The sequence below is a fragment of the Phocoena phocoena genome, chromosome 15 (assembly GCF_963924675.1).
Source record: "Phocoena phocoena chromosome 15, mPhoPho1.1, whole genome shotgun sequence".
In the NCBI taxonomy this organism is placed as follows: Eukaryota; Metazoa; Chordata; class Mammalia; order Artiodactyla; family Phocoenidae; genus Phocoena; species Phocoena phocoena.
This window is the reverse complement of record NC_089233.1, coordinates 75,569,254-75,707,187: the sequence shown is the minus strand read 5'-3', so window position 1 is coordinate 75,707,187 and position 137,934 is coordinate 75,569,254. Positions and strand designations below refer to the sequence as shown.

The 137,934-nt window shown below is 41.3% G+C and overlaps 2 protein-coding genes across 3 annotated transcripts; one reads left to right on the top strand and one right to left on the bottom strand.

Moving 5' to 3' along the window:
* Positions 1 to 22,642: 22,642 nt before the first annotated feature.
* STAU1 (staufen double-stranded RNA binding protein 1) lies at positions 22,643 to 86,436 on the top strand. The gene is made up of 15 exons (XM_065893308.1): positions 22,643 to 22,715; positions 47,301 to 47,439; positions 48,872 to 49,037; positions 59,750 to 59,848; positions 73,707 to 73,919; positions 74,895 to 75,038; positions 77,055 to 77,201; positions 78,932 to 79,007; positions 79,239 to 79,558; positions 80,168 to 80,290; positions 81,072 to 81,157; positions 83,342 to 83,454; positions 83,705 to 83,904; positions 85,356 to 85,426; positions 86,286 to 86,436. The coding sequence occupies exons 2-15, from the start codon at positions 47,339 to 47,341 to the stop codon at positions 86,434 to 86,436; spliced, it is 2,010 nt and encodes a 669-aa protein (XP_065749380.1). The 5' UTR covers positions 22,643 to 22,715; positions 47,301 to 47,338.
* Positions 86,437 to 92,330: 5,894 nt separating this feature from the next.
* CSE1L (chromosome segregation 1 like) lies at positions 92,331 to 133,889 on the bottom strand. Of its 2 annotated transcripts, XM_065892691.1 has the most exons (25): positions 133,779 to 133,889; positions 126,056 to 126,151; positions 122,647 to 122,789; positions 119,946 to 120,047; positions 119,725 to 119,870; positions 119,306 to 119,396; positions 117,588 to 117,695; positions 113,724 to 113,816; positions 111,744 to 111,911; positions 111,509 to 111,638; positions 110,609 to 110,674; positions 109,993 to 110,195; positions 109,462 to 109,546; positions 107,740 to 107,801; positions 102,027 to 102,163; positions 100,798 to 100,901; positions 98,837 to 98,934; positions 97,416 to 97,566; positions 97,065 to 97,273; positions 96,538 to 96,635; positions 96,350 to 96,435; positions 95,817 to 95,898; positions 94,390 to 94,536; positions 93,243 to 93,474; positions 92,331 to 93,021 (listed from the first exon to the last, which is right to left on the bottom strand). In XM_065892691.1, exons 2-25 carry the CDS (start codon positions 126,138 to 126,140, stop codon positions 92,932 to 92,934), a joined length of 2,916 nt encoding a protein of 971 aa, XP_065748763.1. In that variant the 5' UTR covers positions 126,141 to 126,151; positions 133,779 to 133,889; the 3' UTR covers positions 92,331 to 92,931. The 2 variants fall into 2 exon arrangements, with proteins under 2 accessions (XP_065748763.1, XP_065748764.1); XM_065892692.1 differs by lacking the exons at positions 111,744 to 111,911; positions 133,779 to 133,889 and having other exon boundaries at positions 92,793 to 93,021; positions 126,056 to 126,140.
* Positions 133,890 to 137,934: the final 4,045 nt, after the last annotated feature.

Genomic DNA, 137,934 nt, shown 5'->3' with positions numbered 1-137,934 from the left:
CCATAATACTTGATTTTTTAAAAACTGACCATATATTTGTAATCAGATGGGAGGGGGAAGCATTGTCACTCTTTTCAGTTTGAGGGGGAAATACAATATGAGTAAAAGAAATGGTAAAAATGAAACAGGAGGGAAGAAGCCAGGGCACAACATTTAAAAGAATGACATAGCCATAGGACATGACAAAAACTGGTTAGAACTAACTACATCCAAGATGGTGGAAGATTTGACTTCCAGTAGACCTTGAGCCTCATTATATGCTCATTGTAATACATTCGCTAAATGACACACCCACCAGTGCCGTGACAGTTCAGAGCTAACCATAAAAGGCCAAAAATTGGGTGGTGGCTGAATTCTTGGAAATCCCCACTACCCTGCCACCCAAAAATAGTTGGACTAATCCTCCCACTCATTAGTCTATGAAATTACCCAGCCTATAAAAACTAAACACGCCATATTTCCGGGCCTCTCGCCTTCTGAGGTGGCCCGTACTCTATGGAGTATGTTTCTCTCTAAATAAATGCACTTCTTACCTGTCACTTTGTTTCTCACTGAATTTTCTCTGCGTCGAGACATCAAGACCCTGAGCTTCATTAAGTCCTGAGACTAATTGTGTGACTTCAATTAAAAGATCGTGGGGAGCTTCCCTGGTGGTGCAGTGGTTGAGAGTCCGCCTGCCGATGCAGGGGACACGGGTTCGTGCCCCGGTCCGGGAAGATCCCACGTGCCGCGGAGCGTCTGGGCCCGTGAGCCATGGCCGCTGAGCCTGTGCGTCCGGAGCCTGTGCTCCGCAGCGGGAGAGGCCACAACAGTGAGATGCCCGCAGACCACACACACACACACACACACACACAAACAAACAAAAAAGACCGTGGGTTCGGGCTTCCCTGGTGGCGCAGTGGTTGGGAATCCGCCTGCCAATGCAGGGGACACGGGTTCAACCCTGGTCCAGGAAGATCCCACATGCCGCGGAGCAACTAAGCCCGTACGCCACAACTACTGAGCCTGCACTCTAGAGCCTGCGAGCCACAACTGCTAAGCCCGCATGCTACAACTACTGAAGCCCGTGCACCTAGAGCCTGTGCTCCACAACAAGAGAAGCCACCACAACGAGAAGCCTGCGCACTGCAACAAAGAGTAGCTCCCGCTCGCCGCAACTAGAGAAAGCCCGCGTGCAGCAACAAAGACCCAATGCAGCCCCCAAAATTAATTAATTAATTAATTAAAAAAAAAAAAAGACCATGGGTTCAAGTCCCAATCAGGGTTTTGGCCGGGTTCAAATCTCTGCACGTGGGTTCAAGTCCCAGCCTGAGTTGCATGGTTTCAAAGTGATACCAAGAGCTAAGGCAATTTTTAGAGAAACACATCTGCTCTCTTGTGCAGTGTTCCCAAGGAAATAAAACTTCCCTGGAAATGCTGCTTCTTTTAGCAGCCCTACTTGGCTCTCTCCACCTACAGATAAGACCTCTTCCTCCCCAGAATGCCAGGATGATCTGTTAGGACTTGTCATTGGCATGAGGAATGTTTTGTATTGGCGTGTGTCTACTTGCCTTGATTCTTGAACCACCAGGCTGTGTTCCAGGAGTGCTATGCATTTCCCTGCACGTGGTGCCCCACCGGCTTAAGCTTCATTAACTATTTATTAGCCAGATCCAGGCTGCCTTCACATCTTAATTCCCTGAAATGATTTGCGATTGATAAGATCTGGGTAGATGTGGAAATCTTAACAACCTTGCCCAAGAATGAGCAAGTCCTCTGAAATCTTTGGAGGTCAAAGATGTTGGGAGCTTTGGAGATTTGCTGCACTTCCTTGTAAAATCCATCTGGACTCTCACTTCCACCCCCCCTCCTCACCATTCCCACTTAATTTCTTATCTCCTCTCTAAACTAAAGTCTAAGAAGAACAGACTGGAAAAAAGGAAAAGAGATTGCTTATTTTTCTCCTTGGGGGTCTAACATCAGCCCCAGAACTTTATTTTTATTTATTTTTGGCTGCGTTGGGTCTTTGTTGCTGCGCGCGGGCTTTCTCTAGTTGCGGCAGGCGGGGGCTACTCTTCGTTTTGGTGCGCGTGCTTCTCATTGCAGTGGCTTCTCTTGTTACAGAGCACAGGCTCTAGGCTCGCGGGCTTCAGTAGTTGTGGCGCCCGGGCTTAGTTGCTCCGCGGCATGTGGAATCTTCCCAGACCAGGGATCGAACCCATGTCCCCTGCATTGGCAGGTGGATTCTTAACCACTGCGCCACCAGGGAAGGTCCCCAGCCCCAGAACTCGAGCTGTATTTAGGAAAATCAAGTTTTCCCAAACCTCCAATTCAGCGCAGAGTTTCCAACTGATTTCGTTCTCAGAGAGTCAAGGTGGATATTCTCAATAATTAGTGTTGAGCAATATTCTGCTACTGAACAGTGGTACCAAACATTTTCATTAGTTCCACAACTATTTATTGAGCTCCTGCTTTGTTTCAGCCTCTGTTTTACACACTGGGGATATTGCCTTCTCATTCCTTCTCTCTCCTCTCGCCAGAGCCAGCCATTCTCGTGAGTTCGAAGTGTAACCTTCCTAATGGTGCTATCATATGCTCATTTTACAGGTGAAGAAACTGAGGCACAGGGAGATAAAGGAACTTGGCCAAGGTCACACCCTTGGTAGGTTGTAGAATCAGTACAAACTGAATAAGTGAGATGAAGAAAAGGCAGGTTGATAAGAGGGACTGTCCCAAAGCTGAGAACTGAAAGTGGAGAAAGAGACACCAAATGTCAATTTCTAAGAAATCCTCCCCCAAACACCCCAGCCGTAGGCAATCACTAATCTACTTTTTGTCCCTATGGATTTGCCTCTTCTGGACAATCGTGTAATTGTGTAATATATTGACTGGCTTCCTTCACTTAGCATGTTTTCCAGGTTCATCCATGTTGTAGCATGTATCGGTACTTCATTCTTTTATACATGGCTGAATAATATTCCATTGTATGGTTATGCCAGATTTCACTTATCAGTTGATGGGTATTTGAGTTGTTTCTATTTTTTGGCTGTCATGAAGAATGCTGCTGTGAACATACATTTATGAGTTTTTATGTGGACATACATGTTCAGTTCTCTTGGGTACTAGGAGGGGAATTGTTGGGTGTATGTTAACTCTATGTTTAAATTCTTAAATAGCTGCCAAACTCATCAAAACAACATTGGGATCATCAGGTTGGGAAGTCTGCTTACTGTAATCACCCGTGGGCCCAGGCTCACAAAGGCTTTATCTCAACGTGGGATGTGATGATTACCGCAGCAGTGAGAAGGATATATGACAACGATTGAACTGCCTCTTAGACTTTTGTCCAGAAACAATATAAATCACTTCTGTTCACATTTTACTGGTCAAATCAAGACATAGAGCCACACTCAACATCAAGGGGACAGGAAAGTACAGTTTTACCTAAAGTGCTGACAAGGAGAACTAGAGACATTTACAGAGTGATGTTAATAATGGCAGCTGCGGGACTTCCCTGGCGGTCCAGTGGTTAAGACTTCTTCCAATGCAGAGGGTGCGGGTTTGATCCCTGTTTGGGGAGCTGAGATCCCAAATGCCTTGCAGTCAAAATACCAAAACATAAAACAGAAGCAATATTGTAACAAATTCAATAAAGACTTTAAAAATGGTCCACATCAAAAAAAAATCTTAAAAAAAAAATAATGGCAGCTGCAGTGAATGTTACATAAAAGACGTAGGGAAGGCCTTTGTGAGAAGAGGACCTTTACTCTCAGACTTGAAAGGTCAGAAAGAGCCTGTTGGAGATGATGAGGGCAAAGAGATGTTCAACATCACTAATCATTAGGGAAATGTAAATAAAAACCACAGGCACTGTCACTTCGCATCCACTAAGATGGCTGTAATAAAAAGAGAAACTGACAGTAAGAACTGTTGGCAAGAGTGTGGAGAAACTGAAACCTTCATACATATTTGGTGGGAATATAAAATGGTGCAGCCCCTTTGGAAAACAGGCAATTCCTCACAAAGTTAAACACAGAGTTATCACATGGTCCAACAATTCCACTTCTAGATACATACCCAAGAAAATTAAAAACATCTATCCACACAAAAACCTGTAAATGGATGTTCATAGAAGCCTTAATTCATGATAGCCCCAAATGGACACAACCCAAATGTCCATCACTTAATGAATGAATAAGCAAAATGTGGTAAATATATCCATACAATGGAATACTAGTCATCAACAAGAAGGAGTGAAGTACTGATACATGCTACAACATGGATGAACCTGGAAAACATTATGCTAAGTGAAAGGAGCCACCAAATATTTTATGATTATGTTTGTATGAAAGGTCCAGAATAGGCAAATGCATAGAGACAGAAGGTAGATTAGTGTTTGCCAGTGGCTGGGAAGAGGGATGAACAGAGAGTGACTGCTAATGAGGACAGTGTTTGTTTTGGGGTGATGAAAATGTCTGGAATTAGAAAAGTATGAGTATACTAAAAACTCTTGAATTGTACGCTTTAAAAGTGTGAACTGTTTTTTAAAAAGGTGAGTTTTATGGTATGTGAATTACATCTCAATTTTAAAAAAGTAACAGGGACTTCCCTGGCAGTCCAGTGGTTAGGACTCGGCACTTCCACTGCTGGGGGCACAAGTTCGATCCCTGGTTGGGGAGCTAAGACCCTGCATACTGCATGGCGCGGCCAAAAAAAAAAAAGTAACAGATTAAACCCATTGAATAAAAGAGGAAAATAAAGAAATTGAAGTCTGTACAAACTACTGTTCATAAAATAAGTTATAAGGATATATTGTACAGCACAGGGACTATAGCAAATATTTTATAATAACTATAAATGGAGTATAATCTTTAAAAATTGTGAATCACTATGTTTCACACCTGAAACCTATAATATTGTACATCAACTATACCTCAATGGAAAAAAAAAATTTTTTTAAGAAATTGAAAGTCTGATAAGGAATAACATATTTACCTAATTTCAAAGTGCCTCTCCACAAAATACTTAATAAGAAGGAAAAAAGAGTAACTATACGGATATGAAGCCCAGCAGATGCCACCTTAATCAAGTGATCAGAGTGAACACCATCAGCAAGGGGACAAATCGCAGTCACATGTCACCTGGTCAGATGCAATGAGAAAACACCATTAGCAGTGTTTGATTTTCCTGCCAAAAACCTGAATCGAATCATGAGGAAACCTCAGTTAAACCCAGATGGAGGAACGTGCCCCAAATAGTTGCCCTGAAATCTTCAAAAGTGTCAAGGATGAGAAAGTTGAGGAAAGACTGAAGAACTGTTCCAGACTGAAAGAACTAGAACAATCTGAATGCAGAGATCTTTTTGCTGGAAGTTACATTGTTGGGTGAATTGGCAAACCTGAAAGGTGTCTGAAGGTTAGATGATATCCCTGTGTCATAATTATTTTATTTGGATGTGTGTATCACATAGAAGAAAGTCCTTGTTGTAGGAAATATGCACTGAAGTGTTTGGGGATGACGAGGTATCAAGTCAGCATTTACTCTCAAATGGTTCAGGACAAAAACAAAAAGATCCGAACCATATTCACAACTTTTTTTGCTTGTAGATCCAAGATTGTTTTTAAAAACGAATACGCCGGGACTCCCCTGGTGGTGCAGTGGTTAAGAATCCACCTGCCAATGCAGGGGAGGCGGGTTCGAACACTGGTCTGGGAAGATCCCACATGCCACGGAGCAACTGAGCCCGTGCGCCGTAACTACTGTGCTCTAGAGTCAGCAAGCCTCAACTACTGAGCCCTCGTGCCAAAACTACTGAAGCCCGCGCACCTAGAACTCGTGCTCTGCCACAGGAGAAGCCACTGCAATGAGAAGCCCGTGCACCGCAATGAAGACCCAACGCAGCCAAAAATAAAAATAAATTTTAAAAAAATACACCAATTTCCAGTGAGGTTTCATACTTTCTCAATTAACCCAGGGACCAGGGACCAGGGACCAGGGACCAGGGATCAAACCCGCACCCCCCGCATTGGAAGTGCGGAGTCTTAACCACTGGACCGCCGGGGAAGTCCCCTCAGTTAACTTACTTTAACGTTAATCTTTTCTGCACCTTACAATCTCTTATATCTCATTGATATAAATAATATCTACCATTTATGTGGCACAAAATTCTTTATACATGTGTGACAACATGCATGAAAAACCCTGAAATTTATTGTGTCACTTAGAGTTCAGGTTTCTGAATTCTTTTTCCTGCTTGACTAACTCAAGCAGGAAAAAGAATTTACTGGAAGAATATGGGGTATATGGCAGGCTCTGTTTTAACTGTTTCCTCCACTTAATGAAAGTGTGTTGATCTTGGGCAAATGACTTTACTCTGTGCCTCAGTTTCTGCATCTCTAAAATGGAGGAAATTATAGTACCTACCTCATGAGATTGTTGTGGGGGTTAAATTAATTAATACATGTAAAGCACTTAAAAGAGTGCCTGACACATAGTCAGTGCTCCATAAGTGTTATTTGTGATCATTAACTGACTTGTCCAAAGAAGCCATTGAGTGGCCAGTGCAGGATTTGAACCCAAGTCCACCGGAAACAAAAACCTGAACTTGCCAGCAACCCCTTTTCACAACATTAACTGAGCCGTGATTCTCCCTCTTTTCTCCTAAACGTTGATGAAAACTGAAGGATGTTCCTTCTCCCACCCCATGAGCAGTTACTTCCTCTTGCATTCTCCTAGGGTTTATACACAAAAACTTGTCAAGCCAGCTCCACCCTTTCAGAAGCTCAGTTCCTGCCCACACCCTCCAAAAGCTTTTGCTTCATTGGTACACTTTGTTTGCCTTGGATAATGTTATTCTTTTAAGTATGGAGGACATTTAATGTAAGTAATACTGTCCATGGTCTTTGACCTAGGCCTGCAACAGCTGCAGCTGTGAGTAACATGCTTGCTTCATGCATTGTCTATCTATCTAAGCATTATCCTTCCTTCTCATATCTGATGTATCAGGTCAGCATCTGAAAGAGTAATGCAGTTCCCTGGAAGGTGTAGTATTAATCATGTTTTAAATTTTCTGATGTTTTGACATCTTAAAAAGCTTGCTGGTAGGGAAGAGGCTGCTCCTCCCAGGGCTACTCAGTCCTTAGCGATAGCAGAGGACTCAGCTCAGAGCACGTCTTTCATATACAAACCAACCAATCTCAAGTCTATAGCTCTAATCACCTCCTTATCTAACTCACTCATCAAGCCAATATTTCCCTTGCCCTACATCATCCCAAGGCTAGGTACCAGGCAACTAGAGACCACCCCTATAGCCCAGAGCCCACTGGGATTATTCAAACTAACCAAACCTAAACGGTTTAGCCCTATTCCAATAAAGGCTCTGGCCCAGGCTTTCCCCTCTCTCCTGTCTTCTGCCACCTGACCAACCCCGGGTGCTTCCCCTGTGGTCCTGCATGGTATAGAGTGATCCCTTCTCTGGCGGACCTGTGAGTAAATAAACGTTTTCCTTGAAGAAGAGCCTCGTTCTCATTTCCACCAACTTTACCATGCTATTGCTGACATCTACATTCTTAGAACGTACTATGAATTGATTATTTTCTAAAAAATATGCTTGATTTATATATGTTGTTAAAATACTATTAATGCGTGTTAATTATACCCAAATAAAATATATATTGTACAAAACACTGTTACGGTATAAAGGAAATTAGAGAGAGAGAGAAGATGACACCTGTAATCTACCATTTCAACAAAACCATCACTTTCATTTTCCAGTCCACCTTCCAACTTTGCTCCATATGCATTCCTCTCTTTATATGAGTAACAAAAATCTATTAACGATTTCTGCTAATTACAGTGTTCAGGTTTGCAAAACACTTTCATCTATCTCATTTTGAGACCTTAAAAAGACAGAAAAGGGGACTTCCTTAGCAGTTCAGTGGTTAAGACTCTGCATTTCCAATGCAGGGGATGCAGGTTCGATCTCTGGTCAGGGAACTAACCGCGGGGCAAGTAAGCCTGCACGCCACAACAAGGGGTCCCTCACGCTGCAACGAGTATCCCGCATGCTGCAACAAAGATCCTGCGTGCCGTAACTAAGACCCGACGCAGCCAAATAAATAAATATTAAAAAAAGAGAAAAGAATAGGAGTGATCAGAGAAATAGGATGAAAACTAGAAGAGAGTCAGGTCCAGAAGCCCAGGGAGAAGATTATTTCTAGAAGGGAGTGATGGACCACGTCCAATGCCTGTGAAAGACCGAGCAACAGGAGATCTGAAAAGTCCATTGGACTTAGTGACCTCTTTTAATAAAGTATTGGCAAACCTTTCAAGAAGTTTAGCTGTGAAGGGAAAGAAGAAAATGGGATAGAGCTGAAGAGCAAATGGGACTAAGGCATTTTTTGTTTGTTTGTTTGTTATGTTTTTGTCCTTTAAGTAAGAGAGACTTGAGAATGCTTAAATAAAGATTGGAAGAATCTAGTTGAGAGCTAATGCTTAGATATCCAGAAGAGAAAATGAATCATTGAAAGTGTGAGGTTTATATGAAGCAGAGGAGGAGATAAGGGTTGGTTTTGATAGGAGAGACACCAACCACTCCTATGGCAACTGGAAAAAGATTGGTTCAAATGTAGATAGGGTTTTGTTTTGTCGGGGGAAGATGAATGAGTTTTTTAGTATAGACATTGGCAAAGCAGATAGATGGGTTTTGACAGGCAAGTACAGCAAAATACAAATGGTCACGAGAGTTTAGGGTGTTGGAAAGAGTGTTCTTGAAACGATGGACCATAAAATCTTGCTAAATAAGGAAGGGCACAAAGAATGAAGAAAACCGTTGGAAGGGGAGAAGCTAGATAGGTAAATAGACTAGAGTCCTGATGAGCTAGAAGAACAGTCTTAGTGGTCATTGAATATGAAAGCTGGAAGGGATGTGGCCAGAATGTAGAATGATGTTTTGGATATGTTTATTTTTTATGTCAAGACCCAGTGTATGGCCATAGGATGAGTGACTGAGGTGGGAGGGAGGAGGTCGCTGGAAATGAGAAGGTCCTATAACTCAATGACCAGGGTCTTTGATCGTATGTGTGTGTAAATGTCGAGGTCACTAGGATGGTGAGTGGAGGGGAGTTATATGAGCCAAGTACCAAAATGTGATGGATAAAGGCAGTGGGGAAGGGACAACTGTGCTATAGCTGAATTATGTCTCTCCTGGACTCCATTCTTGAATTTTCAGCTATCTATCCAATATCTCCATTTGGATGTCTAATAGATATATTCAACTTAACAGTGTGGCTAAGCCTCGAAGCAGAGGGGCCAGAAAATATAGCATTTTTTTTTTCCTGGGCACATAGTTCTTTCAAAAATAAAGTTAGGGTTCTATTGCAAAAAAATGAGAAAATGGATATCATTAGGTGACAAATGGTCTCTTCTACATTGTGTGGAACACTCAAATATTAACAGATATTTCAGGTAGCTTTAGAAATTAAGAGAAATATCTAGAACATATAAAGAACTCTTCAAAACAAAAAGACAAATGAGCCACTTAAAAAATGGGGAAAGAACTTGAATAGACTTTTCTCCAAAGACGATATACAAATGGCCAAGAAGCCCATGAAAAGATGCTCAACATCATTAGACATTAGGGAAATGCAAATCAAAACCATAATGAGATGCCACTTCACACCCACTAGGATGGCTATAATTTAAAAAAAGGAAAATAACAATCATTGGTGAAGATGTAGAGAAATTACAACACTTGTACATTGCAGGTGGTAATGTAAAAGTGGTTCAGCTGCTGTGGAAAACAGCTTGGCAGTTACTTGAAAACTAAACATAGAATTACCATGTGACTTAGCAATTCCACTCCCACGTATATACCCAAAAGAACTGAAAACAGGTACTCAAAAAAAATCCTTGTACACAAATATTCATAACAGAATTATTCACAGTAGCCAAAGGTGAAAACAACCCAAACATCCACAAACAGATGAATGAATAAACAAATTGTGTTATATCCGTACAACGGAAATTTGGCTGTAAAAAGGAATGAAGGTCTACCTATACATGCTATAAGGTAGATGAGCCTTCAAAACTTTACGCTAAGTGGAAGATGTCAGACATTAAAGGTCACAAATTCTATGATTCCATTTATATGAAATATCCAGAATAGGTAAATCCATAGAAACAGAATGCAGATTGGTGGTTGCCAGAGATTTGGGGGAGCGGAGAATGGGGAGTAACTGCTTAATGGGTACAAGGTTTCCTTCAGGAGTGGTGAAGATGTTTTGGAACTAGTTAGAGATGGTGGTTGCTCAACATTGTGAATGTACTAAGTGCCACTGAATTGTTCACTATAACATGGTTAATTGTATGTTATATGAACTTCACCTCAATTTTAAAAAAATTAAGGGGAAGAGTTGTAGTATTAGGAATGATAGAAAAGTCACTTATCAAGGTAGAAGCAATTTTTTTTTTTTTTTTTTTTTTTGCGGTACGCAGGCCTCTCACTGTTGTGGCCTCTCCCGTTGCAGAGCACAGGCTCCGGACGCGCAGGCTCAGCGGCCATGGCTCACGGGCCCAGCCGCTCCGCGGCATGTGGGATCTTCCCTGACCGGGGCACAAACCCATGTCCCCTGCATTGGCAGGCAGACTCTCAACCACTGCGCCACCAGGGAAGCCCAAGCAAATTTTTTTTTTTTTTTTGCGGTACGCGGGCCTCTCTCTGTTGTGGCCTCTCCCGCCGTGGAGCACAGGCTCCGGACACACAGGCCCAGCGACCATGGCTCACAGCACCAGCCGCTCCGCGGCATGTGGGATCTTCCAGGACCGGGGCACAAACCCGTGTCCCCTGCATCGGCAGGCGGACTCTCAATCACTGCGCCACCAGGGAAGCCCCAAGCAAATTTTTTAACTGAAAAAAGCAGTAGATGATTGTTTGTATGTTCTCACTACAGCAGTAATTCAAACACAGCGCAAAGTTTAAGTACCAAATTTATTTTCTGCTATATAAATGCAAGTCTATGGACTTCCCTTGTGGTCCAGTGGCTAAGACTCAGCACTCCCAATGCAGGAGGCCTGGGTTCGATCCCTGGTCAGAGAACTAGATCCCACATGCCGCAACTAAAGATCATGCATGCTGCAACAAAGATCCCACGTGCCATAACGAAGATCCCGTGTGCTGCAACTAAGAGCCTGCACAGCCAAATAAATAAAAATAAATAAATAAGTAAAAATAAATACAAGTCTATGTTAGGAAAACAGTTGTGTGCTTTTTGACAGCTCTAGAGTTTGAAAACCCAGTGATGTAGAATTTTTCCCCACCACCATCAAGAAGAAGAAAGAGAAGGAGGGGGTGAGGAGGGGAAGGAAAAGAAAGAGAGACAGAGAGAGAAATACAGGGAAGAAATAAGAGAAAATTTGGTTTCCCATCTAAGTGTAAAGTTCTCAGGAACAGATTTCCAACCCCCCATTCCCTCTGCCAGTATGAGATAGAAAACCTCTGTGTTCTGAAGGACAATGATCTCTAACCTAGAATTCTATACCCAGCCAAATTACCCATGAAATGAGAGGATAGAATGATGATATTTCCAAATATGTAATCTCTCAAAATTTTCTCTTTCTCAGAAAGAGAATGGAGCATGAGGGAGAAAGCCATGAAAAAGGAACTTGTGGAATCCAGGAAACAGGAGTTCCAGCTCAGGAAAAAGGCAAAAGGAAGGGCTAGCACTGCAGCTTCCAGCAGGTCTAGAGAGGAATCAGTCCCAATCAGAGCAGGAGAACAGAGAGGTATGGGGTAATGTCTCCAAGACAAAAAATGAAGAAAGAAAGAAAGAGAGAGAGAGAAAGAGAAGAAAGAAGGAAGGAAGGATGAAAGGAAGGAAGGAAAGAAATAGGTTACCTATTTCTGATGTGTTTGAATTTATCGAGAGATTTCTATTCCTGTCAGAGACTTTGTGGGTCGACTGGTGATAAACACATAGAAAATGAAGTGTAGCCAATTTGTTGAACAGATGGGGCCTATGGGGTGTAGGCAGAAAAGAAGTTTATTCTTGGATGTAAAGTTTATTCTTTGCATGTCAAATTGTCTCTGGGAAGCCAGTTCTTCCCTCATACCCTTGGATGAAGTCTAGGGCAAATCTCACTCTCAGGTAATAAAACTCTCTCCATCACTTAAAACCCCCAGACAGTCTCGGTTCAGTAATTTAAATGTCCACTCTTACGCATGAAGCTGAATCACATGAAATTGCCATTTTTGTGAGCATAGATGGTTGAATATTAGCAATTTCATTTGATTCACTCTAATGAGTCAAAGATTCCAAATTTATTTAAAATTAAACCATCTCCCCTTCTGCCACTTTGGACTGGTCACCTGAGGTGAGAAGAAGAGGCCTGGGGGGCTTCTCTGTTTCCCCACCCAGGCCTTCCACCACCCTCCTCCACTCAGGAGTCAGCCTCTGTGGAGGTGGGGTGGGCACTCTCTGACCTTGGCAGGTGTTTCCAATGGACTCTACCTCTCTCAGGGTACTTTTGGCGTCTGTGATGCTCAGAGATACTCCTCCACCTCTCAGCCCCCACTCTGCACTCCTCTGGATGGGTCAGGCCTCTGTCAACCTGAAGATCCCTTGATTTGATGACTGCTTACAATTCCACCTTTAGCCCCCAGGCATCCAGTCTCTTTTTATTTATTTATTTATTTATTTATTTTATTTTTGGTTGTGTTGGGTCTTCGTTGCTGCATGTGGGCTTTCTCTAGTGGTGGCGAAAGGGGGCTACTCTCCATTGAGGAGCACGGACCCGAGACGCGCGGGTTTCAGTAGTTGTGGCGTTCAGGCTTCAGTAGCTGTGGCACGCGGGCTTAGTTCCTCCGCGGCATGTGGGATCTTCCCGGACCAGGGCTCGAACCCATGTGCCCTGCATTGGCAGGAGGATTCTTAACCACTGCGCCACCAGGGAAGCCCCATCCAGTCTCTTTTGACGGGGTCATCTCACACCATGGGGGAAACCTCTTAGACAAGATGCAAGCTGGTGTTTCCCCAGCACAGCCCAATCTGGTCCTCAGGACACTGTCCTGCACCCTTGAACACCACCACCCCTGCCCTCTGCCGCTATCAAAGCAGCTAACCAGCCACAGTGCCTTTCATTTATACCTCTCAGGTGTGAGTCAGACACCACTTACTGTGTCACCTGAGCTTCCAGAGACACTTCAAGAGGTCTGATGGAAGTGTCTTTCTTTAGGCTCGAAGAAAAAGCATCGTTCTCTTCCCCTTCCCATAAATTGGGCAAACTTACTGTCATCTCATCAGCAGCTCTCTCTCCAAACATTTTCTTTATAGTCTCTGGAAATTTCAAACTTAGCCCTTTTATGCTCTTGAATGGGTAAGGGACCAAAGATAACAAAATCAGTTTTTGTGTTTTTATTTTAGTAGATTTAATTTACTTCATTTTTTAGAGCAGTTTTAGGTTCACAGCAGAATTGAGCAGAAGGTACAGAGATTTTCTGTACATCCTCTGACCCCACAGATGCACAGCCTCCTCCAGTGTCAGCATCCCCCGCCAGAGTGGTACATTTGTTACAATCATGAACCTACACAGACACACTATTAACACCCAAAGTCCATAGTTTACTAGGGTTCACTCTTGGTGTTTTATATTCTGTAGGTTTGGAAAAATATATAATGGCATGTGTCCACCATTATAGTGTCATGTAGAATAGTTTCACTGCCTTAAAAATCCTCTGTGCTCTGCCTATTCATCCCTCCCTCTCCCGCAAACCCCTGGCAACCATTGATCCTCTTCTAACCATCTCCATAGTTTTGCCTTTTCCAGAATGTCATAGAGTTGGAATCACACAGTATGTAGCCTTTTAAGATTGGCTTTTTTCACTTAGTAATATGCATTTAAGTTTCCTTCATGTCTTTTCATGGACTGATAGCTCATTTCTTATTAGTGTGGAATAATATTCTATTGTCTGAATGTACCAGAATTTATCCATTCACCTGCTGGAGGACATCTTGATTGCTTACATGCTTTGGCAATTATAAATAAAGCTGCTATAACCGGTTTTTAATCACCGCTTTTACAAGTCCCACCTGGGTGGACTTACTTTGGAATGGGGAAGCATCACTTGAAACTGAGATGGAAATAGTTCTCTATTACATCCTGTTACACAAGACGATGAAAAACCAAGGCAATTAATAACTTCAGGCAAGGAAATTTATGTAAGAAATGAAATTTAACCATACTACTCTACATACTCAGTGGTGAATACTACTTGTACAATCTTAATAATGTAAATATTGATTGAATCAAGAATTGTGGTACAAACCTATTGGAAGGATAGGAGAAGGGGAAATTTGTGTGTTGAAGTGAGTGGGAACAGGACTAAGAGAACAAAATTCTCATATACCATAGTAAGCAAGCAACAGAAGAAGTCTAAATGGAAGAATCAAGGATTATCTGTTCAGGCATGTCGTTTAGAAACATGAAGGGAGATACCGGAGAGCTGAAAGTATTCAAAGTGAGTGGGTGGGGATGTTGTTTCATGATAAGCTTCTTAAAGCTATTTGACTCTTTAAACTATGAACACATTACTTTGATTAAGCAATTTAATTTAAAAAACTGTAATAAAACATAGAAATTATCTAGAGACTAGGTAATATTTCAATATAACAAGAGCACTTGTGCTCTTCTTTTTTTTAACATCTTTATTGGAGTATAATTGCTTTACAATGCTGTGTTAGTTTCTGCTGTATAACAAAGTGAATCAGCTATACATGTATCCCCATATCTCCTCCCTCTTGTGTCTGCCTCCCACCCTCCCTATCCCACCCCTCTAGGTGGACACAAAGCACCGAGCTGATCTCCCTAGCACTTATGCTCTTAACGACAAATGATTTGCATGAAGCCAAAAGTTATTTTGCGTGACCAAAATCTTTCTAATGTTACAGAGAAAATGACTCCCTTTAGCTTTCTGCTTCTAGTATCATATGAAAATACACCCTCCTATTTCCAGATAACCTTGAGATAAGCAGTGGATTCTCCTACGAGATCAATATTTAAAAATTATATCGTGAGGGATTTGTTTTTCCCACTGGGTTACTTAGTATTAAATGTGAGAAATAACCAGGTCAGCTAAGCCAAGAGGGGGTACCTTGTCGATCTAGAACTAACCCATGATCACTAATTCTCACCTCACTTATCCTGGAGCCCTTAACATCCCAATGATGAAACCCTATCAAGATTTTTTAGGACAATGGGTGAGAGAAAAAGACCAAGAGAGAAAAACAGAGATATGTTCTTCATGTAACCTCCACGGGGACAGGGGCCTGTCTTGTTCGTTTTATCTATTTATTTATTTATTTGTTTGTTATTTTTTAAAACTTTTTGGCTGCGCCGCGGAGCACGCAGGATCTTAGTTCCCCGACCAGAGATCGAACCGGTGCCCCTTGCAGTGGAAGCGCGGAGTCTTAACCACTGGACCGCCAGGGAAATCCCCTTCTTGTTCATTTTAGTATTCTCGGTGTCTGGCACATAGTTAATGCTCAGTAAGTATGTAAGAATCTGTTGAATAAATAAATCAATGAGTGATCCTAATTCCCCACTTTTCTCAAAGTCTATGTGCATTGGAATAAAGTTATGTTATATTTACAGTTCATAGATCTGTAAAAATCAACAGGTAAGATGGCCCTTAGATAAGGATACCCCATTGGATGTTTTGTAAAACAGCCAATTACAAATACTGGAAATGTAAAATCTACCAACTGCGTGAGGAGATACGCAAAAATGTTGACAGTAGTATTATTTATAATAACAAGAAATGGCACTAACCTAAATGTCCATCAATAGAAGCCTGGGTAAGTACAAGATGGTATACTCATTTGATGGCATACTCTATAGCAATGAAAATGAACAAGCTAGAGCTACACATACACATATAGATGAACCACCCAAAAATGTAACGTTGAGGGAAGAAAGCAAGTCATAGAAGAATTCAAATATTAGTATGCCATTTATATAAAGTTTTAAAATATACAAAACAATATTGTTTTAGGAAGCCTTCATTTGCAGTGTAAGTATAAAAATACATGGAAATAAGAAATACTAAATGTTAAATGAATGAATGAATATGCTTTTTAGAATTACCAGCCCCCAAATGAAGATGTTTTCTTTAAAACAAAAAGCATTTTATTTACTTTTAATTGGTGATTATATATGCACATTCAAAAGAATACTAAAAGGTATTTTCAGTATTTTTTCCACCTCATCCCTAGCTACTCATTCCTTGTCTCCAGAGGTAAATACTCTTATCACTTTTTTTTTTTGGTCACACCACGCGGCATGTGGTATCTTAGCTCCCCAAGCAGGGATCGAACCCATGCCCCCTTGCATTGGAAGCATGGTGTCTTAACCACTGGACCACCAGGGAAGTCCCCTGTTATCACTTTTTTAATGTCTCATTCCAGACCTCTGGAATCCAGAGGTGGTCTCTTCATTAATAAACATATATGTGTTCTGCACCTACCACAAAACTTCTGGCTGTTTTTTCTAGATCAGTATGGCTAAAGATTTATCAATTTTATTGATATCTGCTTTTACCTTTATCATTTCTTTCCTTCTGCTTGCTTTGGGTTTAATTTGATCTTCTTTTTTTTTAAAACTACATTTATTTATTTATTTTTGGCTGTGTTGGAGCTTTGTTGCTGCGCGTGGGCTTTCTCTAGTTGTGGCGCGAGGGCTTCTCATTGCAGTGGCTTCTCTTGTGGAGCACAGACTCTAAGCGCGCGGACTTCAGTAGTTGTGGCACGCGGGCTCTAGAGCGCAGGCTCAGTAGTTGTGGCACACGGGCATAATTGCTTCAAGGCATGTGGGATCTTCCCGGACCAGGGCTTGAACCCATGTCCCCTGCATTGGCAGGCAGGTTCTTAACCATTGCGCCTCCAGGGAAGCCCTTAACAACTTTTATTTATAAAGTGCAGCAGCATTAATCATCTTTATCATGTTAGATGACTATCTTCATCTAATTCCCCTCCCCCCATTTCTTAGGTCCTTTTAATGTGTTATGAAATTTGCCTTTTCCATAATTGAGATGCAATTCTTTTTCAGGTTTGTCATTTATCTTTTTACTTCACATGATTATTTTTTGTATTTTCATTGATCTTTTCCCCTAAGGCTCCTGAATTTTGTGTTATAGTTAAAAGGGTATTCTCAAAAAAAAAAGGATATTCTCCACTTCAGGGTTGTAAAAGAATTCTCCCAGAGATTTTCCTGGTACTTTTATGGTTTCCTTCTTTCCATTTAAATCTTTGATCCTTTCGGCATTTTTCCAGGTATAAGATATAAAGTATGGATGTAACTCTGTTTTTCACTTGCAGAGGCTGCATAGTTGTCCCAAACCTCTTACTGAATGAAATCCATCTTATCTTAACCAATTTGAAATACCACCTTTGTTGAATATTAAATGTCTACATGTATTTGAGTCTATCTGGGAATTTTTCTTCTCTTCCACTGATTTGTGGAACTAATTAGGTACTAGTACCTAATAGTCCTAATTATAAGGCTTTATAATATGTTCACTACATGGTCAGGCGTTTTCAGAAATGTTTTCTTGTTAATTTTTCCAGGAAGAATTTTAGACATGGCTCATCTAGTTCCAAAACAAAATCCTATTTGTGTTTTTCTTGGGCTGTCATTAAATGTCTAGATTAAATCTCGTCAACTGTCTGATATCTTAGTGATATGGAGTCTTGCTAGCCAAGAACATAGCTTATATTTCTGTTTGTTCCAGTTTTTCTGTGTGCTTCTGCGGAATCGAATTTTTTCTTCACACAGATTGTGAATCTTTATTGTAAAGTTTATTCCTAGGAATTTTAAAAGATTTCTTTGGAAATGGAGTCTTCCATTATATCTTCTGTTGTATCCCTAAGATTTCTGAAATAGCCCTAGGAGATAACACTATCTTAAATAATCCCGAGAATTACCTAGACTAGCAAGTAGTTCTCAACCTGTTTCCCCTTGCAACACATACTATAGGTGACCTTGACATAGGCCAATCAATCCTACAGGTGTTCCTTGTTTTTTAGAGACTCCCAACAGAGAAAGAGGCTGTGGTTCTTCAGCAGCTGATGGAAATTTATGTGTACCAGACACGCATTGAGGGTCCGGGACACCATGGTGACCAAGACAGCCTGAGTCCCTGCCCTCATGAAAGTTGATCACATAGTTCTAGCCAAACAGAGCAAACTCAGCAAATAATTGAATAATTATAAGGGTGCAAAGTTCTGCTAAGGGGCTATGAGATTGGAGCAGAGATAATGGTCAGGTGTTAACATCCATTAACATCCACACACAAGGCTTCAATTACCTCCCAAATGCTACTCACTCATACATTGTGTCTCCAGTCCTGACTTTCCTCTAAACTCCATTTCCACTTCCCTATCAGGAGGCAGAGTCTAATTCTCCTACCCTGATCTGGACTGGCTTGTGTTTTGCTTGTAGCCAATTAACTACAGTGGTAGTGTGAGATACGAGTCTAGTTTCTTCCTTATGCTTGTGAATATTCAGTTTCCCACTAATTTACTGAAGAGAGGATCCTTTTCTCATTGCATATGCCTGGCACTTTTGTCAAAGATCAATTGATTGTAAATATGTAGGTTTATTTCTTTCCATTGTTCTGTATGTCTGTTATGATGTGGCTCTATGTTACATCCAAGGCTGGGTCACATAAGGTAGTGCACCTCTGCCTTGCTGTATGGGATACACACTCTTGAAGCCTTCAGCTGCCATGTAAACAATTTGACAGCCCTGAGGCTGCCATACTGTGAGGAAGCTCAAAGTAGCCCATTCAGAGACCACATGGATAGGCCCTAAGGCTTCCGGAAGAGAGAGAGGCCCAGCTAGCACCCAGGCACTCTGTCCCCCAGTGGTCCACTCCACAGTAGAGACCCCCAAGTTACAAGATCCTAGCCAAGCTCTTTCCAAATCCCAGACCCACAGATCTACTAGAGATGACACAATGATTGCTGTTCTTCCAAACTACTAAATTTTGGAGCAGCCTGTTTTGTAGTATAGTAACTGGGACCTGGGCCACGTGTCCTACCACAGGGTTTTGCACATGCTTTCCCTCCTACTTGGAACACTTGCGCTGCTTTTGCCTAGTCACCACCAACGTGTCTCTTCAGACCTTTGCTAAAGCTACAGTGCTTCTGGATGCTCCATCCTTAAACCCTGAAACCAGGGTTTCATAACGCCCTCATAACACCAGGCACCTTTACTTCCTATACTTATCACAGTTGTATTTGGAGATTCTTTCACTGTCTTTCTGACAGGTCTTCAGCTCCATAGACCAGCATTCAGTCCATGCAGTTACACAGTAAGCCAGGCATTGCAAACTCAAATATCAACAGGTACAGGAAAGTAACATAAATGAGAGATGCGGGCAGGGTGGGGACTGTGGCAAAATATAAGTACCCATCTCTAGGGCACAGCTGCCACTCAGCAGGCTCTGTGCAGCCTAATCTGCCTCATTTTTTAAAATTTTATTTTATTTTATTTTTTTTGGCTGCGTTGGGTCTTCGTTGCTGTGTGCGGGCTTTCTCCAGTTGCGGCGCAAGGGCTTCTCATTGCAGTGGCTTCTCTTGTTGTGGAGCACGGGCTCTAGGCACGTGGGCTTCAGTAGTTGTGGCACGCGGGCTCAGTAGTTGTGGCTCACGTGCTTAGTTGCTCGACGGCATGTGGGATCTTCCCGGACCAGGGCTGGAACCTGTGTCTCCTGCATTAGCAGGTGGATTCTTAACCACTGCGCCACCAGGGAAGTCCCTGCCTCATTTTTAAGGAGAGGACACAAACCCAGATTATTATGTGTATGTTAAAGTGATAGCAACTAATTAAAACTAAAAACCCAGAAGAAAGAAAAGGAGAGAAAAGAAAAACAACCACCACCTGAAGATTTAAAACTCCTTGTTTTCTGAGAACTCTGAACTCTTACTTTGTGTAACCAAGAAATTGTATTTAACTGAGGCATAGGTTAGCCGTGGGCTGGCTGCAGTTCAGGAGTGGGTCACTTGGATTTGTTTTTCTCTATTTGTACCTAGAGACTGTCAGTCAAAATCTATTTCAAGGGCCAGAATGCTTCTTGACTCTTGCTTAATAATAAAATAATAATTATTTTTTAGGAATTACTTATTTTTCTTTAGGAAGCAGATGGAAGTAAGATATTGTGACCATTAAGTTACACTAAATCCTGTGTGTTCCTTGCCAGAAGATAAATTATATATGTGTTTGTAATAAGGAATGGAACATGCAAAGCTCATAAAAACCCTGTGAGAAGTTGATTTTTATCTAAAGATTATGCTTCTTGTTAGTTAATGTGTCTGTTAAAAAAACAGAAAAAGAAATGAGCTATGAAGCCATGAGAAGGCATGGAGGCAGGAGTTCCCTGGCGGTCCAGTGGTTAGGACTCAGCGCTCTCACTGCCATGGCCTGGGTTCAATCCCTGGTTGATGAACTGAGATCCCACAAACTGTGCGTTGCGGCCAAAAAAAAAGTAGAAGAAGAGAAAAGACAAGACATGAAGGCCACATACATGCAATGCATATTACTAAGTGAAACAAGCCAATCTGCATGATTCCAACTATATGACATTCTGGGAAAGGCAAAACTGCAGGACACAGTTCAAAGATCAGCAGTTACCAGGGAATGGGAGAGGGAGGGGAAGGCAGTGCTCTGAGAACAAGTGATTCCCTAGGATGACGGGTAATCAATCACTATCAAGAGCAGGTAGGGAATTCCCTGGAGGTCCAGTGGTGAGGACTCCATGCTTCTACTGCAGGGGACACAGGTTCAATCCCTGGTCTGTGAACTATGATCCTGCGTGCTGCGAGGAGCAGCCAAAAACAAAAAACAAAAAAACCAAGAGCATGCAGTAGCCTTGGTTGCTCAGAGCAGCACACTGAGGACTTCACTAAGGAGCATCCTATCACCCTTTAGATGGGGAAGTTGAGACAGGGTGTCATCGAACTCTACTAATTCTCATGACCCCTGGATAAAACAGGAAATTGTTTTTCCCATTTAACTAAGAGGAAAACTAAGGCCCAGCTGTGTTGAGGCCCAAGTCATAGGATAAAATCCAAAGACTGGCTTAGAGAAGGAAAAGAGAGATCTCCCCTCAATATATGGAAGCAGGGAAGAAAGTTGAGACTAGAAGTCTTAGGCCCATCACTTGGGTGCCCGAGGGTGATAGTAAAATAGGTCAGAACACCCCCTTCTACCTTTAAACCTTTGAAGAGATTGTCTGATTGTGCAGGGACCTCAGCTTTGGGTTTAGGGAAACCCCTCTGTGTCTGCTCCTTTACCCAAGCGACCTATGGGATCCAGATTGCTTGGAAGATAGAAAGAAGAAACTTCACCTTTAGCAGAGGGCTGGACAATATCTGAATGTTGCTTAGTACTGTCTTAGACGGGCACTCAATGGACAGTGAAATTCCTTTGACTGTTTTTGGTGTCCTGAAATTCAGTCTCAATGTATTTTATAAGGAGCGAAGTAAGGAGGCCTGCCTGGTCCAGAGAAGGGAGTCCTCCAAGGCTGGGGCAAGGTCCCAAAGCACTGTTTGGAGTGGCCCCGTCAGCCACACATTTCATATCATGAACTTATGCAAATTAAACTATATAGCCTTGGCATGGAAGGTTGAGCAGGAGTTAAATTGAGAGATATTGAGAGATAGAGAAACTATTTTTAAATAGTGGGGAAGCAGTCCTAGCGTGAGCAAGAGAGAGCTTGCCTGGACATCTGCGGTCCCTTCACTCACTGTTCCCTGAACCTACCACAACGCGTGTATAATTCTTTGCTGAGTGTGATTCTAGAGGGTCAACATTCCCCACGCCCAAACCTCAACCTCTCATATAAGAGGGCTACAAAAAACTACTTAGTTTCTAGACCTGGGTGAAAGAAATAGCAATCTAGCACTTCTTGCCTTTTAACTCATTATAAAAGTTACTGATTTTATTGTGTTTCACCCTCACTAGAACCTAAGTTCCATGAGGGCAGGGATTTTTGTCTGTTTGATCACCACTATATTCTCAGCTCTGCGAGCAGTGCTTTGCAAGTAGCGGGCGTTTAATAAACACTTACGAAAGGAGCAATTGAGGGAAGGAGAAAAGGAGTAACAAAGGCCGGAGAAGAGGAATAGGGAAAGGGAAAAAGGGAAGAACGAAGCGGAAGGAGAAAAGAAGGAAGCCCCAGCGTCCGCGTCTAGCGGGCAGCCTGCAACTCCCAGTAGAACTGCAACTCCCAGTAGAACTACAACTCCCAGCAGGCCTCGGGGCCCAAAAGGCAGGCCTAGGAGGCTCAGGCGGGACCAACGAGGGTTAGCCCGGCTCCCGGCGTGCCTTTGCGAGCGCAGGGGCCGCCGCAGGGCCCGCCGGGACTTGTGGTCCGGGCCGCGGGTGGGGCTGGGCATGGAGGCGGGCGGGGGCCGGGGGCGGGCGCAGGCCCCTCCCCCGTCACTTCCTGCCGGGCTGCGGGCGCCCGAGCGGCTGTTCAGTGTTTGTGCCGGTAGCGGCCGCGTCTGGTTCGGCTACCCCTCCCTCTAACCCCCGGCCCGGCGGCGCCCGCCTCCTCCGCGGCCACTCCGCCTCTTCCCTCCCGCCGTTCCTTCCTCCTCTTCCTTCCTCCTTCCCCTCCTCGCCGTCGCCTCCGCCGCCGCCCAGGACTGCCGGCCGGGAGACGAGTTCGGGGCAGCAGCCAGGTGAGGCGGCAGGGCCAGGCCTGGCGGGGCCCGCGCGGGCGCCGTGGCCGCTGGGAGGTGGGTGGCGGGTGGGGTTTAGGCCTCGGCGGGCCCGCGCGCTCGGCCTTTTTCCCCGGGCTTCTCTCCCGCCCGCGGGGCCTTCCCGGAGGAGGCGGGTTCTCCCGCGTCCCCCGCCTCGGGGCGCCCCGCGGCCTGGACCTTGGGCGTCCCTAGCTCCTCCACCCTTTGCTGGGCCCAGAAACAGGTGCCACGCCGCCTTTCCTCATTCCTCTGATTGCGCTGCGATGCCGAAGTTATTCCCGGGGCGGGGGCGGGGCGGGGGATCCCCGCTTCAAGTCCCTGCGGGCCGGAGCACCTAAATCTCCCCAGCCGGGCCTGTAGCGTTGTAGTTACGCACACGGCCCAGGTGTCCAGCGCGGGTGCAAATCCCAGCGCAGTCCCCTTCGGCAGGTCACTTGAAGTCTTTGTGTTTTGGTTAGAAAAAGGGGCTAATGCCGTCCCTGCCTCTGAAGGCTGTTAAGGTTCAGTGAAATGGGGCGTATAAAGCGCTTATCAGAGTGCCAGACGCACAGCGTGTCCCAATAAACCGTCTGCATAATTTATTAGCATGATATTAAGGTATAACTTAATGGGTAGAGTGGACCAAAGTTGACCTACCTAGACGTTTGGGTTTCTTTAGAGGCCGAAACGTTCAGCGTTTTGCCCACCGCCAGCGCCGGGGCATTGTTAACAGCTGAAAGGGGCGTACGTTTAATTGGGACACTCTGTAAGTAGGCAGTCTGTAAAAGATAGTGTTGCTATTTCCACGTCCTCCGTTGAGTCAACTGCAGGATTTTCACCAGCTCCCTCCGTATGAGCAACCTGTCCATTTTCCTGCCATCATCCGCTTCTTGTTGTCTTTCCGTTTCTGGGAAAGTTTCCTTGAGTTTAGCAAACCTTTTTGGAGCACTTGCTGTGTGTCAGGCTCTGGAGGGAGGGTGTACGGAGCTGGAAAAGTTGTCTGTCGTTTTTTTGCCGCTGCATTTCTAACTTTTGACTTTTTCTCACGGCAGCTTTGCTTTTATTCCCTCCGTCCCCGTTGGCCGACTTTCCTTTTAAGCCCTTGCCCCACCTCCGTGTCGCAGTATTGCTTATGTGGAAGTTTTCTTCTGTTCGGGTGAAGATGTGTGCTTCAGTCTGTTCTGCCTCTGTTCTCTTGCTGTGGGGACGTTTTTAAGGTCACTCTTCCTGCTTGTAGCTTTAATTGTTTAGAGGGTGGTGGAAAAAGAGTTAGACCAGATTTTTGGTTGATTTTGGACTTTCAGGAATCAGTGTGCTTACCAAATGTATTCAGTAGATTACATTGCAGCTTGAAGTAAAAACTAAAAATACAGTGGGATTGTAGAGGGGGTAGTTTCAGTCATCCTGGTGACAGGTGGGATTTTTAAAACAGCAACTTTATTTAAAGATACTGAGTTTTTTTTAATTTTATTTTAAAAATTTATTTATTTAATTTATTTATTTTTGGCTGTGTTGGGTCTTCGTTGCTGCGTGCAGGCTTTCTCTAGTTGCGGCGAGCGGGGACTACTCTTTGTTGAGGTGTGCAGGCTTCTCATTGCGGTGGCTTCTCTTGTTGCGGAGCACGGGCTTTAGTAGTTGTGGCACGTGGGTTCAGTAGTTGTGGCTCGCGGGCTCTAGAGCGCAGCCTCAATAGTTGTGGCGCACCCGCTTAGTTGCTCCGCAGCATGTGGGATCTTCCTGGACCAGGGCTCAAACCCATGTCCCCTGCATTGGCAGGCGGATTCTTAACCACTGCGCCACCAGGGAAGCCCCTGAGTTTGTTTTAATTCTGTTCTTAGTTGTATAGGTGTACTGTTCATTAAGGAAATTCAATTTATGGAGGTTCAGATTTACAAAAGAGGAAGGAGTGTGTGTTTGCTCTACTGACTGATTGCTCCTGTGTCATAGCATTGTTTTAGGTAGTAAATTTCCTTACTGAATTTAAACTCTTTTGATTTACACTCATCTCTCAGTAACACACAGGATGCAAAGTGGCCTCCTTGTTTTTGACATTTTCGTGGAATTTTCTGACACAGTGTTACCATCAAGAAATAGTTTAAAGTCTTTGTTTGGATGACTCTAAAAACACCTAAGCAAACAGCTGTAGAAGCAGTACAAAGCATGTCTTCTGCCATATCAAAAACAGTAGTGGTAGGGAAATGATGTTTTAACATTTCAGTCAGTAATCTAATTTTGAACAACTTTCTCTCATGGAAAACATACAAAAGTCGAATAGTATAGAGAACCCCTGCTGAACTGGTTACTCAGATTTGATAATTATTAACGCATAGCCAAGGTCAATCTTGTTTCACGTAAGTACTCCCTCCCCCAAACTGGGTTATTTTGACATAAATCCTGAATATCATATAATTTTACCAGGTTACCCCAGGCTCATAATCTGTCACAAAATTACTTTTAGTGGAATCATAGTTCTTATTTTTGTTTGGTTTGTGGGGCTTCTTATCTCTGTTTATGCATGATTACAGCAGAAAAAAATATCCTCATCCCCCTCAAAGTCATATCCAGGATGCTGCCTTGCTTCTTTGTGTACAAGAACAACAATTTTTGAGCTATCAATGACTATAATGGAGGAGCAATCAGAAATACAGATATACCTAATCCTGTTTTGGTGGAGGCCTACCTATGAAACCACTTTTTTTTTTTTTAATTTCCTGGAACTTTTTAATTTCCTATATCATGGGCAGCTTCCCATTTCAGCACAGATAGATCTATTTCATTATTTTTGTCTCATGTATTCTACTGCATAGAAAGCTATTTTTAAATGATGAAATCATTGGTCTGTGGAGATGATTATTACCTAAAGTTTAATTCTAGCAAAATGTCATCAATTTTAACTTGAGAACTGAGATATTTGGCAAAGAGATTGTTCCAGTTTACCTATAAAGTGAAACCACTTTTGATGGAGAATAACTTTGTGTTAAAATACAGTTAATAGTTCATAATGAAACTTGCAAAGTTTCTTTACAGTAGTTGTGTAAATATACTGCTGTCACCTTAGGTTAAGAATTAAGCAAAAGATTTTTCTTTTTTTTTTTTTTTTGCGGTACGCGGGCCTCTCACTGTTGTGGCCTCTCCCGTTGCGGAGCACAGGCTCCGGACACGCAGGCTCAGCGGCCATGGCTCACGGGCCCAGCCGCTCCGCGGCATGTGGGATCTTCCCAGACCGGGACACGAACCCACGCCCCCTGCATCGGCAGGCGGACTCTCAGCCACTGTACCACCAGGGAAGCCCAAGCAAAAGATATTTGATTTCAAAACTGTTGTAGAATTATTTTCTAAAGACCGCCCCCCCAATCTGCTGTATTTACAAACCAATTTTGTAAATATGAATGAATTCACAGCATAAATGATCATATTTTTCTTTCTCATCTAAAAAGAGATCTCTCCTAGAATGGAAGTTGACAGGAATATTATGTTTGTCATTGTTACTTTTGAAATTTCTGGTCACGAACAGTTTTCAACTCGTAGACCTGTAATGTCATTATTTCATTTGTGTAGGTTTAATTTTGAGCTTGATCAGTTACAGTTAACTTATGTTTTAGTTATTACAACTTGGGAGATGAGGAGGGATATGCATACCTCTTAACATTGGGGGAAAAAAAAACCCCAACCAATTTGGCATCTAAGAAAGGACACAATATGTACTTTATTTTAAAAAATGCTCAGTGCTTCCCAGTAGGCTTTCAGTAAAACTTTTAAGTATTTGGAATTGTTACCGTTAATACAGTTTGTTCAGACTAAAGCGCTCTCTTTTAAGATTCAGCCAGAAAGCCTATTTATATACAGATTATCTTAAGTTTAGAAATGAGCACGAGGCATGGAACTCCCCCCCGCCCCTAGTTCTTGAAGTCTAAACCATTAACGTTCTGGGTGTAATCATTAAACATGGGGCTGCACTATGCTGCTTCATCCACAGCTTCTCCCCAATACGACAGTGACAATGTAAGGCGGCACAGAGTGGGTCTCAGCTTGTGGGACAGTTTTCTCTGATGCCTTTTTACTAGATGGAGTAAGAAAGAGTGAAATTCACCAGCATAAAGATGGAACTTTCATGAAAAACGTATCTTTCTGTAGAATGTCATAAATCAAAATTCTAGGAGCCTTGTTTATGAACCTCCAAACTGGATCATATTTGATGTCATACTTAGTGACAAACATTTGCTCAATTTGGGGAAATATAAATTCTACCCCCTCAGATGAGATCTTTTGGAGTTGCTTTATTTCTCTCAGAATAGGATTTTGTGGCCTTCAAAAATGTTTAGAGAACTTTTTTTTCACTTACGTATATATGTATGTATATTATATATGTGTGTGTTTGTTGGATTGTCATGTAAAATGTATTTTTTAGATCAAAAAAGTTTGCAGGCCACTGTAGTTAAGTTATACTGGCAAATAAAAGCACAAATTAACCTCAAAAAAATGTTTAGAGAATTTTATGACAGATTTTTGTTTCACACTAGACCTATAACAGATTGTTTTAAATTAACTTCTTGTGACAGAGACCTTTGTGGTTAAAATGCTTCTGGTGTAATTTTCTGCATGAGCTTTTCCTTAAGTGCTTGGTTTTGACCAGGTTTTATTTATGCCATTCCAAAAATATAATTTGTAGGTTAGAGGTTGAACCATGAGAAGACATGTTGTTTGCTATGGTTATTTTCCCCCAACATTTTGTTATGAAAAATTTCACACACATAAGAAAGTTTAAAGAATTTCAGTGTACACTTCTATGTTTACCACCTACTTTCTGCCATTATTTTACTGTATTTACTTTTTTACATGTCCGTTCCATCTGTCCATCTCTTTTAATTCATTAATCCATTCTATTTTTCGATACATTTCCAAGTACATTATAACATTAGCACACAGCATGCATATCTACCACAGTTAATTTTATTTTATTTTTTTATAACTTTTTTAACATCCTTTTTTAAAATAATTAATTAATTAATTTTGGGCTACATTGGGTCTTCGTTGCTGTGCGCGGGCTTCTCATTGCAGTGGCTTCTCTTGTCGCGGAGCACAGGCTCCAGGCATGTGTGCTTCAGTAGTTGTGGCTCGCGGGCCCTAGAGCGCAGGCCCAGCAGCCATGGCGCATGGGCTTAGTTGCTCCGCGGCATGTGGGATCTTCCCGGACCAGGGCTCGAACCCGTGTTCCCTGCATTGGCAGGCGGATTCTTAACCACTGCGCCACCAGGGAAGCCCCACAGTTAATTTTAAAGTGAGACAGTTCTACAAGGTATTCCTAGATCTTTAAAAGCCAAGAGCTTTGTTGACTTTTGTTTCCAATTTTACTTTGATTACAGAACTCTTTGCTTTTTATTTTATTTTTTAAATTTTATTTATTCGTTTATTTATGTATCTATATATTTATTTATTTATCTTTAGTTATCTATTTATATATCTATTTATTCATCTATTTATCTATTTATGTATCTATTTATTTACCTATTTATTTATCTATATCTATTTATCCATTCATTCATTCATTCATTCATGCTGCGTCCTGAGGCATGTGGAACTTCCCTGACTAGGGATCAAACCTGTGCCCCCTGCAGTGGAAGCACCGAGTCTTAACCACTGGACCACCAGGGAAGTCCCAGAACTCTTTGCTTTTTAAAGGAAATTGTTTAAAGAACTTTTTGCACCAAGCTGTGCTTACCTACGAATCACATATTACGAAGTTGGAATAATGTTGATCAAATCCTTTCTTCTCACATAAGGAGATAGTAAGATTATAAATATGCAGCTATGTTGATCTTAACAAATGCCACTAGATGGATGGCTTGGATATGTTTTGCTGACAGCTTAATGCTCTGAACTAAAAAACTTTACCAAAGAGAATTATTTATTTTAATAAAATGGTAAAATGAGGAAATTACTGCAAATAGCTTATTTACTTTTTAAAATATTTACATTCCTATAGTAGTGAATAAGGTTGATGTAAAGTGATTTATGTCACCAGATAAATGGAGGTAGAAACAAATTCTCTTCAGACTTAATTATATTTTCTGGAATAACACATGTTCAATTATTTGTTAAAGGAATATATTCAGGGGGCTCCCTCAGAGTAATTTACTGAAAGCAAAAGTAGAAAAATCTATCCAAGAATGTGTTTGCTTTCAATTAAGAATTAGTCTTCTAAATATTAAATCTATAGCCCATCTGCTTCTGTTTAATCTGGAATCTAATTTGGAAAAATGTGATGACTTTGTGAGTTTATAAAGTAATGGAAGCAAAACAGATAATTGTATTATGATAGAGAGGTCATAATTGTCCTAGAGGCTTTTTGAAATGTCTGCTGGACTACAAAGTCTAAGAAAATCTATTTAAGTGCCCTGGGGTCTTTTCCCAAAATGAAAATGATTGCTCATCAGATTGTCTCTATATTTGAAGTAGCGTTAAAATTGGTTGCCCAGTGAGTGTGGGTTGATTTTAGTCAGCATGTCCTCTATTCCCATTTAAAATGTTTTTTTTACAAGTGGTGTGTAACTATTAAGTTTATATTTGTAGATGTTTATATGTGACTGAGGACAGGATCAGTGAATCTGCTGGATAATAATGTTTGCTACTATTTATTAAGCTCTTACCATGTGCCAGGTTAGGATTACAGGGTGAGAGTTATTTGATGGAGCAAAGGAATCTGAAAGGTCAGATTGAATTTATCTAATAATATAAAAGCTGCTGTTCACTGAGCTCTTCCTTTGTGCCAGAGGTTGAAGTGGACGCTTTGTGTTGTATTTCTGTTACTCCCCAACGTCTTTGCAAAGGAAGGGTCGTAATAGCTGAGGTGCTGAGGCCCATCTGGGAGGCCAAGTAACTGGAGTGGGGTCCTGAGCTCTTTCCACTGAAGCACAATGCGTCTCTAATTATTCTCAGGTGCTTTTTGTTTAGAGTAATTTATTCTGGGTGTCACCAGTGCTTTCTCCCCAGTTCTCCCACCCGCCACAGTTAGGATGAATTTTGTTCACTAGGACTTCAGACCAATTTGGAAAAAAGTCTGGCTCGGTAGTACTCAGTCTTTCTAATGAATGCTGTTCATGATTTCCTTGAAATAGGTTGAAGATTTTCAGTTTCCTTTTGTTTGTTGTGACAGATTACTGTAGTCAAATTAAACTAAAACTTTTAAGCTGTTTCAAAGGTTTGGGGTGGGGCTTAGAGGTAAATGGGGATGAGGATGTTTCATTAGCCTTTGTGTTGAAGGATGCTTCCCCTAAATTATTGCTATAATCCTTCATGAAGTTTATTGAAAATGATTTATTAACTGTAGACAAGGTTGTTGCCAAGAAAATCAGTTTTTTATTTTTAATATATAAATTTATTTATTTAATTAATTTATTTGGCTGTGTTGGGTCTTTGTTGCTGCGCGAGAGCTTTCTCTAGTTGCGGTGAGCAGGGGCTACTCTTTGTTGCGGTGCGTGGGCTTATTGCGGTGGTTTCTCTTCTTGTGGAGCACGGGCTCTAGGCTGCGGGCTCAGTAGTAGTGGCACGCGGGCTCAGTAGTTGTGGCTCACGGGCTCTAGAGTGCAGGCTCAGTAGTTGTGGCGCACCAGCTTAGTTGCTCTGTGGCATGTGGGATCTTCCCGGACCAGAGCTCGAACCTGTGTCCCCTGCATTGGCAGGCGGATTCTTAGCCATTGCGCCACCAGGGAAGTCTGAAAATTAGTTTCTTTAGAATCATATTATTCTGCTTTACTGGAAATGAGTTAACTAAGCCTCTAATTAACTTTATAGGGTTGTTGCCCTCTTTGCTTCCCAGCCATTTTTAAAAAATTTTATTTATTTATTTTTGGCTGCTTTGGGTCTTTGTTGCTGTGCGCCGGCTTTCTCTAGTTGTGTCGGGAGGGGGCTACTCTTCATTGCGGTGCATGGGCTTCTCACTGTGGTGGCTCTAGGCATGTGGGCTTCAGTAGTTGCGGCACGTGGGCTCAGTTGCTCTGTGGCATGTGGGATCTTCCCCGACCAGGGATCAAACCCGTGTCCCCTGCATTGGCAGGCAGATTCTTAACCACTGCGCCACCAGGGCAACCCTTATGGCTAGTCTTAAAAGGCTAGATCACTGAAATTAAATGTGCCTTTGGATTTGGGGTTATGAGTTTGGATTTGGTATATGAGTTTCCATTCTGTGTTTAACCTCAACCAAGGCATAAGTGTGTCTCATTAATCATGAAAAGGTGTTGGAAATGTGTCTTTTCTGGGAATGAAATGAGCAGATAATGCTTCGTAAGGTGTTACTATATTAGCTCCTCTCAGGCATGAGCTTTATGATCTACCTAGATCTTGTCTGATTCTCGCACATTTTTGCTCTTTTGAAGTCCATGCTTTCTATAGATTAAAATTAAGACATGAATTTTCTACACTTGCAGATTCCATCCTGATACGAATAGGACCATTGTCTGCCAGTGCCATTGTGATTTGGTACAAAATGCAAGGCAGTCCTTTCTTCTGTTAGTAGATAATTTATATGTAATGATAAGTCTGATTATTCTTGGAGGCTTACGTTCTTTGTTGCACAGTTTAACCTGCTCATTGAGGCTCCATGACCCTTTACCTAGATGACAGTCAAATGTAGTCAGGTAAATAAGTTTCCTTTTGGTTTGTAGTAGAGTGAACCTTTACAGTCTGAAACATTTAGAGCACGACTGCCAAGGAACTATTTCCCTGTTAACTCAGAATTTATTAAGCACCAAACATAAAAAAGAATAAAGTAAAAAAAATTTTTTGGAGGGGACGAGGTTCTTCTTAAGTTTGCTACATTTTTTTTCTTTCTTAAATAGTGTGTTTTGAACATAATTTATTAATATTATTTTATAATATTGGTTACTGTGTACCCTAAGAAAGTGATGTTTATTAGCTGACTTTGTTGTAGTTTATAAGCATTTCACCTACATTACCAGTTCATCCACCCAAGAATAATATGATTATTGTTTGTTAATCATATGAAATTGGTGGTGGTAACCCTATTTGATATATTAAAAGGTTGAAGTCTACAGAGTAACTTGCTCAGGGTAGTTCAGCTGAGCACCTAAGTTGGCACCCAAACTCAGATCCCCAGTTGAGAGTTTTCTCTACCTCACTCACCCACACAGCCACGTCATAGCTTGTTTGCCCTTATCCTAAATCAGTGTCTTGCAGCCAGGGGACCTTTTATGTTCTTTTGTGTCTTCTTTAGTTATGAGGTAATGTGTATTACAAATGATGTTACTACTAATTAAAATGCCACTGTGAATTACTTATTTAAGTTTGTGTTGGAGTCAAGGTTATTCCTATACAAATGTGAATTCCATGAGGACAGGGACTACATCTTATTTGTGTACTCCTCTCTCCCCAGTGCACAGAATAGTGCCTGCTGTTTATTAGGTGTTCAGGAATTATTTGTTGAGTGAATAAAGCAATGAATTTAATTCACTCTCTTGTGTTCTAGTGTGCTTATTGAGTGGGAAAGAAAGGGAGTTGGGCTTATCCCATAGTCTTTCTTCTCTGCTGCTGCTTGGAGTAAGTAAGTGGTATAAAGATACACTGGTAGTAATCATGATGGCTTTGGAAATGGTTGGGGATTAAAAAAAAAAGTTTGCTCATGGAAGTGTGAATGTGTATATGAATCTCAGCTATCACCTGTGTTGAGACGTTTGCAATCCATGGCGTTGTAGACTGCTGTTTTTCTCCTCCCTCCCCCTTTTTTTCTTTGCTGTTAAGTTGTTAACAGTCGTTTCTCACTGTTGTTTGATTCTAGCACCTCCTTTTTAACATTTTATTTTTTTAACTTCAGGTTTGGGCTAGAAAACTAGATAACCAAACCAACCAGAAGCGTTCAGCATAGATTTAGATGAGCTTGAATTGAGGGAAGCCCGCACTGGCAAAAGGCGTGGCCTCTATTAAGTTTGGGCTGTGCAGAGGCCTTTTCATTTTCCATTCATGCTAGTCTTTTGAATGGGTGAGATTGCGGAACAATAGGGTCCTAGATTGGAGAATTGTTAGTATAGTGTACTATTTACAGAAAGAAGTTGGGTTGTAAAAATACTGTAGAACCAATTAAAGCTCATAATTTTATTTCTGAAATTATTTGGACAGTGAACAGCTACTTTTTATTGTTTACTAAGTCACAGTGGCAGTGTGAAATTGAAATGAGCAAAATTACTTTATGTTGTAAAAACGCAAAAAGCATCTCAAGGTAAAGAATTCTATTTGTTACTGACTACTGCCAGTTTACAGAAGGGGTACCTCTAGATAAATGAGACCTGAGAGTTTGAGAGTTAAACTCTTATGTCATCTGAAATCCAGTTCTAAAGAATGATTATGATTTGGATTTGCTAGAGGTAATGTGCTTTTTCATATTTTGCAGTTTAATATAAGAATATTTATGTACAGGTTCCTTTTTGTAAATTTTCCCATGTAATTGCATTTGCATCACCAAGCATATGGTAAGGACATTTATGAATAAAATATTTAATCAGGAGTTAAAGGCTGCAAATTTAAAAATCAGGCTTGTGTGATTGGACAGTATATGATGTCCGGTTCCTTTTTTTTTTTTGGCCATGCTGTGCAGCTTGCAGGATCTTAGTTCCCCGACCAGGGATTGAACCCACGCCCTCAGCAGTGCAAGCATGGAGTCCTAACCATTGGAACGCCGGGACGTTCCCTCCAGTTCCTTTCTAAAAAATTAACTCCGAGGTATTCATAGTTCTCTTAGCAGGAAGTAATTAAGATTTAAAAAGGAAATTTTTACTGTCTCATATGTTTGTGTCTCTGCAAAGCACTTTTTACCCAGTTAGTTCCCAGGCACTTGTTTCTTTTGTAGACTCTACAGTGTGCTGCTTCAAGCCATGACATCATGCTTTTAGAAACTTCCTTCCCTACTTGTAAATTCTAGGTTTCCCCAAAACTTTAGCAATATATATCTTCATTTTCAGAAAAAGATCTACTCTAGTAAACTACTACTGTTTCTTATTTTCCAGGAGTTTCCCAACCACTTAACCTCTCTGAACCAAAACAACATTGTTGCTGGAGCGCTTGTTTTTAAGGTACGCGTAATTTGGCTCTGTAATTTCAGGCCTGTTCATAATCTGTAATGTTTTTGAATTTTTCAGTGATTTGTGTGGAAAATGACTTTTACTTCTGGCTATAGTATTAGAGAAACAAGAAATTTTATGCAGTTTGATTTCTTTTTACTCTTGAGATTTAATTAGAAAGTCAATACAGGGAAAATTGTTGGCAAGAATGTAAAACCTTCTAGCCAGCACTGCCATACACTTTAAATGCAGAGACGTGAAAATTTACCACTGAAGTGTTGTTGCACATAACTCGGTCAATAGCATCTTGGTCATAGAAACTTTTGTAGTTTGCCTTTGATTTCACAGATTGCTTATGTTAAACCTGGTTTTCAAACTTGTGGAAATAATTCCACATTGTTTTTTGTTGTGAATGAAAACAAGTTCCATTTACCACTGACTGCTTGTGATCACCTGGACCAAAAAAGTTTTACTGTAAGAGTGTTCAGGATTTTACAGTCCTTTGTCAGGACACTGCAAGCATTGACACTACTTTGTGTTTTTTAGCACTTTCCCTCTAAGGGCTGAAAGCACATGATCATACCCTGTCTCTGAGGTGGTAATTAATAGACAAGTTAACCCTTGCTTTCTTTGGGAATAAGGAAATTGATGCATAAGGAATTTAGAGAAGTTATACAAAGCTCAGGGAATGGATTTGCACTCATCACACTGAATTTGTATAATGCTTTTCTTTTCAAAGGACTGAGTAACTGTTACCAGTGCCTCAGGATTCCTTCAGTGTTTTAGCTCTCAGATTGCTACAACTGAGGCTTTGTCAAAGAGCCTATTACAGATTGCTTTGGGGAAACTGAGGCAGCAAGCAGTGGATTGGCAAGAGTTGGGCATATAATTGCTATCTGAGTTGGGAGTAGAACTGAAAGCCACAATTCAGAAGTTTGACATGATTTAACATTGTTTGTTGCTACTTAGCAGCAAGGCTGGTTTCTACGTAGATAGCACATGGCTACAGACTACAATTTTTTTTTCTTTGAAAGAAAAGACAGTTAAGTGTATTGAACCAAGCCCCTTCTTATTCAAGAATATATATATATATATATATATATATATATATTTTTTTTTTTTTTTTTTGCGGTACGTGGGCCTCTCACTGTTGTGGCCTCTCCCGTTGCAGAACACAGGCTCTGGACGCTCAGGCTCAGCGGCCATGGCTCACGGGCCCAGCCGCTCCGCGGCATGTGGGATCTTCCTGGACCAGGGCACGAACCCGTGTCCCCTGCGTCGGCAGGCGGACTCTCAACCACTGTGCCACCAGGGAAGCCCCACAGTATTACTCTTAACAGTCACCAGCAAATCACATACAGATATTCATTTTGATTTAAAAACACTTCCATTTTGGGAATTCTCTGGCGGTCCAGTGGTTAGAACTCTGCACTTTCACTACTGAGGGTCTGGGTTCAATCCCTGCTTGGGTACCTAAGATCCCGCAAGCTGCACGGCATGGCCAAAAAAACCCCCCAAACTTCCATATTTACAAAAATAATAAGTGTTTGTGTTGACTTACTTTTAAGAAGTTCTCCTAGGGAAGGGAGGAGGGGAACTTGGTAACGTTTCAAACCTAGAAAAGAAAATAAGGTTTTCAGCTTGTTAGGCTGCAGAGGTAAATTTTTTTTTTTTCCCTTTAGTGCACAGTATGGTGTGATGGCTTTTCTGTGATGAACAATAATGAATTCTCTTTTAAGAAGTATTTCTTTAAATGGACCACCTAATGGTTACATCTGTGTGTAAAGAAAATCCTCCATTGCCCGCTTGGCCCTGCAATCAGTCACTTGTATTGGATGCAAAGGTCTCGAACAGTCTGGGTTGTTTCCAGGCATCATTTTTGGCTCATTTTATTGTCTTGCGAATGATTGTGCCTCATCATGGCTTTTTGTCCTGTGTCTTTCTCTTGAGCACCAAGTACATTGTGGTCTTTTTTTTTTTCTTTTAAGTAGTTTGGTCATATTTCTTTTCAAGAACCTTTTATTATTGTGTGATTTGATATATGGGCCTGCTGTTGGACATTATTTGCTTGACGTTGACATTGTCTTTTTGGAAATGATTATGTAGGATGATAGTGATTGCCATGTTTCTGTACTTGTTGCCCTGCCTGCAGGTGTTTGGATAACATTTGGAGTCAGTGAATTGCTGTTTCCAGGGGGCAGGGGATGGTGGATGCTGGTAGGGGGAGGTGAAGGTAGGGTGGTATGGTGGTGGGAGAGTGAGTTCACTTGCAGAAAACATAACCACATTGCAGCTAGAAAGATGTATTGGACAGGGATCTTGGAAGTAAGTGTTGGATGTAAGGGAAGGACGCGGGTATTTTAGGTGTATTTCAAGGCTTTTATAGGAAAAGTGGTTTATTCCTTAACTTTTTGTTGTTGACAAAGTTTCTCTGAGAGTGAAGCCTCTCAGAAGCTATAGCGAACAGATTAATAGACGTACAGTTGGTTGCTTAAAGGGCTCTTCTTGTGTCTTTGAGGAAAAGTTTAACAAGTAGTTTCTAGCACTTGAGGATGTACAATCTGCCATAAAAGGGTTCACACGTACTAGATGCTTAATAAATTTTTGTTGAATAGTGAATAAATATATCCTAAAATTGCTGTTGGTACTGTTAATGTTCTGTCATGGTGAGGAACTGGAATATTCCTTTGTATCTGTGTACCCATACTATATAAAATATAATAAAGAAGAGAAGGGGAGATGTTTCTTGCAGTGTTTTGGCTATCTTAAAAGCTTGTTCAGAATTGGGATGACTTTCTTTTTCCCTCCCTCCCTCCCTCCCTCCCTTCCTTCCTGTTTTTTAAAAAACACATCTTGTTTGGAAACATCACTTATTACAAAGGGGAGTGATGTGTTGATTGCACAAAAGTATAGATACTTCATTATGTTGTGTAAATCCTGATAAAAATTGGATATTAAAAATGATCTTCCCTAATTGCTGAAGTAGGTATTTCATACTGCAACAATTTAGCAATCTGTTAGTTGAAAGTGATTAGGACTAAGTAGTATTGTAGGTGTTTCTGTAAACTGTTTCTAGAAGGATCTGCCTTTTTGTATAGTAAATCTCTCAGACTGTGCACTCAGTATGGCCCAGTCTTGGTAGATTCATTGCTGAGTTAGAAATATGCATTTTGTGCCTGATCACTTTTTAGCACATCATGTACAATTTTAAAAAGTGCTTTTATAGAGGTACCCATAATTATCATCTCACCCCTTATAATGTTGTAGTTCTTATATGTACTCCACAAATTTAGGATTTGAGAACAGGATGAAAATGTTTTCTTGAGTTGGTTTCTCAAGCTCTTCAAATAGGAAAAAACCCAGGAGATTAAAGGTTCTCGTCTGTGCTGGAGGCAGGGAAATAGCACAACACGGGCTTAACACTCAAGGTGTTTCCAATGCTGGGGAAAACTGGAGTCTCTGTGTTTCAAACTTTTCAACCTAATTTTACTGTGTGTGAAATATTGTTCTTCTGTAAGAAGATTCTAATAAAGCATCTTAATCTCTTTTAAGTCCCTAATTTATCTGTTGGAAAACAATCCTTAAAGACAGGTGTAAAGGAAAAGATAAGTTTTCATTTAAGGATTTAATCTCAGTATGGAGCATTGTTGAGCAACAGGTTCTAAGTTTATACAGAAGTAATATCTCTGAAATTCTGTGATTCCCCTGAATGCTTCTGTGAACTATATAGATATCAGTAATGAAAAACTTTATTTGTTCTTTGAATTATGTGAGTAAGCCATATATTTCCCCCCATTTATAGCTATGATAGCTGCTTGGCTTCTCTTAGGGGAGGAGCATCTGTTTGGGTAAAATATTAGCATCAATGTTTTAGAGCCTTTTGTGATGAAAAGGGGGTTTTCTTTTCCTGTCTGAGAATATAAGCTGCTTAATACATTAGTAAGATTTTATTTTGTGGATTCGTATTATATATGTACTGGAAATAGCATGCTTGCCCCTTTACCCACTAGATACTGATAGGTTCTGCCATCCCCCAAATACGACAATCAAATAATGGCTCCAGATATTGTCAAATGTCTTTGGGGAGCAAAATTGCCCCCTCTTCAGAACTACTGCTTCAGATTCTCTTTTCAGGCTTAAAGACACATAGAAATGTTAAATTAGTAAATGACTAAAAATGAGTACTGGTTGTTGAATTTTTATTGGTCATATTGGAAATTAAAAATTTGTAAAATACAGAGCCTTATTAGGAGGGTTTAAAATTTTTTTAATTTGCAGTTCTGAGCTACTGGTTTCAACCAGTTGTTTTAAAGACATAACTCCTCCAGGTGTACCTGGGGTTAACATTTTTGGGGCAGTTTTAATTAATAACTTGTTTGTTCCCTTTCTCAACTTCTAGAAAACCTATGAATTTATGTCTGTGACTGGAAATGCTGGCAGTGGGTCTGCTGTAGGGAACGTTAGCCAAAAGAGATCCCTTTTGGCCCCACCCTTTCTAAATTTAGTTCATTCAGTCTCAGACTCTCAAGAGCCACCCAGGGCAGAGTTAGGTTGCTCCTGGATGCAGGTAGACTCTGGAGCAAACACTTTGCTTTCGGCTTATGTTTTGACCTGTGACCTATGGTTGGTGTTGTGAAGTTGTGAGTATACTCTTTAGAAAAATGCCCTCAAGACAGAGTTCAGAAAGAGAGGGAGAGAGTGAATAAAAGAAGGAGGGGGAAGATTGAGAGAGAAATGTTTATATTTTGGCAGCTGAATGAAATAAGAACAATGAAACAAGGTCATAGCTGACTTCTGAAAGGTTCTGGACTTGTTTCTTGACACTGGCAACTTATCTGCTAAGACCATTACCTAGATCTTCAGTGCATCTCCTCTGTTATTTTGTTCTGATTTCAAAAGTAAGCAAGGAACAACTGCAGTATTGGAGAATTTTGTTGTATAAGGTAATGTTTATGCCTCTGTTAACCAAAGTCATAGTTTAGCTGAGGTTTGTTTTTTGTCTTGTTTTGAACTTTGTAGTCCTTTTTGCTTTCAACAAGAGAGGGTGTGCCAGGACTCCTCAAGTAACTTAATTGCTCTGGTCATTCATCTCTTTCTAGAGGTCCAGCGTTAATTAAAAATCATTTTGAGACTTAAAAAAAAATAAAGTAACAAAAATTACTCTAATAGAACTTCCAATTTGTTAGCTTGCTGGCTTCTGCTTTGGTTGGCTTTTTCTGTTCCTTGTTGCTTACTGGTTATTTTTGAGTACTTTTGATTTGCTTAAACATTTTCAGCTTTTTGAACTATGACTATGAAAATGAGCAGAACTGTCCTTATTTTTGACTTGTGAAGAAATTTAAATGTATTTAGGATTAATGCCTTTGGAACTTACAAGATGCAGTAAACAATCTCTGCTCCGTAGGCTCTACCCCTACAAGCCACGCTAGTAAAATCATCTGTCTGAAATCTGTTCCTCTCTTCTTCATCTTCTCCGCTTTTGCTTTTAATGATAGAAATACTATAGAATGTTCTTTGCTATTCAAATGATTTCTCAGGATCATGAGCATTGATGTGGGTGCAGCAATTCTTGTTTGGGATCTGTAAATAAATGAGACTATCTCAAACAAACCTTGTAGGAAAACAGAGATCTTTTACCATCATAAGGAAAAAGAAAAAGGAAAAGTGAGGAATTCTTCTCTTTCTTCAGTCAATGTAAAGGAAAGCTCTAAGGTTGCCGATCTGAGCATATGGCCCTAAAATGGAAGCAGTGTTTACATTCACCTGTTAATGGTGTTACAAACCCAGTTTGCTTTCAGTTTCTTATCAATTTGAAACCAGAAACTTTTACCATATCCCATATGCAATGGAAAACCTCTTCATATTTTTTAATTTGCATTTTTGAATATAAGCTATAGTTTATAATTCTTAATATTCCAACAATAAATATTATCATACCATGCCGATTCTCTTTGTAAAATGAACATGCAGGGCATGTGGGTATTGTAAGTCATTTAAAAACACTTTGAGAAATTTACAAGGCTAGTGAACCTTACTGTATACGAAGGAGAGACACATTTCTAATACATCAACATAGCTACCTACTAAACGGGGCTATTATCATACTAGAGTAGGTGACACCAATTTTGACTGAATATTGGCAATTACATATCTCCTCTATAATTTATCTTTTTATTTTCTTTCCCTTACAACTTTCAGGTAGAACTTTAGACTTCATAGCACTGAATTAACCTGCACTGAAAGCTGTTTACCTGCAGTTGTTCACTTTTGTTGAAAGTGACCATGTCTCAAGTTCAAGTGCAAGTTCAGAACCCATCTGCCGCTCTCTCAGGGAGCCAAATACTGAACAAGAACCAGTCTCTTCTCTCACAGCCTTTGATGAGTATTCCTTCTACTACTAGCTCTCTGCCCTCTGAAAATGCAGGTAGACCTATTCAAAACTCTGCTTTACCCTCTGCATCTATTACATCCACCAGTGCAGCTGCAGGTAAGCGTATGACTCCAAGTGTCTTCTGTTTCAAATGTTTTCTTAGCCTGTTTTCTGATCTGATAAGTAGATTGCAGATGTAGGGAGCTCTCACACACATTTACCTTCAAGAAGCAGAAGAAAGTATACCACCCATGCTTCTTTATCCCAGATATAGAACACACTTGGTTGCATATCGGGTTGATGGAGGCCTTTGACAGACCATTTCAAAGTGTAAGAAAGAAAATTGGTAACTAAACTATAAAGCCTTGTCTATTATAAAGTGGTAGCTGGCAGAAAGAATTGAACAGTAAATACCACTTTGGATATTCATTGTTATATGGGAAAATTCTGCTTTTATAATTATTTCCCAGAATTGATTTGTAGGTGTAAGCCTCCTTTTTGGATGTCTATAAGATTTCTCCCAAGCAAGGGGGCAGGCAGATTTATTGGAAAGCAAAAGAGTGTGTTCGCATTTGATAATTTTTATTTTGAATAAGTAAGCTTAAATTTTGATTCCAAAGGTGGCTAAGAAATCATAGTGAGGACCAATTAGAAATTGAACAAAGAAGCAGAGAATTTTAAAAAAGAAATAAGTTTAGAAGCATTCAAATTTAAATATTAGGAAAATAAAAATGAAATAAATGTGTTCATTGATCAGGAAAGACTTGAAACCTCTGGGGAAAAAACCCTAAAAACATTCTGCTCCCCAAACCTCCCCTTCCCCCAAGTTGCAAAACCAATTAAATGGGGTGTCAGCATAGGTGTCTCTATACTAGAGTCACCTAATAACAAATTCTTTTCAACCTTAAGCCTGACAGTTTCCCTTGCATTTCCTCCTCTTCCTTCATCGTCTCGTTTCCTTTACTTTGTAAATCTGTTCTTAGAGTGTTAGCTTGTCCCACTCTCAGCAGAATGGCATCTATCATGCTGCTACCTCTAGACTTCCTTGGACCGGCTCACCAAATAGCATTCTTGACTTGTCATGGTCCCCTAGAGATTCAGTGTTCCCCATATTTGCCATTTGAATACCATCTTAATAGGAAATGGCACAGACTATTTCAGTCCTCTGGGATTTATTGCTTTTTCTTCTAATGTGTTCTTATATCCACATTTTATTGACTTCATAAAACTCCCACCCACAAAGGCCATTTTATTTTACTTATAATTATCAGAAATGGATATGGTCTGAGGATGGCAGCCTCTGGAGATAAGACTAGAGGACGCCCTAGGAATGAGAAGTTAGCTGTGTGGAAAAGGACAGTCGTTGTTTGAGAAATGGTACTGGCATATTGAGTTTTTATGAAATAACGAACAGGGTACAGCTGACAGCTGTTGCGGTAACCAGTGTGTGTGTGTCTCTACTCAAAAGACCTCCTTGTTATTCCCTTGGTTATAATAGCAGTGCTTCATCTGATTTCAAATCTTGTGTGCTTGCCATGGTTTAGTTATTCCTCTGACTTCTATTCTCTCTCTTTTGAAGACACACCCCCTCCTAGGTTACCTGGCTTCAACTGGTTCAGAAAAGATCCCAGCTGTGTCTTCAGATATGTGCCCCCGGTGTGGTTTGCAGTATTGCATCACTGCTGCTTTAAATCCTTAGACCTTCAGCTTGTTTTCCCTCTTTTTTCATATCCCTGGGAGAGCTGCAGTCTTAAATACTGCTAGTTGACTTCAATGCTCTTACGTTATTTTTCAGTTCCTTCTAACATGGCACACCCCAAAGAGAAAACCCCAATGTGTCTTGTGAATGAGTTAGCCCGTTTCAACAAGATTCAACCTGAGTATAAGCTTTTGCGTGAGCAAGGTCCAGCTCACTGTAAGGTAAATATTGTCCATACTGCTTGTGCATTTATAACCCACTAGGAATGTTTTCTTTCTTTTTATACAGTTGCAAGTGGTTCTGTGATGCAAAATATATATTTTCAAACTGCTGAGGTTGTCTTAAAGAGATGCAAAAGTACAGATTGTTGGCGAGTCGCTTCTTTTTTCATCCTTGCAGAATGGGTCAAAGAAAAGATGTGCTTCTTTGGGGGATATTTGGCTTTTAAAACTCCAGTTAGTGTGTGGTTGTTTAGCATTCTGAATAGAGACAATTCCCAAGCACCTGTGATTGATTTCCTGTGAGTTTTCCAGGCTCTGGGCCTCCTGGCTTCTGCCTACCTCTGGCTCCTTTCCTGCTTGTTTGAAAGTGCATGTGTACCTTAGACTGGGCAGGGAGAGGAGGTGAATGGAAAATCAGTTTTGCCACTTGTTGGCAATCAGATAACAAGGTTTGAATATGAGAGGTAAAATTAGTCTCCCAGTGAGTATTTTGGATTATCTCTGATTTCAGGTACCCTTCTCATTCCCCTCATCTTAGAGGATGAAAGACTGACTGTAATTTGAATTTTTCCTATTTGTTATTCAGGAGTTCAGTCTTTTAAGCTTGTTTGATATCTGTGCTAATGTATCAGTACATCTTGGAACTTAAATGTTTGCATATCTGGCTTTATCTTTTGCAGCTGTAGTATGAGACATAAGGAATTGGGCCTCCTGTTTCTGATCCTAGCCTTGCAGTAAGATGATACACTTTTTATAAGGATGAGTTATTTGTCTCTTTATGCCTCATTTTTCTTGACATGCAAACCTCAAACCTTGAATGATACCAGGTTTCTCTTTTCATTTGACTAAAAGTAACATCAACCACAATCATAAATGGCACCACACGATAGCACAGTTAGGTGAGTTGCCTTTGGAGTCAGACAGATCTGGGTTTGAATCTTAGCTTCTTACTAGCTGTGTGACCTTGGGCAAGTTGCTACTTTTTTTGAACCTCAGTTTTCTCATCTGTAAAATGGGGATAATAATACCTACCAAATAAGTCTGTTGTGAGATATATTAAAGTGTGGAGCACAATGTCTGGCACATAGTAAATGCTTGAGAAATGGTACTTATTATTATTAGGCAATTATGCATTTAAGAAAAACAGAAATTTCCCACTCACATGAAGCTAGTTTTAATATTATTCTAAAGCGTAATTATATTTGAAATGTTTCTTTACCTTTAGAAGGCAATTAGCCATTTTTTATAACTGTTCTGTTTCTTCTACAGGATTTTTTTTGCAGATCTTAACTTTGGGATTCCCTTTATTAACTGTTTTGATATTTTTGGAAATATGTACTTTCTCACTTGAACTTTAGTACTTTAGGTAATTTGGCTGTGTGTTCAATCTGTAACTGCATTTTTTTTTTTTTTACCTACAAGTTGTTCAAAGAGGAAAAGTTATTCCCTCCTAGATGATTGTTAGACTATTTAAAAAGTCAGAGGTCTGGTGTACTTTTAATTCTGTCTGAACCAAGATCTAACCTCACTACCAACCCTCCACACAGAAGGCAGCAGAGTGGCAGCAGCGCCGACGGGGACAGTCCTGGAGAAAGGCAAGACTGATCATGAAATTAACTGTTTTCTATCTTTTAGCATTTTCCCCTTCAATGTCTTTCCATGAAAGGATCACAAAAATGACTCAGGGATTGCACAGGATTGCAGGCTTCTTCTGCCATTTGACCTTTCATGCCAGCCAGGGTTTTGAGTTCATGCTATTGGTGCTTAAGTGAGTAGCTTTATGAACTGCAGCATAAATATAGGAGACCCCTAATATTTCAAGGGGGATGAAGGATTCTTTAATTTTTCCCCTATAGTGGAAGCTGTGCACTGAGGGAATCCTGAAGTTAAGACCTATAAGAAAAATCAGCTATAAGGCAAGTTGGCCCCATCCCTTTAGGCACCAAATTTAAATGACCTAGGCATACTCAGATTAACATTTCTCATGTGAATTATTTGTCAATGAAATAAAGTGATATTCTGTGATAAAGAAGATGAGAAGAATAAAAGCTCCAAAGTAGTGAGTTTCAAACGTTGAAGTGCATCAGAATCACTTTGGGAGCTTGTTAAAAATACACATGCTTGGGCTTCCCTGGTGCTGTTCAGTCGAAATCCCTGGGCATGTGTATGTTACCAAGCTTCCCAGGTTATTCTTCAGATGCACACCAAAGTTAAAGAATCACTGAGCTGTGATGGGTCATGGTTTGTTTTTTTTTGATAGAGTATTAGTCCAGTTCTGATCGGACTAACGTAACCTAATTTTACGAATGGAGTGTGCACACGAGTTACCTTTATACTTAAAAAGGAAGAAGGAGGCTTGCCATTGTCAGTATTTGTTGAGGACGGAATTAGCTGTTTTGGATGCCTCCTTAGAATTGAGTTCAGAAACGTTTTTAGATCTTTACTTGCTATGAATCTGATTTGCTTCTGCAAGTGGAAGCAGTGTCTGACTAGTGCAGTCTTAGGAAAGTAAAAGGCAACATTTTCGAACCTGGCTGACATTCCCAAATTTATTTGAGTTTTCGTCCTAATGGGGTTGTGTTTTCAGACAAGCGTCCACAAACAAATTACGACATCAAAACAAATATTGTCTTCATTTGTATGAGGTACTACTGTGTGTCTAAATCAAGTTTGCTAAGTTTCTTCCATGAGAAATAATGGGAAGACAATTTTCTATTTGGATGGCTTCCAAATCATCAGCATTTAATATTTTAATATATAAGAGAACATTTTTTAATCTCTGTACTTACCCCCATCTTTCAAAGCATAGTTTTTTCATGGAGTGCTATGCAGTACAAGTCAATGATATGTGTATCTTTTTGTGTTTATAAAAACAACGAAAAAGGGGATGAAGGGATAAATTATCAAGATAATGACCAGGCCTTTTAAACCATGACCATAAATTATGTTCAAGGACCAAGTGACATATTATGGTCAACATCAGGTTTCATGAATTGAGAGCTCACAATTTTCATTTGTAGGTGTTTACAGTACAGCTAACACTTGGAGATCAGCACTGGGAAGCTGAAGGAACTAGTATTAAAAAAGCCCAACACACAGCTGCTGCCAAAGCTTTGGAAGGAACAAAATTTCCTAAACCTATAGTCCGCCCTTTTCGTAGCGAAGGAAGGAATCCAGGTATTATGCGTGGGCCAAGACAGGTTCCTTTCAAAAGTGTGTCTAGAGGTATCTGTTTAGTGTGTATATGAATTCTTTCTTAACTAACTTGTTGGTTTTGAAAGCACAGAGTCTGCACTACCAGTGGCAAATGCTTAACTTTTCAGGTCTTAGCCTTACTCTAAAGCAGTGGTTCCCAGGCTCCAGTCCCTCCACTCCTGCTGGTCTGGAAAGGTGGTCGTGGGAGGTGAGGGATGTCGCCAGATGATTTCCGAGATTTTTAGAAAAGCCTAATGAAAACACATGTTTTCTTCTAAGGTTGTATAGATGCCAAGAATGTGGGTTTTAGCTAAAATCATTTCAACTCCGTGTGGTCATATTGATTATAACATGTTGATCATAACCCCTGATTATCAGTTTTATGTTTCCTGATCATTAACAAGAATGAGAAAATATTTTAAATATTTGTTTCTTAAATACAAATCAGTAGGTAATATCTCTTCAAGCAAGGGCCCAACTGGGGAGAATACTGATAAAGAGGAGTGTCTCGCGGGAGCTTGAGAACCACTGACCTGGAGGCTGTAGGTAGAAGTGGCTGTTTTAGGAGAGTTATCGCTCCAGTACATGAAGTCATTCCAGACCCTTTGCACTTGGGAATGATCTGGGAAGATCTCAAAAGATCTCGGTCACGCCTTTCTTGTTGCTTTTGATTGCTTTGTGGTATTCTTTCTTTAAATTTATTCTCTACTGCAGATAAAATTTATGGGTCAGAGCTGCTCTTACTTAAAATGCACTCTTTGAATTGTGTAAAAAATATAATTCTGATGTTAGCTAGAGAGAGGTTGGTTATTCATGTGACCCTCTGACTTTGCAAACTCAAAGGTATTCTTATAAATTTGATTTATGCACTAAATTTAGTCAAACCAGTTATGGTACAGAATCGAGTCATTTTTATTTTCCTCTACATACATCCTAAAGAGGCATTTTAAAGTGGATTTTTGTGTGCATTTAAATCGAACTTTGCCATTGCTAGTGTTGTTCTGTGTTTGATATTAAGGTGTTATTTTTAAACGTGATTGTGCACCTACACTAACCTTTCCAGGCTGGTTTTCTTTTTAAATGATTTTTAAAGGTTTATGAGTTGGATGAAATGAGAGGGGAAAAAAAGGAAGATGAATAATGAGTATTTTCTAAAGTTGCTATTTCTGAGATAACCCAAGATATACTTGCTCCTGTTGTATACGGCAACAGAACTCATTTTTCTAACAAGTATTACCACAAGTCAGATCCCATTATAAGTATCAAGAATGAAACATCCAGTGCTTCCCTGGTGGTCCAGTGGGTAGGACTCTGTGCTTCCACTGCTGAGGGTGCAGGTTCAATCCCTGATCAAGGAAGTTCCACATGCTGTGAGATGTGGCCCCCTCCGAAAAAAATTAAGAATGGAAACCTCTAAATATTTTGTGGGTCTCATCTGACTTCTCCAGATAGAATTTACTTGTCTCCTCCTCAGTGATACTGCACCTTTCCTTATAGCACACATAATGTTGTATTGTAGTTCTTTGAGTGTGTTTTGTGTTCTTTGAACTCCTCTGGGGCAAGAACTGTGTTCAAGCTTAGCACAGTACTCTGCCTCCAGTTAGTACTGAATAAATGCATTGTTCTATGAAATAGTGTGTAAGCCAGCCAGTCAGTACAACCAAAGTTATGTTGGTTGAGTATTCCCAAACAATGAAATGATTTGGACGGTCCTGTGGGATTTTTTAATCATGGAATTTGATGTGTATTGGAACTTACTTCTGACAACTGGCTTTCACTGCTAACATCTTGTGTTACACTGATGCTCCCTTAATAGCCGTTACAGTATATTTTGTGCTGCTGACTGTGTATTAATACCTAGAAATCACAGCAGATTCTTGGATTTCCTGACCTGATGCCTAGCAGTGAAGTACTTAGATCTTTTCCTGAAATACATCATGAATCCAATTAGTAGAAAGCATGCTATTCTTTTTGATTTTAGTGTCATTCTCATATCAGAAAAAAACAATTCTTTGTGTTGATTCTGTGTTGCAGAAAGCATAACGCCTACTGTAGAGCTAAATGCACTGTGCATGAAACTTGGAAAAAAACCAATGTATAAGCCTGTCGACCCTTACTCTCGGATGCAGTCCACCTATAACTACAACATGAGAGGAGGTGCTTATCCCCCAAGGTATGTGTTTGTTTTGTTTTCAATACAGGTGAAGATATATTGATCTTTTACATAGAATAATAAGATCTTTAGATTGTAGAGCACAAAATGATTTGGTCCTCTTTGGCCTGCCAAATGCTAAAGTCAGTCTTAATTGTCTTGGTGTCATTGGAACTGTATCTTGATACTCTTTTAACTCCTGTCACTGGAAAGGGCCTGAGCACATTCCTCACGAGCAGTACGGCTCATGCCCCAAGCTATCTGGTTAAAGCTATCACCCTTCTAACTGCTTTGTGCAACTGAGTCATATTTTTATTTTTTAAACAAAGATGGCCTAATGATTTTTATTTTATTTTTAAAATTTATTAATTTTTTTTGGCTGTGTTGGGTCTTCGTTGGCTATGCGCGGGCTTTCTCTAGTTGCAGCGAGCGGGAGCTACTCTTCTTTGAGTTGTGTGGGCTTCTCATTGCGGTGGCTTCTCTTGTCATAGAGCACGGGCTCTAGGGCATGCGGGCTTCGGTAGTTGTGGCGCATGGGCTCAGTAGTTGTGGCTCGTGGGCTCTAGAGCACAGGCTCAGTAGTTGTGGCGCATGGACTTAGTTGTTCCGTGGCATGTGGGATCTTCCCGGACCAGGGCTCGAACCCGTGTCCCCTGCATTGGCAGGCGGATTCTTAACCACTGTGCCACCAGGAAAGTCCCAAACTGAGTCATATTTGAACATGATTCCTGCAACACCACAATTCTCAGCATTCACAGATTTCCTGATTATTGTTTGTTGGGTACTTTTTGACTGTTGAACTTACATATGTGTTTGTAAATAGCCTTGGTATACGGATGCAGTAAAATATTAATTGAAACCTGAAAATGCCATGCGTTAAAAACCTTCTGCTTGTGGTCATAAGACACTAGTGGATAGATTGATGATCAAACTGGAGGTCTTCATTTCCCTTCCCTACTTTGGGGTAGGAGGGAGGTGGAGGCCAAAGCCATTTTAAAAATAGAAACCAGCCTCCACCAGGCTATAGGATATTGGGATTTACAGAAATGAGGGTCCTTTCTAAAAGACGTCTGTTAAAAAATTTCCATCCTTTTCTGGAGACACGGAAGCGTGAATCTCAGGTACGAGAAAGTAGAGCAAGTTAAGTGTTCTGTCTCAGCCAAAGTCTAATCTATTTTAGATTTTGTAAATACAGGTTAGCTTTATAAATTGAACTCATATAATTTGTAAGGCAGTGTATTTTGTGGAACATAAACAGTATTTGGTCATACCGTGTGGCACTTCTAATGCAGCATAAACATGGGAAGTCTCTGGATGTACTGATGAGGGGTCATTATTGGTGAGCAAACGCTGATGTGATCAGGACCTGTGATGAAGGAAATACCTGGAGTTTGTCAGAGAACGTATGGTGACTTACCTGAGACTCATTTTCCTTACCCCCATCTATTTTTAGGTACTTTTACCCATTTCCAGTGCCACCTTTACTTTATCAAGTTGAACTTTCTGTGGGAGGACAGCAATTTAACGGGAAAGGAAAGACGAGACAGGCTGCGAAACACGACGCTGCTGCAAAAGCTTTGAGGACCCTGCAGAACGAGCCCCCACCCGAGAGGCTGGAGGTGAGGAGAGAGCAGAGCTGGGGCTCCTTGACACTTTGGGTGTAGCAGGAAGGTGGTAGGGAAGACACCATCTCAAGTTGCTTTCTCTAAGAGGATGTATTGAGAGTTGTCCATAATGTTTGTTATTTAATAGCTTACAAGTTTTTATACCCTGTAGCTTTCTTGCCTTTCTTCCCCCTTAAAAAAAATGTCTCAGCAAGAAAGTCAGGTGCCTTCTTTTGTGCTCAGTGGCATAGTTTTGAGTGAACATGTTAGAAAGATTGTGGACTCACTTGAGTTGTGAAGAACATGCACGGCAGAGTTCTTCGGTGCTGAAGATGATGCTTGTCAGAATCTGTGATTTATGGTACCAGCTTAGAGGGTTTTCTAAAGCCATTTTGACCAGTCTTTCTTTCTTTATTATCTTGAAGTGCCAGTTATCCATTGCTCCTTAACACATTGTCACAAAAATTAGTGGCTTAAACACCTACAGGCCTTTATTTTGCTCACAAGCCTGCAGTTTAGGCAGGGCTTGGCACGGGGAGCTTGTCACTGCTACACGTAGCTTGGGCTGAGGCAGCTATGCAGGGGCTGGAGGATCTCTTTCAAGATGGCTCCTTCACATGGCTGGTGAGTTGTTGCTGGCTGTCGCCTGGGAGCTGAGAAGGGGGCTTTGGTCCGGGGACCTCAGTTCCTCTCCTGGTTAACCTATGCAGAGACTGTTTACACATCCTCACAGTGTGGTGGCTAGGTTCCAAAGGTGAGCATTCTAGAAGACAGGAAATGGAAGCACCTGCCAGTTTCTTAGGACCTAGGCCTGGAAGTCAGCACAGCGCCACTTCCGCCACATTCTGTAGGTCGAGCAGCCACAGAGCCCAGATTCAAAAACAGGAGGTACAGAATCTCACTTTTTGTACTGAGGTAAAATTCACATAACATAATTTCACAATTTTAACCATTTTAAGTGTATATAGTTCAGTGACTTTTAGTACGTTCACAATGCTGAGAACCCCACTTCTGGATGAGAGGAGTATCAAAGAACTTGGGGGCTGTTTTATTTTTTAATTTTTGGCCACACCATGCGGCTTGTGAGATTTTAGTTCCCCAACCAGGGATTGAACCCAGGCCCTCGGCAGTGAGAGTGTGGAGCCCTAACTAATCACTGGGCTGCCAGGGAACTCCCTTGGGGACTGTGTTTTAAAATTATCACAATAGGTAAAGGATTTGAACTCTGTGACTAAATAGGAATATGGGTCTTAGAAAATCAGTGATTCCATGCCATTGAGGGTCCAGAGTTCCAGGAGAAACCCACTGAGTTAGAAAACACTGAGATTTCATGATTCTGTTTAATCATAGTATGAAATGCTTCCTGAAAACATCCCTGGGAAGCATTTGACTTTTCTTCGTCAAGAAACAAGTCCTCAAAGAATAGGAAGTTCTTGCACAGAACGTTGGGCTAAGTGGGTGATGATAGGTTTGAAGTTGAAGGGACCCTTGGCAGGGTGCTTGCTGAGGTCCATTGTGTCCAGCTGTCCCCCGGGGTGACCAAGCTCAGGGTGGTGCTCTGTGGCTTCATGGCTGCTGTGCAGGACGGTTTTGTTTTTCTTCTGTTGCAGTGCATTTCCATCTTGAGTGTCATCATGCATTTTAACAGAGATGATCTGTTTCCTGGGTCCACTGAGGACCAAATAAAGGAGAATGGACTATAGCTTAGAAGAGGAGAATTTAGTGAAGTGAAAGGATGAAGTTCTCAGTGGTGAGATTTGTTAAAAACACCAAAGGTAGTGAAATCTGAGTTATTTTTGGAGGCTTCATTTTTTGAGTTGACTTTGGTGCTAATATAATTGGAGTCAGATGGAGTAGGTATTTCTTGGTTCCTTCTAGCCAGCAGTTGTTAAACGATCGCTGAACAGTGGTATGTGGGTTGTCTGCTTCAGAATCACTTGAGAAGTTAAAAAAAAAAATTCCTTGGCCTAACCCACATGAATCTAGATTCTAATGCAGTGGGTCTAGCCAGGAGTCTGGCTTTTTCTTTTTTTTCCTTTTTTTTTTTTCTGGCTGTGCCGCACGGCATGTAGGATCTTAGTGCCCTGACCAGGGATCGAACCCACGCTGACTGCAGTGGGAGCATGGAGTCTTAACCACTGGACCACCAGGGAAGTCCTGCTTTTTTTTTTTTCTTTTTTAACATGCTCTTAGAGTACCTCTAAAGCACAGTCAGGGTTTGGGAATCCCAGGTCCTAAGTACTTTCAGTGCTTCCCAGGCAGTAATCCTCCTTGGAAGTATGTACTCACCATATCGCTGCAAAGGGAAAGCGCCCATCAGTGTCTCAGAGTGACTCACGGAGCAGTTGGTTGGCTCAGGTCTTGAGGTCAGGGGGCTGTGGTGGACACCCTGTCCTCGGCTCACCTGACGTTCTGTAAGCAGCTTGGCTGGGAGTCATGATCATCACTTGTGCCCCTTGTTTCCTCCTCTTTGCCCCTTTTCTAATTCTATATGGTTTGAAGTAGAGACTTCAGAAATGAGGGTCATTAACTAGGATATGACCTTTTCTTTGAGGTAATAAGTGAAACACTTGGCTTCCCACCTAAATGAGCTGTGCCTGGTCTACCAGGCCCCCTGGAAGGTGGGCAGCAGGGGAGAAGGACATTTTTAAAAGACAGCTTTAATTTTTTTACTTATAAGTAATGCCTGTGAACTATAAAAATTTTAAAACTCAAAAAAAAAAGAAAAACAAATGCTGTATAAATTTACCACTTGTAGGTAGTCACTGTAAACATTTTTGTGAATGTCAGTGCACATATAAGTAAGTACATGCACCTGTTTCACAAAAATGGGATGATATTGTACAGTAACCACCTTTTTTTCACTGAAGTGCTCATTATGAATATGTTGTAATGCCATTTACTTATAATTCCATGGGGGACTCAAATTCAACGTGGTTCTAAGTACTTTTTTTTGGCCACACTGCACAGCATGTGTGATCTTAGTTCCCCGACCAGGGTTCGAACCCACACCCCTTGCACTGGAAGTGCAGAGTCTCAACCACTGGACCGCCAGGGATGTCCCTTAAGCACTTGTTAATGGCTGCACAGTGTTCCATTGTGGGAGCATACCAGTTTATTTTTTCAGCAACAGAGGCTTGGTTTTTAGGTTGTTTGCAGTTTTTCCTGTTATAAAAATAGGTAGTGAAGAACATTGTTGTAGTTAAATCTTTGTGTATGTCCGTGATTATTTTTATGAGCCACAGTCCTAGAAGGGGAATTGCATGGTAACGTATATGGCCAAGTTCCCCACCAGGAAGATGGTACCATTTTAGGCCTCTGCCAACAGGGCCTGAGCAGCCTGTTTGCCCACAGCCTGCCAGCCCTGGAAATTATCATTCTAAACGAATTGTCCATTTTGCTATTGAAAATTTTTAGCTCATGTGGTGGATCAATTCACCTTCTCTAAAATATAGCCAGTAAAGCTGGCGGTTTCTGTCTAAGACAGGTGTGGTTTGGTCCCTTGATGACAGGCACTGTGCTCGGCTGACCCTGAAGGTAAACAGCAGCACTGCCCCTCCCCATGTGGAGCTTGGTTGAATGGAGCATCATCAAAAAGTGCAGTGCTAGGACGGAAGTAGCAAGTATTATGAGAGCACAAAATGTCTTGTTTAGGTAGGAGTACTGATGGTGCATTGAGGAAGAGTCATTTAAGCTCAGACTGAAGATGAGCAGAAGAGCAGGGGAAGTACATTCCCTGCAGAGGGAGCAGCTTGAGCAGAGGTCCTGAGTTGGGAAAGCACCTCTATTCTATTCTATTCTGTTCTGTTCCTGTCCCGTCCATGGCTTGTGCTAATAAAGGATGACTTATTCAGTGTTGAGGTGTTAGGAGTAAGATGGTCATAACTATAGTATCTGTAATAGAGAAAAACAGGAGCTAGCCTAATATGTCCATTAGTAGGGAAATGGTTAAATAAATGAATACATTTATCCCAGGAGTATCAGAGTGTGGTATATCTATTTACGTGGATGTGAAAGGAGACCCATAATGTATTGAATGGGGGGGAATCATGATCCAGAGCTGTTACTACGTGTATAGTGTGATTGTGTTAAGTAATCAAAATTGCCAACTGTGTGTGCATGTATCTGTATATATTTGCATGTGCATAGTTTCTATCCTGAAGCTTATAGCAAACTTTAAAAGTAGTTTTCTCTTGGTGGTAGTGGTAGAGGACAGACTTTTAAAAAGTTGTATTGTTTGAAGTTTTCTTTTTTTAAATACTACTTCTGAAAAAATAAATAAATGCAGTTCTTCCTGGTCTTGAGTTCTTATCTTCACTTGGGCCAGGGACGTATTTAAGTAGGACTAAAACTAAAATTGGAGACCTTAATCTTCATTATACTATCAGGGTCCGTTGGACGCAATTTTCATTTTTGAGCTTTCTCTACCTCTGTAAGAATTGATATTGCATGACTTTTATTCTTTTTCTAGAGGTTTTAAAAAGAACAAAGAGGGCTTCCCTGGTGGCGCAGTGGTTGGGAGTCCGCCTGCCGATGCAGGGGACGCGGGTTCGCGCCCCGGTCCGGGAGGATCCCACGTGCCGCGGAGCGGCTGGGCCCGTGGGCCATGGCCGCTGGGCCTGCGCGTCCGGAGCCTGTTCTCCGCGGCGGGAGAGGCCCCAGCGGTGAGAGGCCCGCGTAACGCATAAAAAAAAAAAAAAAAAAAAAAAAAGAACAAAGAGAAAACATACTTATTTTTGAAAGTAGAATAATGATTTCTGTCTTAAAATGATCATGTGGGTCCTTTGGATCCTTTTATAAATCTTTACATTATGGAATCTTAATTTTCCTATGCTATGAAAAACATTTTGCTGCTGTCCTCCTACATATCATTTCAACACTCTTCATCATATTTTCCCAAATATGCAATAAACAAGACTAAAATAATAATAAAGTGGAAGAATGATGAAATCCTTGGTGGATGATACAGTAGTGAAATAATCGTCATTATTGCATCATCCTTTAATGCTCTTACTGCATTGCCTAATGTATCACATTATCTTTCAAGAAGATACAAAAGAAGACTGGAGACACCATCTTTTTACTCTACTCTTAGCTTTTGTTGAACCCAGGAGAGACTTCAGAATTTTTCTTTTTCCATCCGTACTGGCAAAGAGAAGAAAATTGATGGAGGAAGACATTTTCATTATTAGGCAAATGAGAAGATGAATGCAGAGAGACAAACAGCAGCATTCTAGACTCTAATGGTGATGGTGAGATTGAGTGTTGATGTGACTCAGACTGGGAGTCTTCAGTTGATACCTTAGATAAGTTTTCCCAGACTTGAAGAGTTGGCAGGTGAACTGTGTATTTCTCTGGTGTATGAAAAAGAAATGTACATTCTCTTCTGGTCAGTCATTCAACAGGAAGGACTTCGCTGCACAATATTTTGCAACAAGAACCGGACCATCCTGTTCGGTTTTTCTAAAAAATTTGTGTGGCAGCATTCTCTCATCTTATATGATGTTTGGCCACCAGAGTTTTCTCACCACTTAATGTCCACAAAATAACTGGATACATATAGAAAGAGGTGTATGTATTAGAAGGAAATTGATGATACAACAATGAAAAAAATCATTAGATCCTTCTTTTGGTGTTTATAAATCTAGAAATGAAAGCATTTTGTATTGGGTTGGCCAAAAAGTTCGTTCGGTTAGTGAATCCGTTCGATAATGTTCTTCGTGAAAATGAAAAATGTGTCTTTTATTTTTACTTAAAACCGAACGAGCTGTTTGGCCAACCTAGTAGTTACGGGGCAAAGAAGATGGCTTTTCTCCCTTCAACAAAGTTATGAGTCAGTTTCAAAAGTAATGTGTTTTGACAATACCAGTACGAGAAGAATCAGAATCGTGATAAGCTAGAACCCATTGGAGGTGGATTTGAAATCTGGCATCGTTACTATGCGCAGTGCTCAAAGTTCAGGCGTGACAGCTGGTGAGCAGTTAGTTGCATTTAATGACCTTGCCCATTTTGGGTATATGTACCTTCCTTCCTGACTACAAACCTGGAATAAAAACTTAGGTTTGTTATTTTAGTTTTTTATTAAAGTCTCTAATGAAATGATTTTTGTTGTCCTTTTATTCGGTATGTTATTTGTAAAATGTCTTTAAATATAGAAAAATAAAGAGGGCCCATTGGAGCCAGATGGTGAATGGTGATTACTATTTTTCCCTGGCATATTGAGGGTTAAGCATGGTTCCGAGTGTTTTTTTCTTTTCTTAATGTTGCCTAGATTTTATTGCTGAACCATACACTATGGGATTGATGTTAACAGTAATTCCCACTTCATGAAGGTAAGACTGAGGGCCCGCTACACTTTCCTCATCTCACTGGGAATGGTATTTGTGGATTTGTTTTGAGTCATTTGCTGCTTCCCCCATTGCAACATTTTGTCCAGTCCAGATAATATTAAAATTATTTATGTAAAAGAGCAACATAATCTCACTTCCAGATAAATGTATATCTTTGTTTCCTGTTTTGCATTTTTATTTTACTGGCTGCTTTGTCCCTTTTGCAATTCCTTCAGAAGCAGTACCTTCGAGCAGTGAATCTCAACTCTGTTTGCTAGTAAAATCACCTGGGGACTTAAAAAAAAATCAAATACTATATATAAAACGATATCCTGGGACTTCCCTGGTGGCGCAGTGGTTAAGAACATTGCAGGGGACACGGGTTTGAACCCTGGTCCAGGAAGATCCCACATGCTGTAGAGCAAATAAGCCCATGTGCCACAACTGTTGAGCCTGCGTTCTAGAGCCTGCGAGCCACAACTACTGAAGCCTGCGTGCCTAGAGCCCGTGCGCTGCAACAAGAGAAGCCAGCGCAATGAGAAGCCCGTGCACCACAACGAAGAGTAGCCCCCGCTCGCCACAGCTAGAGAAAGCCCGTGCACAGCGATGAAGACCCAATGCAGCCAAAAAAAAATATATATCCAGGCCCTATCTGCAAAAACTTGAGTTCACTTATCTGGAGCAGGGCTCTGGCATCTGTATTTGTAAAGCTCCCAAGTGATTCTAATGCTGCTATGGTTGAGGACTGCTGGCTGAGAGTTTAAAATTTAGTAGTAGACCATTGTTTTTTATCAGACTTATGTAGAACCTCAATATGCAAAATAGAAAAATAACATTTCATTAGTAAAACTTATAAGTTTGAACTTTAGAATATTTATAAAAGACAATGAGAATGATTTATGTGAATTTTCACAACACAAAATTATACTGTATATTGTTTTGGTCCATTTGAAAAAGAAAGCCACATGGCTGGGAAAGATCCAGTCCCATTTTAGAATAGCAGTTAACTCTTCTATGGGGAGAAGAGTGAGAAAGGCTTCATTCATTGTTTTCCTTATAAAAGCAAAAAAAAATTGATGTCAGTAGTGTCTAGTGTTGGTATTTGTTAAATCCAGCACAATTGCCTGTTACATTATTATCTGTACTTTTCTGTATGTTTGAAATAGGTCATAACTAAGAATAAAAGTTAAAAGGAATTGAGCTGATATAGTGAACAAAAAATGAAAATTGGGATACATGCATGGCAATAGAAGTATTATCGTCCTCATCACCTGGTTTATTTCCAAATTTGGTTCTTGTTGCACCTAAGGAAAACATTCTCATTGACATAGTTATTTATCATGAGAGTGGACCAGTTTTTAAAATAACTCATTTATTTAAAAAATCTGTGGATACTCTTCAAATAAACAGCTGTCAGAAAACTTGTTTGTGTACAAAAATGAGTTAGCCTGTTAGCACAAGTTAATGTGTTGATGGTCTCTAGTGTGTTACTGTTTGGTATGAAACACATAGTTTTCTTTGTTGCTTTTCAAAAAATTGAGGTCAAATATATAGATAATATAAAGGACGCCATTTTAACCATTTTTTAAGTGTATAGTCCTATGACATAAAATATATTCTCAATGTTATGTAACTATCACCACTGTCCATTTTCAAAACGTTTTCATCATCTCACACAGAAACTCTTGTACACATTAAACAAAACTCCACCTTCCCCTCATCCTCATCCCCTGTAAACCTCTGTCCTGCTTCTGTCTCCGCACTTGCCTGTTCTGGATACCTTGTATAAGTGAATATTTGTCTTTTGTGTCTGGCTTATTTCATTTATCGTAATGTTTTCGAGGTTCATCCATGTTGTAGCTTGTTTCACAATTCCATTCCTTATTAAGACTGAGTAATATTCCATTGTATCAGTATTCCACATTTTGTTTATCCGTTCATCTGTTGATGGATGTTTGGGTGGTTATCATCTTTTGGCTATTGTGAATAATGCTGTTATGAACACTGATGTACAAGTATCTGTCCCTACTGAGTATATATTTAGCAGTGAAGTTGCTGGATCATATTGTAATTCTAAGTTTAACTTTTTGAGGAACCACCATACTGTTCTCTACAGAGGTTGTACCATTTTACATTCCCACCAGCAGTGTACAAAGATTCCAATTTCTGCACACTCTTGACAACACTTGCTATTGTCTGTGGCTGTCCTTATGGGTGTGAAGTGGTATCCCATTGTAGTTTTGATTTGCATTTCTCTATGATTAGTGATGTTGAGCATTTGTATATCTTCTCTGGAGAAATGTCTATTCAAATTCTTTCTCCATTTTTGAATTGCATTGTTTGTTGTTGTAGTTATTTATATATTCTGGACATTAATTCTTTAACAGATAAATGATTTGCGAATATTTTCTTCCATTCTGTGGGTTGTCTTTGCTCTCTTAATCGTGTCCTTCAATGTACTGAAGTTTTTTTTGGTTTCTTTTTGTACAAAAGTTTTAAATTTTGAGTCCCAATTCATCTGTTGATTTTCTTTTTTAAAAAATTAATTAATTTGTTGGTTGTGTTTGGTCTTCGTTGCTGCGTGCGAGCTTTCTCTAGTTGCGGCGAGCGGGGGCTGCTGCTCTTCATTGCGGTGCACGGGCTTCTCATTGCGGTGGCTTCTCTTGTCGCGGAGCATGGGCCCTAGGCACGTGGGGCGAGCGCAGGCTCAGTAGTTGTGGCGCATGGGCTTGGTTGCTCTGCGGCATGTGGGATCTTCCTGGACCAGGGCTCGAACCCGTGTCCCCTGCATTGGTAGGCGGATTCTTAACCACTGTGCCACCAGGGAAGTCCTGTTGGTTTTCTTTTGTTGCCTATGCTTTTGGTGTCATATCCAAGAAATCATTCTCAAATACAGTGTCATGAAGCTTTTCCCCTGTATTTTCTTCTAAAAGCTTTATACTCTTAGCCCTTATGCTTAGGTGTTTGATCCATTTTGAGTTAATTTGTGTATGTGATATGAGGTAAGAGTCCAACTTCATTTTTGTGTGTGTGGTATCTGGTTTTCTCAGCACTATTGTTGAACATGCTTACTTTTTAAAATACAATATTTTTTTTGTTCTTGTTTAAACCTATTTAAAAAATAAATTTCAAACCAAACCTCTTTGGAACTCTAGCCTTCTAAGATACCTTGCTTGAACATTTCTGGCTTTAAGGATTCACTCATAAAAAGGCAGGCCCTCTTTCTCCTTATGATTTAAACAACAAGCATAAAAGTGTGTTTGGCTTAGTTAATCACCAGAAGTTGCTATGCAAACAGTTTTCACCAGGTAGTGAGTGAAGTGAAACCAGATTGGAAAGAAAACATTATCATCATGGAAGGAGAGAAAGAATTACAGTGTCTGGTTAAATTTACTTATACAGGATTATATCCTTAATTATATTAATTTTTTTATTTAGAGTTTTCTTTCTTTTAATTATAGTTTGAAATATGGATCCTGTGTTAGGGTTAGGATCGACCTGATAAACCTAAGGAAATGCACAACAAATCAAATCCTGGTGGAGCTACATCTTGCCTATTCAGTGATTTCAGCCTTGGGTTCCTGTCATATAGTTCTTATCCTGGAAATAGGATTTTACAAATTCTTTGACAGAAGAATCCCAGTAATAAGAAAAACACAGCTGTCTTGCCATGTTTTGGGGTCACTCTGCTATTACTGAGCTTATCTCATTTCTTGTATTATCACTGCCACACAGTAGAGACTCCATGTGGTCCGTGTGCACAGAGAAGATCTCTGCCCCTCTGTAGTCCCAGCCTGTGGAGGACTGACTGTAAGTGAACCTTGTTGCAAAGCTGGAGTCAGCTTCTGTTCAAGGTCCTTTCTTAGTCTGCACCGTGCGTTTTTGCCGGCAGCAGTGAAGTAGGAGACACGTGGCGGTTTTGTAATTGTCCCACTGCAACTGTTTTTAAAAAGTGGTTTCCAGGGATTTTTTTTGTCCAAATAAGAAACCCACATACCTAGGTGGAGAGACTTACATTTGTCCTTGCCATGCCCCACATAGACTGTACTGGGACTTTTTCCAGAATGTGGCTTGCCAGTCCTTGAGGGGGCTTCGGGAGTCCCTCTTCCTGAGCGGCTGTGGCTCACTACAACGCAATTAGACTGATCCGTACCCAAAGGCCTGTTATGTGTGGACTGTTTATGTTGGATTTATGAGGTAGAAACTAGCCAAAGTTTGATAGGACACTTTTTTTTAACCTTTTAATTTCAGTGACACATGGAACACATGTGGCTCTGTTCACGGGGTTACTGCTGCATCCATAAAGCCTAGTTTCAGTGCTTTTAAGATTTATCATCACAGCTGGGATCTTGACCGTTTTAACAAGAGTTCACTACTAACCAATTATTCTTCCTTTAGGTGAACGGAAGAGAATCAGAAGAAGAAAATCTCAATAAATCTGAAATAAGTCAAGTGTTTGAGATTGCACTTAAACGGAACTTGCCTGTGAATTTTGAGGTAAGCTTATTTTACACATCTATTATACTGTTGGTGTTCATCATCGGAATTGTATTTTTCTTAAATAACATCGGAATGATAATCATATATATGTGAATCTTCAAATTTAAGATTCAAACTTTATTTATTTTTAAGTAATCATGTTTTATTAACAGAAGAATCTACAAATTTTTTTTTTTTTTTTTTTGGTGGTACGTGGGCCTCTCACTGTTGTGGCCTCTCCTGTTGTGGAGCACAGGCTCCGGACGCGAAGGCTCAGTGGCCATGGCTCACGGGCCTAGCATCTCCGCAGCATGTGGGATCTTCCCGGACCAGGGTACGAACCCGTGTCCCGTGCATCGGCAGGTGGACTCTCAACCATTGCGCCACCAGGGAAGCCCCCAAATTTTGTTTTTTTTTGAATTTTATTTATTTCTTTATACAGCAGGTTCTTATTAGTTATGCATTTTATACACATCAGTGTATACATGTCAATCCCAATCTCCCAATTCATCTCACCCCACCCACCCCACCCCTGCCGCTTTCCCCCCTTGGTGTCCATACATTTGTTCTCTACATCTGTGTCTCAGTTTTTGCCCTGCAAACCGGTTCATCTGTACCATTTTTCTAGGTTCCACATATATGCATTAATATATGATATTTGTTCTTCTCTTTCTGACTTACTTCACTCTGCATGACAGTCTCTAGATCCATCCACGTCTCTACGAATGACCCAATTTCATTCCTTTTTATGGCAGAGTAATATTCCATTGTATATATGTACCACATCTTCTTAATCTATTCGTCTGTCAATGGGCATTTAGGTTGCTTCCATGACCTGGCTATTGTAACTAGTGCTGTCGTGGGCATTGGGGTGCATGTGTCTTTTTGAATTATGGTTTTCTCTGGGTATATGCCCAGTAGTCGGATTGCTGGATCATATGGTAATTCTATTTTTAGTTTTTTAAGGAACCTCCATACTGTTCTCCATAGTGACTGTATCAATTTACATTCCCATCAACAGTGCAAGAGGGTTCCCTTTCTCCACACCCCAACAAAAACAACAGCATTTGTTGTTTGTAGATTTTCTGATGATGCCCATTCTAACTGGTGTGAGGTGATACCTCATTGTAGTTTTGATTTGCATTTCTCTAATAATTAGTGATGTTGAGCAGCTTTTCATGTGCTGCTTGGCCATCTGTATGTCTTCTTTGGAGAAATGTCTATTTAGGTCTTCTGCCCATTTTTGGACTGGGTTTGTTTTTTTAATATTGAGCTGCATGAGCTGTTTATATATTTTGGAGATTAATCCTTTGTCCGTTGATTTGTTTGCAAATATTTTCTCCCATTCTGAGGGTTGTCTTTTCATCTTGTTTGTAGTTTCCTTTGCTGTGCAAAAGCTTTGAAGTTTCATTAGGTCCCATTTGTTTATTTTTGTTTTTATTTCCATTACTCTAGGAGGTGGATCAAAAAAGACCTTGCTGTGATTTATGTCAAAGAGTGTTCTTCCTATGTTTTCCTCTAAGAGTTTTGTAGTGTCCGGTCTTACATTTAGGTCTTGAATCCATTTTGAGTTTATTTTTGTGTATGGTGCTAGGGAGTGTTCTAATTTCATTCTTTTACATGTAGCTGTCCAGTTTTCCCGGCATCACTTATTGAAGAGACTTGTCTTTTCTCCATTGTATATCCTTGCCTCCTTTGTCATACATTAGTTGACCATAGGTGCGTGGGTTTATCTCTGGGCTTTCTGTCCTGTTCCATTGATCTATGTTTCTGTTTTTGTGCCAGTACCATATTGTCTTGATTACTGTAACTTTGTAGTATAGTCTGAAGTCAGGGAGTCTGATTCCTCTAGCTCTGTTTTTTTTCCTCAAGACTGCTTTGGCTATTTGGGGTGTTTTGTGTCTCCATACAGATTTTAAGATTTTTTTGTTCTAGTTCCATAAAAAAATGCCATTGGTAATTTGATAGGGATTACATTGAATCTGTAGATTGCTTTGGGTAGTATAGTCATTTTCACAATATTGATTCTTCCAATCCAAGAGCATGGTATATCTCTCCGTATGTTGGTGTCATCTTTAATTTCTTTCATCAGTGTCTTATAGTTTTCTGCATACAGGTCTTTTGTCTCCCTAGGTAGGTTTATTCCTAGGTATTTTAATCTTTTTTTTGCAGTGGTAAGTGGGAGTGTTTCCTTAATTTCTCTTTCAGATTTTTCATCATTAATGTATAGGAATGCAAGAGATTTCTGTGCATTAATTTTGTATCCTGCAACTTTACCAGATTCATTGATTAGCTCTAGTAGTTTTCTGGTGGCATCTTTAGGATTCTCTATGTATAGTATCATGTCATCTGCAAACAGTGACAGTTTTACTTCTTCTTTTCCAATTTGGATTCCTTTTATTTCTTTTTCTTCTCTGGTTGCCATGGCTAGGACTTCCAAAGCTATGTTGAATAATAGTGGTGAGAGTGGACGTCCTTGTCTTGTTCCTGATCTTAGAGGAAATGCTTTCAGTTTTTCACCACTGAGAATGATGTTTGCTGTGGGTTTGTCATATATGGCCTTTATTATGTTGAGGTAGGTTCCCTCTATGCCCACTTTCTGGAGAGTTTTGTTTGTTTTTTTTTTTTTTTTTTTTGCGGTACGTGGACCTCTCACTGTTGTGGCCTCTCCCATTGCGGAACACAGGCTCCAGACGTGCAGGCTCAGCGGCCATGGCTCACGGGCCCAGCCGCTCTGCGGCATATGGGATCTTCCCAGACCAGGGCACGAACCCGTGTACCCTGCATCGGCAGGCGGACTCTCAACCACTGCGCCACCAGGGAATCCCGAGAGCTTTTATCATAAATGGGTGTTGAATTTTGTCGAAAGCTTTTTCTGCATCTATTGAGATGATCATATGGTTTTTCTTCTTCAGTTTGTTAATATGGTGTATCACATGGATTGATCTGCATATATTGAAGAATCCTTGCATCCCTGGGATAAATCCCACTTGATCATGGTGTATGATCCTTTTAATGTGTTGTTGGATTCTGTTTGCAAGTATTTTGTTGAGGATTTTTGCATCTGTATTCATCAGTGATATTGGTCTGTAATTTTCTTTTTTTGTAGTATCTTTGGTTTTCGTATCAGGGTGATCGTGGCCTCATAGAATGAGTTTGGGAGTGTTCCTTCCTCTGCCAATTTTTTGGAAGAGTTTGAGAAGGATGGGTGTTAGCTCTTCTCTAAATGTTTGATAGAATTCACCTGTGAAGCCACCCGGTCCTGGACTTTTGTTTGTTGGAAGATTTTAAATCACAGTTTCAGTTTCATTACTTGTGATTGGTCTGTTCATATTTTCTATTTCTTCCTGGTTCAGTCTTGGAAGGTTATACCTTTCTAAGAATTTGTCCGTTTCTTCCAGGTTGTCCATTTTATTGGCATAGAGTTGCTTGTAGTAGTCTCTTAGGATGCTTTGTATTTCTGCAGTGTCTGTCGTAACTTCTCCTTTTTCATTTCTAATTTTATTGATTTGAGTCCTCTCCCTCTTTTTCTTGATGAGTCTGGCTAATGGTTTATCAATTTTGTTTATCTTCTCAAAGAACCAGCTTTTAGTTTTATTGATCTTTGCTATTGTTTTCTTTGTTTCTATTTCATTTATTTCTGCTCTGATCTTTATGATTTCTTTCCTTTTGCTAACTTTGGATTTTGTTTGTTCTTCTTTCTCAAGTTCCTTTAGGTGTAAGGTTAGATTGTTTATTTGAGATTTTTCTTGTTTCTTGAGGTAGGCTTGTAGAGCTATAAACTTCCCTCTTAGAACTGCTTTTGCTGCATCCCATAGGTTTTGGATTGTTGTGTTTTTGTTGTCATTTGTCTCTAGGTACTTTGTGATTTCCTCTTTGATTTCTTCAGTGATCTCTTGGTTATTTAGTAACGTATTGTTTACCCTCCATGTGTTTGTGTTTTTTACGTTTTTTTCCCTGTAATTCATTTCTAATCTCATAGCGTTGTGGTCGGAACAGATGCTTGATATACTTGATTTCAATTTTCTTAAATTTACTGTGGCTTGATTTGTGACCCAAGATGTGATCTATCCTGGAGAGTGTTCCATGTGCACTTGAGAAGAAAGTGTAATCTGTTTTTGGTTGGAATGTCCTATAAATATAAATTAAATTCATCTGGTCTATTGTGTCATTTAAACCTTCTGTTTCCTTATTTTTTTCATTTTGGATGATCTGTCCATTGCTGTAAGTGAGGTGTTAAAAGTCCCCCACTATTATTTTGTTACTGTTGATTTCCTCTTTTATAGCTGTTAGCAGTTGCCTTATGTATTGAGGTGCTCCTAGGTTGGGTGCATATATATTTATAATTGTTATATCTTCTTCTTGGATTGATCCCTTGATCATTATGTAGTGTCCTTCCTTGTCTCTTGTAACATTCTTTATTTTAAAGTCTATTTTATCTGATATGAGTATTGCTACTCCAGCTTTCTTTTGATTTCCAATTGCATGGAACATCTTTTTCCATCCCCTCACTTTCAGTCTGTATGTGTCCCTAGGTCTGAAGTGGGTCTCTTGCAGACAGCATATATATGGGTCTTGTTTTTGTATCCATTCAGCAAGCCTGTGTCTTTCGGTTGGAACATTTAATCCATTCACGTTTAAGGTAATTATCGATATGTATGTTCCTATGACCATTTTCTTAATTGTTTTGGGTTTGTTTTTGTAGGTCCTTCTCTTCTGTTGTGTTTCCCACTTAGAGAAGTTCCTTTAGCATTTGTAGAGCTGGTTTGGTGGTGCTGAATTCTCTTAGCTTTTGCTTGTCTGTAAAGCTTTTGATTTTTCCATCGAAGATTCAAACTTTATATTTATTTAACAGAGCAGTATTTATTCCTAGGGCAGCCACGGATCTCTAGGTGGTCCACAGCTGGCCTCTGTAGGTCCATTAACCTCCTAAAATGGTCTGAAGGGGATCCTTTTGTTCACATGTGTTTTCTTCTGGCGGGAGGGTCCGTTGCTTTAATAAGATTCTCAAAAGCATCTGCTACCCTCCAAATATTAAGAATCTCCTTAAATGGTCCCTAAAAATGTCAGAGTAATTGTTAAAAAGACATAAGTTTTGTCATTGTCCAGTGTGTGCCTCCCAGTTCACCCATTTAATAACCTCATGTGTTGTTGGAGACTTTGTGGCCTAAAAACAACAATTAATGATTGTTAGTTCAAAATGGAAAATAAAGTACATTTAGTATGTGTTTCTTTCAAAGACACAGTGAGTCCAAATAGGTTAGGCAAGTAAGGGGGAATTTTTTTTAAAGTTTCCATATTTTTCAAAAATTCTTTGCAAATTCTTTCTTTTGATTTCTGTGCTTGGTTATGCAAGGTTGTGTTTTAATAGATTTCTTTATCAACTATTTGGTCTTTCAAAGTTATAAAGAGTATAGGTTTAGTCTTCCAAAGAGCTTTAAAACTCAACGTATTTGTTACTTCAGGCAAATGTAATTTGAGGTGGGACATCTGCTTAAAATAATTTTAAGTGGTTCATTAACTTCTTTTGGCCTATTTCTTTTGTAAAAAGTCTACCTGGGGCTTCCCTGGTGGCGCAATGGTTCAGAGTCCACCTGCCGATGCAGGGGACACGGGTTCGTGCCCCGGTCCGGGAAGGTCCCACATGCCGCGGAGCGGCTGGGCCCGTGAGCCATGGCCGCTGAGCCTGCGCGTCCGGAGCCTGTGCTCCGCAACGTGAGAGGCCACAACAGTGAGAGGCCCGTGTACGGCAAAAAAAAAAAAAAAAGTCTACCTGAAGTTTATTGTCCTGTAAAATACTTTAATTTTGTAGTTAGGTGATGCCCAAATTTCATGTCTGACTCTCATGAAATATATACCTTCTTCTATTATGTGCTAGTGCCCTAAACTGGCTCCTGAGTTCAGTCCTTATGCCATTAGCTGAGTGATGGTGATGGTGATGGTGATTTCTGACCTCCAAACTCATCTGTTGCCATGAGGCACAGGTGGGGGTAGAGAGCAACACTTGGCTCACAGGGCCATCCCACACCCCCTCCACACCCATCCCTGCCCCTTCCTGGCAGGCAGGATCAGTTTATATTGTCCCCTTTCCAGAGTGCAGTGCACCAGATGGCTCTCGGGCTGGCATCTTACCTGGCCCTACATCCCTTCCAGCCTTTCTGCCTCTGTTCTGGGTGGGAGATGGTGGCTGGGGAGGCAGTGAGACAGGGGACACACAGAATAATAGGGCTAGTTGTTGAGTGGGAACTAGCTGGGAGCTTCACCCGGAGAAGCCTCACGGTCTCCCTGGGAACCTGTTTCGGGGAAAGGGAAGAAATGCTTCTTTCCCTCCTGCTGAGGGATTAGTGTGGCACAAGAATGGATGTTTAAAGATTGGAGGGAGGGGTACAAAGATTGTGGGAATGGGAGATGCCTGGCTTCTCGGGTCACCTAGGGGTTACAGAGGTGACTGCTGGGGCCAGGGCCCTAGATCCTTGTGAAGCTTGGCACCCGCCCACACCAACTGCTGCTTTGCCTGAGAGTCACAGAGCTTTCTGGACCTTAGTGAGGGATTGCCATTTTATATTTTTGGGATTTGGGGACCAGATTGCTTCTGTCCTACCTATACTTCTGTTTAGGTTTTAGATTTGGCTTTCATACTTCTGTTCAGGAATATATAACTTAGCAGGGTATTGTCAGGTAGTCACAAAAGAAATTCTGGGAGTGCCCTGTGGTGGTGAATATCTCTTGAGGTAATAATTTAAAACGTGACAGTTTGTGTGTAGGTAGTGTCACTGAGTTTGTTAATAGGAGTGCTTATATTAAATAGCTCTCACATATCAAAAGTTCATATTAGCTTCCATTATTAGGTTGAGCAAAGCTTTTATTTTTTCCCCACAGTTCTGTCTCTGGCACCTGGAAGATTCCCTGGCCTATATTGGATGCTCAGGAAATATTTATTGGATAAATGAATAGAATAGTTTTTTGGTTTTTTTTGACAGGTAGTAAGATACGTCGTGTTGGAAGCTGAGTTACGTGTGCAGTAGAGAATACAGGAGCCATTCATACGGCTTTTCAGAAAAATGTATACAGCTGTGTTTGTGATAAAATACATAGTTTTAGTTAGAAAATGTTACGGTGCTGGTTGATACAGTCACTGGGAGGCAGTTGTGACTTGATCCCACTAAATACATTCTAGGTTAAACTGCAGGTGTAGGTTGGTGGGATTATGATGTGAGCAGACAATGAAAATGGTTGCTGAGCGACCTGGATGGACTGTGAATCTGAAGTGAGCCATCAGGGTGGCTACCCTTACTTTTCGAGTCTCATCTGAGGACGCGGAGGGCACTGTTCAAGGAGGGAGCATTTGGAATATAGGCTGTCAGTGTGGGAGGGCATCCCGGGGGCTCTCTGTTTTTTTTTTTTTTTTGCGGTACGCGGGCCTCTCACTGTTGTGGCCTTTCCCGTTGCAGAGCACAGGCTCCAGACGCGCAGGCTCAGCGGCCATGGCTCACGGGCCCAGCCGCTCCACGGCATGTGGGATCTTCCCGGACCGGGGCACGAACCCGTGTCCCCTGCATCGGCAGGCGGACTCTCAACCACTGCGCCACCAGGGAAGCCCCCTGGGGGGCTCTCTAAGATCAGTCTGCAAGCGCCTGTGGGAGCAGGGCTCTTCCCAACAAACCTCTTCCTTTGTAGGGCAGTGAGGCCGCTCTCTGAGATGCCTCCCTTTCTCACCTTTGAGCACAGCACAGCCAGTTCTTGGGTTCACACAGATTTCCTAGCCATCTTTCCAACTTTTTATTTTGAAACATTTCAAACCAATGGAAAAGTTGCAAGCGTAGGGCAGTGAATGTATCCTTCACATCGATTCACCAGTGGTTAACATTTTAGCACATTTGCTTTTTTTTCTCTGTAAATGTACATATTTTTCTATTTTTCATTCTGCTGACTCATTTGAGAGCAAGTGGCAGACATCATGCCCTTTGACTCCTAATATTTCAGTATGTGTCTCTTAGGAACAAGGACATTATCTTAAAATAACTATAATCTGATTGTCAATACAGGAAATTTAGCATTGCTGTAATACTGTTACCTAATATACATCCTAGATTCACATATTGCCAGTTGTCCCCATGATGTCCTTTAGAGAAAGTATTTTCCTGGTCTTGAGTCTGGTACAGGATCACACATTGCGTTTAGCTGATGCATCTCTTTAGTCTCCTTTAATGTGTAACAGTTCCTCAGCGTTTTCTTTTTTTTTTTTTTTTTGTCTTTTATGATATTGGTTTTTTTTTTCCAACATCTTTATGGAGTGTAATTGCTTTACAATGGTGTGTTAGTTTCTGCTTTATAACAGTGAATCAGTTATACATATACATATGTTCCCATATCTCTTCCCTCTTGCGTCTCCCTCCCTCCCACCCTCCCTATCCCACCCCTCCAGGCCGTCACAAAGCACCGAGCTGATATCCCTGTGCCATGCGGCTGCTTCCCACTAGCTATCTAGTTTGGTAGTGTATATATGTCCATGCCACTCTCTCACTTTGTCCCAGCTTACCCTTCCCCCTCCCCATATCCTCAAGTCCATTCTCTAGTAGGTCTGTGTCTTTATTCCCGTCTTGCCCCTAGGTTCTTCATGACCTTTTTTTTTTTTTTCCTTAGATTCCATATATATGTGTTAGCATACGGTATTTGTTTTTCTCTTTCTGACTTACTTCACTCTGTATGACAGACTCTAGGTCCATCCACCTCACTACAAATAACTCAGTTTTGTTTCTTTTTATGGCTGAGTAATATTTCATTGTATATTTGTGCCACATCTTCTTTATCCATTCATCTGTGGACGGACACTTAGGTTGCTTCCATGTCCTGGCTATTGTAAATAGAGCTGTAATGAGCATTGTGGTGCATGACTCTTTTTGAATTATGGTTTTCTCAGGGTATATGTCCAGTAGTAGGATTGCTGGGTCGTATGGTAGTTCTATTTGTAGTTTGTAGTTTGTCTATTTGTAGGAACCTCCATACTGTTCTCCATAGTGACTGTATCAATTTACATTCCCACCAACAGTGCAGGAGGGTTCCCTTTTCTCCACATCCTCTCCAGCATTTATTGTTTGTAGATTTTTTGATGATGACCATTCTGACCGGCGTGAGATGATATCTCATTGTAGTTTTGATATGCATTTCTCTAATGATTAATGATGTTGAGCGTTCTTTCATGTGTTTGTTGGCAATCTGTATATATGATATTGGTATTTTTAAAAGTCAGTTATTTTGTAGAATGGCCTTCAATTTGGGTTTGTCAGGATTAGTTTCGAGTTGTGCGTTTTTTGGCAGGGAACGCTACAGAAGTAATGTTGGTTCTCAGCAGCACATGACGTCATTTTATCTGAGTGTTAGTGATGTTAGTTTCATTGCCTACACCAGATGTGTGCCACTCTGTGGAGACTTCCTTTCCCTTTATAGTTAATCCATAACCTGTGGGGAGATGCTTGAAGGCTATGCCCTTACAGAGTTCCCCAGTGTTTCTAGCAGTCATTGATAATTCTTCCCAGCACCAATTATTACTGTGGCAGATGTCAAACGTTGATTTTGTGCATGTCCAAAGAAAATCTCCTCCTGCCTTATATTATATTAATTTATATTAGTATAGATGCATTCAAAGTGTTACTCCATTATTGTTGCTAATCATTTTGATGTTCAACTTGCCATTCAGACTAGCTCCTGTATCCTTTGATATGCCTCTGTCAGCTTTTCTTGGTGTGGGGGGTGGGGGGCTGTGCAGTCCTATTCCTTGAGGTATAATTTACATAAAGTAAAATTCATCCCATTTAAGTATGTAATTTGATGTGTTTTGATGGTATGGTTGTATAACTATCACCACAATTAAGATAAAGAACATCTTTCACCCCATAAAGTTTCCCCTGTGTCCCCTTGCAGTCAGTCCCTTCCCTCCATCCTCAGCCTTGGGCAACCATTGATCTGATGTCTGTCCCTACAGTTTTGCTTATTTTCAAAATATTACGTACATGGAATTAGAGAATTTATTGCCTTTTTTTCCCCCCTTTTGGGCTTTCCCTTTATCTATTTATTTAACAGGATGAGTAATAACATTTTGAGAAGCCTGGAGGGAGCACATAAAAATATAAAGCCATCTTAGAAAACACAACCCAGACATGACCTTTCCATAATTGTAAATCATGATAACAAAGGCCAAAGTTCCTTGTACTGTTCCTTCCCTCAGGCCTCTCACCTTTTAACAAATGGCCAGCCAGATACAGTGTGTTCAGTGTTGTCCATTTGGAAGTTTGTGATCTTTCCAGATTGCAAGATTACAAATCTACTGGCAAGAGTATGTTGCCTTTTGTGTGGCTTTTTAACTTAACATAACGCAGATTTTGAGTCCCTATGTTATATGTATCAATAGTTCATTTCTTTTTATTTCTGAATAATGTTCCATTGTATGGATGTACCACAACTTATTCATGCATTTACCAGTTGAAGAACATTTCCTTTTTATTCTTAATTAAAAAAATTTTTAAAAAAAATTTTTGGCGGGCGTCCCTGGTGGCGCAGTGGTTAAGAGTCCGCCTGCCGATGCAGGGGACGCGGGTTTGTGCCCTGGTCTGGGAAGATCCCACATGCCACGGAGCGGCTGGGCCCATGAGCCATGGCTAATGAACCTGCGCGTCCGGAGCCTGTGCTCCGCAACGGGAGAGGCCACAACAGTGAGAGGCCCGTGTACCGCAAAAGAAAAAGAAAAAAAAATTTTGGGCTGCATTGGGTCTTCATTGCTGCGTGGGCTTTCTCTGCTTGCAGTGGGCTACTCTTCATTGCGGTGTGAGGGCTTCTCATTGCAGTGGCTTTGCTTGTTGCGGAGCATGGGCTCCAGGCGCGTGGACTTCAGTAGTGGCAGCGTGTAGGCTCAGTAGTTGTGGCACACGGGCTTAGTTGCTCTGCGGCACGTGGGATCTTCCCAGACCAGGGCTCAAACCCGTGTCCCCTGCATTGGCAGGCGGATTCTCAACCACTACGCCACCAGGGAAGTCCAAGTTTAAGTTATCTTTGCAGTTCTTTTTATCTTTACACTGAATGTGTATATTCAGAGCGTTGTTTTCCTAACTTGCTTGGATTCTTTTTTTCCCTATGCTAACAGTCTATTACACAGTAATGTATGTATCTTAAGTGCACAGCCCATTAAATTTTAACATGTGTAAAAACCCATGATTCACTACCCAGATCAAGATACAGAACATTATCATAACCTCCATAAGTCCCTGTGCTCCTTTCCAGCCAGAAGAAGCTGCTTTCTGTAATCACTATAGATTTTGTTTTCTGTGTTCTTAGACTTCATATAAATAAAAAGATGTAATGTGACTTACTTCACTCTGTATGACAGACTCTAGGTCCATCCACCTAACTACATATAGTTCAATTTCATTTCTTTTTATGGCTGAGTAATATTCTATTGTATATATGTGCCACATCTTCGTTACCCATTCATCTGTTGATGGACACTTAGGTTGCTTCCATGTCCTGGCTATTGTAAATAGAGCTGCAGTGAACATTGTGGTACATGTCTCTTTTTGAATTATGGTTTTCTCAGGGTATATGCCCAGTAGTGGGATTGCTGGGTCATATGGAAGTCAGAAAGAGAAAACAAATACAGTATGTTAACACATATGTATGGAATCTTAAAAAAAAAAAAAAAAAAAAAACTGGTTCTTATGAACCTAGGGGCAGGACAGGAATAAAGATGCAGACGTAGAGAATGGACTTGAGGACACCGGGAGGGGGAAGGGTAAGCTGGGATGAAGTGAGAGAGTAGCATTGACATATATACACTACCAAACGTAAAATAGATAGCTAGTGGGAAGCAGCCGGATAGCACAGGGAGATCAGCTTGGTGCTTTGTGACCACCTAGAGGGGTGGTATAGGGAGGGTGGGAGGGAGACGCAAGAGGGAGGGGATATGGGGATATATGTATACGTATAGCCGATTCACTTTGTTATACAGCAGAAACTAACAACATTGTAAAGCAATTATACTCCAATAAAGATGTTAAATAAAAAAAGATATAATATGGATTGTTGGGTCGAGTTTCTTATCCTTAACAGAATGCTTTTAAGTCTTATCCATGTGTATCAGTAGTTTAGCGCTGAGTGGTATTCCAGTGTATGAATATAAAACTCTTAATTTATCCATTGTCCTATTGATAGATATTGGATAGTTGGGAACCATTATAAATAAGGTTGATAAGTCTTCTTGGGTGCATGTGCACTCAGAATTGCTAAGTCAAAGGGTAGGTGTTTATAAAAACTCTCAAAACTATTTCCCAAAGTGATTGTACCAATTTACACTCCCACCACTTGTTACACATCCTTGCCAAAAAGTACCTGTTGAAGTATTTTTTTAATTGAATATTTGTCTTTTTATTATTGACTTGTAGGAATTCTTTAAATGTTCTGGATATAATTCCTTTGTTTGGTACATATATTGCAAATATTCTCTCCCATTCTATGAGTTCCCTTTTTTAATTTTTAAATGTTGTCTTTTGATGAGCAGTTTTTAATTTTGAGGACTTCTAATTTGTGTTTTTTTGTGTTCAAGAATTCTTTGCCGACCTCATGTTCATGAAGTTTTCTCCTATGTTTTCTGCTGAAAGCTTTATAGTTTTAGCTTTCATGTTTGGGTCTGTGTTCTAGCTTCAGTTAATTTTTGTTTTTGGTTGAGTTTAGGATCTTGGTTCAGTTTTTTCCCCATGTGGATATCTAGTTGCTCCAATGTCATTATAAAAAAAAGACTTTGGATTTGCTTTGGTGTGTTTGCCAAAAATCAAGACCATCTATGTGCAGGTCTGTTTCTACATTCTTTTCTGTTTTATTGATCTTTTGGTTTATCCTTAAACAATACCATGATGTTGTAGATGCTGTAACTTCACAGAAAGTCTTGAAATCTGGCAGTTTAAGTCTGCTAACTCAGTTGTTCTTTTCAAGGGTATCTTGGCTCATGTAGGTTGGATTTGATTTTTATTTTCCTTCTGTGTGATTATGTAATCACTTTAATTACAGTTAGGTTTCATGTTCATATTTTAGTATTTTCCCCCATCTCTGTTGACTTATTCTTATATATTTAATATGTGTTATACTAAATGGTTCCAAGAGTCAAAGCTGCACAAAAAGATATATTCAGAAGTGTCATCTCGTCCCCTTTCTACCCCAGTCCCTCCCACCTGCTGTAGGAAACTGATTCCATTGGTTTCTGCTTTATCCTTCCTGAGTTTCTTTTTGCAAAAATAAGCATATAAACACACACACTTGTGTGTCTATTTATATGTATGTGTATATGTATACATAGATTTAACACCCCCCCCCCCCACCCTTTGTACACTCTTTTGCAGTTTGCTTTTTTCAGTTACTGTGTACTGGGGATCACTTTATGTGCTTGGAGATTTTCTTATTCCTTTTTACAGCTGTAGAGCAGCCAGTATTTAATAAGCTCAATCTTGGCTGGCAGCTCAGAGCAAATATTAATCTTGACCTCTGTGTGCTGCATTTATTTCTGGGCTTTGCTGGGCCAGTTTCCTTTCTGCCGTTTGCAGGGGAGCTCACTACACTCAGGACGGTCTGTGACCCTGGGTGGGCAGGAGTAGAAAATGTTTCCCTATTCCATGTCTGTTTTGGACTCATCAGACCTGAGAACATTAACAAGTTTGGGGGGAAAAAGAGAAATGGGAAGAGAAAGCATTCAGGATTATCAGTGTTTACACTCCCTTCATTTAATGGGTCTTGTCCTCAATTCCCCTTTTACTGTGTTTCGTGTGCTAACCAGTGTGCCGTGCAGCTGGTAATGAGTGCCTGTCACGCTTTCACTCAGTCTTTCCCTCTAAAACAGGTTGCCCGGGAGAGTGGCCCACCCCACATGAAGAGCTTTGTGACCAGGGTGTCGGTTGGGGAGTTTGTGGGGGAAGGTGAAGGGAAGAGCAAGAAGATTTCAAAGAAAAATGCTGCTATAGCTGTGCTTGAGGAGCTGAAGAAGTTGCCGCCCCTGCCTGCAGTTGAGCGAGTGAAGCCCAGAATCAAAAAGAAAACAAAATGCATAGTCAGGGTAAGGACTTTTCTGAATGAAGAGGGCGTTTTCATTGCCCAAAGGCAGCTGGGGGGTTAGAAGGCTGGTGAAGGAGGTCGGGAGCTGGCAGGCACAGGCCCGGCCTTGGAGAGCCTTTACAGGGGCCACCTTGGGTTGCTCCCACAGGAGTCCCAGGTTAGGCAACGACAGGGACACTGTGCTGGCTTCAGCGGGGGCCTCCGCAGGCGGCCACGCCCGGCTGGGTGCGGTCACAGTGAGAAGCTGTGTGTTGGCAGCCACGCTGCCCGTCTGCAGGGAGAACAGTTAAACTGTGCCGCCTCTGTCTCATTGCCCACTGCGCGGTTCTGAACGCGCGGGAGACTCCTGAGCGGGGAGATGTCTGGGGCAGGCGTAGGCGTCAGACGTATACACCTTCTTCTTATTTTTGAGTCACGTTAAAGGACCTATTAAAAATTATACTCTCTCTCACCCACCCAGAGAAGGGACAGGGGTCCATTCGGGGACAGTTACGAACACCAGGATCCGTTCTGATTGTCAGTATCGTTTCATGTTGTATCAAAATCCAAGTTTTTCTCACACACAAGTTAGCATATGGTTTCTGGATTTTGAGTCATTGTTAAGAAAGCTGGGAACCCATCCTTATAATGTAGACTTTTGGAAAGTTTTAGAAAGAGTTTGTTATGTTTTTTCTACCTCTTCATTTACTGTCATATGTTGACATTTATTGTTCAAAAGCAGACGTTACAATGATGCTTGCCTACTCGTAGTAAATGGTGATGTTGGTTTGCTAAGAAGACCTTAAAATCACCTCAGAGCGATCATAGAAAATCATTAGGCATCTTTCAATTAAAAAAAGGTTTAAAACAGATCTGATGAATTCTGAGCCGTTAGAACAACATAGAAGTAATCAGCTGTCATGTCCTGGTCTCTGAATAGGCAAGGTCCTTACTGTGACTAACACGGCACATGGTTTCTACGTTCATTGTTCCTCAGCTACAAAGCAGCCCGGAGTACGGCCAGGGGATGAACCCGATTAGCAGACTGGCCCAGATCCAGCAGGCAAAAAAGGAGAAGGAGCCAGAGTACCTCCTCCTCACTGAGCGAGGCCTCCCGCGCCGCAGGGAGTTTGTGATGCAGGTGGGTCAGCCGGCTTGTGGGCGGCCCTTCTCTGACCGCCTCCTGTCTCAGGGCCTGAGGTAGTCCAGGGGCCGGACACCTCTCCCCAGGAGGCCAGGTCCAGTGGGCACTCCCTGCCGCCAGATGTCACTGTTATTAGACCACGTTGCCTGCACTAATCTGACGCCTTAAAACGTGCTTGTCTGCACAGCACACATGCTGCTGTATCAACAGGTAGGAGCCTGGACTCACTGCGCCTGTTTAGAGGAGTGGGGGAATCGTGGGTAACTTTTTTCTTTGTTACTTCTTGAAAGTTACTGTTGTTCTTCTCAGAAGCTTTATGAATTATAGAAAGGATCTGCTTCTGCTTCCCCTGATCCTTCTGTAGAGCCTGGAGTCCGGGGATTGGGTTCACGCCTCAGATTTGTACAGAGCGTTTCTCCATGCACTCAGCTTATTAAACAGTTATTCATACGGGCAGCTGAATGTTTTTTTTTTTGTTGTTTTTTTGTTTTTTGCGGTACGCGGGCCTCTCAGTGTTGTGGCCTCTCCCATTGTGGAGCACAGGTTCCGGACGCGCAGGCTCAGCGGCCATGGCTCACGGGCCCAGCAGCTCCGCGGCATGTGGGATCTTCCCGGACCGGGGCACGAACCCGTGTCCCCTGCATTGGCAGGCGGACTCTCAACCACTGCGCCACCAGGGAAGCCCTGAATGTTTGATTTGAATTTAATAGTGTTTTCTGGTGAAAAACAGAATACTTCACTCTGCATAGCAGTTTACAGCTTATAAAGCACCATCAGTTAGCCTGGTGTGTTTCACCTCTGCAGTCAGAGGGCAGGAAGAGTAATGACCCTTCCATGTACAAGAGAAAATTGCAGTTTGTTGAGAGGCTCAGTAATTCGCCTAGGATCAAACGGCTGGTAGATGCCCGGTTGGGATTCAACCCCAGGCCCCTCTTCACAGGCCAGGGAGGGTTTCCTTGACTCTTTCGTGACGGGGCTTCTGGTTTTGGTCTGCGGTCAAGACCAGCTTGGAAGGGGATGGTAAGCAGTGATGTGTGTTGGAGTATGTGTAACAGCCAACTCTTAGGGAAAGGCAGTGTGTGTGGAGGCTATACATGTATATGCACACGTATTATATGTACATATGTGTATATTATAAATTTTACTGATAAGAAGGAAGTGTAGCATACAATTTACAAAAAATACTTAATACTCTTGTAAATTTCATACATCTGCGTGACAGTCACCAATAGCAGTGTTACAGAATGGGACTCGTGTGAATTCTTTATTCCCCTCAGGTTCAGCAAGGAGGTTTGCGTCTGTCATTGTTGAATGACTGTGGTACGAGCATGAGGACTGGTTGATATTTTTATTTACATCAACAACAAAGACATGTCAGAACTTCACTCATTTAAACAATATGAATGGCTTCTTTGCTGAATCAGATAATACTTTTCCAAGACTGGAAGTTTCAGTTTTTTGTATTAGTTACGTCATGGCTGCAGACTTGACAACAATTTAAAGATTAATCTGCATTATTAACCTTTTCTCCATCACTTAAGCTTAAGAATAGACAATCAACAGTATAACTTAATCCTTGATAAGTAGTAGTTGCAGATTTCTGTGGTGTAAGTACTGTCACTGTGGCCATTTTCTGTCTGAGTTGGAAAGAGATGTGTAGCTGCATATTGACACCATACACATACAAGTGTAAAGAATCTCAGAAGCATAGACAATTGTAAACTGGAGTCCAGTTAGGAAGTGATGAATTTGAAGTATTCATTCCGTTTGTTAAAATAATTTGTTTAATTATACGCTTATATACTTTAGTGTTTAATAATAGCTACCTTTAACAGCCACCTCTCCAAATTCCTCAGGATTTCATAATGGGCTCTCACAGGCTGGTCCAAGCCAGCTCCAGGGCACCACTGTTAAGCCATCCATCTTCTGACCATTCTGGGTTCTTTTCAGTTCCTGACCAGTCTTTATTCTAAAGGGTTAAGCCCTGATCTGAGTTCTGCCTTCTTTATGCAGGTGAAGGTGGGAAACCACACTGCAGAAGGATCAGGCACCAATAAGAAGGTGGCCAAACGCAATGCAGCCGAGAACATGCTGGAAATCCTTGGTTTCAAAGTCCCACAGGCTCAGCCCACCAAACCAGCCCTCAAATCAGAGGAGAAGGTGACTGCTCAGGGCTCTGTGTCCTTGCTCTCTAACTGCAAGATGACCTTCTCAACTCAGGACTCTGACTCCTCCAGGGCTAAGCTTCAGGGCAAGGCTTCATCCTCCTGGCAGTAAAGCAGCCCGGCTGAGCAGGGTCCTAGCATTTGGTTCATTATAATGTGGTCAGAGGGGAGTTGCATGTCCATGGCTCCAAGCATGGTGCTGGGTTAAGTCGTTACTGTTTCAGTATCTTTGTGGTCTGGGATGCTTGGTGGAGGGCAGCTTCTCTCCTTTTGTGGGATGACGGGTAATTAATTGGACTTGAAATTAATGCGTGTGTGATTCTGTCATTTGTGCTCTTAGAGTGAGTCCTGCATAAAAGACTCATCAGCCTTAGGCTTTTGTTAGCTGTGGAACACGCTTGGGACACTGAGACAGTGTGATAATAGAGTCAGGGCCAAATCCATAGTTTCGATTTGGGATTTCTTTCACTTTATGAATTGAACATTAGACAAAAACGATCCCATATTGAAAATTGCACTTCTGCCAAGGTTGGTAAGCAGTACCCTCAGTGAAAGCCTTGGCCGACCTTGTTTCCAGTCACTGGATGGTCCTTTCAGGATAAACGTGAAAACACCAGGACTGATTGAGTCGTGTCTGTCAGTCCTGTCAGCAGAGAGAAATGGCAGCAGCTGTGGCCACATAGTGAATAACTGGGATCCCAAACACTCATCAGAGAATCTGTAGAGATCCTGGACTTGGCTTTGGGGGTTTTCATTCCAAAATCTTACAGAGCATCATAGGCAGCTTTGTCTTCTCAGAAGGGAGACCTTTGTGTTTGGCAAAAAAAATTTTTTTTTTTTGCGGTACGCGGGCCTCTCACCGCTGCGGCCTCTCCCGTTGCAGAGCACAGGCTCTGGATGCGCAGGCCCAGCGGCCATGGCTCACGGGCCCAGCCGCCCCACGGCATGTGGGATCTTCCCGGACTGGGGCACGAACCCGCATCCCCTGCATTGGCAGGTGGACTCCCAACCACCGCGCCACCAGGGAAGCCCCCAAATTTTTATCTAGTAACATTTTCCCCCAGCATTTGTTATCTTTGGTTATGTCATTTTATCTTTTAGTGGGACATGTGCTCCAGGAAATATTCTTTGTTTATTTAATTATTTAGCATCAACCTAAAAGTTTCTTTTTTTTTTTTTTTTTTTGTGGTACACAGGCCTCTCACTGTTGTGGCCTCTCCCGTTGCAGAGCGCAGGCTCAGCGGCCATGGCTTATGGGCCCAGCCGCTCTGCGGCGTGTGAGATCTTCCCGGACTGGGGTACTAACCCGCGTCCCCTGCATCGGCAGGCGGACTCTCAACCACTGCACCACCAGGGAAGCCCCCAAAAGTTTCTTTCTTGGTCAGCTCTATCGATTTAACATCTTCAGGGTCCTTCTGGTTAAACGTTCCCCTCTCGTGAGCACAGGACAGAGGCCCCATCCCTTAGATGCTGTTCGTGGACAGGCTGACATGGCTGAGAGTGTGCTTTGGGAGAAAGCAGGGGGCTCTGCTGTGGGCACATTGGCGGCACAAGCAGACCAGTGGTGGGGCCTTGGGAGAGGGCCTTTTGCCAGTGCCCTCATCGTTTAAAAGTTTATAAAACTTAAGATTAGTGCTGGTTGGAGTTTGTTTAGTTTTGGACAGAAGGAACTAAGTTTTCAACAGTTTGATTGATGCTCATGGCCTTTTTTTGTGTTTTTTTAAGACACCCATAAAGAAACCAGGGGATGGAAGAAAAGTAACGTTTTTTGAACCTGGCTCTGGGGATGAAAATGGGACTAGTAAGTGTGAAGTTAATATTGTCTTGATCTGACTGTGATTCTGGGCTTTGCGTGGTTCCTGGTAATAGCAGGAACCTAGGTAATGAGTTAGTGGTCAGTGCTTGGTTCTGCATTACCCCTGTGCTGTTGTGTGTGCTGGGGCGGGGGGGGGGGGCCAGCGTGGGGTTTTACAGCATCTCTCCACGCGGCATGCGTGGACTTGAGTTGATTTGTCTGCTTGTCCATCCCCAGGCCATAAAGAGGATGAGTTCAGGATGCCTTATCTTACTCATCAGCAGCTGCCTGCTGGAATTCTTCCCATGGTGCCCGAGGTTGCCCAGGCCGTAGGAGTCAGTCAAGGGCATCACACCAGAGAGTTCACCAGGGTAGCTCCGAACCCTGCCAAGGCCACGGTAACTGCCATGATAGCCCGTGAATTGTTGTATGGGGGCACCTCGCCTACAGCCGAGACCATTTTAAAGAATAACATCTCTTCAGGCCACGTACCCCATGGACCTCTCACGAGACCCTCAGAGCAGTTGGACTATCTTTCCAGAGTCCAGGGATTCCAGGTAACTGTTGGGTCTGAGCTGTGTGGTCTGTACCTCAATGCGGTCATCTCTGGTTTCTCTCAGTACTAAGTAACTTGTTTTTTAAGTCAAGTTCTTTGTCTCGGGGGATGGTTGGGGGAAGCATGGTAAAGAGTGGTCCTGAGGAAGGGAGGAGGCACGGGAAGTATTAGAACCCTAGATGGTAAGAGAATATCCTCAACCTTTGGTAATTTTTAAGAATCCAGGCCAACCGTAATGACAAAGCCTCGAATCCAGTGGTAGTTACAAATTTAGACTTCAGTGAGAACAGATTCATTGTGCTGGCCCTTTTTCTACCTGCCAGGAAAGGACATGGCTTCTTCCAGACCAGGGTTTCTGAGTAGACATTTAGGTGCCTGGAAGATTCTGGAAGCTGGGGCCCTGGCATCCTGCCTGCAGCCCTCAGTGCCCCTTATCCGCAGACCCCGCTGTGAGTCTCTTGTGCCTGTTGAGCAGGAGTTGGTGTAGACAAGTCAGGCTGAGACCAGGGAGAGGTGTCATCTCTGTTCACTGGGCCCAGAGCCGCAGCCCTGTGCCGGGCTCATACTCCCCGCCTTCCTGTCCTTGCCTCAGTTTTCTTTTCCCCTTTAGGTTGAATACAAAGACTTCCCCAAAAACAACAAGAACGAATTCGTATCTCTTATCAATTGCTCCTCTCAGCCGCCCCTGATCAGCCATGGTATCGGAAAGGATGTGGAGTCCTGCCACGATATGGTACGTTACCCCCCGCGGTGGGCCTGGCTCCAGCTCGTTGCTGGCCTCAGAAAGACAGGAAAAGGATTCTCCTGCAGACTTCGAGAACAGTTGATTGTTTTACAGGGTTCATATTTCTGAGGACTTTTCTTAGGTTACTGGCTTGATTTCTCATTCTGTTGATCAGAACTCATGGGCTTTGGCCAACCCCTCTCCTCTCTTCCCTTGCTGACCTGAGAGGCGGACTTGGGTCCTGGAACGCATCCAGATACTGTATTCAGTTCATCTCTGACCAGAACAAGGAATTGCATGCCCAAGTTCTGGCAACTTAGAAAGCCCCTTGTTTTGGTGTTCTGTTCAGATGAAATTATTATTGTAAGAAATACTAAAATGAAGAAAAGGAATTGATTAAATTAATTGACATAAACTGTGGTATATTCACCTGATGTAATATAATGTACCCATCATATTAATGTCACCGAGGGTAATGTGTTCTAACACGGAAACATGATACGGTTTTATTTTAAAGCGGGATATAAAATTTGTAGTCTGGTGACCACAGGTTAAAAATGTTAGAAGGCAATATATAATAAAATTAACAGAGGTTGTGATTCAGTGAGGTAACCATGGATAACATTTTTTAATTTATATTTTCAATTAAAAATTCAAACATGAAAGGGTTATTTAGTGGAACCACTTGTTTTGTTGGGCAGTAGGAGAAGCCCTCGACTCGCTATTCAGTGTTGTATACTGTGGTCCTGAGCGGTGGCCGTGGTTTGACTTCCCTTTTCATTCCTGCTAGGCTGCACTGAACATTTTAAAGTTGCTGTCTGAGTTGGACCAACAAAATACAGAGATGCCAAGAACAGGAAATGGACCAGTGTCTGTGTGAGTGAGCTGATCTACATGGAAAGGCAGTTCTGTTCCTCATTTGCATTAAATTCAAATTGTCTGCTCAAGTTAGTAGTGAAATACTTGTCTTAGTCACTTTCTGTCCCTTTGCCCTGAAAGGTTTCCAAGTTTTGGGCAGAGAGCTCTACTTCTTTTTAATTTGTTTGTTTTGTTTTTTAAGTTTATTTATTTATTTTTGGCTGTATTGGGTCTTCGTTTCTGTGCGAGGGCTTTCTCTAGTCGCAGCGAGTGGGGGCCACTCTTCATCGCGGCGCGCAGGCCTCTCAGTGTTGCAGCCTCTCTTGTTGCAGAGCACAGGCTCCAGACATGCAGGCTCAGTAGTTGTAGCTCGCGGGTCTAGCTGCTCCGCGGCATGTGGGATCTTCCCAGACTGGGGCTCGAACCCGTGTCCCTTGGGTTGGCAGGCAGATTCTCAACCACTGCGCCACCAGGGAAGCCCTTTTTTTTTTTTTTTTAGCTTTCAATCGGTCATACATTCACATCGTGCAAAAGTCAGAATTATTTTAAAAGGTGTCCACAGTGATACGTCTTGCCCCTCATGCAGTCCTCATCCGTACCATTCTCTTCACCACACCCAGAGATCACATTTGTATTAGTTTCTTGTGTACCTTTCCTGTATGTTTCTTTATGCAGATACATTTATTTCCTTATTTTCTTCCTTTTCCTCCTAGAGATAACATACATACCCATTCTCTTCTTTGCTGTTTTCACTTGATGGTGTATTCTGGGAAGACCTTAATCCAGTTATCATAAACTGGGGCCTGAACTATCAGACTTCTCGATGTCTGCTAGTTTCATTTGTAACATGGCTTAATTGTCTTAAATTTCAAAACTTGGGTCATTTTTGGTTTTTTTCTTCCTTAAAGGTGTGGGAGGTGCTGAACCTTACCTGGCCATGAACCATTGAAAAATCCCAACATACATACTGAAAATACTGAAACTGCTTTGAAAATTTGGAACTTCTGATACCTCCAGTGGGCCGAGAGACACGATGGGTAAAGAACTGGAGACAGCAGTGGTGAAGAAGGCGGGGCCCCGAGGAGGCAGCGGCATGGTCGCTCGCCTGTGCTATGGTTTCTCCTCACGCAGCAGCAGCTGCTGGGGGCCGGGCAGGCCTGCCGGGCACCCTGGCGCCACTGGGAAACCAGCGGGTCCACGCCCCAGGCACCCTAGCGCTTGGTTAGGGTGGGGGGGGGGGTTGGTTTTTGGTTTTGGTTTTTGGGGTGGTTTTTTTTTTTTTTCCTTGCTGTGTGAAAGAAGAAACAGAAAGCACGACTCCTTCTCAAACTGGCTCACTCAGACACTTTGGGACAAACCCTGGACACCACGCTGGAGAGAGGCCTTAGTCTGGCCCCAGAGCTGAAAGCACCAGAGAAAATCACACGCTTCCTACTCAGCCTGAGCTGACCTTCTCGGCGTGCTCTGGCCCACACCTACCGCGGTACCCACGCCGTCACCACTGCTCTCTTCCAAGAGATACGTATTCTTAGTTTCATTATTTTCTTTTGATTGAAATGACACTATATAAAATTTTCATTTGAGAGTTTCTCAGTTGTATTTAGTTACATAGCACAGTTTAGAAACTTGTCTGAGACTGACCTTATCAGTAATCTAACTGGCAAAGATCATATCCGTGTGTATGTGGTTATACATTTTTATTTCATTGGACTAATCCAGGACCATTTCAGTGATGAAAATTGTGTGCCCTCTGGTTTAGCTGAAACAGTCCTGCACTTCTCAGAAACCTTGAAGTCTCCCATAGTTGTATAAATTGGACAATTTAGGAATTTTAAACTTTAAATGATCATTTGGTTCCTTTTCTATTTTATTTTTGTTAATGCAACAGGACTTAAACAAATGAACTTTGATCTTTGTTTTAAAGATTAAAAAAATTGTGTGTATATATATATGTGTGTGTATATATATATACACACACACACACACACACACATATATATATATATATATGACTCTTGAAGACACATAGCTTTCACTACACTACAGGATATGATCTCCATCCATGTAGCACATCTACAACTGCAGATTGATTTTCCTTGAGTGCTTTATACTGTTGATTACATCTCCATGTAGGGCTGAAAAGAATGACCCATGTTTATCTCTATAACTGTGTTGCTTTTGATGTCGTGTTGCTGTACACAGAAATGTGTGCAGCGAGGTCCTGCGTACGGTCCAGATGAAAAGCACGGTAGCCTTGCGAGTTAAGTACTGCTTCGATTCATTGTTTACGCTGGAATTTTTTCTCCCCATGGAATGTAAGTAAAACTTAGTGTTTGTCACCAATAAATAGTAATACTAAATTTTTTTTGTTAATTTATTCTTAAATGCCACTACTGCTAGGTTGGTCCCTCCCAACCTGCCCCCTATACTTTTTTTATTTTTAAGAAAAAAACTTTGTAATGCTTGTGATTCCATTTGGGCAAAATTCTGAAGCTCTGAAATAACTTTATATCAAACCATTGATCAATAAACAGCTACTAATGAATCTTTGGTCCTGTCGAGCAGTAACTGAAGCAGTAAGGGAAGATGTGAGGGCATGGAAGCATGGCGTGGGGGGCACTGCTGCCAGTGAGGGGCGAGTGGGTGCCCGGGTGAAGGGAGGCGCCTCTCATCTGAACCAGACGTTGTCACCCAAAGAAATGACCGAGAGGAGAGAGGCTTCCTGGTCACTTCCCTCAGGCGGGCTCGCGCTTGGAAGAGTGAAGGTGAGGCGTTGCATTCTAGTCTGGCTGAGGAGTGGGGCTGGTAGTTTTCTATTTTTTCGTTTTAGAATATGCTCATAAATGTGGTTCACTATAAAACCAGCCTGTGGGTTGGACTGCAAGAAGCACCGAAAGTGAGCAGGTTATGGAAAAATGCTACAGGGTATAAGGGGACTCAGCAGGGCAGGGATAAAAGCAGTGAAAGGAAAGGCATTTTTTCCCTTTCCAATCCTGGATTCAGCATTTCTGCAAGAAGCCTTGATCCTCTTTAGTGATAGATGACATTTAGAAACCAAGGTCTGGGTGCTCTGAGACCTCACTGCTAGGGGTGTGTTGTGTCTGGGCCCTCTTAGTGGACAGCTAGGAAGTGTATCTGTGTGTATGTATACACATCTGCCGATTTGTATATCTACTTAAAAGCCATGTGTTGGTCCTGATACCTCTGGCACCTCAGGGTTCTTCACAGCCTTCCCTGCTGTGTTTTTAGCACCTTTTCCAGCATCGAGATTGTAGCCAGTGTCCCAGCCTTGCCAGCCACTCCCTCCACTCCTGCCCTGAGATCTTGCTACCTCTGCCCAGCTCTCGCCTCCTTGCCTCAGTGTGTCTGTCCAACTGGCGACCCTCCACACTGTGAAGGGAAGATGGAAAGGGCTGGACAGTACAGTCTTAGAAGTAATTCATGACTTCTAATTGGCAGTCCAGTTGGCCCTCATTGACAGCACTCCAAGAAGGGGAAGTTTCCTCTTTAATATCTGGGATATTGTTAGGAAGGATCTACAGGTTTCTTTGCCAGGAGGTATTTTGAAGGTGATGTATTTTGGTTGCTTTGGAAAGCTGTCCAGATGGGATGTCCTTGACTATTCTTACATTGTAAGCTCTCAAACTAGTCTTGCCTCTGTGAAGGCCCTGTAGCTGTCATCGCCTGCTGAGGACTCACTCACCTGCAGTATCTCTGTCTCAACAGGCTTTGAGAGAGCTGCCTGGGAATCGAGTTTGCACTAAGTTTTATCCCAACATGCTCTCTGAGTTGCAAGAACTTTGGCTCAAAACTAGCCCTTGGGACAACATGCAGTCCTGGTTTCCAGACTACAGGCAGAAAAACAGGCATGAAGGCACCTGAGAGGCAGGTCTGAAAAAATCAGAGCTGCGAGTCAGCCACAGTAAGACTAGTGGGTCTTAGGATTTGAGGAGCATCGATCTGCAAAGGTGGAGCAGCTCCTGTTGTCTTTGGGGAAGACAGACTTAGGATTCAGTCACCTCACAACAGGTGCACTGACATTAGGTCAATTTCGTTAAGTTCCTCTTATCACAGGGAGATATTAATGAGTAAGGATGATTTCCCCATAGCAGGGTTTTGTTCTGGTTTGTATTTTTAAAGGCCTTCTTGAGCCGAGCAATGTGAACTGTAGCTCTTTAAAAAAGTGTCATTTCTGAATCTAGGTTTTGTTCCATAGCTCACTGAGCTAATGTGCCCGGCTTTGCAGGGTGAATGCCCAGCGACGGAGACCTTGGCCTGGGTCCCAAGGTCTGTTAGAGTCTGGGGTTCTTGTGACCCGTGGGACAAGACACCCAGCCATTCCCAAGAAGCAGTGTGCTGCTGCTTGCTCTCTAGGAGCTAATAGGAGCTCAGCAGAATACAACCACCGGAAATAAACCTGAGGACGGAGATGTGTAGCTGTTTGTTTGTATGAAACTTAACTTCAGAAACTTCCGACATCACCATCTCTGGTTTAAGTGCTTAAACGGCTGTGTGCCCTTAAAAACAGACAAGAAAACCTTTCTAAATCCATAAATAATGGATTGTTGAGCACTTAAGCACTGCTGGATTGGCAGGGAGGAGTTAACCAATTTTCTGAAATAGCTTTTAAAGAGATGTGTGTTAAGATGCAAGGCTAACAGACTGGAGAGGGTGTGGTTTCTAGTCATCAAAGCAGAGCTGTTTTCTTGGTATCTGGCACTGTGTGCTTGCAGTGGTGTGTTTAATGTACATATAGAATATACACATGGAACTGTAATTTTTACAACTCCATATTCTAATCAGACTTCTTGGCATACCAGTTTTTATTAGGAAAAATTATATGTAGTTTGGGAAACTGGTACTGCTTTGCTTAATATGTGCTTAATAACTTGTTCGATATTTTAAAAGTAATTTCCTTTGTACATTCTTTTACAAATACTTTCATCAAAACCTACTTTGTTGGAAGTAGGCCTGCGATGACAAATTGTAAAGCAGTCTTTGTGTAGTGGTAATTTTGAAAAGGACCTCTGAAAGTAAACTGTGAAAAATTTGTAAGTTATCCCTAAAAGCCCTCTATCCAAACACAAATCCTCTCGTTTATTTCCACCCCCTTTCACACGCACTTCTTTCATGATTGTGTCTGCAGTGCACATGCAGTGGTGCCACCCATTGTAAAGCTGAACAACCTGGAGCCCGGTGGTCCCAGAGAGGATCAGGTATGCCCGTCCCCTGCTGCCCTCCTACAGAGCCAGTTGGATCCAGCCTTCAGCTCACTGTGGCTGTCCTCACTTCTTTAGGCTGCAGTAGAAGCAGTGACAGGGGTGTCTCTCTCTGACCTTTGACATTGCTGAGCCTGGATTCAGTAGTGGGCAGTTGGTGCCACTTTGGAGTGAGATCTAACAGAATCCTGTGTCGCTTCCTCAGACTCTTCTTGCCTGCCTTTTTAATCGTGTATTGGCTCCAGCTGCCAAAAGCCTGCCCCAGGAAATGGCCTGAGATTCCCTTGGGCCTGTGTTTTACTGTGTAAATATCGCCGCCTCCCCACAGGTCTGTATGCTGAGCATACGCTCACCTGGTAGATTCAGGACGCGTATCTGAAAATGCTCCTCTGGACCCCTAATAGCTTACTTTACTCTCCGATTGGCTCCTTGGGTTCATGGACAAGAACAATGTAAACCAGGTTGAATCCAGCTAAGAAAACCGCAAATGCTCAGACCTTCCCTAGCCCAGGGACCATGATTTTTGGACATGTCGTATGGCTGTGTTCGGGGAGTTATGGCCTAGAGTGTTTGTTGGCAACCAGTGTGTCCTCTGAATCCCCAAAGCCTGAGCGGCCCCAGACCTGGCCCGACTCTTTCTGAGGTGGTTTGACCACCTTTGTCATTGCTCCCCTTGGCCAGGTAACATTTTCCCAAGGCCCCGAGCGAGGAGCAGCCTGGTGGACGGTGGACTGGGTGTGGATAAGGCTTCCGTGCTGTGAAGAGCGCCTGTAAATAGATCACCTCACGAAGGGCCAAGGTGCTGTAACGTAGGTGGGTGAATACCAACGTGTAAGTAGCGGCTCAGAGACTGCAGTGCGCTCACCGCAGAAGTCAGACCTTCCGTTGTTCTCGGAGCCCAGAGACAGACTCTGAAGCCGCTTGCTCCCAGGCAGTTTCTAGAGTCCCACTGCTCAGGGTGGCTGATGGAGAGGCACTGGCCCAACTCCTTGCTGGAGGCGTCTGGAGCCCTCCCCTCCCCCATTCTGTCCTCCTGTCCAGCTGGCAGGGCTCTCCTCCCTGGGCTGCAGACCGTAGTGCACTTCCAGGTCTCTCCCAAGAAAACGTGTGGAGACAGATGCCATGAGAACAGGAGTTCGTGTCCGTCTCAGCTACGGCTGGAGAGAGTGGTTGAGTTCTGGAAGAGGCCCACGAAGGCTGTGGCTCCTCTGGGCCCTAAGCTGCCGCAGCCGTCTTCCGCCTGCCACCCTTCGTTAATTTCCTATCGTTACAATATGATCCCTTCTGACTTCTGAGGCTACGAAACCTTGGACTCTTAACAGTGTTCACAGCTTGTGCCGCGCCTGCGTGTCTTTCTGATTCGGTTTTTCTTGGCTTCTTCACCAGCTTGGGCGTGAGCATCAGCTCACTGGGAGGGCTGTTGGTTAAAAGGCTGCTGGGTCCCTTTCCCAGATGCGCTGATGCCATAGGTCTGGGGTCAAGAATGTGCATTTCTAATAAAGTCCCAGGTGATGTAGATGTACTTTGAGAACAATTGTCCTCAAGCAGTAACACCCGTGAAGTTGCTAGTGACTTTTTTCTAATACAAAACATACAGCTGTAAATTATGCGTGCTCCTTTGGATGGCACCCCCACATCCTTGGAATCATGTTGAGAAACGCTGCCTTTGGCTGAACAGAGGGCAGGCAGCTTTGGCCTCACTGTCTTAGGCTCTGCACCGTGCTGTCCCAGCCCAGAGTCAGTCTGTCCTGGGGACTGAAGGCAGTGTCCTCAACAGCCTGTTAGGAGGATGGGGGTTTGGAATGCTCAACCCGCAGCCGCTGGCTTAGCTCGTTGCCGCCACCCTGGTTCTCCTTGGGAAGGTTTCTCTGCAGGCACCATCGCAGAGACTTCTTCCAGCCTGAGATCTACAGTCACGACGGAGGCAGCCCTCTGCGTGGGGCTGGCTCCAGCTCAACTTTGGCTCTCAGGAGTGGGACTGTACGGCCTGCCTAGGACACTAAGCCCTGCTCTGTCTGAGAGTGGCAGGACCTGGTGGGTGCTAGGTTCCTCCCCACTGCCCTGCGGACCGACGAGGAGACAGTTTAGGATCTGTCTTCGCAGCTGACGTCTGCTGAGAAATCCAGTTTCCTGAGAGTAGCATTTCCCTCTCTAGACTCAGGAGGATTGACCCTTGACTGCTTGCCAAGGAGATGGACCATCTTTCCGACGTAAGGTAAACAAACCTCTCGTTTTGCTTTCCACTTCTCCTCCGGTCATCCTCCTTTTGCATCAGGTCTGAGAAACTTCCCCGTGACCTGTCTGCGGTGGCTCGCTCTTCCACGTTGTCAAGTTTTTCTCTCACGTCATCCACATTATAAGGGAGAAAGTTGACTTCTCCAACCACATGTGAGCTTTTGAAAGTCTTTATTACCTGTCATGCAGGAACCCCAGAGAAAGGTTGGTGGATGATGGTGGTTCTTCATAGTGTTTACCTCACAGTCACGCCCTTATTAACTGATTACCTGTTACTAACTTTTGCAAAGCCATGGTATAGTGGCCAAGTCCTGTGCTCTGGACGCCATGCTGCCTGGGTTTGAATCCCAGTTCCACCCAGCTGTGCAAGCTGGTAATTTCCTCCACCTCTCAGGAAAGAAGGATTTGGACCTGTCACGTTCTCAGACCGAAGACTCACATCTGGTTCTCAAGGTTCCATGAAACACTGGAAGAGGGAGGCTCAGCTGGGAGTCCTAGCAATTAACCTAAAGAAGCTGCATGGCCCACGAGAGCCAGTGAGCTGTAAAAAGAACATCTCAGAGAAGAGTGGAAGCGTTCCCATGTAACACTCAGAATGAAGAAAGCTTACGAAAACCAGTCAGGATCCGAATGTATCACAAGATAAAATGGGGCATGGTTTGCTCTGAGCAACTGACAGAATATGAGGGCCAAAGCCCAATCCATTTGACCTTGACTCTAAGAACATTCTCTTTTGATGGATGCAAGAGTCAAACCTTGAGAGGAAGAAATATAATCTCTACACACTGCCCAGCTCCAGCTCTGAATACTATTCACACCATTGTAACAGCTCACATACTGTTTAACTGTTCTCACCTTTTAAAAGATACCTACAGATGAAGCACACAAAAGGAGTACTGCACAGGATGAAAAGCCATCTGCTGTGACAGCGTGAAAATGAAGGCAAGAGGTGGACGGTGGGAGACGTCCTGTTACCAGTACAGAGGACCCGACACGAGGGCCACAGTTGATGGGACTACAGTTAGGGTTATTATTAAAGATGAAGAGAACTGTAAAAGGTAGGCTGGAAGTAAGCGGTGTGAGCCAAGTTCTGATTTGTCGTAGCGGGGAGTTATGAAGTCTTATGGTTGATGTATCAAGAAGATGAAGAATTAAGTGGTAAAGAATTAAGATTATAGGCAGTACTAGTTGAAAGGTGTTGCCTCTGGGAGGGCAGAGACTTGTTGCTCAGATACAAGCCCTATTTACTAATTAATTAGACTTTTACCACACGCAGCTAATAGTCTGACTGGATGCCACATTCATTATGCCCCACAAATAAATGAAATAACGAAGTAAGGCCCAGTGTGGGTAGGGATGTGCTACAGAAATTGGCACAACCTGGCCCAGTAATTCCACCTTCAGGAAACAGACGTAGACAGATATTGGCATATATAGGATGTCCCACCTCAAGAATTATTTATAAAATAAAAAATCTCTACATGTCCAACAGTGACTGTATAATTTGGTAGTGGTATATCCAAATGATAAACACGATACATAACCACTGAAAAATATTATTTGCCGGCTTCCCTGGTGGCGCAGTGGTTGGGAGTCCGCCTGCCGATGCATGGGACACGGGCTCGTGCCCCGGTCCGGGAGGGTCCCACATGCCGCGGAGCGGCTGGGCCCGTGAGCCATGGCCGCTGAGCCTGTGTGTCCGGAGCCTGTGCTCCGCAACGGGAGAGGCCACAACAGTGAGAGGCCCACGTACAGCAAAAAAAAAAAAAAAAAAAAAAAAAGTTTGTTTGCCAAGAAAGTGTTTTAAATGTTAAAAGGTTTTTAAGAAAGCATATAACACTGTATTTACAGGGACTTCCCTGGTGGTCCAGTGGTAAAGAACCCGCCTTCCAATGCTGGGGACTCGGGTTCGATCCCTGGTGGGGGAACTAAGGTCCGACATGCCCCGGGGCAACTAAGCCCGCATGCCACAGTAACTACTGAGCTTGTGCGCCTCAACTAGAGAGCCAGCCTACCACAAACTGCAGAGCCCGCGCACCACAACTAGAGAAGAGAAAACCTGCATGCCCCAACTAAGACCCGACGCAGCCAAAAAAAAATAAACTTTGTTTAGGCAGGAAAGAAGAAAATTAATCAAAATGCTTAAAGAAGGTAGGAGTATGGATAATTTTTTATTTTCAAATCTTTTCCTGTATTTTCCACAAGGAAAATACACATAAAAGAGGAGATAATGATCAAACAGCACTGAGAATCAGTGGATCCGACACAAGACTCTCATGAGGAACACTGCAATGACGTTTGCTCTGTGTCTAAAACTGTCCTGAGAGTGAGGGCCTTGCCTAGGCCAGGACTCCTCCAGAGTCTTCCCACCAAGTACTTTATGTTGTTTTATTCTTAAAACTATCGTGAAGTTAAGTAGTAGTACCCTCATTTTTCATAAGAGTAAAGAAAAGCATAGCGGTCAAGGCATTTGTTCAAGGCCTCAGTCAGTAGCAGAGGTGGAATTCAAACCCAGGTTGGCCTGCTCCCAGAGTATGAGCCCAGCTCCTCCTGCACACGAAGCATTGGCGCCACCGTTGAGGAACAGTCACTAAGACTTTTAGCCAAACACACCGCAGCAGCTTCAGCCTGCCATCTCTTAAAATCTTTACAACCTCACTTTAGAACATTTTAAAAAACCATTAACAGAAACATTCATGAATTATGCTAGAGTAGAAGTGCCAGCCTTCCTGTTCAGAAACTATTTAAAAAGGTGCACTTGTTTACAAAGAGAAACCATCTTCTGTTAAACTTTTAACTGAGGAAGGAAAAAATTCAGAACTTAAACTCAGAAGACTGATCAAGATGCGGAAACAAGGGTCCTCCAGAACAGTAACTATCCCTGCATTTACTTAACTGTTAACCAACGGCTTTAGCAAGCACAGAGCCAAATACGAGAGCTTGTCTGAGCGCCAAACGTAAACCATCACCAGTTCTGTTTGCCATTTCAGACTTTTCGCCTGTATTATGTTCACAGTTGAAAAATGGATCTCAGTGCTATCTCAACATCTGCCTGCCAGTGACCACTTTTAAGCCATGTAGTAATTATATGATTTAATACTTCGATTACTGGGTCAAAACAAAAATGGTGCAGTACACTAGATTAGATTAAGCTGGAAATGTCTCAAGCAACACAACAAAACCAACATGTGAAGAAAAGAAAGCATTCAAGTCAGGTGCCTGAGATTTGAAAAAAAACAAATCCACATAATCTGCACAGAATGAGATTCCAGTCTAACTGCACTAATTACACATAAAAACTGTGCCTCTCCAAGTGTCAACAGTCTGATTCTTTTTACCCCCTAAAGATAAAGGCCATGGAACCCCTGGGCCCAGTCCAGGGAGGAGCCAGACTGGCAGCCTTTGCCAAGATGGACTGACACCTGTAGGTTCCTCCTAGACCGCAGGTTCTAAGATGTCACCGTTGGAAAAGTTCCTTGTAACCTCTGATCTTCAGAGAAGAAAGACACTGCAAAAAAGAGCAAACACCTGCACTGTCTAAAGCAGTCCCAACAGCCTCGTGAAGCCGGGCAGAGCATTTCTTTTCCAATTCACAGAGGAAACCATCTACCTAAATAAAGTTCATGCTGCCGTCCAGGAACTGGTCTAGCTAGAAAGTTCTAACAGATGAGCCCCAAGTCTGCAGTAATTGTTCCCTTTCCCTTGTAAAAAAGACTAAGTAACCTGAGTTTGAGTTATTAAGAAATTAGGATTTTATGAAGTCCAGGAGAGGAAAAATTAAACTCTTCATTATAAAAATATCAGCACCAAAAGCCCGGGCTTAAGATGTTCTTAGATACAGATTTTAGGGCTCTTTTTTTTTTTTTTTTTTATTGCTGATTACAGATTTAAAACTATGAAATGTGCATTTCTTGGCAAGTTACATCAGTGATTTCTTTGCTTACTGACATGTCCAATAAAAGCTTAAGGAAACGGACAAAAACACAAAGGACGAGAAATACGAACAGCCTCAAAACAAAAGGATTTAGTAACAGAAAAAAAATCTCCACAGTTAAGTGTCTGTCAAATTTTAGAATTTTCAAAACTGTGCAATGCTCAACTCAACGTCATACACTAAGCTAGTAAAACTTGTCTTTGTAGCTGCAAACTGAAAAGGTCACCCACTTATTATCTGTGATCACACAAACCACCTAATTTTCTCAAGGTTCAGCTTAAAGCAACATTTAATAGACAAGTTCAAAAGGAACACTTGCTTTGTTTTTTAACACAGCTGTGCTCAGACGTCTCCACGATGTCCTCAGAAACCATCCTGGACTAAGCCAATTCAAAAAATACAGTTCAAAGCAGCGTCACACTAGCCGCCTGAAGGTATCCTTGGAGATACTGGAGCGCTTCTGCGTTGAGGCTGGTGCTCACCATTGAGGGAACCTACACAAGATGGGAAGCACACGTACAGCTGCTAGAGATCCCAACGTACAAACACAACGCCCCCGCACTTGCCGCCCTTCTACGGGGGAGCTGCCACAGCTCTGAGAAGGGCAGTCCATCACCAATAATTGTTTAAGGGATCCCCAAGTAACTCACCTGCTTTCATGCCTTCAAAAATGGGAAGATGAATGACAGAGTTCTTTGACAAGAAAGACACTTACCCTTCCTGGACAGGCAGTAGACAATTTGTGAAGTGACTGTGCCAGGTGGATTCTGGGGTTGTTCACCATTTGGCCTACAGGATCATGCTCTTTCTTCCCAGCGAATGCCAACTGTGAGAAGGCAGTCTGGTATCCTGGTGTGTCTTCTATGTCAATAAAGTGTTCTTCATCAGGAATAGTATTATCTTCAGGTAACTCAAATAGGCCAATCAGAGACTGTAATAAAGGAGTCCTGGATTGGAAGATGACAAAAAGACTGAAGTAACTGCTCTGAAGACTTAAACAAGTCTTAAACAGCTTCCTCAGAGACGTAAGACTGTAGACTCGTAGTCCCCAGAGTAATAAGGGACCTTTGAAATTACGAATGAAATGGTGCTTATGCCTAACCAGAAACCATTCCGTTCTTTTGGCCATAGCACCCCAATGTCTCTCTCTTTCCCCAGAGCTGCCAAAGCTGGCTTGTGTGAGTGACCCAGGCCTGGCTCATTAGAAGGCCATATGGCATCAAGCCAGACCAAGGCAATCCAGTGCTTCTAAGTTAGAAGAAATAAGCTTCAAGTTGTCAGGTCACTTGACGGAAGGCTACTTGAGTGAAACCATAGTAAGGGAGAGGCAAAAGGTCAAGAAAAGCTAGGTCTGCCCATCGAGCTAGACATCAAGCACGAACACATAAAGCTCCTTCTCTTGGCCTATTCAGTTTCTCCTCTTAAGGACTCAGGCCGGTTTAGTCGAGTGACTATCATGAAAGTCTTAGAGATCACCTAAACCACGGACTTTCAGCAGGCTTTTCAAAGGGGTCCATGAATTCCCCTACAAAGAAAAGTTAATCAGGGGACTTCCCTGGAGGTCCAGTGGTTAAGACTGCACTTCCACTGCCAGGGGCAGGGGTCTGATCCCTGGTCGGGGAAACTAGGATCTCACATGCTGTGCAGCGCGGCCAAAAAAAAAAGTTAATCAGGAAACAAAGATCTTTCCAGGTAGGCTCAGAAGAACCCACAAGTCATGTCTTGGATCTCATGGTTGCTAGCGGGGAGGCTGAGGTCAGAACCAAATTCTCTTGGCTCCCAAGAGGATAAGCTTGGTTAATTTTGTAGTCACAGGGGAAAGAAACTGTAATTTCCAAAACACTTTAGAATGGAGTACTTACCATAGCTTGGTATACTCTGTATCCATCATTGGGGGACATTCTGTCAGTAATTTGGTTATGCCAACCGCACAAATCTTTTTCTCTACATTTCCAGATACTTTCTGAATTTCAGGAATAATGATTTTTTCCAAAACCATTCCAAACATTCTATGAATCAATGCAAAATAGATTCATTCAGTATTTCATTATACCACTATAGTCTAATTTAACAGTGAGATGCTTACATTATTTATGCTCAGTGACTCCTTATGAGTATAACAAAATACAAAATAAGGCTGTTAATTTTGGTCAACTGGATGGGAGAGACCTAAAAATGACAGAACAAAAACATCAAACCTCTACTCTGTGACCAACTGCCATCATCTTTTGTGAATACTACCTTAAGCCTCTCTCTGCTCAAGGAAAATCTTTATAGCCATTTTTTTGGTCTTGTATGTTTTTAAAAATTACTCATGAAATCTTTGAAAAATTAGAAATCAGAAAACAGATAAGCAAGAAGAAAAAAAGAATTACCATCACCCCACCATCCAGCATCAACTAGCTTTAACATTTTTGGATTAGAAGCTTCCCAAATTTCTAGCTTACATACCTTTAAGTATGTAAATGTTAATGGCTGTATTTTAAAAAAATGATTTGGCCTATGAATGTTGTCACAAACATCCTAGAAGTAAAGTTTTTTATAATTCTAAATGCTGTAAAATTCTCAATTTTTACTCTCATTATTTTACTAAATTCTTTCAAGTGGAAATAGTAGATATCAAAGAGCATGGACATTTTGATGCTCTAGGTAACAAGTGCATATTTTTTGCTCTACAGAAAGACCATACCAACTTAGGCACCACCAGCACTGGATGAAACTGCTGATTTCCTCACAATTTCCTATAGCTCGAAAAGCGTATTTTCTGGTACATTTCAGGTTAATTCATTTTTTTACATTTCAATCAATCTGGAATTATTTTTGGTACATACAGATGCGGAAAGTTTTTCTCCAAGGAGCTGTCCTCCTTTCCATCCTTCCTTCCCTACTACATGGGAAATGCTGCCTAACTGCATTCTCATGCACATATACTAAGGCGAAAGCAAAACTGCACTGATCCAAACTCTCCTCATTTGAAAAATCACAGTTGGCCCTAACAGAGAGGCAGGCTCCGGGAGACAATGCCAGCCGGCTAACAGAACACTGGCGGTAGGGGATGCCGGGGGATGGGGCAGGGGGCGGGGTGGGGGTGGGGGTGGAGACCTTCGGGAATTAGGAAAACGTTTGCAGTATTTCCTTCTTTACAACCCAGCCCCTCAAGAATATTTTGGAAACCACAAAGGTAACTAGCACTGTGCATCAAGAACTATAAAGTCATCTATAAAACAGACTAAGAGGTCAAATGTTTTGCTTTTAAAAACAGGATAGTAAATAATGAAAACAGACTTACTTTGGTTGTATACCATCAAATATTTCTTGCAGTGCTAGCGCCCCGTATTTTATGCAATACAAATTAATAAAGACTAAGAAACCTGTTGAAAGGAGGTGCAGAATTATCAATACCGAGGACTCACCGCATTAAATTAGTGATTTAGTAGAAGTCTGCCAAATGAAATCTTCAGATCATTAAAACCCAATGGCTAACTCTGGCATCAATACTGGCCTTTTAATACAATTTAACATACAGAATCGCTGCCTTTATAGTACAGTCATAAAAAGGCTTTACATACAGTCTCTGATTTATATTTCTTTATGATATTTCTATTAAAAATGAAAAATGTTTTGATATTTAAACTTACAAACTAACCTCTGGAACACAATACATTGAAACTGATTTAGTGCTTGAAGAATATGAGCATCTTAAAATATTTTATATATAGAATTTATAACTGTTAAAAGGTTTATATGTACATATAAAGTCTAAGGGTTTTTAGCCTCTTTCCTTCATTATTTCTATAGTAACACCAAAGTGATTTTACTTACTCTTGATAAACTTTGTTGTTTTGGAATTCTGAAGTCTTTGGAATAGCAGAATGAAGATTTGCTTCCTGTATTGGTCAACGGACTCACTAAAGAAGTGAATAAAAAAGCAACAATATAAATTCAGCATTTTTCTGAGTACTTAACAGAAGCCTCAATTAAATGTACACTGAGGTTACAGTCATACTCACGGAGGCATGTGCTCTATTATACTATTTAGAAGATAAAAACCTTGGTGGTCATTGGCTTTGGATGCAATCAGCTTCTGGAAGACACCTAATAAGCCAGGCTACAACAAATTAGATTAAATAATTAGTTAAAGAAGCAAGGATTAATTGTTCCAAAAGTTAAACAGGTGATATATTTTGGAAAAGGGTGCATGCTGTCATAATCTAACCCTTTTTCCCTTTTTCTTACTTCTGAAGTGTAGAGGAAAAAAAAAAAAACCCACCATAATAAGCCTTTAAAGTTAAGTTCCTGAAATTAACCTATTTGGCTCTTATTCTTTTAGTTTCCACCAGAGATAAATATTACTAAAGGATACCTAGTTCTAATAAAATATACATTAATGTTTTCTACTAATTAATTCTGTTACATGTTCTAATTAATTCCCTTTTTATTAAGTTTAAGAAATTTTATAAAAAGTTTAAAGAATCTGCCATCCCTAGTTTTTCTCAGTTACCTTAGAAAATTACAGTTACATCAAAATCTGACTCACAATTTTGTCAGCGGCAGCACTTGCTATTGTATTTGAACCTCGTTCTAAGAACGCCTGGAGAAGCCTCACTAGAGCAGGAATATTTCCTGTTCTTTCCCAAAGCACTGGCTGAAGGAGATGAGGAAATAAGGCCATATAGGAAGACGGGATGTCATTTTTGTGTGTTTCCAGAAGCAAAGACATCACTTGAAAGACATACGGAATAAATTCTGTTGATAAAAGTAAAAACAGAGCTGTCAGCTTCAGAATTAATGGCTCTGACACAAAAGGCACATATCTCTTAGGCAGACTGCATTTTATAATCACTTGAATACTTCTATTCAACTAGAAAAATAACTTTCTTTTACTTACCTTGTACATCATTTTGTAAAATTTCAGTAAACACCAGAAACAAAGCCTCCTCAAAATTTACAACAGCAGCAGGGTTAGCCTTGCAAGTTATTCTTATGGATAAACATATTGCTTCAAACATATAGTGATTAAAGTGAGGTTTACTTGGGTTCTGAAATTAAAAAAAAAAAGCTTATGACTCTAATAATCCAATTGACTATATTAAAAATAACCTAAAACATTTAACCTTACTAAAGCACATTGGAAGAGATGCCATTTTTTTTAAATCAATATTAAAAAAAACCCCACAAATTAACACTAAAAAGCCTGCATCTATGTTAAAATTTTACAGTGCCTTTAAAATTCAGAAAATGAAGTAATACTAATACCTGTTTGGATTTTTTTTTTTTTTTTAAATGAGCAAAAGTCTACTTATGAAAAAACACTTCCGAATCACGGGGAGGTGACTACGTAAGCCCAAGTTCCCAGCGCTCACAAGGAGCTTTCTTAAACCTGTGTGCTCTCCTAGAGTCGTCATTGTAAACAGCGGTGGGAGAAAACGAGCAGGGACATAAAAGGCCTGACTCTGCCACTAGCCGTGTGTGGGACCCCAGGCAAACCTTAACCTCTGTGGGCCTCAGTATGTCTGTATCTGCACCGTGACAATCCTTCATATCATTTTCAATTTTCTTTTTCAAACAAAATCCTTCTTGGAAGGCTACCATATGAAGCTGATGAACTCAGAAGATGAGTGGGTATGTACAGGGGCAGGTGAAAGTGGAGAGGCCCTGTGTCTCTTTTCTCTCAATTCCCCCAAACCCAAATAGGCCCAAGGCCCTTACCCAGAATTCGGTGCAAACAAGATCGCTATTCTCAGAGTCTCTCTAATACTTCCTATGACTTCATCTTCTTATCATAGAGTGAGTAAGAATAAGCGTCTACAAAGGAATTTTATTGGCCTGAAACCGATTTATCTTCTAAAACTTGGTATCAATATTTAAATATGGATCAAAATATCTAAAATCTTTGATCAAAGAAAGTGAATTTTATTTTTGGGGAAATGAGTCAGGAAGAACAGACACAAGGACTTCAGTCATCATTTTATATTAGTCTGAATTTGTGTCCATTTGGTGCAAAGCCTACTTCTTCCATCTAAGATCATTTCAGATTGTTTGTACTTCCTCAATTCTCTTCAATGAACCCGTTACTTTTTAAAACGAGAATAAAGTGTTTTAAAGTCTCTGAGCTCACACTTAAAGGAGAGTTCTGCCAAGGCTCCCATCTCTGTCACCCCACACTTTCAGAATCACACATTAACTGCTGGTCGGGAAGGAGTCACAGAGCTCTCCCTGTCCGACCGACTGCCAGGGAGTTCTGAGGCTCAAACAGTCTGAAGCATTTAGGTTAAAAAGCAACTGCACTTTCAAAACTGGTTCTGTTACCTTACTAACAGCTAATAGCTTCTGTGTAAGCTGAGTGATGAGAGTAGGGATGTAGGGGATTATGGCTTCTCGTAGGAGGGAAAAACTTCTCATGATAGCTGTAAAATATGAAAAGAGCAAAAACAAATAGTTAAACTTCAGAATAAAAGAGTGATTAGTGGGAGAAAAAAGTCCACTGATTCATAAACTAAAATCTTAAGACTCTTAAACAACCCCCAGATAGCTCTCTACATTTAAAAATAATCTAAGTTTCCCTCCCTTTTAAAATTAGACCAACAATTGGCAACAAAATTTAGCTGGGAAGTGTTATTTCCAGAAGGCTTAAGGGACAATACAAAATAATGAAGTGGCTAAAGAAGCAGACCAAGAGGAGGCAGGTGAAGTAGTGGATGGACACGGGAGGCAGCAGGTGGAAGGGAGTCTGTTTTGAGTCTCCTTTACTTAGAAATTAGTGGCATGAAATTTTACCTCTAGCCTATTGGAAGTATGATCACAGCCTACCAGAAGCTGAAAGAAAAGGCCACTTGGCCATCTCCCCCCAAAAGAGAGACTAGGAGCCTAAGAAAAATCCAAAAGTACATGTAAATCTAAGGCCCATATTACAGAATTAACTGCTCATTAACAGACACCTAAACACATTGGGCATAGGAGAGAAATACATTATTAAGCTAAAAATATATGATGGCTATTTCTGCACAAACAGAATAGATGTTTACTAAGTAGAGCACCTACTGTATGCTAGGCACACAGGACAGAAAGTTATCCTTTCTTGCCTCCTAAACTTGGCAGTGATGCCAAAGACTCACCCTCCAAGTAGCTAACTGCTACCTATCCCGCACCTCAGCCTAGATATCACTTGCTAGAGAAAGCTGAGGGTTACAGGATGGATCAGCGCCCCTCCTCTGGGCTGGCACAGAATCCTCACATTCATTCACACAACAGTATTTACTGGGAAGCCGTTACACACTGGGCACTCCTGCAAACCCTAGGAGCACAGCAATGAAGACCATGGACCAGTCAGCAACCTCACAGAAATGGACATTCAACAAGAGTAGTTACACATCACTCTTGGGAGAAATACACTGCTGAAAACACACACACACACACACACACACGTCCTGACCAAGCCACAGGCATTGGGAATTAAAAAGCATTTCCGGACTTCCCTGGTGGCGCAGTGGTTGGGAGTCCGCCTGCCAGTGCGGGGGACACCCTGCTCCGGGAGGATCCCACATGCCGCGGAGCAGCTGGGGCCTAGCGCCACAACTGCTGGGGCTTGTGTGCCTGGAGCCCGTGCTCCGCAACAAGAGAAGCCACGACAGTGGGAAGCCCGCGCACCACAACGGGGAGCGGCCCGCGCTCACCGCAACTAGAGAAAGCCCGTGTGCAGCAACTAAGACCCAATGCAGCCGAAAATACATAAATTTATTTTTTTAAAAAAAGCATTTCCTATGAGTCATCCACCATGCTAGACTCTTGGAATGCAACCGCAAAGTAAGACTAAGACTGTCCCAGAGCTGTTCCCAAGACACTCTCCTAATGGAGCACCTGGCACATTGTTAACAGCTGCCTGTGTCCCTGGCAGTATTTCTATGAAGGCAGGATCTGTGCGGGGTCTATCAAATACACCCAGGTTTCACACCAAGACCCAGCAGAACATGCCATCAATAAATGTCTGAGCTCATCTTTGCCCTCAAGAATTTCAACCTAGGAAAAGAAAAAAGGAGTTTGCTACCTTTTCTTTAGTAAGAGGAGTTCTATATCAAGTTAGGGTAAAATTTTTTCTGAAAACACCAACAAACGAAACTATTTTTCATTTAAAAATATCTAAACCTACCTAATGCTTGACAAACAGTATCTGGTTCATAGACTACATAACCTGAAGTACAACTCAGAGTGTTTACCACCCCTGTAGTCTGAGATTAGATACTTATAGTCTGTACACCAGGGAAACGGCCTACCTTTCATAATATATTCATTTTCTGAAGAGCCAGGAAGTGTGAGAGCTTTGAAAAGGTTTGTTAGCAGAATCTCAACAAACGGTGCGATTTCTGCAGCTGTAAAGCTATAGATGAAAAAACAGCTTTCAGTCACCACCAACTCTTGAGCTTGTCACTTTGGAACACCCTTCGCAACTACTAAATCACACTTCTTGGCATAAAAGTGAGCCATCTCCCACCAGTGACAGTCGGAAGACAGCTTAGGAAAATACTGCTTTTATAAGTGCTCATGTTAAGTTCCTAAGAAGGCATATCTGGGACCAAACACAATTAAACAAACCCGGCAAACCCAACATTGTCTACGGCTGTTGAGGTCATCCCTGGTTCACATCTGTCACCATCGAGAACAGAGCCCGGACTCTCAGTCAGCTAGCTTTCCTGGAGGTGGAGCAAGTTCGGAAATGTTTTCTGCATAAATTCTGGGCCTGAAGACAGGTACTGGCTTAACTCGCCTAAAGGATAACCTTTCAACCCTTAATTGGCCACTGTACATATCCGTACTTCAAGTTCTTGATGAAGAAAACAACCTAGAATGTTTTCCATCTCTTACCCAAAGCTGTTTCAAAAAATAACACTGTTGAAGAAAAGGCCTGAAAGACATGCAGACCAGCCAATCCTCTGCATTTTATCCTTGGATCAGGCCACAACAGCTACTGCCTTGGACCCCAGAGAATTACTTTCACTCAGCTGTGTCGTGTCTCAGCGCTAAGTAAGATCACAAAAGCAGCCAGGTGAAAATAACTCTGTTGCATGATGTCGCTATGAACAGGGCTACTACACTGTATTCCCTTAACAAAGGCCCACTTCTGAATAACTTCATTTTAATCTCATGGACATTTTAACTCACCAAGTTTCTCTCTGCCTTGGCCGCTAGAGGACTCCACATAAAATCCACAAGTTTCTTTCTTTAACTACTGTACAGGATCCTCTGACACACTTCTGTTTATTAACCTCACACCCCAGTTATTTTCCTTTGCTCCAATTTCCTCCATTTAACTCTATTGTCAAAATGTGTCTACTCTGGCATGCAGTCTCAAATCCTTTTGGAATGAGGCATAGTATAAATGAGTAAAATATACACATTTATTTTTTTAACTACTAATGAAATTATGAATATACTGAGATATCTCTGACCAGTACAGAATGGTCTTCACCCCGAGATGAAAACATACATTGCATCAAATACTTACAGAGCGGCATTGTTAGGCCCCCTCATAGTAAACATTCTCTCAAGAGCATGTGCTGCGTAAGTATGAACAACAGTACTTTCAGCTTGAAGATGACTGATTAAGAGAGGAATAGAGACTAAAAGATGCTCTTTTGGTACCTGAAAAAAACAATATACATGCTGTAACTCACTGATACTATCTTGAGTAAAAGATAGCTCTAAGAGAGTGACTTGCTGATTCTAAAAAGTGTGTTCTTTTTCAGCCACTATTACAATGGAGATGATACAGGTGAAAAAATCAAAACTTCTACCTTCACATAATGGTTCAGCTCACACTCACTTTTCCAATTCTCTTTCTCTGAGCATAAAACTATGGTTAGGGTAAAATAATAATATCATGGAGAAGCAGAGATTTCATTAATCTTAGAGCCATACTTTTCACTAGCAAGTTATTTCTTAGAAAAGTCATTCAAGCTCTCTGTGCCTCATTTTCTCCTCTTAAAAGGGGGGCGGGATGGCGTAAACATAAGCATACTAATCTTCACTAAAAACCTCTAAAACTTTAGCGTATCCTTTAGTTTTTAAAACAGAACAGCTTCACAAGGTTGCATGTAACCCTGGTAGATACCTGTCAAAGACACATAAAAAGCATAAATCAAGAAACTGAGGAATCATCCACAGGAAATAAACTGTGGCATATTCTTATGCTAGAATACTACACAGCTTACCACACACACAAAAAAAAGAATACTACACAGCTATTAAAAATGAACTCTAACACATCTACTAAAAACAACGTTAAGCACAAAAGAAAACTAGGTATGTAGACCAGTACCTATAGTAGGGTATCATTTAAATAAATAAACCTATGTAATATACTATAGAGTTTTTGTGGAAACAAACGTGTAAAGCCATAAATAATCACGTACACTGAATTCATTCATTATCTCTGGGGAGAAAGAGAATAGAATGGGAATGGGGAGGGCGTGCCCTGCGTCCCTCCACTGTGTGTGTAGGTTTAAGTAATTATGGCCTGGAGTTAAGATCTGTGGTGGTTATGTATCATTAAATTATTCTCTATTCCTGCTTGTGTGTTTAAAATAATTTACAAGATGGCTGCAGGGTAATTTGGTGGAGGTATTGGAGGGAGTAAGACGAACTGTGCTGTTTTGTTTTCTGTGTCACTAAAATTAAAGTGACAGTGTTAAGAATCAGAAGGATTATATAACTAAACAGCAAAAAAAACAATCCAATTAACTCAGCAGAGGAGCTGAATAATATTTTCTTTCTTATTTTTTTTTGGCCACACTGCATGGCTTGCAGGATCTTAGTTCCCTGACCAGGGACTGAACCCAGGCTCCAGCAGTGAAAGCGCTGAATCCTAACCACTGGACCACCAGGGAATTCCCCTGAATATTTTCCCAAAGAAGACACAGAGATGGCTACAGGCACCCCCAAGCTCACAGGCAGCATTAACAATGGCCAAGATCTGGAAGCAACTTAAGTGCCCATCAGTGGATGAATGGATAAAGAAAGTGTGGAATGCACACGTGCATGCACGCGCGCACGCACACACACACACACACACACACGGATGGAATGTTATTCAGCCATAAAAAAAGAAAATCTTGCCATTTGCGACAATATGTATGGACCTTAAGGGCATTATACTAAGTGAAATAGAGAAAGACAAACACCGTGTATCTCACACGTGGAACCTTAAAAAACAAAACAGGATTAAAAAAAACACCAGAAAAACAAACTCCTACGGAGCACAGATTGGTGGTTGCCAGAGGCGGGGAGTGGATGAAACGGGTGACAGGGGTCAAAAGGTAAAAACTTCCAGTTACAAAACAAGTCATGAGGATGCAATGCACAGTGACTACAGTTACTTCTATACTGCATATAGAGAACAGATCTCAGAAGTTCTCATCAACAGAAAAAAAATTCTGTCAGTGTGTATAGTGACATGTTAACTAGATTTACTGTTATCATTTCACAATACATACAAATATGAATCATTATGTTGTATACCTGAAATTAATGTCAGTTATTTCTCAATTAAAAAAAAAAGACGAGGCTCACTGAGGGAAGAGTAGATTGGAGTCTCCCCACTCTGGGGGGTGTCTGCTCATTGACAGGCACTAGGTGGTGGAATTTCTCTCTTTCACTCTCTTTGCTGAGGCCCAATAACTGAATGTGTGTAAGTCACATGAGGTGGGATTCCATCATAAGCATTAACACTGTACTTGACAAAGAGTAAAAACTTACTAAATGTAAGCTACACTCTTTCTCCACCACAGCTGTCAAAATGGTATTCAGCCCTGAAGTAGACAGAACTCATAGAATTTATCTGTCTTCCCTGGGGGGTGGCTGTTAATAAATTTCTATGTTGTGATCTTCAAACAGACAACAGCAGATAACTTAATGGTGGAATAATCGGTGGTTTAAAAATGCCCACTGCATTTCCAACATAGGAAACGGAGTACTCCTGCACAAGGGGCAGCCCCAGGTGTGGGTCTGTTTTCCTTTCTCTGGTCGAGAGTGCTACAGTTGGCTGGAGCCTGAATGTGATTGATCAAAATGGGGAATGATATGAAGATAAAGTTTTATAAAGGAGATTTATGTTGTAAAACTAGATACTTCAGGATCCACAAATTCTTATTCACGGTTCAAACTATTTGGAAAATATATGAATCAAGAAATGAAAAATGTTAAGGGTATTTTGATTCTGAACATGTTTGGGGAGCTGTTGTGAATAGCTTTAACAAGGAAAGGGTTGTGACCGAAAGACTCCATCAGTGACTTGAGGGGGTGGATCCAGAGTCTCTGTGAACTTGCTGGACTGACTTTTAGCTTTCATTGGTCCAGTGGAATCAATAAAATTGATCGTGCCTGAGAACATACATAGGTAGATGAAATAATATGTCTTCTACCATTAAAAAATAATAATAATCAGAAGGAAATTACATGTTTTCTAAAAATTAAGACCAACAATCAGATGGAAATATGGACAAAAAATATGAATAGATAGTTCGCAGAAATGAAAATGGCCCTTTAAATGGAAAGATGCGGGGTGGGGGGAGATAAATTGGAAGACTGGCACTGACATATACACACTACTATATATAACACAGATAACTAATAAGGAACTCCTGTATAGCAGCACAGAGTACTCTACTTAATACTCTGTAATGGCTTATATGGGAAAAGAATCTAAAGGATGGATATATGTGTAACTGATTCACTCTGCTGTACACCTGAAACTTAACACACAATTGTAAATCAACTATACTCCAATAAAAACTAAGAATAAATAAATAAACGGCAAGATAAACTTTTAAACTCTAAGAAAAATACAAAGTAAAACTACAATAAGATACCATTTCACATCTGTGAGTTTGGCAAAATGGCAAAATTCCAACATCTTTGGGGAAATAGGTGCTTTTTTTTAAAAATGCAACATGATACAACCCCTGTGGAGATTTGGCAAGATCTGGCAAAATTACATGTAAGTTCACCCTCTAATCTAGTAACGTCACTTCTAGGAATCTGTCTCAAAGTTACAATGGCAAAAACACTATGTGACACATACAAAGCTATTGTTTCAAATAATTAGCATTATTTAAAATAGTGGAAGTTAGAAAACACCCAGAACATCTACCTCTTGGGGGACTGGTTGAGTAAAACACAGGAGAGCCACCCAGAATACTATGCTATTTAAATTAAAAAAAAAAAAAAGAGGGAACTGTGTAAATACTACCATGGAATGACATCCAGGATTTACTAAGTGAAAAAAAGCAAGGTGTCAGAATTCCCTGGTGGTCCAGTGGTTAGGACTCCAAGTTTTCACTGCCATGGGCCCGGGTTCAATCCCTGGTTGGGGAACTAAGATCCTGTAAACCACGTGGTACGGCCAAAAAAGAAAAAAAACCAAAGTGAAAAACAGCGTGTTTAGCATACTCTCTTCTGTGTAGGAGGAGGGGAAATACATAAATATATCTAGGACAGTATTAGGTTATATTTTTAAAATTAACTAATGGAAACATAAACCAAAACTTGGTAAAAAATGGTTACTTTTAGGACAAGAGAAGGAACAGGGAGGAAAGCTAGACCTTTCTGAATGTACCATGCCTGACTTTGGAGGTATGTAAAGTAACCTTTCTCATGCCCCCCCCCAAATAAAACAAAACCCCACAAACAGAAGAATCTTATTATTTATCAAGTTAATGGCAAAAATGCACAAAGAATAATTTCAAGTTGCTTTAAACATAGTATTTCTTGACTATACATGCCTAATAGGATAATATACGAAGGATATAAAAAACACAGAAATCAAACAGCATTCAGCACTATTATTTCAGTAATAATATTGGTATTATTTATTTTCTGGCTCTCTCCTATGAAAAAGCCTAAAACCAATTTCCCTAGCACCTAGATTATGGTCTCTAAATAAAATTTCCCACCTTCAAGTGTGGCTAGTTCAGGTCTGGGGCAGGAAATGTACAAGGTGAACATGGAATATTCTGTCATATATGAAAGAAGGGAAGCTGTTAAAGGCTACTAAGTGTGTCAAGGGGACACAGGAACCTACGTAATGGGGCTCCTACCGGCCAAAGAAGGAACAACTAGAGAGTCAAAAAATCACTCACTTGTTCTCTGGAGGCTGGTACGGCACTTAAACTCATTACTCTGAACTGACACGGGAAAAACACACAAACATCTATCCTGTTTTTCCCATTCAAATTGGTAATTAAATAATCTATGAGGCAGTGGTGTTGGTTGTACAAAGAATAAACATACTAAAAACCACACAAGTATACACTTAAAAATGGTGAATATTAGGTTATCTATATCTCAATTAAAAAATGTGTCAATGATCATTCTTAACATCACTGAAAGTGGGTGAGACAATGTACGTGTCCTAGTGAAACGAAGCAAAGTATACCAGTGACAAACTCTCGCCACCCCCCACCTACCAGAGGAATAAAATCTAATCAAGCCTCCAGATTTACCAATTTAGAAATACAGGGAACAGAGGAACAAGAGGTAAATCATACCTCTGAGGATGCAATCAGCCAGAACTAGAATGAGAAACTCTGCAAGGTAAATGACTGGTTTCTCCAAAAAATGACATGAATAAAGAAAGGGGAAGAAGGACCCCTCTGTTATAAATTAGAAGACATGAGACATAATCAACCATAAGCAACGTGTAGACCTTGTTTGGATCCCAAATTTTAATAAAATCACTGTAAAACAGTATTTTAGAGAAACTGAGGAAAATTAATCATGGTCTGGCATCCTAATTTTTTATTTTTTTGATTTTTTTATACAGCAGGTTCTTATTAGTTATCTATTTTATACGTATTAGTGTATGTATGTCAATCCCAATCTCCCAGTTCATCCCACCCACCCCACCCCTGCTTTCCCCCCTTGGTGTTCATACATTTGTTCTCTACATCTGTCTCTCTATTTCTGCCTTGCAAACCGGTTCATTTGTACTATATTTCTGGATTCCACATTTATGCGTTAATATACAATATTTGTTTTTCTCTTTCTGGCTTACTTCACTCTGTATGACAGTCTCTACTGGCATCCTAAGTTCGAGGAGTTATTGTTAATTTTGTTAGATGTGGATATCGAATATGATTGCACAGAAGGGAAGAGAAGCCAGTATACAATAAAACTCTTAAGAGATTAAGTGGCATATAACATATAAATGAAAAGCAACTTACTTGATTCCTAAAAATCATAATGTATTTGATACCATCAGCTTTAAGAACAGGAAATTCATTCACTATATATAAAAAAAAAAGTCACAGTTATTTTAGTGCTAAGGACTGTTAACTCCCAAACTAGTGACAACATTATCAGATTTTAAAAACATGGTTCTGGTAAACAAAATGTCAAGTAATTAAAGCTTAATTATATAATGATCTACTACACAGCTATTAATACTGATAAGTTTATAAATAATTTTATTTTTCCCCCTTACCTTTAAGTTTCATTACAAATGAACGTGTGTTACTTATGTAATTGAACAAAAATGATTTGGACCGTGAAATAACAGTAGTATCTTCTTCCAAAATTGAAGCTATTCTGAATCAAGAGCAAGTCTCTCTAGAGGAGCTTGCACTAGTAGTGGGAAGTAAGTTAGTGAAAGGGATAAAATATCGGCCAATTGTTAAAAGTTCCTGAAGCTGAATGATAGTAACATGGAAGTTCTTTATAATATTATCCCCACCTATTAGTGTATTTAAATTTTCCACAAAGTTTTAGAAGAATCTCTCTTGATCAACATATTTTTGTAAACATATGAAAGTATCCTTAGTATTTATTAGTTTCAAGTACTTTAAATTTACTTCAATTTTTAAGAGTTCATTTTTTTTTTAGTTTTATTGGGTTAGCCAATAAGTTCGTTCGTCCCTTAACATATTTTGGACAAACCCAAACGAACTTTTTGGCCAACCCGATATTTTATTTTTATTTTCTTTTTCGCCATGTAGCTTGTGGGATCTTAGTTCCTTGACCAGGGATTGAACCCCGGCAGTGAAGCACGGAGTCCCAACCACAGGACTGCCAGGGAATTCCCAAGAGTTCATTTTTAAAATAAATAATTAATTAATTATTTTTGGCTGCTTTGGGTCTTTGTTGCTGCACGCGGGCTTTCTCTAGTTGCGGTGAGCGGGGGCTACTCTTCGTTTTGGTGCATGCGTTTTTCATTGTAGTGGCTTCTCTTGTTGCGGAGCATGGGCTCTCGGCATGCGGGCTTCAGCAGTTGTGGCTCGTGGGCTCTAGAGCGCAGGCTCAGTAGTTGTGGCGCATGGGCTTAGCTGCTCTGGGGCATGTGGGATCTTCCCGGGTGAGGGCTCGAACCCGTGTCCCCTGCATTGGCAGGTGGAGTCTTAACCACTGAACCACCAGGGAAGTCCCCCAAGAGTTCATTTTTTAAATGAGAAGGAAAACAAAAACCAAAGTATAATTTCTAGTGCATTATTATATGTACATTAGAAATATACAGTGACAATTTAGTCTCACTTGTTCCTGTTTTCCTCCTACATAAGAGACATTTTCTTTATGGAAAGTTAATTTCACCTGGGCAAGATCTGGGGCAACCATTTGAGGATTTTATCCAATAAAGTAACTGCAATAAGGATAGGAGCCACCATTTTCAGTATCATGGTGATATAGAGCTGTAACGGTACTCATTTTTTAGTTAAAAATAAAAATTGCAGGTATAGGGACTTCCCTTGTGGTCCAGTGGCTAAGACTCTGCGCTCCCAATGCAGAGGACGTGGGTTCCATCCCTGGTCAGGGAATTATATCCCACATGCCACAACTAAAAGATCCTACATGCTGCAGCTAAGACCTGGTGCAGACAAATAAATAAATAAATGTATTTTTAAAAAACTGCAGGTATAGTGTAAGCTGTACTAAAAACATTTCACAAAACTCACCATTAGCTGCTTTTAAATCAGGGAGAATGTGATTCACAAAGAACTCAGTCAGGTTTACAAGTTCATTTGCTTGTGTAATTCCATGCTAAAAAACAAATTCATAACAGTGAAATAACATGAAAAATCTGTAATTATTTACCACACTGGAAATTTAGGCAGCTTTAGAAAACCAGGTTGAAGATGGAAATGAATACTTCAAAACACAAACTACTTACATATAAGACTACTCTAACAGATAATAAAGAAACTTCCCTAAATTAAAGAACAGCTAAATTTAAGTTTAGCACGTTTTATATACTGAGTCTCAGCTAAGGAAGCAAGTGCGGCATCTGTTGATCTTTTAGTCCATAAGAAACTTAAGTGCTTAATACATCAGTATAAAGCCATCTTTGGAAACCATATGAATTCTAATCAGAACTGACACATTATCTAACAGAGTAGGCTATATAACCAGAAATATATCACTTCTTTTTGACTTCTGTGGTACCAACAACTATGTTTTAGAAATAAAAATATACTGAAAGGATTCACCTTCTGGGTTTGGGCTTTCGATGCCAAAGACGTCACCAGGTAAATGGCTGCATCTTTGTGTTTCCAGTTGACAGATGGATTTTTTGCATATTCCTGCAGCATGGAATTAACATAACCAGAGAAGATTCCTGTCACGGGTCCCTCAAAAAACTTGCATAATCCTCGTACTAGATCACAAGCAGCCCTGCGTCTAGTATCAATATCTACAAAATCAAAGGGAAATATATTATGGGAGAAAGAAACCACCAACAACCAACTGACCAAGTTTATAAGAAAACAAATTGCCATCTGAGAGCTAACAGCAACAAAAACAATGAAAAAAAATTCCCCCACAAATGTAAAATGAGAACGAAACTGAAAGACCATAGTAGTAAGATAAACACTAATAAGTATATAAAAAAAGACAAGTAATTCTACATCTGATGCTTTGATATAGCTCGTATAAAGAGCTGCTTTCTACCATGTACAAGTTAAAGAAAGAAAACAGTTCTCCAATGAAAGCCAGCTGAAATGACACACTTATCAGGACTCCCTCACCTCCCCGTATTTATTAGACAGAGAGCAACTTTAAAACTGGCTTGCTAAGAGACCAACAGCTAAAAACCAAAATACACACCAGATCCTTCCAAATCTCTTCTTATATACTCCTCAGAATTATCTTCAAAGGCTTCTTCATCAGCAGCTACAAAGCAAGATGACATTTCAGATCACCTCTTGAAAGACGTGGCAAGTCATTCTACCTTTACAGTCGAGTATGCAGAAGAGTATGTGGAACTGCCACGTTTTACAGCAAAGTGTTCTTTCCCAACAAATGACTACTTCATATACTCTTAATCATTACTTAGAGCAGCAAACGCTACCCTGAAAGATTAGGTAATAGGTAATGCATACAGCTGCGAGATAGGCTCACTTGTTCTAATGTGAACGTCCACAGAACTGGACTTCATCACCAACCTTCAAAAGTGTTGGGAGACCAGTCTAGGGATGCCAACTCGTTATTCTGCCAGATAAGGACATTAAACAAACAACCTAACAACTACTATCACCATTATTTCATAAACAGTCATTTCAACACCAAAACAAGTAGGACAGACAGTATCAGATTAAAGATCTGTCCTTTACATATAGTTTTATGAAAAAAGAAAAGGAAATAAAACCCCACGTTACACTTTTATTTCCTCATTTTGTTCCTGAATGAATGATCTAATGACTGCTCTTCCCAACTGTCAGAAAGACATTTTGTACAAATACAGACTCTTAGGACTATTTTAACCTTAAGCACAAACTAGGTGGGCTTCAACTCTGTATTTAAAGGTCATCAATCACTTCTTGTCTCAAGTCAACTGTCCAAAAATAGCTTCTGCCTTGGTGAAATACTAAATCCAACAAAACTTAGGCTGAATATGTTACAAAAAGCAACACAGAGAAGACGTCTTAAATTTATACTAACATACTCTTTTAAAAAACAAGCTTTTCATTAATCTCCTGAAAAGGTTTTACACTTTGCCACAATTACCTCTAAATTCCATGTTAGGCACAATCACCTTTTCACAGATACTTGTCAGCGTGTTCTGGTCCTCAAACAGATTCTTATAGTGAGGTCTCTCACAAACTGAAGCCAGAAACTGAATTGCATTACTTACCAACTGGAATAAAACACAAAAATAAGCGTATTTTTAAGAGCAAACGGAGTCATTTATTTCATGGGGGGGAGGGGGCGTCTTCATTATTTGTCTCCACCATCACCTTACCAAGTCATACTTAACCTCTTGACCTGTGGTAACCAGTAAATTCCAGACGGCTGTGACGAAGCGAGGCAGGTGCCGCTGAAATTCCTCATCATACTTCTGTGCATAGAGTGCGGCGTTATCACAGATCTGGGATTTTAAGAGCTCCAGTAAGCCTGCTTCCTCTTCATCCTCACGTGAGAGAAAATGGAAAACTCAAACATACAACCTCAACGCTACCATAAACATGGAGAGTAGCTGTAATTCCTGAACTCTTTAAACATTTTACATCAAAGCCAAGTGCTGTGAACTACATCTACGCCACTGTAAATTTATTCACCTGGTCTATCAAACAAATACAAGATGAAACACTTCTTATTTATTAATCAATGAGAGCAGTTCTCAAAAGTTTTCAAGTTAAATAAAGCCTTTTCAGGACTCCCCTGGTGGTCCAGTGGGTAAGACTCTGTGCTCCCAATGCAGGGGGCCTGGGTTTGATCCCCAGTTGGGGAACTAGATCCCGCGTGCATGCCGCAACCAAGAAGTCCATGTGCCTCAACTAAGACACGGCACTGCATGCATGCATGAATAAATAGTTTAAGTAAATAATAAAGCTTTTTCTTCTGGTTGCTGAATTATAAAATATTTACATATTAAATCGAAAATAATATATTCCTACAAAAACCTGAGTGATAAAAATCATATCACATTTTCCTTTGTAACATAGTCTTGCTATCTCCCAAAAGGTTCCCATTTCAAGTATATTAAAATGTGTTCTCTTCCCAATAAGCTAATGCTATAACATTCTCACAAATAATATTCTGGTTATAAAATGTTGAACAACCTAAAGCAGGTTGCTTTAATTTCCTGCTGCCTAATTTCTGAAGTTTTATTAAAACCCAGTCACACACATTCTTTGTTTTCATTTAGACAATTTATAGTATTGCCTATGGCTGCTTTCAACTACAACTGCAGAGTTGAGTATATAGCTCACAAAGCCAAATATATTTACTACCCGGACCTTTATAGGAAAAGTTTGCCAACCCCACCTGAAACCATGACAGTGACTGATATAATAATGCTTACTACATATAACAGCAATCACAAATACTTTTTGAGCTATATTATGTGCCAAAGAACTCAAATTGAGAAGAGATAAAAGAACAGCTCCTCAAGGCATAAATATAAGGGATGTCACACAGTGAGATGACGCATTTAAATGGGCAAACAATTCCCTTAAGAATCCTAAGTGAAACACTTCCTTTAGACTTAAGTGTAAAGACAAGCTTTGTTTTCTGAGGGAGTGGTTTCTTCCTAGTGGACTGAAGGAGTTATTTTATTGGAACTCTATTTTTTTTTGGTTGCTTCTTGTTGTGTAAAAATCTCAGAGACAAAATTTGCTGTACACCCACAGGAATGATTCTCCCTCTGCATGCCACCCAACAGATCTGCATCACCAACTGTAATTTTTATCTGGTGTTGAAATATTCTTAATATTTTACTTTTTACGTTTTTTGTTTGTTGAGAAAGAGGTAAATCATAAATATATTAATAAACAAGCAAATGAATAACAGAGTGGTACATGTTGAAAGTACATATTACAAAACTCAGATCAGAAACTTTTACACATTACAAACTTTCATGTCCCCTCTTTCCCACACTGTAGATGACTTTTTCAAGAGGCCATTATTAGAGAGGTTTAAGTTTTCTTAGTATCTTCAATGACAAATGATTTTCTATTTCATAAAATGTTCACAATGTGAATACTCTTGAGGCCTTACTTTCAATAATGTAATAAAATAGCCTTATCTATAAATTGTGACTTAAGTCAGGACTACAAGAAGGGTAATTCTGCACATTACAATTATCCTCCCTCCAATGTTCTGAGGGCACTCAAATAATTTTTTTAACATTAAAAAAATTGAGATATAATTGACATTTAACATTATATTTCAAATAATTCTTAAAAAAGCTTACTTGGGAAATATTTTAAATAATACTTACATCAGTTTGCAGAAGCTTATTATCTAATGTCAAGAGGGTATGAAAATTGTTCATCCAAGTTTCCATATTATCTTCAAAAAATTCAGGGAGATCCTAAAGAATAAATGGTGACTTGAGACTTTTGGTTGAAGTAATTATTATATTTTAATAAGTTTTCCCCACCATGCCAAATGTTTTCCACATGCCTATAGACTCAAGCTCACATTTCTCAGCTAAGTCAATGGATACCTATTTTGACAAGAATTCTCTGCTCCAGCTAGGTCTGACAGATGAGTAAACCATCCTGACTCTGTCTCAGTAAGCTTTCAACCACAAACGATGCCACCTGTTCCTGTCCCAATGTAAATCTACTTATTCCTTTCAGGTTCAGCTAAGACTGAAAACTTTCCTTACAAAACCCAGTGCTTATCAATATATTCCTTTTCCTTTCTGAACTACTGCATTTACTGTAAGATGACCACCAGGTCAGGCTTATTGTCTTATACAGTTACTGATTTCCTGTGGCACAATACTGCCCTCTTAATGAGGGATAAATCCAAGGATAAAGATTATGCCTCCTTCCTATCAGGCTTCCATGACTAACAAGTTATTAATCACCTCATTCTACCTGACTTCTAGGAAGTAGGACTCAAAATAAGGTATACAAAAACCCAGTGGCATCCTTAAGAATTTCTCAAATTGCTGTCTAGCTGCACACTGAAGGTATGCCATTTTGGGCTGTTCATCTCATATTCATTCTACCTATTCCTTCTGAGGAATGCTCTCCCTACCACTGTGAGTATAGTCACGTTGGGAGGATTAAGTCCAAGTACTTGGCTCTGGCTAGAGGTAACAAAAAGGCTACATCCTTTCTCTTGCATCTCAGTATAGGAGTCTGTACCAGTAAGACTCCCTTCTCATTCCTGGAGCCCTGAATCTTAAAGTAATAACTCAAGAACAGAAAGAATGACTGGAGACCACCACCTCAGTAGCAACCGGGTGACCAGGCATTTTCTGCTATAAGACCGTGGCTGTGTTTCCTCTCAAATGCCACTGGTTCTTACACCTTCCCAAGTCTGTTTCTTCAGTCTTTTGTCTCCCAGATATACTTCCATTAAAAGCTATAAGCTTTGCTTCCATGACCTGGCTATTGTAAATAGTGCTGCAGTGAACATTGGGGTACATGTGTCTTTTTGAATTATGGTCTTCTCTGGGTATATGCCCAGTAGTGGGATTGCTGGGTCACATGGTAGTTCTATTTTTAGTTTTCTAAGGAACCTCCATACTGTTCTCCATAGTGGCTGTATCAATTTACATTCCCACCAACAGTGCAAGAGGGTTCCCTTTTCTCCACACCCTCTCCAGCATTTGTTGTTTGTAGATTTTCTGATGATGCCCATTCTAACTGGTGTGAGGTGATATCTCATTGTAGTTTTTTTTTGTGTTTTTTTTTTTTTTTTGCTGTACATGGGCCTCTCACTGTTGTGGCCTCTCCTGTTGTGGAGCACAGGCTCCGGATGTGCAGGCTCAGTGGCCATGGCTCACGGGCCCAGCCGCTCCGCGGCATGTGGGATCTTCCCGGACCAGGGCACGAACCCGTGTCCCCTGCATCAGCAGGCGGACTCTCAACCACTGCGCCACCAGGGAAGCCCTCACTGTAGTTTTGATTTTCATTTCTCTAATAATTATGGTGCTGAGCAGCTTTTCATGTGCTCCTTGGCCATCTGTATGTCTTCTTTGAAGAACTGTCTAGGTTTTCTGCCCATTTTTGGATTGGGTTGTTTGTTTCTTTAATATTGAGCTGCATGAGCTGTTATATATTTTCGAGATTAATCCTTTGTCCGATGATTCGTTTGCGAATATTTTCTCCCAATCTGAGGGTCGTCTTTTCGTCTTGTTTATGGTTTCCTTTGCTGTGCAAAAGCTTTGAAGTTTCATTAGGTCCCATTTGTTTATTTTTGTTTTTATTTCCATTACTCTAGGAGATGGGTCAAAAAAGACCTTGCTGTGATTTATGTCAAAGAGTGTTCTTCCTATGTTTTCCTCTAAGAGTTTTATAGTGTCCGGTCTTACATTTAGGTCTCGAATCCATTTTGAGTTTATTTTTGTGTATGGTGCTAGGGAGTGTTCTAATTTCATTCTTTTACATGTAGCTGTCCAGTTTTCCCAGCACCACTTATTGAAGAGACTGTCTTTTCTCCATTGCATATCTTTGCCACCTTTGTCATAGATTAGTTGACCATAGGTGCGTGGGTTTATCTCTGGGCTTTCTATCTTGTTCCATTGACCTATCTTTCTGTTTTTGTGCCAGTACCATATTGTCTTGATTACTGTAGCTTTGTAGTATAGTCTGAAGTCAGTGAGTCCAATTGCCCATCGACAGACGAATGGCTAAAGAAGCTGTGGTACATATATACAACGGAATATTACTCAACCATAAAAAGGAACGAAACTGAGTCATTTGTTGAGACGTGGATGGATCTAGAGACTGTCATACAGAGTGAAGTAAGTCAGAAAGAGAAAAACAAATATCGTATATTAACGCATGTATATGGAACCTAGAAAAATGGTACAGATGAACCGGTTTGCAGGGCAGAAGTTGAGACATGGATGTGGAGAACAAGCGTATGGACACCAAGGGGGGAAAACCACGGTGGGGTGGGGATGGTGGTATGCTGAATTGGGTGATTGGGATTGACATGTACACACTGTGTGTATAAAACTGATGACTAATAAGAACCTGCAGTATAATAAAATACACAAACAAAAAAACAACTAATACTAAACTTTCTTTGGGTTATTTGTATGGAAATATGTTAATATAAATGTTTCAGACATTACATGAAATTTCTAAGAATCTTATATGTTCTGGTATAACGTTATAAGTCATAATTCTAGTTATTACTTTAAAATGTATATCTCAGAAATAACTAAATTTCCTTGTCAACTGCATTATTATGAACTTCCATCAAAACTTTAACCGTGGTCATTTTTAAGTCTTTTGTCATTTATAGACAGTTCTGGGTGTACTCTGATGCTTTTGCAAAAATGTTCCTATAAGGGCTTCCCTGGTGGCACAGTGGGTGCGAGTCCACCTGCCGATACAAGGGACACAGGTTCGTGCCCCGGTCCAGGAAGATTCCACATGCCGCGGAGCGGCTGGGACCGTAAGCCATGGCTGCTGAGCCTGCACATCCGGAGCCTGTGCTCCGCAACAGGAGAGGCCACAACAGTGAGAGGCCCACGTACCACAGAAAAAAAAAAAGTTCCTATAAAAGGGTTTCATCTTCAATGAATTCATGGAAAAGACTCTGACAAGTACAGGTTTCTGGTAACTGACTGTATTGCTGAACTGAATGAATAAGGATTTTCAGAACTCTAATGGAAAACCGATGAATTCATAAAAGTGCTAACAAAAGATCAAGATGAAAAAAAAATTAATTACATGGGACTGAGTGAACTGATGAGGATGATTATAATTGTGACCTTCTGTTTGAATAAAAAAAAAAATCCCACAAGGACTCAGAGGCAAAAAATATACAAATCAATTTTCACTGCAAAGTAAAGGAGCTGTTACAGTGGAGGATTACTGGACTGAATTGCAATGTTATGACATAGTATGAGTGTGTTTCGTGTTTGGTAATTGCAATCATTGTTGCTTCTGTTGTGGTCATCCATTTACAATGCTTGGTGTCAGTTTATTTATCTCTTGTAAAAAAAAAAAAAAAAAGAATGGCAGGGAATCAGAACACAAGCAACCAATGTCTATTTTTTCAGGGTGTGGGGGGGAAATCAATGCTAGCAAAGAAGTCTTTATCAACTGAAAAACTTTATATATGACATCAAAGAATAAGAATCAAAAGCAAGAAATAAAACGAAACTTACCTGAAAGTTTAAACTGTAGAACAGTTTTGAGATTAGGATCAGGGAAGAAAAAAGAATCCTCAGAGCAGAGGCATCATTTGCGTGGGTGCTGCAGAGTTCAATAGTGGCCTTGGAAAGGAATTTAGAAAGACGGTTTTAGTGTACTGTAAACCTTAAGTGAAAAAGCCTTGTATTAGGCTGAAACTATTCATACACCTTCTCCAAAATTTGGCTTTTAAATAGTAGTATACAGTCATTTAGGATTTTTGAAAAAACACATTAAAAAATATATTTTTAAGTTGTCCATCACAGCACTACTGTAAAGTCCAATATTAATATTTTGGACTAGATCCTTCTACTCTCCTCTGTGCATGTATATAACTATATTACACAAAACTGTCTTTATATGCACTCATTAAATAATTCCCTGCCACCTGGCCTGTAGGTTGTTTGCAATTGTTTGTTATTCTAACTGCAATAAACAAGCTTATGTATAAAACTTTGGGCACACTTCTAGTTTTCTGAGTTTGAGATTCTAGAACTGTATTACCAGTACAGAACAGTATGCTATGAGTAAGAGTTCTGGAAGCCAGATAGATCTGGATACAACCCAGACTCTGTTACTCATAATAAGCATAACTCTGAGTAAGTTATTTTACTGTGCCCCCCATCTCCATATCTGTCTGTAATTAAGAATAATGCCTACCTCATAAAATATGAGAATAAAATGAGAAAATATACATAAAAGGTCCTTGTAATTTGTGCACACCTACAATGTAAAAGACACTCAACAAACGTTGCTAAGTATATCCCGGAGTTAGAAAATATGAATATTATGGTTTTCTCAATGAAATGTCAAACTCCAGAAAGCTAGTACCATTTATAACCCAATGGACAGGACACTAGTGTTCATTTCACTGGACTCTGGCTAAAACATTTTCCCCCCACCCATCCCTCTCTGCTCCTGGCTAAAACTTTTAATGTCATTAAAAAGAAATAAAAATCTTTGCTAGTCCAATAGGTGAAAAAAATTGACATTTTGTCCAATTTTATTTTTAAAAATAAAAATGTACTATCAGTAAGATATCCTAACCATGAAAAATCCTGTGCATACTCTGTAATTTAGCAAGTTGTGATTATCACACAACTTTCCTTTCTGAAAACAGGAAATGAGCAGCTTTTCTCAAGTTAGCAAAACTAGGTTTGAGGCCTGGCTCTCTTTTTTATTAGCTGTGTGATACCGAACCCTCCACTTTCCTCATCGGGAAAAAAAAGTTAACAATACTTCTCTTTCGATCTTAAACGAGTTTCAGAAAGATATTTAGGAAAGTTCCTTATGTGCTATAAGATGATGTACGGATATATAAATTAAACTCCATAAACAGTCAAATCAAAATACAGATCTATTCCTTTAGAGACACATGCTCAAATACTTGAGTGAAATAATATGATGCCTGGGATTTGCTTTTAATTATTCGTACAAAATCAAAGGGAGAGAACAAATTAAAAAGAAATAAAATCTAGTAACCATTAAACTTGTGTAGTCAATACATGGGATTTCATTCTACCAGCTTCTCTATTTTGGTGTAGATTTGAAATTTTTCAAAAGAAATGCTGCTCTAAACCATTACCTATCAAATACACTTTCAAAGCAATCTCTTAAACAAAATTTATACAAATATTCAAGCACTATAAAATATTAAGTAATTAAAAAATACCACCAAGATGTTATCACATACCTTAAACAGATTAGTCAAAGGCAAAGCAAAGGCATCCAGAACAAGTTTAATTTCAGTCCATAACTCATTTGACTTAAATTCATGGCGATATCTAGAAAATTAAGGTAAAAGAGGCAAATTTACAAATTTTGGTTAACTGACTTTAGGTCTTCAAGGCTAGATTAGAGAAAAATCTATGGCTAGACAGCTTTCTGAAATAAAAAGGGAATTCAAGCACAGTTTATCAAGACCAGGTATTTCACAAGTAATAGGGCAATATGAAATAAACATCCTACACTTAAGAAGAAACAAACACAATAATGAGAGGCTTATGCTCTTATTCTAGAATTATCATAAAAAAATGACATAATCACAAAAATATACACAAGCAAAAATATCTGAAACAAGTATTTTAAAAATATGAATTTATATATCAATACCTTTTAAATAAAGAATGTGCTGTACGAAGGACTCCATTAATAACATGGAAATCTCCACTCTGAAAGCGATTCACCATTTCTGTCAACAAGTCAGGCCATTTCTGAGGGAAATCTTCTCTGCCAATAATGCTAATGGCATCACTTAACTGTGGGGAGGAAAGAGACTAATTCGATTGAAAGCTCTACAAACAAGCCCACCTAACAAGCAGGGCCTCACATACCTGCTTCTGAATTTGCTCTGGGCTGCTAAGCATCAAGTGCACTATGTTAGCTTTAATGGCTGCTCGGTCGGCTTCGCAAATTTTATTTGGTTCATCTTCAACCTAAAAGCAAAACATTAATAAGCAAGTGACATAAATCCATACCTATTACTGTACGGGTTTGTAGATAAAATAGAACCATTTCTCATTCCCTGGTTTCCTAAGAAAAACAGAGGAAGGTAGGGCCTTCCTTCTACATAAATGGGTCACAGATTCCTTTAATAATCTGATGGAAGCATTTTTCTGCAGAAAAATGTACCTTCCTTCCCAAATGCAAATATTTTACATACAAATTAAGGAGCTTCTCTGACTCCCTGATGCCAATTAAGAATCTCAGTTCTGTAAGTAAACTAATCAGAACATGTGGTTAAAAATCTTTATACAGGGCTTCCCTGGTGGCGCAGTGGTTGGGGGTCCGCCTGCTGAGGCAGGGGACTCGGGTTCGTGCCCCGGTCCGGGAAGATCCCACATGCCATGGAGCGGCTGGGCCCGTGAGCCATGGCCGCTGAGCCTCTGCGTCCAGAGCCTGTGCTCCACAACGGGAGAGGCCACAGCAGTGAGGGGCCTGCGAACTGCGATATTCATCTTCAAAAGCTTCAATTTGACTGTTACCTTAAGTCAAAGAAAGGTCTTTTCAATGAAAACTTCTTGACCATTACCAGTTTGAATGCATCCAGGACTATATCGCCCAAACAGATTCTGTATCTCACTAGTTTTACAAATCAAGACAGAGGGATAGGGCTTGCATGTCTACAAGTAGATGAATGGATTTTTAAACATTCTAAAATTCACTAAGTCATTTCTTCACCACATGTGAGAATGCTTGACTTAAGCTTAAAAACAATATTTACTGTTTTTGAATTCTTCTATGGAATGAGGAAAGATTCTAAATAAATATTTAACCAGATTTAAAGCTGATTTTTTAGAAAAACTGACTATTTCTGTCAACTTTAATACTTTCTAAGTATCATTACTGCTATTACTAAAAACATTTCTCACTTTTTTCTTTATCCTAACCCAGAGTTACCTCAACCCCGGCATTACTGACATTTTGGGTCAGATAAATCTTTGTTACGGGGATCTTTCTTGTGCACTGTAGGATGGTTCCCAGCACCCTCACCTTCTACCCACTAGATGCCAGACACCCTCCCCACCCCACCCCCAGCGTGGACAACCAGAACGTCTCTAAATATCCCCAGGTTGGCAAAACTACCCCCAATTTAGAACCACTGTCATAAGCTAAGGTAGGGAAGAAGCTAAGGTAGGGAAGAAGCTAAGGTAGGGAAGAAGCTAAGGTAGGGAAGATACCCGTTTCTCAATGTATAGCTATACTGATCATTAAACTTGCAGCATAATAAGACTTACCTTATGATTAGAAAATATTTCCATATCCCACAAGACATAGGACAAATCCCTTACCAAAAACTTCAAATCTAAATTATTTTGCATTCTACACATATATGTGTAGAATGCATATATATATATATATAAAATGTGGTTTTTTTCCAGCTTTATATAATTCTTCCTTGTTTACAATAGAAATTGCTTCAATTACTCATTTAGACTGTATCTTCCCATGTAATGTCTCTTCAGTAGATAGTAAGCTAAAGTTAAATTTCAACCAAACTGGATGTTAAAACAAAGTCTCACACTCTCTAGCAACCTGGGTTATGAAGCTGACTTAACTGATATGAATTTAAATAAAACAGCAACTTGGAAAAACGTCCGGTTTAACTTTTTTTTTTTTTTGCAGTACGCGGGCCTCTCACTGTTGTGGCCTCTCCCCTTGCAGAGCACAGGCTCCGGACGCGCAGGCTCAGCGGCCATGGCTCATGGGCCCAGCCGCTCCACGGCATGCGGGATCTTCCCAGACCGGGGCACGAACCCGTGTCCCCTGCCTCGGCAGGCAGACTCTCAACCACTGTGCCACCAGGGAAGCCCCTGTTTAACTTTTGTCAATTCTTTTGCATTCTCTACATGGACAATCATGTCATCTGAGAACAAAGACAGTTTTATGTCTTTCCAAATGGTATATTTCCTTTTCTTACTGCACTATCAAGGACATCCCTGGTGGTCCAGTGGTTAAGACTCCATGCTTCCAATGCAGAGGACACAGGTTCGATCCCTGGACTGGGAACTAAGGTCCACATGCCATGGCAAAAGAATATATATAAAATAAAAAAGACTTCCAACACAATGTTGAAAAGGAGTGGTAAGAGGGGACACCCTTGCTTTGTAACTGATCTTGGTGGGAAAGCTTCAAGTTTCTCACCATTAAGTATGATGTTAGTTATAGGTTTTTCACAGTCTTTACATTGCCGAGAAAACTCCTCTCTATTCCAAATTTACTGAGTTTTTACCATGAATGGGTGTTGGACTTTGACAAACGCTTTTTCTGCACCTAATGATATAATAATGTAATTTATCTTCTGTTAGTCGATAGGTTTTTGAATGTTGAACCAGCCTTGCATATCTGAGATAAATCCCACTTGGTCATGGTATTTTTATACTTTTGATACATTTTTGGATTTGACTTTTTAATATTTTGTTGAGGAGGGTCCTGCTTTTATCTTTAATCTGTGACTGAATCGTTCAGGAACACTGCATATATCAATCTTATAAACATGCAGGGTCTTAAAATATGTACTCACAAAATACTTACAATTCTCCAGTTTCTTTTAATATAGTTCTTGAATGTTACTGAGGCACACACTTTGATAACATTATCCTGAGCCTTCTCCAGTAATGTTAAGAGCAACAGTGGGTAATTCTGATTTCCTTCTACAGATTCAAGAAACTTCTCAGCTGTAAAACAATTTCCATGTTAGAAGATTTGTTATTACAAACTAATCTTAAGACTTCATGAATATGTGAACTATGCATATCTCTCACTGAAGCATCATGGAAAGATTAGCATGTTTTTGCCCTTAGGGAACCTATCACTTTTAGTGCCTCACTTCTCTTATCTATTAAATGAACTATATATGATGTTACATTAAATTCATATAATACCTCGGTTTTCAGATCACTTTACCATCTGTTAACTCACCCAATTCTCACAAACCTATAAGGTGGCCTGATCAGATGATCACCCCATGTGAAGGACAATCTGCTTCTCAGAGAGATTAAGCGACCTTAGGGCAAAATTCATACACCCCGTCTTGTTCCAGGAGGATTACTATTAGTACTATTAGTAATGGCAGTAATATTTCTTTTATACTACTGTGATTAGGATTAAATGAGTTAATTTATGCTAATACATATTATTATTAACCATATGCATCTGGTGCTTTACTCACATATGTTGTCACTACTACCCAGAGAGGTAGGTAGTATTATCCTCATTTTAAAGACAAGGCCACTCACATATATACAATGGAATATTACTCAGCCATAAAAACAAACGAAATTGAGTTATCTGTAGTGAGGTAGATGAACCTAGAGTCTGTCATACAGAGTGAAGTAAGTCAGAAAGAGAAAAACAAATACTGTATGATAACACATATATATGGAATCTAAAAAAAAAAAAAAAACGGTTCTAATGAACCTAGGGGCAGGACAGGAATAAAGACGCAGACGTAGAGAATGGACTTGAGGACATGGGGAGGGGGAAGGGTAAGCTGGGACGAAGTGAGAGAGTAGCACGGACACATATACACTACCAAATGTAAAATAGATACCTAGTGGGAAGCAGCTACATAGCACAGGGAGATCAGCTCAGTGCTTTGCAACCACCTAGAGGGGTGGGATGGGGAGGGAGGGTGGGAGGGAGGGAGACGCAAGAGGGAGGGGATATATGTGTGCATATAGCTGATTCGCTCTGTTATACAGCAGAAACTAACACAACAATGTAAAGCAATTATACTCCAATAAAGATGTTAAAGAGAAAATAAAGACGAGGCCACTGAGGTTAAGATCACACAGCTAGAAGATTTCATCACTGTAAATGTTTTAGTCCAGTCCTTATCCTACCATACTAGCCCTCAGTTTTCTTCTTGAATTAAACATTTCTAATATCAGCAATAAATTTATACAAAGATTTTACCCATACGTTTTAAACTCATACTACATTTAGGGATAATAAATCTCCTAGGTTTACAGGTCACACCATGAAGGTTTATAGCACTTCTAATTTTTCCTGTCTTAAGCTTCTTCATAAGGCAACATCCATTCCAAGGTTCCGATATTTACTGAAAAGGTCTGCTGTTAGCATGTATTATCTTCTATGATTTAATATGATTTAACACCTTTCTTCTTTCCAAATTGAGTCCCAAGAGTTTAACTTCCACCCTCAAAGCCGCCCTGCTTTGTGTCTACCATGTGTTCCTTGGAAGATGAAGAATGCTGAACTGGAAAATATTTTTCAGGACGGGATACACTCTGGTTCTGTATGGTTTGTGAGGTTTACAGAAGGCTTTGGCTGCGTCAATGTTTGGCTGGTCAGTATTTCACATCCAGCAACCCCTGGGAAATGCTCTGTTCTTAACTCTTCTCAGAAACATCAATTTATTCCCACATTTTGTCCCTGATTCATAAAACAACAGCACCTCAACCTTACAAAGACACAATTATTAAAAATAATTTTTATTAGACAGTGTTGGCAGAGGCTTTCTGGGAACGTCTAAGACTAGAGCCATTAATTTCCTTTTATCCAAGAACAAATTACTTCTTTAAGCACTAACAGGAAAATTACAATTTTCCCTCACAGAAATCACAAAGGCCTTCCTAGACTAGGATGGATGCATTAACATGTGTACGATTTATGTATTATATATAACATATAAATATAACATGTATGTGCATGCATTCATCTGGGTCTTCATGGGGTGCTTCCAAAATCCTCTTTATGAGAACGCACATCAGCATTTCTGGTTAACACGGCTTACAAGAAGGATCATCAACTTACTACCCACACACACGGCCCCCGGAAATTTATTTGGTTTGCACGGTGTTTCAAAAATTTTTGAGGTTAATTGCTATCATTTAAAAATGAGAGGGACGGGCTTCCCTGGTGGCTCAGTGGTTGAGAATCCGCCTGCCAAGGCAGGTGACATGGGTTCGAGCCCTGGTCCGGGAAGATCCCACATGCCACAGAAGAACTAAGCCCATGTGCCACAACTACTGAGCCTGCGCTCTAGAGCCCACGACCCACAACTACTGAGCCCACGTGCCACAGCTACTGAAGCCCGCGCGCCTAGAGCCCGTGCTCCGTAACAAGAGAAGCCACCGCAATGAGAAGCCTGTGCACTGCAACGAAGACTAGCCCCCGCTCGCTGCAACAAGAGAAAGCCCGCGCACAGCAACAAAGACCCAACTCAGCCAAAAATAAATAAATAAATAAAAATTAAAAAAAAAAAGATGAGAACACTTCATATAAATATACTTATTTTTCAAGCAAAGCTGGAAATCTGATCTTGCAAGACTGGTGTGAATCCCCCAGAGTTAGCTGGTTCCAAATAATATTTGCCCCTTAACCAAGGCACTTAACCCCCTTGGTCTGCCTCCTTCATTTACCTTTACGTGTGACTCCTGTGGGCATCTGAGTTTATAATTCTAAGCTTATACTAAGTTTCTAATGAAAACTGGTCAAATTTGGGAGGGGGGAGAGAGTAGGAGGAACCCTAGATCTTAAAATATATTAATTAAATCAAACCCAACATGGTGATTTAAGAGACAGTGTCTGATTACCTAGTTTCATTCACTTAATCACTTTTTAGGCAATTAACTCTTACCTCTCTGCCCTAATTATTATATCTCTAAAACAGGCAGGTGTATAGCGATTTTCAGAAAGGTCAAGGGACAAAGCATCCTAAACTTACTAGTCCTTTTTACCCCAGAAGGGATAAAAGCTATTTTACTCAAAAAATAAACAAAAAAACAAAAAAAACCCACACCACCATATGTTATAGCAGCTATAAGCAGCCAACTAAAGACTTTATGGCTAGAGAATGAAAAATAAACTATGCCTAAGAATTCAAAATTTTATTTACAAACAGGCATATTGCACAAACGTTTCCCTCACCTGTCCTTTAAGAATAAATCAATCACAAAACAGTATTTATTTTCTTTACCTGGACGTCTGATGGCAGGATCAGGATCAAGAGTTTTCTTCAAATATTCTGTTAGCGTTTGCAAATTTGCATCGCTGAGCTCCATTGCCACAGAACCTAAAACAAAAAATGAGGTTTGGGTAATTGGTCACATGGGGACACAGTGATTTACATAAAAGAATCATTTTATATTACAGGTGTCCCTCTCTCTGAAAGTCATCTACTTGTTACATTTTATGTGTGGGCTATAAGCCTTGCTTACTCTTAGCTGAGACAAGGTTCCAGAAGATAAGGTGGGCTTTTTTGAAACAGTAGTGGGATAATTTTGAGACAATGAAGGAAAAACATACCATAAGCTAAGGGTTAAAAACACAAATCACTAGGTTTATTTTTTTAAAGCCCCACAATAAAAAATTAAAATTCTAAGCATCCTTAATTCTAAGGATCCCACAGAGTTCTGAAATAAAAAACTAGAATACATTCCTTTGTGTACAACATGCAACCATAGGTACTGACAACAAACTACATACTGAGAATTTGTACCTGGGAAGATAATTTTGGGGTTCATAAGATGACAGCTGTGATTATAATTAAAAAGCAATTTTCCACACCAAAAGCAAAGTCAACAAAAGCAAAAATAAACAAGTCAGACTACATCAAACTAAAAAGTGTCTGCATGGCAAAAGAAAACATCAACAAAATGAAAAGACAACATACCAAATGGGAGAAAATATTTTCAAATCATATCTGATAAAAAGGTTAATTTCCAAAACATATAAAAAATACTCATACAACTTGGAAAAAAATCCAATTGAAAAATGGGCAGAAGAGCTGAACAGACATTTTTCCAAAGAAAACATACAGTTGGCCAAAAGGAGCTCAACATCATTAAACATGAGGGAATGCAAATCAAAACTACAATGAGATTAACACCTCACACCTGTTAGAATGGTGATCATCAAAAAGACGAGGAGGACTTCCCTGGTGGCGCAGTGGTTAAGAATCCACCTGCCAATGCAGGGGACATGGGTTCAAGCCCTGGTCCAGGAAGATCCCACATGCCATGGAGCAACTAAGCCCATGGCGCCACAACTAGACAGAAGCCTGTGCGCCACAACAAAAGATCCTGAGTGCCGCAACTAAGACCCGACATAGCCAAAAAAAAAATAAAATAAAATAAAAACAAAAGCCTAGTTGGAAGACAAGATAAAACTGAAATACCAACTACAGACCTATAATCCCTTTCCTGCAGTTCTGAGATCCAAACATCTACAAACTGAGTTTTTTTTTTAACAAGTTTGTGGCAAACTCACTTGGCAACAAAACCTGGCCTGAACTGTCCGAGGCTGTAAATATGAATATCTCACTTAGTATGTAAATTTTTTACTAAATAATGTATTTGATTGCGGGGCGATACCCCATGCCCCACTGGGGATGCTGTATAATCTACAGCAAGTGCATTTCAAAAGAAAAAAAATCTGAATTCTGAAACACTTTAGAGTGTAAGTGCCAAATGAATCACACAGACAGCAACTTAACTGCTAGGTTAAGAAGTCACTGGCGTATTTGTGGTCCAAGACTTCCCAGAGGCTGTGAACTTGAAGGATACATAGATCTGGATAGGCCAAGTGGAATGAGGACCCATCTCATACAGGCAATAGTATGAGCAAAGTACAGAGATGGGAAGAATCCATAGCTCCTTTGGGGAACAGTGAACTTGGGAGGCTGAGATCAGATCATATAGGTTCCCCAATACTTAGCTGAAGAATTTCATGATTTAATGTACAAGAGGAAGGCATTAAAGGTTTATTGAAATGGGTAAAAACTTAATGAAAGTGGAATATATGTACTTTGGGCTGGTAATGGTTTACAGACTGGAGTCGAGGAAGAGAACAGAAGATCTATTAGGACACTTTTGTAAAATGGGGGAAGGGTCACAAACATGAACCAGGCACAGTACTAGATGATACGCTTCACGTCATTTCACACAATAACCATTTTACAATCAAGGAAGGCAACTCTGAGAGATTAACTAACCTTCCCCAAGCATACAATTAATAAAGATTAGATTCAAATCAGTCTGACCCTATAGATCTACCCTATTCCTACTACCCAAGGCTGCCTCTCAAGTGGAAATAACGACAGAGGGTTGAACTAGAGCGGAAGCACCAGCGACAGCGATAGAAAGGATGACGTGAAAAGACAGCCAGATTAGAAGCAGCGAGAGGAAGAAGTCAAAGATGACTGAGATTTTGAACAAGACTGATCCAAACAAAAAAAAGCCATAACGCTTCGTCTTGTCACTAAAAAAAAAAAAAGCTAGGAAGATTTTATAAAGGGCTATAGCTAATGCTGTGCTTGTGCGGAGTACTCCTCCACAGCCAGAAACCACAACCTGCTAAGGAGACTGATCTGTTTATCATAAGGGAAGCCAATATGCTGACTGATTTAGTAGATTCCCCCACCATATATTCACCTCCTTTGACCCAGGGCAAACCAATCTACGGGCATGAATACCAAGCCCTGCTTAACCACACACATAATTTATCAAGAGGCTACTCTTTCTGGTTTTTATACCAAAAGTTTGGAAAATGCTACGCATCATATTCCCCCTCTTTTGGAGATTCACTTCAAAGGCTTCAGGAACTCAAAGAGTAAGTTATCCATTTAACGTTCTTTAATCGAGTTCCTCCCATCATTTGCCCACCGAACCACTTTATTATGGAACACATGTTGGAAAGCAGTGATTTAATCAATTCATTTCTCATTCTTTTTTGTGTTGCAATGCTGAATCTGTTATGAAATCATGAAAGTTTGCTGTGCCAAACAAAACCATTTACATCAGTATATATGAGCTAAAAAAAAACTTACTTTGCCACATGCAAATTATTCTACCTTTTGGGATTTATGCAAGGCAACATGTTAAACTGTGTGTGTGTTGAGGGGATTATAGATGTTAACTGGATCTATTTTGTTCAGTTTTTAAAGACACTCCTCAATAAATCTGCATTTTACTTTCTTCATGACAGAGTCCCATGCAATCTGGCACCTGTCAACCTCATCTCCTACCTTCTTCTTGCCCCTATGTTCCAGCCCCCAACGCCTTCTTTATGTTCCTCAAACCAGACAAAGACAGTTCTCTCTGCCTGTGATAACGCCCTTCCTTCTAATTTGATATCAGGTATCATTCAGCTGTCAGCCCACTGTCAAATCCTCAAAAGAGCCTTCCGTGACTATCGTCTACCTCATCCCTATTGTACTGTTAATAGCATTTATCCTCATCTGAGAGATCTTTGACTTGTTATCTCATTTGTAAGCTCCTTAGGGCAGGGACTTTGTAGGTCTTCCTCTCCGTATACCCAGGACCTTCAACACTGCCTGGCACACAGCAGACATTCATTAAGCATTTCTTGCATGAACTAACGGATAAGACAATATGTCAGCGAACCAGCTAAAACATGGATCCAGTTTGGATTGGAGACTATTCTCTGCGGATCAGTTACTAGCAGGCCCGACATAATGTAGTAACTCAGTTACACCTGTCAGATAAACAGTGACCAACTTACTGCCATAATTAGTTTCTGTTCATTCAAAAATGCTTGAAGAAAGATGTGAATTTGAAATCTGTCCTGTATTACTGTTCATATCTGCCAGTGCTAGCACTTTTTTTTCGGAGGCTTGCACTTACTGTCCCGTCTGCCTGGATCTCTCTGCCCCTGGAGAGCTTTGTGGCTCACTGCCCACTTCATTCAGGTCTCTTTCCAAATGTCATCTCTTTTTAGAGGCGCTGTCCTGGACCATCGTATCTAAAAGAGCACCCACCTCAGCCACTCTCCATTCTCTTACTCTCTTTTTCCAGGTCAATTTTATCAGGCATATGAATTGCTTTCTTGTTTACTATGCTTTTCCCTCCATTAGACTGTAAGCTCCATGTGAGCAGGGACTTTGTGTTTTGTTCACTGCAATCTCCCTAGACCCTTAAAACAGTGATGGGTACCTACTACATATTTGTTGTACGATTTTCAAAGGCTACATACCCTTTACTGATTTTTTTTTCCCCATCAAAAAGCACTATTGGGGCTTCCCTGGTGGCGCAGTGGTTGAGAATCTGCCTGCCAATGCAGGGGACACGGGTTCGAGCCCTGGTCTGGGAAGATCCCACACGCCGCAGAGCAACTGGGCCCATGAGCCACAATTACTGAGCCTGCACGTCTGGAGCCTGTGCTCCGCAACAAGAGAGGCCGCGATAGTGAGAGGCCCGCACACCGCGATGAAGAGTGGCCCCCGCTTGCCACAACTGGAGACAGCCCTCGCACAGAAACGAAGACCCAACACAGCCATAAATAATAAATAAATTAAAAAAAAAAAGCACTATCATTCTTCACATTTATTTTGGTCAATTGACTGTGACAAACAGGAAGAACTGGAGACAACTGATTCTAAGAGCACATGACAGAGTGACCCCAGAAAACAACAAAGTTGACGTGCTAGGGTGGGACTATGTTTAAATTAAAAAAAAAAAAAAAGTGTGTAGGGGGAAAAACTGTGAGGCGTTGGGGTAGGGAGGATATAAATATGCATGCTACAACCCTGATAGTTAAAATACTATGTAAGTCCTATATTTTTAATGTTAGTTAAGGGACTAAATGTCAACAAATCCTTTTTCTATCTCCTCAGTGACAATGTCTATACACCCAATTTATAAGCTTAGCCTTGATTTGGGAAAGTATGACCAATCAGGTAATTTTAGAGAATACTCCACAGGTTTTCACAATATATCAGCAAGATCAAGGTCTAATTAAATTATCTTATTTGCCACAGGTGAAGGTGCTTTGACACTTGGCAATGTTAGCAATATATAAATGTAAAAAGTGTTACTGACTTTAAAGACTCAAACTAGAAGTGAAAAGATTCACTCTTTTGCTTTTGAATAAGGCGTGATACTTTACTTCTCCACTGAGCTATTTTTGGAAATCCCTACCAATACACAAAAAATAAAAAATATGTACCACAATAAATCAATTATGACAGACTTATCTAAATCCCAAGTTCTTCTTATTGAAAGAATGGCTGGGCCTAAGTCTAGCCTCTTCTCACAGGCCCTCAATTACAGATGAAGATTTTTGGAGTAAAAGCTTTGCTTTCCAAGGCCATCTCACAGACATCTGTGACATAAGTTGATCCAAGATGTGTGCGTTTTCCTTAGATATTTCCTCCACATTAGAGAACCATTCCTGAAGCCCTACATTTGGGGAAAGGGAGAGAGATCCAATAAATGAAAACTATCTGGCGCACACACACATCAAGAACATACCCCAACACCTCAATCCACCCTCTGCTTTTTTAAAAAAAAATAAATTTATTTATTTTTGGCCACGTTGGGTCTTTGTTGTTGCGCGCAGGCTTTCTCTAGTTGCAGAGAGCAGAGGCTACTCTTCGTTGCGGTGCGCGGGCTTCTCACTGCAGTGGCTTCTCCCATTGAGGAGCACGGGCTCTAGGCACGCGGGCTTCAGTAGCTGTGGCACGTGGGCTCAGTAGTTGTGGCTCTCGCGGCTCTAGAGCACAGGCTCAGTAGTTGTGGCTCACGGGCTTAGTGGGCATGTGGGATCTTCCCGGACCAGGGCTCGAACCCACGTCCCCTGCATTGGCAGGCAGATTCTTAACCACTGTGCCACCAGGGAAGCCCCACCCTCTGCTTTCTAATCACAAGACATACCAATGAGATGCAAATCCAAACTTTTTACATTGTCTGCAAAGCCCTATGTGATCTGGCCCCTGGATACCTCTCCCTTCATATACTACTCTGTGCAAGTTGGATTTTCTTCAAATATTCCAGGCTTGTTCCTGTCCCGAGCCCTTTGTACTTTCTATTCTCTCTGCCTGGAATGTTCTGTTCCCTCATCTTTCCTGGTCTCAGCTCAAATGCCACCTCCTCAGAGAAGTCGCCTTCGTCTGTCACTATCCGAAATTATCTAGGTCATTTATGTGTATTCTTGTTTCTTTCCCCCACTAGAATATAAGCTTCCCAAGGGAAGGGACTTTGTCCATTTTTGTTTCTTCACTGTATTCACAGAGATTAAGTGGATGCTCAATCAAGTTATTAAATGAATAAAGGAACAAATTAATACCAAAGGTAGAACACTGCCCCCAAACCCATCTAATACTATATAGGAAATGGTTTCCCTCTATCCCAGTCTCCAACCAGCAAAAATCAAAGTAAACAGAAGGGGAGAGAGAACTCTCTTGCACTGATGTAAAGAAATGAAAGATAAAGGGCCTTAAGAGGGAAGAGGCTGGGTAGACCAAGTCCCAAGAATTATGCAAAAATATGGAGACACACAAAAAAGGGCCAAAAATTTGACTATGGGGGCCCAAGTGGAGGAGAAAAAGAGCACTGTTAGGATCTAAGAGTAAAAATCCCCTTTCTGTGCATTATTATTCCAAGGAATAATACTTGTGCATCTAACACGTGGCAAGCAACAGCCATCTGCGTACAGCAGTAATGAGACAGGCGAGGTCCTTGCTTTTTTACATCCTAGCAGTTGAGGAAGACAATAAACAAGTAAACTACACGTGATTCTAGAATATGATAAAAGCTGTAAAGTAACTAAAACTCGGGTGATGTGATGGAGAGTTGAAGGAAAGAGATCTTTTGAGAGGCTGGTCAAAAAAGGCGTAAGGCGAGTGAAACTCGAAAGACAGGAACCAGCGAAGACCTGATGCTGGTAATTTCCAAGCAGAGGAATGGCGTGTCCAAACGCTTTATGGAGGACATGAGCTCGGAACATTTAAAAAGAAAGGTCAGCAGTATGGCTACAGTGGCTAAGAAGAAGAGACAGATGGGAGAGGCGGACAATGGTCACCACCGACGGGACTTTGTAAACCACGGTAGTAACTCAGTGGATCCTCAGCCACTTTACGAAGTAGATATTTTCAACCCAACTGTGCAGATAAGGAAGTGGAGGCCGGAGAGATGAAGAGACCAGCCCTAAGTTACACCCCTAGGGAGAGGCTAAATCTGGAATGGACTCAGGCCTTCTCATTCCAACGCTGAATTCCACGCTCCGAACGGTATACCACGCCATAGCGTCTCCCCCAAGAGGCTGACCCCGTGTTACCGCGCAGGTGCGTGGACTCCCCAGTGCACGGACTACAAGCTAATCTTCACGAGGAACTCACCAAAGTGAGATCACGAAGCCCGTGTTACAGGCGCGGAGGCTGAAGCACTGGGAGGTGCCGCTACACCGCCTCCTTAATGAGAAAGTGAGGTCAGGGGAAGAAGCGGTCGGGGCGGCTGCCCGCAAGCCCGCTCAGCCGCCGGACAGGCCTGGCTGCCGCACTCCGCTCGCGTTGCGGGTGGCCCGGAGCGCCGAGAACGGACGCGCGGGCGCCACCAATGAGAGGCGGCCTTCCCGAGCGGCGCGGCCAATCAGCGCGGCGCTGGAGGGGACGGGGCGGGCGCTTGGGCCGCTCTGGTTAGGCCGCGCCTGGGCAGCCCTCGCCCCTCGCAGGCCCGGGGGCCGCCGTGCCTGGGCCTCAGACCTGGGATGCCAAGAGAGGAGACGAGACCCGTCGGCGAAGACCCTGCCCGAGGGCGCTGCCCGGGACACGGGCCCATAATCCGCTCTCGCCCAGAGGTGCGGTCCTTGCTTCCCAGCGTTCGGAAGTGCCGGGAGCGCCTCTTCCCTCCCGCAGCCGGGTCCCAAGAGGCCACTGTGCCAGGCCGTGCACGCCCGCGCCTTACCTCGTGGGGGTACGGGTACGGAGAAGGGAATCTCAGCCGCAGACCGTAGCCGGCAATACCCACCCCTGCTGCCGCTCCACCGCACATTCAAACCCCGGCAAAATGGCGCGGCAGCGAAGCTGTGGTCGGGGCGCATGCGTGAGCGGGGCCGAGGCAAGGGGCGGGGCCGAGGGCGCTCGGCTCCACCCAGGCTGGAATCGCCAATCGCGGCCCCGCTCTGTGTGTGCTGACGTCACAAGCGACAATGCCCTTTGGCTTTTTTTTTTTTTTTTTTTTGCGGTACGCAGGCCTCTCACTGCTGTGGCCTCCCCCGCTGCGGAGCGCAGGCTCCGGACACGCAGGCTCAGCGGCCATAGCTCACGGGCCCAGCCGTTCCGCGGCATGTGGGATCCTCCCGGACCGAGGTACGAACCCGTGTCCCCTGCATCGGCAGGCGGACTCTCAACCACTGCGCCACCAGGGAAGCCCTGCCCTTCGGCTTTGAACGCTCTATCGGGCATCACAATGCCGATTCTGAGACGAGCACAGATTCGGCGAGTGGCCGCTGCATTGTGGCCTATTTTGATGTCAGGCACCTAGTAGGTCTTATATAACTGTTGAACGAACTGCCCAAAGTCATGTCCAAAGCGTCTCCAATCGAAAAGAACTGCCTGCCCCTCATGGAGCTTATGTTTTAGAGGGAGGAACGGAATAAACAAGATAATTTCAAATTTGATAAGTGTTATGAGTCTTCTCATAGGATTTAAAAACAGAATGATGTGGCAGCAGTGACGTAGAATGTCAATGGGATGGCCAGAGGAGACCTCTAAACAAGTGACAAGTGACTTGAATTTCAACAAGGAGACAGCTGTGGATCAGCCTGCAGACCGTTCCAGGAGGAGGGGATGCTAATAGCGAAGGCTCTGAGGCAGGACTGGGCTAGGCTGGGGCTTAAAAAAGAAAGTGGAGGGCTTCCCTGGTGGCACAGTGGTTGAGAATCTGCCTGCTAATGCAGGGGACACGGGTTCGAGCCCTGGTCTGGGAAGATCCCACATGCTGCGGGAGCAACTGTGCCCGTGAGCCACAACTACTGAGCCTGCGCGTCTGGAGCCTGTGCTCCGCAACAAGAGAGGCCACGATAGTGAGAGACCCGCGCACCGCGATGAAGAGTGGCCCCCGCTTGCCACAACTAGAGAAAGCCCTCGCAGAGAAACGAAGACCCAACACAGCCAGAAAAATAAATAAACAAACTGTGGGGTTTAAAAAAAAAAAAAGAAAGTGGAGCATGGCAGGAGATGAAGTCAGGTCAGGAGGGGCCAGATGATGCAGGCCTCTTAAGCCAGTGTTATGTCTTAAGTGCACCCATTACAGGATGACCACCAAATTTATATTTTAAAAGGTCCACCAGTTGCTGCTTGGACTGTATGGGGGAAAGACCTTGAAGCAGGGAGACCAGTGAGGAAGCTGCTGGAGGCATCCAGGAAAGAGACGTTAGGCCTGGACTAGGGTGAATAGCAGTGCACATGGAGAGAAGTGGACAGCTTCAGGGTATATTTTAGAGGTAGAGCCCATAGGATCTTATGTCACACTGAGTGTGGGAAAGAGGAACCAATGGTGCCTTATGGAAATCCCAACCCTCAGTTTTGGCCACCTCCTCTGCCTCCCTCAACAGGCTCAGCTGGTCTCCCCTCAGAGCCCATCCCTTGGAATTGCTAGCTTGCTACTTCTGGGACTGAAAGTCATGCTATTTGGTCATCATTCGAGGAAACAAATATAGGAACAAAAGGATACAGGCACTGAGGACAGCAGAGCTCTCAGCCCGTGGTGACTCCGTCCAAACCTCTACACTAAGTGCTGACCAATCTCGAACATGGCTTCTAGCAACACAAGGCTGTGTCCCTAGGGTGACCCCAGTGTCCCCACCCCCTCATGACTGCCTGAGAAAACTCAGTGCCACCAGGAGAATTTACTGTTTTATTCTAACCAAGATCTGAGGATGGGCTCCAACCTCCCTTTCTTAAAGCATTTACTGAAAAGGGCTTACAATTGTGAACTCCTTCCTCTGTCCTTTCGAGAGGTATATGTATCTCCTACACTTCAGGAATGTCTTTCTTAAGGACCTGAAAGCCCTTCCTTTGAAATGTAATCATCAGGAAGGTAGGGTCTCTGTCTCCCAGTCTCTATGGGAGGCTAGAAGCCTAACTTTGGTAATTCCCAGCTAGCAGACACTGCTGGCCTCATCACATTTACACTGACCAACCCTCTAACTTTTCACTTGAGCCCCTGTTCTTTCCTTACTCCCTCATTCTCCTTTTAAAACATCCAATCACCTCCGCACAAGTCCAGAATGAGCTCAGCTCTTTCCCCACCAGTAATTACCAGTAATTACAGAACAAAATCTGTTTTCACCACTTTAACAATGTCTGGCTGTGTTTATCTTTGACTGCACCCTGGCTACAGACATGTAAAAGCAACTCCTATGTATAAAATGTAAAAAGTTGCTCTGTTTGAGTAGAAGGGTTGTAGTTATAAGTTTTTGGAAAAGTTACTCAGCCTCTCTCATCATAGTCCACAAACCCCACAAGATCTGACTCCTGCCAACCCGTTTGACTCATCACCTTCCTCTCTGCTTACCTCCACCCTCACTCAGCTCAGCCACCCTACCTTCCTTTCTGTTCTTCCAAGCTCCAATCTTATTCCTACCTCATTCCTACATGCTCTTCCCTCTTTGTCTGGAAGGCTCTTCTAGATCCTTGAAAGACTGGCTTTTCTGCACCTTCAGATTCCAGCTCAAATGTCACCTGTTCAAAGAGGCCTTCCACTCTTTTCCAAAGGAAATTACCCACTCCTCACCACCCAATAACAAGACATTTAGGGTTGCCAGATTTAGCAAATGAAATACAGGACACCTGGTGCAACGTGAATTTCAGAAAAGCAATGCATGATTTTTTAGTATAAATATCGCATGGGACGTAGTTACACTAAAAAAATTATAGTGTTTATCTGAAATTCACATTGAATCAAGTGTCCTGTATTTTATCTGACAGCCCTACCTCCATTATATCATCTTCTTCACAGCATTTATCACTCCCTGCAATTGTCTCCTTTTTTTTTGGCCGCGCTGTGAAGCATGCGGGATCTTAGTTCCCCAACCAGGGACCAAACCTGTGGCCCTTGCGTTAAGAGGCCGGAGTCTTAACCACTGGACTGCGGGGAAGTCCCCAATTGTCTTTTTCAATTGTCCCCCCCACACCTGCCTAAGGATGCTATTAAAACAAGGACTTTCTCTTATTTACAGCTATACCCCCAGCACCTAGCACAGCGTAGCTGTTCAATATATATTTGTTGAGTGTTGAATTAAATGCCCTATATAAATAGGTGAAGTCCATTGAGAAAGGTGTACATTATTAGGACACTGGTGGAAAAGATATATTTTCATCATTGCAGCAACAGTATAAGCAATCATCTTGATCATACTAGCCTGCTTTCCTGGACATCTTCCTCTAGTCCTGGGGAGAGCAACCCTGATGACTTAACAGTTTTTCATCTCCGAGAGCCAATCAGGAAGGAAGCTGGCTGGCATCTTGTGTCTGCCCAGCATCACTGCCCGTTTCTGTAGGAAGCCCTCAAGATGCGACAAGGTTATCATGTCTGTGGACGTGGCTCCAGCAGGGCGCTCTCCCCTCACCCGTAGCAGCCTCAAGAACTACAGGGGTGAGGGCCACAGAAAGGCTTGTGGGTCCTCTCTCTCCATCCTCTGTGGGGCGTGGGGGATCCATGAAGATTCCCTGGGGATCCCCATCCTCCCTCCCGCCACGTACACACACTCTTAGGTTTCCCACAACTGCTGCTGTGCTGGAAACCAAGGAAAATAATTCAGCCATTTTCAGGAGCTGGAACTGAGTATGCATGTAGTTTTCTTTCTTTCCAAACCCTGATAAAACAATGCATGTACTGTATGGAAAGATTTTCTGAAAAAAGGAAGATACTCTTACATTTTATTTGGATTCAGAAGGCCATGGACACATCTGGCTGTGCTTGGAAAGAAGAAGTCTTCTTTTGGTTCTATCTCACTTTTAAAGCCCAGCTGAGATGCAGAAAAGTGTTGACAGCTAAAATTGAGACGTGTCAGATTGCTGTTTCTTACTTTTTAAAAGGAGGCACCTTTCTTTCTTGT

What these genes read in the sequence shown, in the direction of transcription:
- CSE1L (XM_065892691.1), bottom strand. Translation starts at nt 126,140, where the DNA reads ATGGAGCTCAGCGATGCAAATTTGCAAACGCTAACAGAATATTTGAAG. An exon ending in CGAAAGCCCAAACCCAGAAG is followed by an intron (nt 109,547 to 109,992) that starts GTGAATCCTTTC and finishes TTTGTTTTTTAG; the next exon opens with CATGGAATTACACAAGCAAA. An exon ending in ATAATAGAGCACATGCCTCC is followed by an intron (nt 96,436 to 96,537) that starts GTGAGTATGACT and finishes TCACTTCTTTAG; the next exon opens with TGAGTCCGTTGACCAATACA.
- STAU1 (XM_065893308.1), top strand. Translation starts at nt 47,339, where the DNA reads ATGAAACTTGGAAAAAAACCAATGTATAAGCCTGTCGACCCTTACTCT. An exon ending in GCAGGGAGTTTGTGATGCAG is followed by an intron (nt 75,039 to 77,054) that starts GTGGGTCAGCCG and finishes TTCTTTATGCAG; the next exon opens with GTGAAGGTGGGAAACCACAC. An exon ending in TGGGGATGAAAATGGGACTA is followed by an intron (nt 79,008 to 79,238) that starts GTAAGTGTGAAG and finishes GTCCATCCCCAG; the next exon opens with GCCATAAAGAGGATGAGTTC.